A 138,746-nucleotide genomic window follows, 5' to 3' on the forward strand; every position below is an offset into this window, starting at 1 on the left:
TTCACATATACTGCAATAACCTAGTTCCTAGGTACAAAGTAAATGCTTTCAATATCTTGCCCAAATATGACCAGTGCTTCCGTGTACCCCTGCTGAAGGACCATCCACGTCTTTACTATTTTCCTTCTCCTTGTTCTTCCCATGCAAAGGCAAAATACTGTTTACTATGCTCTATAAGTGGGCATCCCCAGAAATCATCTTTTAAATGAAGTACTGAATAGCAGCAGTGTGAGGAGGAAACCCGGTTCAAGATGGTATAAGGATGTGGGATCACGGAGTGCCTGAGTTCAAAAGTCTCATTTATTATTCTTAGGTCCTGCACCATTCTATAGGTTCCATCTGATTTCTTAACTGGCAGTGTCAGGAAAATTAATCCACAAGCAACAACCACAGGTTTATGTCCAAAAAGGAAACAGAGGAGTCCTGTAACTTCATTCAAATAAAGGGAGAGGCCATGGGGCCATGGGGCATTTCCCTTGGAGTCTGTCAAGCTTTTAGAGGACACAGCCTCCTTTTTATCCCAATTTCCCCATGAGAGGGACCGCATGTCCCTCTCTCTTTCCACATTGGCTGAGGTACTCGAGAGGTACTGATTTCCCAAAACACCAAAGACCCCTGTTATATATATAAAGTTAATTCATGCTATTTATATACATATATATGCGTATATAAAATATTGTAAAAATCCAACTCATGCCCTTGACCACCCTGGCTGGGAGCAGAGTCTCATTTCTATTCAATTAGTTCACAGACAACATTAAAGATAATATCAAGTCCTTAGCTTAAGAATGAAGCCTTCCTGGACCATGAGCATTGACTTCCCAGGAATGTCTGAGCCTCTCAAGAGGACCTGCACCTTGAGCAGATTGCATCTACCATCTCTAATACTGACACCACTCAGTTGCATGTGAAAGAAGGAAATTCAGACAGCCATGGGTACACCTGGGCTGGCTTTGTATCCGTATGGACCCAGTGATACATGTGGAAGAAGGCTATTCTGGAGGAGCTCAGACAGCCATTGGGACGCCTGGACTGGCTTTGTATCTATATGATCCAGCTCTACATGTGAAGGGACACAAAAGGACATTCTGTCATTCTGCCCAGGCAGAATACACGGGATATAAGCTGGCTGTATGAGACAGTCAGGGTGAACCACTGGGGAGACACTGGCACTCTGTCAGTTGGATCCAGGTTCACCCAGCGCCAAATTCCGGAGTTGACACTGCCTTGGCTGTGGTGGGTTTTTTGAAATTATATTTTGTTATTGATCTAATAAATCTTTGTTAATTTTTTTTATAATTTGGCTGCAGATTTGATCATTTATAAGACCCCCTTCTAATGTATTGCCCCTTCCCACTTTGTCTTTTCCTTGTGTCACTCAGTGGAACTCCTTATGGAATTTATGGTTTTTTTCATTGTTTCTTTCTTCTCTCAGTATCCAATTTTATTTATCAGCAGACCTACAGTTTATTGGTAAAGATAAACCTCTCTCATTCCATTCATCAATCGGTGGAGTCCTTCCCACTGTTTCTTTTATCTCTCAGTGCTAGTTTTATCTACCAGCAAACTCACAGTTTGTTTATAAAGACAAGTCAATCATTCCTTTTAGGAGGATAGGAGTTTTATAGGGAGACATATATGTCTCCAAAAGACCCCGCTTTAACAGGGGCTCAATAACCTTTCAAGGCTGTAACCTTGAAAGAGGGTATTGCTTTGACACCACTTATCCTGGTTGCTTCAGAGTAATTTGGAGAGGCAGTTTTCCATATTGCCCTGGGACTGCCAACACTTCGGGGTTCACTTTAGCACAAGCTTTATCAGCACAAGAGCACCAGCCTCCCCATCACCCCTCACAACACTAACTCACCCTTCCAACTCAGTCATTAAATCCCCTCCTAGCAAACCACAATCACAACTAGGAACAAACAGAAATTCACACTTTTCAAACCCATCTCACATATTCACCAATAGCGGTTGAATAAAGTGCACTGGCTCATATTTCCCACTTTCTCCCTGAATTATTAAAAGAACCCCTTTTGACATAAAATTCAAAGTAAACAGAGACTCCCAAGTCTACTAGGAAACACACTTTTCGATTCAGACCTATCTTGCATGTTATCAAGGGCTCCAGTGTGATGAGCCCCCAGTACAATAGAAATCCTGACACCCTTAACAATCCATTTCTAAAGTTCTATTTTTAAAAATTTTTTTTTACAAATGGCACATCGATTAAAAACTACACCATTATTCTTGCCTGTACCTTACCTTTTCCTCACCCCTTCTTACATATACCTGATGCGCCTTCCTAACCAATTCTTGCAAGGGCCCACTCTGTCATGTCTCCAGCTAGTGCCCTCGCTGTTTATGGGCTCTCATGTTCCCAAAGCCACCGAACTCTCTGCAAAATCACTCACCTCCCTGGTGACCCAAACAAAATCCCTTGGGATATCAGGCCAGGCTTTGGTGATAGATTGTATCTTACACCGTGTACCAATACCAGTCCCCGTCCTGCCGCAGTGTTCAGGCGTGTCCCCCAGCACGCTTCTCCAGGTCCCTGGGCAGCTCTCCCAGCATCAAAAGCTCTGTAAAGCACAAGGTCCCGGTGGATGGGCGCAGCTGATGGTGCCACAAGGATGGGCAGATGGAACATCCTGCAGCCTCATGGGGCCGGGGGGCCACTGCAGCCCCTGCCCGTGGGCATGGTGGGGTCAGACACTGCCCAGCGCTGAGCCCCACAGCCTCGGCTCTGTCCCACACCTCCCACGCAGGTGCCCAGCCCATGCCGCCAGTCTTGCATGACACCCGTTTTCAGCACTCCTCACCATAGAGAAACCCCCTTAAGTCCTGAGTAGTAAGTGGAAAAACACAAATGCTCCACTCAGGCTTCATAATGCCTGGGGAGGGGTGGAGGCACAGGAACAATACTGCCCTGTTTTCCCTATCCTGGAAGCTGGGAATACAAAGGACTTGGGCCCTGTATTAGACTGCATGTTTTGAAGGTAAGGTGGAGAACATCCCAATCCTCACTGTTTCTCTTTCCTTATCACAGTCTCCCTCTGCTGTTTGCCTTAACCATATTCCTCCACACTGCTCTTCAAACAATTCTTTCCCAAACCAATACCATCAGTCTCCTGTTGCAGAGAGTCCTCGACTTTCCTTATTGCCCCTTCTGGGTGTGGCAATTGCTGAGACTCTTTCTCAATTTTCCCTTACTGCTGTCTCTGGGCATCCATCCCCTGTTGCTGAGACCCCTTTTCAACTCCCCTTATTACCCCCTCTGGTCATCCGTGTCCTTAACTACCTCTGGGAGAATGTGCAAACCATCTCAACATTCTTCCAAAGGACTCTTTGGAGGTATTTTGGGATCATCATCCCTTTTCTTGATTTTCCTTTACTGCCCTCTCTGGGCATTCTGCCTTGTTTTACACCCTGAGGGTCCCACTGTACTCACTGGTGACATCTCCAGTGGTCCTTTCCTGTGGACTCTTCTTGGACCCCCCTGGTCTGCCTCTTGTCTGTCACCTGAACAGTCGTAGGTACCCCATCAATTGCCCACTGCCAGCCAGTGCTGGAGGGATTTGGTCACCTAAAAACTGGGCAAGGCAGGCCTCCAGCTCCTCTTTCCGTGTGCCAGGCCCAGACAGGGAGGGACCCCAGATGAGTCCCCCATCTTGTACGGAAAATCCTGCTGTGAGAAGCCAGTGTTCATAAAGGAGATAGAGAAGTTCTGCAACTTCATTTGAATAAAGGGAGAGAGGCAACAGGGGTACATGCTCTCGCCACGTTTTGGAGGATGCATCCTCCTTTTATCCTAAACTCTTGTCCCCATGTTGCCCTCTTTTCTTCCCCATTGGCTGAGGTACTAGGAAGGTACAGCCTTCCTGAACTGCCTACCACATATCCTCCCTTGAACCTGTTATTTTCCCCCAAAGTTCAGCAGCTCCAGCTTGTGCAGATCCATTTGTCTATTTCAGGAGTTGAACCTAACCCTAACCCAATTCTGGGTTCTGTAACAAACCTGCAACTTGAAGTCAAAGCATTAACACCCATACTTTCACCCATCAAATTTTTTGTAAAGACATTAGTACACATATTTCTTATCACCTTCACTGCCTCCCTTGTCACCTCGCAGTCAGCTGTGTCCTCTCTGTTCCCGTCTTTCTCCTGTTAATAACACATCCTGGTTGCACTGAGGATCTTCAACTCTTCCAGGAGCAGAGACACACTCACAGTCTGTTTCCACGGTGTTGCAGTTTAAGAAAGGTATTCCCCAATTTAGTGTTCACACTGAAACATTCCAAATTATGCACCACACTGCGGATGGCTGGAGAGGAGAATTGGAGGCACAAAAGGTAAAAATCACAGGCTGAGACAAGAATAATTTACTGGAAACAGCAATGAAATAAGAAACAGAACAGTAACAGAAACAGAATTAATAACTGAGTGTACAAGATGGGAACAATTCACAGTGAGTGCTCACCATGTGGAATGGGATGTTACCCTGATTACAGGCTTCACACCACACCATTAGAAGAGACCCCTTCCCCCATCCTGTGCATAATATGAGGTGGAACAGAATAACCCCCATCCTGGCCATGCCCCTTGTGGCTATTGCAAAAGTTAACCCTGTCATGGCTGGAAACAGGACATGCAGCAATGTGCTCTCCATGTGTTTCAGAGAAGGAAAAAATAAAATATAATTAGTGAGGCAGAGGCCTCATTTCAACCTACAAATCCACAGAGAGGTGAGGAGCATGTCACCACTTCCCTGAAGCACCTTTGAGCTTTCCAAACATGCCATCTCCACTTAGGAAAGTCAAAATTATACCTAAGTTGACCCAAAAAATCTCTTTGTAGATCCTTGCTGCCAGAACAGATTGTCCTGCCCTGACTGGCATGTCCAGCAGCATCAGTGATGGCATTCAAATGGTCCAAAAAGGAACTGGCTTTACGGATGTGAAAAATGTGATTTAAAAATATCCTGCTGGTTTTCTTCTGAATGTGCAGCAGCTGCTATTGAGTCAGACTTTCCCTGAAGATGCAGGGACCTGTGTGTCTGCTATTTTTCGTGGGCCTGTCACCTGGGTCCTGTGGAGTCAGGTTGCCTGCTTGGACTTTCAGCAGATTTTGTTCATTTTGGGTAAATAGGCTGGAGAGAAACGAGGGAAAGGGTTGATGTTGGGTTGATGTCAACATCTGCAGTTTGCTGTGGTTTGTGCGTGGGGACAGGCCTTTGCAGGCAGCCTCTGGAGCAGCAGAGGCTCTGTCAGGGGGACAAACAGGTCTGAGGCATCAGCACTGGATTGTGAACCAAGGTCTCTTCTTCTAGTAACTTCTCACCAAGTGTGACACTGGTTGTCCTCTTCCGGTATCTGAGTCAGCCATGCAGAGCAGGGGTGGGATTGGATGGTTCAGAGGATTTATTGCTGCTCTGCACTGTGGATTCTGCATTAAAAGGTCAGGATTTGGGTGCTGGTAAACTGACTGCCCTTCAGCAGCAAGAGAAATCACAGAATCAATGTGAGTGATTTGTTTCATTTGTTTGAATGGTTTGTGCTGGAAAGGACTTTTAAAGATCGTCTAGTCCACACCCCTGCCATCAGCAGTGACATCTTCCACTAGACCAGGTGGCTCCAAGTCCCAGCTGACCTGGCCTCGGACACTTCCAGGGATGGGTCGGACACAGCTTCTCCGGGCACCCCATGCCGGGGCTTCTGTTTAACTTATTTCCACTGAGTTGTCACCTGGGACCAGGTAGAGGTGAAAAGCTGGAATTGCACCACCAAGGAGCTCATGGGGAGTGAATTTAAGGTTGAACATAACCTTCTCCAAAGCACTCTGGGCAGTGAGAAGGTGGATTCTCCAGGACCACAAAGCAAGCGGTCAGTCAGGACAGTCTCTCCAGGGTCATCTTCCCAGATTTAAAGTGGTCCATGGAATATGGGCTGGTGTTCATCTTCTGCAAGATAAGCAGGCAACAAGGTTTTTATAAGTTTCTATCAGGCTGCCCCTTCTCTTTGAGGCTTTAGCAGAAGAAAGGGAACATGTCCACACACAGTGAAATGTTCTGCTTTAAGTGCCATGTGTGTCCTGGGCTTTGGGGTTCAGAGGGCATTGCAGGCCTTTGGCAGCCTTCCTGGGGGCTCAGAAACTGGCAGATCTGAAGGTGGCAACATGGGACCACGAAAATTACCAGACTTCACCATGCAGTATCCTGCTTGCAAAGCTCACACACCACACACTAAGATCTGAAGGTGGTCACTGTGTGAGTCCCCCAGTGTTTGATCACATCCAGAGATGATCCCTAGGGATGACTGGGTCAGAGGCTCTCCTGGGTTATCTCTGGAGGACACTTTGCTATTAACCTGGCAGGCTAATAGAATCAGATATAACAGGCTAGCTCTGACCACTTGCATCCCACCCCAGAGTGGTTCAGGGGGTGGGCGGGCACAGCTGCCAGCTCCTGTCCTGGTGGAGCAGAGCAGGGACAGCCACTGCCATCTGCAGCTGTCAGAAGTGAAAAGGGCTGGAAACTCTCCCAGCAAGGCAGGTCTGACTTGCTGGGCTGTGATAGTGTCCAGGGGTCATCGGAGTAGCTGAGAGAAGTGTGGGGGCAAGGAGAGGCTGGTGGCGTGGAACTGGAGCTTGGGAAGTGACAGAAGATGAAGGACGCCGAAGAAAAGCAGAGGAACACAGGGAAGAGCAGGGGACTTTGGAGGAAAGGGAGAATTTGGACCTGTCTGGAGAGAGGTCTCCAAGGAACAGGAGAGGTCCTGGGAAGTTGACAGGCTGAAGGATGGTGGATTGGGACTCCCAGGTCCCCGTGGCTGCTGTACCTGCGAGGTGGATGAAGTGGGGAAGATGCACCATCTGCACGACCCCAGGCTGCACTTCCAAGAGGAAGAGGGATCTGGTGGGCACCTGGTCAGCCTTGCTCAGGTGCCTGCTTCAGGTGTATCTGTAGATGATGGTCCCTGCTGACCTCTGCCCAAAACTGAGGCCTGTGATGGAGCACTGGAGGTCACCTGCACCAGGGAAATGGCTCTCAGGTGGGAGTGGTGACTAGCTTCTGGAAGGGGCTCTTGCTTGGACTGATAGCTCTTATCAAGTGAGGTACCTCAGGAAGTGTTAGGTTATCTCTGGAAGATATGCTTCTGGAAGATCCTGCAACACACATGTAGCCAGTTTGGGTCTGAATGGGGTGTTTTGCACTGGGTGCTGCTTGCTGGGTGTGCTGGGATTTACAGGGAAGCACTACACAACTTGGCCTCGAAGACCAGAGCCTTGTGAACATCACTGACATCAGCGAAAAAATCATTGACTGGCACTTCCTGTACCCTGAGACCTGAAACAAGCACTGGCCATGCCTGAGGCTCACCATCTCTTTAATACAGATCTCTGTGTGCAGGCACATGACCCACTTGGGCCAGTGCCACTAGAGGGAAGGCATTGATTCATCCCTGCATCCCCTGGGCAGGAGAGGTACTGGGCTGGCCATGCAGAAGAGTTCCTGGAGCTCCAAGCTGTGTCTCACCCACTGATTTTTAGGTGGTATTTCACTATTGGAAGTTCCAGATGGGGAAGTTCTGTTTCCCAAGAGAGCTGTTTCCCAAAATGTTGTTGGTTGCTCACTTTTTTTTTGAGTAAAGCCTGCGTTGATTCCACTCTGCCTGGGTGTAGCAGCAGGGAGAAAAGTGGCAACAGGCAGTGGAAATGTTTAGTGAGAACAAATTAGGGTTGAGACCAAGTGGAATTTGCCTTTCCAGGAACTTAAAAAATGGTGCAATGTGTGTTGAGTTAGTGCAGAGAAAGTGACGAGACTCATCTGGAGAAAGAAGAATTGCTGTGACTAACAGGTTCTTAAGGCACATCTGACCCTGCAGGTGACAGCCAGAATCAGTCCCAGGTTGCCTGCTCTGTGTGTGGGTGTGACAGCGCCTTGCCAGGATCAGCAAAGGCCTGTTCTGCTGGGGGCAGGAGGAGAAGCCTGAGAACATGAGCAGCATCCCAGCACTAAGTGTGGTTCTGGCCCTGCTCCTTGCTCCTGCAGGATGGAACCAGGCATGGTTCCTACAGTGACCCATGTGCTGCAGTCCTGCCTTCCCCCAGCCCTGCAGTGCTCCTACCTCAGGCACCTTAGCTTCATGTGAGACTTTCACTCTCTGCTCCTTGAGAAGCATCTGTCAGAGTGTGTGAGGGCTGCTCACCATCTCCTCAGTCTGTGTCCAGAACAACAGGGAGACATTGTCCTTTATGCCTCATACTTGTGAGAAGAAGCCATCCTCCAGTAATCTTCACCCAGCCTTGCTGATCCCATTAGCTGTACCAGTCCCCTTGTACACTCCCGTGTGTGTTGTGGCTTCCCCATCCTCCCCATGACCCTGCAGCTCCAGCAGCCCTGCTCACCAGGCTGTCAGTGAGGAGCAGGGCATGACCTGACCTGATGATTCCTTATCTTCTCACACCTCCCTGGGGCACACACAGCCACAGATGCCTGGCTCCTTCCCTCCTACCTGTTCTCCTGGCCAGGGTGCCTCTCCAGGAACCACCCTGATCTGCACCCACTCCCCCTTGCCCCTTTGGACAAATCTTCACTCACCTCCTCCAGCCCACCCTGCACTTCCACGTTGGTATACTGCACAAAAAGCAGCGGGAGGTGATTTCACAGTGCTGCAGGGTGAGGTTGTTCTCCATCTGCTGCTGTTGTAGTGCAGCGTTCCTGTTTGGGGGGCCCGGGAGGAGCCCAGTGCCTGGAGCTCCTGCATGGAGACCCCAGCACTGCGGACGTTCTGTTCTGCAAAGTTCTGTTGAAAACGCAGAACTGGCCGGGGCTGTCAGCCGTGGTCTGCTGCTCTGCCATGGCGTCTGTCCCAGCCACCCCAGAAGATCCAAGGCTCTGTCTGTCTCTTCCTAAGAAACTGAAAGGGCCAGGTGACGTTAGGGCTGATTCTCACTCAAAGTGCCTTCATGTCCCGGCTGAGCACTCCTTCTCCTGCCCACGGCACCTGCTCCCTCCCCAGGGCTGCTTCATTGGCACAGCCACTCTCCCTTGTTCCCTTTCTGCTTCTGCCCCGCCCGACTCCTCTTCCAGGACTTCCCTCCCAGGGGAATGCAGGGCAGGGCCGCACAGTCAAGAGCAGAAGTTTTCTTGTAAGGAAACATTGAAGCAGAGGCTTCAATCCAGCCTGAAAAGCAGGTCTGGGAATGCTGGAGGCTCAACCACTGGGTTATGGGGTCACATCAGCACCTGCCCATCACCCTGCTCCCTGCATCTCCCTGGCCCCCCAGGGCTTTGCCTGCCCCAGGCTGCATGGGACACCCTCTGCCCTTGTCCCTGCTGCAGTGGCATGATGGGCTGTTAATTCTGGGGTGGTGGGAGGTGAAGGGCTGCAGGTTACCTCCTTGAGACCTGCAGAGAAGGCAGAGAGGGGAGGGTTTGCAGCGCAGTGGGCACAGCCCTGTCAGCCCCACAGCGAGGCACCCCGTCCCACTTGGGGCAGACCCGCAAACTGGGACCCAGAGCACCCATTGCCACCACCAAGCACCACGGGGTGATTGGGTCAGCTCAGGAGCTGGGCAGGGCCTAGTGGGGCAGGACCTACTGGTGACGTTTCAGTGACCAACACAGCAGTGCAGGCAGTGCTCAGCGAGGGAGTGGTGTCAGGGCGATGGAGCCAGTGCCAGGAGCCCAAGAAACAGCAATCATGGAGGCATGCACTACCCAGTACCTCTGTGAGGTTTCTGGGGAAGGAAGGACCTCTAGCCATCCATCCCTCTGGGCTCCTGCCCGGTCACCCTACTGCAGGCAGAGCTGCCTCTCTTGCTGTTCCTGGGCAGCGCAGCCCCACAGTACTGCTCGTGTCTCACGGTCCCATCCCTAGTGTGATGTCCTCGGATGCGTAAGGTGCAGCAAAACAACCCCAAACGTTGTCCACTTGGGGTACCAGCTAAACATAGAATCACAGACTTGTTTGGGTTGGAAGGGATTTTTAAAGGTCATCTAGTCCACCTCCCTGCCATTGGCAGGGACATCTTCCTCTATCCCATGTTACTCCCAGCCCTATCCTACCCAGCCTTGGACACTTCCAGAGATAGGGGCAACCACAGCTTCTCTGGGCAACCTGTGCCAGTGCCCCACCACCCTCACAGGGAAGAATTTCTTTCCAAAATCCAATTTAAATCAACCCTCCTTCATCTTAAAGTATGGCCACCCACAGCTTGTGATAGAGGTTGTTGTCAGGATAATTCCCTGCAAACCCATTTACTGTCTCCTTCCAAGGCTCAGTCCTTGCTGTTTGCTTGCCATAGGAACAGTTTTTCACACCACAGGTCAAAAATCCTGCGCACCCGGTAGGGTAATGAGGTCTGCTAGGGGTCCCCGCTGCCAGCAATAACACATGCCATGGAGCTCTGCACCATGCCCCAGGGAGGCACAGCACCTCCTGCAGGAATGCTCCTCAGCTGCCTGCAGACACTGGACAGAGAATCATTTCTCCTGCCTTAGAATTGAGGCAGCTCCATGAGGACCCCCTGTCGATCTCCCAAGGCTCTGGAAGCACATGGGTCCCTGGAGCTTCTACACCGGAATGCTTCATCCTTGGGTAGTTTCTTTTTTACCAGCAGTGAGAACTGCAGATGAACAGCCCGGTTAAGCCACTCATCCCACTCAGAGCAGGGAACTGAAACTGGATATTAAAGCGCTGTGATCTGCCTGGAAAGCCTCGGGAGTTGTATATTTGGGGTGTAAGAGAACAGCGACCTGAGACAAAACTGTCTGGGAGTGGGAGAGAAAATCTTCCTTTGTACCCGGGGTGATCTCAAAAGTCATCCACTGATAATAAAGAACGGATTTGGGGCATGTGATAGAAAAAGGCACAGAGAGATGCTGACACTGCTAGATGACATGATGGGGACGGAAAGAGTTTTCTGGGGAGAAGAAAGGTTCCAAGCAGGAGGAAGCGGAGGGTGGTGCGGGCAGGGCCAGCGGGGATCCCCCTCCAGGCGTGCACCGAGAGCGGGCAGGGCCGGTGGGGACCCCCCTCCAGGCGTGCACCGAGAGCGGGCAGGGCCAGCGGGCAGCTCCCGCCAGGCGTGCACCGAGAGCGGGCAGGGCCGGTGGGGACCCCCCTCCAGGCGTGCACCGAGAGCGGGCAGGGCCGGTGGGGACCCCCCTCCAGGCGTGCACCGAGAGCGGGCAGGGCCGGTGGGGACCCCCCTCCAGGCGTGCACCGAGAGCGGGCAGGGCTCCGCTCCGCTCCGCGGCGGGGGCGTGTCCCGCGCCCTGCCCCGCCCCGGGACCGGGACCGGCCGCGCTCCTCCCGCCGCGCTGGCACCGCCGCTGCTGCCCAGGTAAGTGCGGGGGGCGGTGGGGACCCGTCCCGGGAAGATGTGAAGCCAGGAGAGCTCCCGGTGCAGGGCCGCTGTCCAGGACCGCGCCGCACCTTCGGCCGGGGGCAGCGGTCGGTGGGGCCGCCGCTGCCCCCAGGAGCGGGGGCAGGCGGGTACCGGGATTAGCGGGGCGCGCGGCGGGCCCGGCGGCTCCTCTACAGCCGGAGCTGCCGGCAGGGCCGGGGTCGGAGCCGAGGGCAGGCGGTGCGAGAGCGCCGCATGTCTCCGCATCTCTTCTGAGATGCAGCAAATGCCCAGGAAATCAGAGCGGCATAAAAATGGGTCGCGGAGAAAAGCTGCGTTTGTCCTGAACGGGGTTTAGGTCCCTGTGTCATGTCCTCCCGCCGGGGTGTTCTCCAAGTTTGTTTCCTCCAGACCAGGGGGGACCATGGTCTTGCCTGGACAGGGGTGAATGTCTTTAAGCTGAAGAAAGGTAGATAAGATCAAATATTAGAAAGAAATTTTCCACTGTGAGAGTGGTGAGGCAATGGCACAACAGCCCAGAGAAGCTGTGGCTGCTCCATCCCTGGAATGTCCAAGGCCAGGCTGGAGAGGGCTTGAAGCAGCCTGGGATAGTGGAAGGTGTCCCTGCCCGCGGCAAGGGGTGTGGAAAGAGATGAGCGTTAGCGTTAAGGTCCCTTTTAACCCAAGCCGTTCCATGATCCTTGTGTGTTTCTTCCAACTCATGACATTCTATGGTTCCATGAACTTCATGGTCTCCTTTGAGAGGGAACATCTGAGTGTGAGGAGTGGAGCCGGACTGTGGTGTTATACTGTAGCTGTTAGTCGTGGAAAACATTGCCAGGATAAACTCCTCCTGCCCTGCTCCAGCTCCTGTGGGGAATGCAGATTGCTTTTGTGCAATGGGGACCTGGCAGTGACAGCACAGCAGGGGCTTGGCTGCCTGTGGTGGAGCAAATGAGAATTAAAGGTCTCTTGTGTTGTGAAATGATTTGATTTTTGCATCAATCACTCTTCGTCCAGGGAGAATTTCCAACATTTATGATTTTTATTGGCACATCTTTACGATCTGAACCAAATCCCATGATTAATGATTTCCAGTCTAGCTCACAGAGGTGTGTGGAGGGGTGGCAGTGATAGTGCTGCCGAATGAGCCTTTAACCTGGAGCTGGTAAATTGCTGAAGCAGCAGCCAGAACACAATCCTGCCTTGATTGTGCTCTGAACCGGCATTCCTGCTGCACTTCTTTTGGGAGCCACGGGGTACGTTGAACAGCAGCTTTGAAGCTCTCTGTGCTGTGCCGCTGACACGAACTCCTGGTGCCAAGGTGAAGAGCACCAGGGCACGTCACTCCCTGCCCGCATCCCTCCCTGCCTGTGCTGAGATGGGGCCGTGCTGCCCATCGCTGGGGCCCTGAGCTGCTCTCGCCCTTTTGCAGCGTGACTTTTGCTTCTGTTTCTTGGGACCATTTGAAAGGAAATCACCCAGAAAAGCTGCTTTATCCAGGTGGGTGTAAAACAAATCTTGGACCCCACCAGGAAGGGCTGGAGAGATAAAGCTTTGGCAGGAGGGCTGTACTGAGGAGGCTGGGCAGACAAGGTGGAGGATAGAACAGGAGGCAAAGGAGGGGTCCAGTGCTGCTCTGGGGATGTCAGAGTTACTGTGGGTCAGCAGCTGGGGGGACCCTGAAGCAGAAGCCAGGCAGCAGAATTGGGATGGGTATGGAAATGGCAGAAAGGTGGAAATGGGAGGGTTGGGCAGAGGGAAGGGCAAGCTATCTGGAGAGCTGTCAAGGGGGAAGAAAGGGGTGAAAAGCTAGAGAGGTAAAGAGGTGGTTGGGGTACCAGGGAGACAAGAAAATGGGGTTCCCGTGTGCCAGCCCCCTTGATTTTGGCTCATCTGCTCCATGGGCAGAGGGTGGGGAGCAGCACATTGCATATCTGCACAGTGTTACCATGTCCTGTGTGCAGCTTCTTCGAGGTGGAGGGACAAGAAGCAGTGACATGAACACAGGGGTGGTCCCCCAGTTGGGCATCCTATTCTGGAAGGCAGATCTGCTAGTCTGGGAAGCACAGCTACAGGTTGTGGGACTCTTTTTTCATCTTTTGTAGTGTGATTCCTGACAAAAATGGTAACTTCAGGATGGAGATCATCTGTTTTCATCCTCATATTATTTTAAAAATACAAGCTCTCCCTGCCCTAAAAACATCATCCCCTGTCACGCTGTCTTCTGTGTCACTTGACTCTCTTCTCACTGTCTCCTTTTCTCTTGGCAGGCAAGCCCTGTGCCCCTCCCTGGGGTCAGAGCAGGGCTGCTGTGGGTGGTGTTGATAACGCAGAGTGCACAGCATGGAACACGGGGTGGGGGTAGAGCCTTGGTCTCCCCAGTGCTCCAGCCGTATCTGGACTGTGTTCAGAGTCCTGTGTCCTGTGGAGAGAGCTGCTTTTTTTGGCAGCGAGTCTGGCTTGCCCCTGGAGACAGGGCAGTTTGATTTTGCTGAGCCAGACCTTGTTGGGAAACATGGGGGTTCCTCATTGAGATCATGGGCTGTGGCACCCAGGGTGTTGCAGCAGGGTGAGCAGAGAGGGGAGCTGCAGGCAACTCAGGGTGTCAGTAGGACTTTGTACCAGGGGCTGCTGTGGTTTTTGGGGGAGTTGATCTCTGCAGAGTGGTGGGGACAGCAGGAAGGTGCCTGTGGTCTGTGGGACACTGGTAGTGTGGCCGTGCTCGGACAAGAGCTGGAGCCCAAATGCTGTTTCACCACCACTCTGCACCATGAGGTGCGTGGTGTGTTCACTGTGGGGTCTGTGCTGGCTCCTGCTCTGACAGGCTTTGTGGAGGTGGCCTGGGACTCTGCCACACCAGTGCAGGCTGGCTGATTCTGGGGAGGGAAGGAGGTAAGCTGTGGGAGAGTGCTGGTGCACCTCTGGGCTGAAGCCTGGTCCCTGGCAGGATCACTAGGGCCAGGAGGATAGTGGAGAAGAGGCAGGTGTACTGCTTGGTGAACTGCAGGACTTTTGGGATCCACCTTATATATTTTTATTAATGTCCTCTGCCCACAAAGCAGCTGAAACTGTCTGAGGAGTTGGAGGTGGAGAGCATCACTGGTGGCTGGAATTGCACCACTGAACACAGATGGAGGAGGAGTGAGCATGAGACTTGCATGGTGGCACTAATGTGAAACAAGAGTGGGCCTTCAGGATATGATGGAGAAGGACAGTCTGGGTGTACTCAGCAAGGACAGGGGGATATGGAGTCACCACTCTAAAGTCTTTCTAATACTGGCACAGGTATGGAGGAACCTGGTGAGGGTGGTGGCTTAGTTGTGACTAAACACTGTGGGAGTCAAACCAGAGCAAATCCCCAGATAAGTGAGAGAAATGGGCAGTCCTTGTAAGAGCACACCATGACTTGAGTGTGGTGCGTGGGGGCTGGTGATGTGCCAGGGGTGTGTGGTGGGTCAGGGTGGGTATGTGTCTGGCTGGGATGGAGCCACAGAGGATGAGGGTGACATTGAGGGATGGGGTCCCTGTTAGGTGCCGTTGTGTGTGGTGAGAAGCTAGATGGGAAAGAATGCTTCAGGACCAGGGGCACCAGAGTCCTTGTGTCCAGGGACCAGAGGACATGGGACATACTATGCTTTGTGGGATAGGCTGGAGAGGCTGGGGTGGGATCTGTGCTGCACTTTGCTTGTAGGGTGTGACCAAAACAGGTCTGCTGCTGGGACTGCTCCATGGCTCCTGCTGGCCTTGTGTTAAAGGCAATATTTTGCATGTATGGAGAATTGGCAGCACTGTAGTGGACAGGGTATGGTTTGGGATCAGGGCTTGTTTTTTCACACAGCAGGGACCAGAGTCAGAGCCAGCTCTTCCTTGCAAGCATGGATGGTAACACCAGATGCTTTGAGGCTCCAGCTGACCCCTCCTCTTGTGTTCCTGCTTGGGGGCTGTGGAACAGCTTGCAGAGCTAGATGAGAATGGCTGTAACGGGCCCATGGTACCCTTCACTCTGCAGAGCGGACAAGCAAGTTTTCCAGATGTTGAGCTCAGTCCTTAAACAGAGAAGAAAAGAAATTACTTGACCTGGACCCTTCAGAGACGTCCATGAAGGATGTCTCAATAAGAAAGTGCTGAGCTCTTCAATTAGCTGTAACATCATTCTGAGTCCAAAAATTACCTGCAGGAACTGATAAAGCTCCTGAAGGACAAAGTTCTCAGGGCAGAAATAAGCAAATGTTTGCAGACAACAGAACTCAGATTCAATAAAAAGAAAATTTTATTGTATGCAGGAGCAGTTAAAAGTCAGCAGCTCCTGTTCAGTGCAGAGCTCTTGGACATTGCCTTAGAAGACCTATGCTACAAGTGACTGAAAGCTAGGAAAACAAAGCTGCCATGGGAAAGAGAGGTGGAGAGATCACGCAAACAGCTGGACTCCTGGCCCTGCCACAGCAGGGAATCCTGGCCAGAAACAGCCCTGAGGATCCTGGCAAAGGACGATGTTTAGAGCTGTAGAGGAAGGCAAAAGCTCTCTGGCACTTGTGCCAATCTCCAAGGGACACCCTTCCTGACCCCAGACTGGCAATGAGTTGTTACCTGAGCATGTGAGCAACCCCTGTGCCTGACCCCTGTGGCTGTCATCGTTCCAGGGCACAGCGCGGCTGCCTCACCCCTTTCCTTCCTCTACTGGAGGCACCTCAGGGGGGCTCAGCACCACAAAATGCTCCAGAAGTGGGGTATCTTGGGAGTAAAAATTAATTTCCAATCGCACCAGGAGACCATTAGTGCTCCAAAGTGTTGAGGAAGTGAAATATTTCAACATCTCCTTTTGTTCCCATTTTTAATGAGTGCTGCATCTGGCAAATGTGTGGATGGGTAGGTCTGTGGTGGTCTCCAGATGCCAGGAATGGATTTTCTTGTTCTTTGTATACCATTGAATCTTTCCCACGGATACCTGTCTAAAAAGGTCTTATACCCTTGAGGACCCCCAGATGTTAGTGGGTCCTGTCATGACTAGTGTTGGGTCCATTCTCCAAAGCTTACAGCAGAATTAGGGTTCTGTGAGCAGGCTGGAAGGTCACCCTGCTCACAGCTGGAGTTGGGTCAGATGACCACTAGAGACCTCTTCCAGCCTACATTCTTCCATGATCATGGGCAGAAGGTGCAGAGCAAGAGGTGCCACGCTGATGGGAGATGAATACCAGCATAGTCATGACCACAACTGCCTTGGGGCTGCCATGTTAATGCTCCCTGCATTAAAAGCTGCTGAGAGGTGTAATGTCTCTTTGATTGGCCCCTTGATCCCACTCTCTTTGAGAAACAGCCACCCCAGGGCTCACAGTGCCTACCCCTCCTTTGTGGTTTGCATTATTCTCCAGTACTGAGGAGTTCTCCCTTGACCTTGGGGAAGCTCTCCTCCTCATCCTGACAGAATGTCTTTGGCAGATATCTCTTTGGCTTTGAGATCCTGGTGTGTGTCTGATAAGAGACCTTCCTCATCCTAACTTGTGTGGACCTTGGCTTTCCATGGACCTGTGGCCCTTCTCCTGCAGACTGGTGATGTCAGTGAAGAGACAGAAGTCATTTCCTTGGGAACAGAGCAGGTCCCAGGTGTCCCACTTGTTCACTGAATTCAGTGGCTCTTCAGAAACCTCTTCAAAGGTCTTCAAGGTGCTCTGCCAGGTTGCCCCCAGTTTTCATCTAGATCCTGCTGCAGAGCACTGCAAAGGAAGCAGAGAGCTCACCTGTGCGGAGGAGACAAAAGTCCTTGAGTCTGGTTTGCTGGACTCATGGCAGAGATCATTCAGGTGTTTCCAGCTGTGGGAGGAAGCCAGTCCAAGCAGTAGTGCCTGGACATCAAGAGAAGAGAAAGGCTGGCTGAGCTCCTGATCCTGAGTGCTCTGGGAGAATGGACGTTGGATGCTGCTGATGGCAGGATGGGAGCACCCACTGTTGTCTGGTTTCCTTGGAATGATGAGCATGTTCCTGAGCTTTGGGAACCTGAACTGTGTCCCAGCAGATCTAGGGCTAGCTTGGGTTGGTCCCAAGAGGAAGACAGGGCAGTGGAGGAGATGCAGCTGTGGGAGGACCAAGTCTGTGCAAAGCCTGGAGGATCTGGGATTGTAAGATCCAGGGGCAGAGATGTTTGTAATTCCAGCAGCCATATCCAGGATCCTCAGGAGCTGAGAGCTGCTCTAGCATCTTTGTCTCCTGTGTGCTTCAGCCCCTGGGCAGTGTCCCAGTGTCTCTGAGAGCATGTGGCAACTTGTCACCAAGCTCCTGCCTTCTCTGGCAGCCCCTGCTAGCCCCTGGTGCCAGGAGATCGCATCAGTTGACTTCTTGATGACACTGGGAGGTCCCACATTACTGAGGAGAGGAAACTTGGGTCCAGGGCTTGAGAGGAGGGGACAGAGGGATGGAGAGGGGACAGAGCTGCCAGAAACCCCCTCTATGTGTCCAGGGGACCAGATGAGGTGAATTGTGCTGGGCAAGTGGGAAGGGAATGAGAAGCAGCCCTCTCACCTCTTCTTCCTCCGGTGGCACCCAGGGCTGATGTGGCCAAGGCAATGGGGATCAGGGTGACGTCCACAAAAAGGTGAGTGTGCAGCCAGAAGCTCAGTGAGAGGGTCTGGAGGGGCCTGGAGAGGGCAGAGGTACAGCTGGTGTCCGTGTGCACCAGGCCCCCCTCACACAGCAGATGAATCATGGCTGAGGGACTTGGTCAACAGTGGCACAAGTGTGTCTCTGCTCAGTGTTCCACAGAGGCCTCCAGCTGGAGCAAGCTGGGATGGCAGACTGACATCTCTTGGAAATGTCCATGTCACAGGGCATGGCCTGGTGCTCCTATCTCTGCCAGATTTCTAGGCAGGCGATGCAGAATTACTTACAGCAGCAGGACAGATGCTGACAGATGCTGCAGCTGGATGGGAGGGACCTGTGTGCCAGATAAGGAAATTATACTGGGGCAATAAACACGAACTGATCCTCAGGGGAAAAACATTTTTTATACCTGTGGTGTACTAATACACCTATATAGTTATATAGTTGCCACATTAGCTCTTGGAAAGGATTTTGGAGTCACAGCAGAGCACTAGATTAAAACAGGAGCCTGGGGCACTGCAGAGAGCAGAAGCACAGTGCTAATAATAGCTCTGCCAGCACTGCACTGTTCAGAAGTGGTGCAGGCTCTGGATTCTGCTCTGAGCCCAGCAGGAAGTGTGGGCTGGAGTGTCCCTGCCTTCCTGCCCTGCTGCTGCCTGCTTGTGGCAGATGGGTGCTGTAGGCCATGTTTGGGCAGTGGACACTGGGCTGAGCCAGGTGGGCTGTCTGGTGTGCTATCCCTGACTTGCACTGAAGCTTGATGTTGCCATATTTTATATAATTTTGCTGCCGTGCAAGGGAAGTGGTCGTGGTCAGTAGCACTATGTTTCCCATGTTTCTCCTGTTAGATAATTTTCCCAGTTTTTCCTGTTGGGGAGCAGACTGGTGTCCCTGGTTGTATGCTCAGGCAGTGCTCTCTGTGGATGATGGACAGCCTGGTGTAGGGGCCGGTTCCTCATTCACACTAGAGTTTGTGGGGATGGGGCTAGTCTGTTCCTCAGCACCACAACAGTTACCTTGTATTTTGGTAGCCCACTCCTTCTTGCCCTCTCTGAGCAGATGCTGAAGGTGTTCCTGTTCAGCTGTGTGCCACAAAATGTTGTTTTGTTCAGGGAACAGATGATGAATTGGTTTACTGAGCATGGACACCTTGTTCAGGTCAGGCTGTCACCCTTCAGGACCTAGCAAGGTTTTACAGGTGATCCTGTGTTCAGCTACCTTGTGTTGTATATGGGGTTATTTCCTTCTCCTAACAGATTTTATGGCTTTGGCCGTGAATCCTGCAGGATGCAGCTGCAGATCAATGCCTCTGGATGCCACTAACAGTGACATGGCCCTATTGTGTCCCCTGAGTTGGTCTGACAGGGGAGGCTGGTGCCTTTCTGCAACCATCTGAGTCCCAGGTGATTCTGAAGCATCTCTGTGTGCTTGCTGGGACTGAGGCTGGGAGCAGCCAGGTGGCTTCTTCTCTGATGTCATCAGCTGAAGTCCTACCAACAACCATTTTGGTTTTGCCTGGGGAACTCTAGGAGTGGAGAAGGGGCACCTCTGATAGCAAACACTTCCCTCTGACCCGCTTTGGGAGGTGCAGATGTCTCAGTGCTTTGGAAAGACTGGTCTGACCATCAGTGGAGAAATTAGGAGATGTGAAGTGGGCTTGAGGGGATGGCTGCAGATTGCCATCTTTAAGGTCCAAACAAAGCAAAGGCATCTCAGGTGACATTCTGACATTCAGGAACTCTGGCATCCCCCCAAGTCCTTGTTAAAACCAGTCAGACCAGCTAGAAACCAGTCCCACATCGGCATCTCTGGGAGGGTTGGAGAAGTTGGAGTGATTCTCTGGTGAGGCATATTTGTGAGCTACCCTTCTGCCATCCAACCCACCACCTGTCCAGGGGCCCCTGCTGTGGTCCCCATATGTGCAGCATCCCAAGGGAATGCTGCAATGCTGCCAGGGCACTGCTTGCCTGGGGCATGATCCTGTCTTGTTGCCACAGTACCCTTTTCTGCTGCAGGAAGTCTCCTGCAAAGAGCTGATCTGGGTTAGTGGGGACTTGGTTTGCTCCTGAGGCACCAGTGGCAGTATTTTATTATATTCACTAGATTGTTGTCCTGTATCACTGATACATCAGTGATCCAAGACTCGGTTTGCCTGCTACAAAACCATTTTCCCTTTCTTTCTGCTGGTTCTGGCAAAGGGCTCTACAGCAGCTACTGCAAGGGACATCCCCATTCTGTCTTCCCCCACTGCTTCCAAATCTTCCTCTACATTTATGCACCTTCTGACATGGTAACTTTTTTTCTGCATTTGCTCTTGTATAAACATTGTCATGCTACCTTCCTGGGATGCTCTTAGAAGAGCTCTTCCCTCTGCATTTAATAATCCTTCTTTGCAAAGTATCAAATAGCACATGCCTGCTTTGCACCATGGGCAAGGCACCAAGCTTGGATTGCTTATTCATCATAATCCAGGCTCTGAAGCTGCTTCTGCAACACAGCTGGGGCTTAGCAGAGGTGATGCTATGCATGGAAGGGGAGTTGGAAGTTGTGTTTTGGAGGGATGTAGCTGAAAACAGAGGGATACATCCTGATATTTTGAGTTGATGTTTAAGCTAAGGAGGTGCTTGGTATCTCTCTCCTGGCACTTCTCTAATTTCTTCTCATTGTAAAGAACTCGGGGCATCTTATAAGATACAGAAAAACCTACTTTGCCTGTCTCAAAATATAATTCAGAAATTGTATTTATCTTCCTGTGCAGATCAGAGGGCTTTTTGAAAAATATACAGCAAAACCATAGTAAATCAGTTAAATTCAGGACTGAGTAAAACAAATGAAATATACTATTTTATTGCCAGTGTGTTGGATGACTCTTTGCTGTTTTCAGTCATGGAATGGAATTGGGAAGGTTTATCTAAATTCTTAGTCTGTACCAAAACTGAGAGCACCTCAAGTCAAAGCTAACAAGAGAAACACAACTTGACTTTAAAAATTAAAAAAAAACAACAAACAATAGTGTAAAAAAAAAGGAGGTTGATGCAAATGGTCTGATAGCAAAACCCCTTTCTCTAAATAATTAACTGTTCCTAAGCCAATGGCATTTCTACAGGAATGAGCATAACTGGCATAGGAGAACTTGCGGGACTGTGCAATAGAATAGACTTCTTTTTTTCAGTCTCCTAATAATAACACAAAAACCCCAACTGAAATGTATTTATGGTTCAGTCGTTGTATTTGTGCTGCGACCTGTGTGCTTAGAGCTTTAATTCCCAAAGGCAGGGCTTTGGGAAGTTATTAAAGTCTGGCCATAAATGATATGAGGGTTTTTGTAATTAACTTTGATCCCTGAATTTATAAACTTCATAACGGAGTTTAGCGGTGTCTCCCAGCACGGCGACCCCCGCAGGTCGCTGTCCCCATGTCCCTGGGGTCACCGGGGTGCCCAGAGCGTCTATCACGGCTTCTCTTCCCCTCCCCGCCGCCTTCCGGCCGTGCCCCTCTCACGGAGCTTTTCTGCCCAGCGCAGGTGGGGATCGCCGCGGCAGCCAGGACCCTGCTGTACCATGCGAGGATGTGCCCGCGCCCTCGCTGACCTGCCCGCCGCCCGTCCCGCCCGGCGCCATGGGAGGATGCTTCTCCAAGCCCAAGCCAGGTGACTGCCCTCTGCGCCGGGCCCACTGGCCCCGTTGGAGAAGTAGGTCAGCGCTGGACGCTGGCCGGGGGAATGTTAATGCTCGGCTCCTGCAGGGAGGATTACTCGACTCTTAATCCCCCCAAATTCCTCAGTGCTCTCCCTCCCAGGCAGGGAGCTGCGGGGGGTTGCAGCAGTGCCAGGGGGTGGTAGGTGGGTGGGTGGGAGGAGAGCTCACCCTGTACCACGAGGGAGGCATCTCTGCCTGGTCACACTGCCTTGCTCTGCACCACTCACCTGCTTCCACCTTCCTGCCAGATCTGGAGCAGAGTTGCCCCCCTTGTCCCCCAGTGTAGGTTTGGGTGACAGGTATCCCAGCATAGACACATGGGGCTCCAGCACCTTCCTTCTGCCATATTTTTGTCACTCTGGCACTCTGGCCAGCCCTTATTTCTGTCCCTGTGGGAAGGGAGTGACCGGGGAAGGCGCAGACCAGGTCCTGGAGCTGCTCTGCTTTTGGGATTTTATTTTCTTGGTGAAGCTTGTTCATCTGTACCATCTGTTCTGCTGTAGACACCTGAACATCAAGGATTCTCCCCTTGCCTGGCACATTCCTTTCATGGCTACGCTGGCTGGGCTCCCTGCTCTCTACGGTTTGGGGAAGGCTGGGTGTATGTGCAAGGGCCAGGGGTGGTGCCACCTGCCCAGGCAAACTGGCTGGTTGAGGGGGGCTTGGTGTGGAAGTGTCAATGCTCAGCCCTGTCCTGAGCAGGCTGGGCATGAGCAGGCACTGTGTGATCACCCGTACTCGCACCCCTGGCAGCACCTGCATGGCCCTGGCACAGGGCCCCAGGGAGCAATGGTTGATCCTGTCAGTGTTCCCGAAGCTGCCGTGGAGGACTGCTCCTCAGCATCCCTTTATAGTCTTTGTGGGTGGAAAGATGTCTTTTGGGGACCTTTCCTTGGCAATTTGTCTTCACTGTCTGAGGCAGGAGGGATTTCAGGCTGAAGGACTAAATGGGTCAGAAGGGCAATAGAAGTTGTGCCTCACCGAACATCCATGGAGTGAGGTCCCTGCCTTTATGGAAGGCACAATGAGAGAATAAAGGTGCCTTTCCACCCTTGACCGGTACTGTGATTATGTTATGGGTCACCACCAAGGTAATATGGCACTGGACACTCTGACCTGTACGTCTTCTCTGTGAAAGCCCTGATTATATGTGCCTTTAAAATGTTTGAGGAGTAAAAACACATCCAGGAATAAATGCCTTTGTTGACTAAACTTGTGACAAACTCTGCTATGAGCTCCGCTGAATTTTGTATCCTTTCAGCAAAACTGTGTAATCTTGGACCAGTGTTGGAATACCAATGCTCATTTTTCCTTAGCTGCAGATTTTTGCAGCTGAGAGAGAGAACTGTATTTGCATAGCAGGGCCAAATGCCTGAAAATGGCACCCTGCAATGCACCTCCATCCCTCAGCTCTGGTTTGGATTAGCATCTTCAAAGGCTTTGCACAAGCCTTCCACAGCCCCTGGGTAGCTCACCACTGGCTGCAGGGCTTCATCCCAGGCTTATAAAACCTGCAAATGCAAGGAGGTAAACAGAGGCATTTGAGGATACTGATTGTTCTAGCAAAGGGTTTCACTGATGTTTCATACGGGAATTGTACAGTATTAGAGCTGAGTATGGGACTTTACTATTCCATGTCTGAATAAGAAGCAGGGACAGAGTAGAGCTATTTGCTCCCTCAGTGCTGTTTTCACATGAAGGGAATATTTCAGATGCAGCCTGAAGTGAACAGAATTGATTCAGGCACTTTTTCAAGGTGTACTTGAGATCTTTATCTGCTCCACCTCCTTCATTACAAGAGAGACCCTCAGTCACCCTGAGAACCCTCAAGATAACCTTGGCACTGTGCACATATCACCTTTTGATGGGCAGATGAGTGATACAAGAGCTCTGGGGAGTGGAGTCCCTAAATAACTGTGCTGACTGTACTGCCAGCCAGCCGTGAGGTCTGGCTGCTGCTGCAGCACCCATCCCTGTCCGGATATTTCCGTGTTTAATTAAGAGCTCATGTTCAAACAGTGAAGTAATCTGCTGTTATCTCCAGTGCTGCAGTCCCGTGATGCCAGATCCTCTTCTGAAGGCCCAGTTCTCAATCTCTGCATAACTCTCTCCTCGGGTTTGTTTGTCTCAGGTGTGTGATGCATCGGGGATGAGCTGCCCAGCTGGCAGCCTGCATGGTATCCCAGCACCCGCTCCCACAGCGCAGCCAGATCAGGATAATGGGTGTCAGGAACCACCGTGTGCCAGCTCTGTGTGAGCTGCAGCAGCTCTGTCTCTGCCCTGGGTATTGGGAGAGTGGCTTCAAAACCTGTAAATTTTGATTATTCTTCTTCTGCTGGGCTCAGTGTTTGATGGCAGGGCAGTCGTTTCCCAGCACATGGGGTGTCTTGGGATGCGCTTCACCCTTGCATGGAGGATGCATTTAGCAGGGAATTTGCTCTCTGCACACTGCTTAACACTGCTGGAGGGTGCTGGAGGGAGTGCCATTGGCTGTGTGACCTGAGCTTGGCTCAGAGCTTGTCCCCAGCCTTGCTTGGTAAGTGCTACCTCCAAGTTCTGGGCCGTAGCATTTGCTGACAGAGCATCTGGAGAGGGAGAGCAGAGCCAGGCACATTTGACATGGTGGTTTTGTCATTGGCTCTGTCATTTTTTACAGAACGATAGAATCATGGAAGGGACTGGGCTGGATAGGTCTGTAGAGACCAAGTAGTTTCAACCCCCTGCTGTGGGCAAGGACACCTTCCACAAGACAATGTTGCTCCAAGCCCTGTCCAGCCTGGCCTTGGAAGGAGGGGAGAAGTGGTCCATAGAAATGGTTTGGACTCTCTTTGAGACCACCTGAAGTCACTGTCATTGGGGCTTGCACTTGAGGTGGGTGGGCAAGCCCAGGGGATGCCTGGCAAGCGCAGCTCTGGCATGTCCCATGGTGGTGGATTACTCTGTGCTGGCTTTGGGAAAATAAACCCTGCTGGGGTAAACTGAGATTTCTGGCTGTGCCTGCTGGTCCCTCCAGCATCATCCCTTGATGCATTTCTGGTTTCCACTGCTCCCAAAGCTGTTGGCACCATACAGCCAGCAGCAGATTGTTCCCTACCCTCAGTGCTCCTCTGCCCTGTGCCTGCAGCCCTGAAGTGGCACACCCTGAGGCATTGCAGGGTTTTAGGGCTGGGGAAGGCAGACACACTGCTCTCCCCTTGCCAGCTCAACTCCTCCATCCTCTATGGTTAGGCATTTCCATCTTATTCAGACTCCCCTTGGCTCAAGTCAGCTCTTGGCTCATCTCATGTCAATTCTCTTTTCCCATATTAGCTCAGTATTTTCCTGGTTTCTAGTATTTTAAGTATCGGGTACCTGTAGGTACAACCTTTCAATGGCCCAATATCCATAATTTAAATTTAGCCTCCAGAAGGGCTCTGAGTCATACTGGGAGCTCAGTCCTGTGATAAAGAAGTATCAGAACATCCAATTGCCCTAATTTTTTAAAAATAATGCCTGTGACCCTGCATGCAGCCCAACCACCTGCCAGCACCCTGCTTTGGGATCAATGTCAACAGTTCCAGGCTCATGTCTAAAGTACCTCTCCAAGAGCAAGCAGAAACTTTGACTAGTCTCACCAGGCTGTGAATAGTGATGGAGAAGAAGTAAATTTACAGGAAATGTAATGGGATATTAAGAATTGACTGCTTGGGTGAATGACATCAAGGGAAAGCACAAGAACATCGTGGCCATGAGAGAAAAACAACACCTGAGCCAACAGTTATAAATGGTGTTGGAACATGGTTCTTGATTGTATGTGAAGGATAGCAGCGGTGCTCGACCTAAAGGCTGAAAACCTGTGAGAAAAAAAAATGGATCAAAATTTATAGTCTTGCCAAGAGCCTGTATTTTAAATGATTCTGTCACTTTGAGAAGATGACTCAGGATTTTCAAGTAGTGAGAACTTGCAGTGATAAGGTATATTTGGATATGTGATATGAGCACTTGCTAATGCTCAGCTAGTTTCTCTGCTTTTTTTTATATTCTTATAAACTATTTCCAGCCCTGGCGTTCTGGTTCTTCATCTGTGTAAGTGTGTATCTATAGAGAGATATCTTAAAAATGTGCATGAACTTATACAAACATCTACAGACACATGTGTATGTGTATAAGTGATGTTGGTGGCACAGGGCAAGCAGGCACACCTTTGTCTCTTTCTGTCATCTATATCTATACCTATACATATACACATCTCTGTTTATATTTTTAGCTATATCATCTCTATCTATACCTTTATGCCCATACCTATGTATCAATATCCATATTTCTACCTATATTCCTAAGGAGTTGCCTATTGTCTAGATTTGTAGTAACATGCCTAAAACTTTCCAAACAGTTTGCTTTAAGGTCCAGACCCTCTTCTAGCAGTTATAGGATATGACTGTCAAAGAGCTGGAACACAATGGCCCCAGCTCCATTGTACCAATCAGATTTGGTATTAAATTAAACTTGGGTTTATAAATATTTCATTTAAATGTCATTTTCCCTGATGGCAACTGAACCAGTTTGCTGGATCAGCTCAGGTGCTGCTTAGCCCTGGATTCCTGGAGGGATCATCCCTCAGGAATGCAGGTTTCAGGCCAGAGAGACACCCCATGAGGGGCTGAGAGGCATGAGGAGGAGGTAAGAAGGGGGTAAGAAGGGGGTAAAAAGGGTTGCTGAGAGGAAAGTTGGATATGCCCCTCACAGAGGCAAACGGTGAAGTGTGGGGCCCGAAATAGGAGAGCAAAGATTTAACAACTCTTTCTTTTCCTCTGGACATTTGTCCAGCAGTGTTGGTGGGTGCCAAGTGGGGATGGCTAAGTGCCAGAGACTTGCTGCTTCCTGCATATGTTTTCTAACTGAGGAAGAAGGGAAAAGATCAGAGCTACATTTCCATCTTCATCCCTGCAGGTTCATTTGCCTGTGAATCAGTGGGCACTCCATGTGTTCACCTGACCCAAATGAGCTCTGGAAAACAAAGTCCTGGGGCACCAGCCAAGTGAGAGATGGGAGTTGTTCCCTGCAGGTGAATTCACTGATATCCATGTCCCCCTCGCCATTAGGGCTCAGAGCCACCGGCTTTGCCCAACCTTTGTCTCATCCTGCGACATGGTCTGGCTCTGCAGTCTGGCTGCAAGGATGCACCGACACATTTTCTGCAGATTGACTGTGAAAATCAAATGACATCAGCTTCCTGTTTCTTGGGCCAAAAGTATTTCGCTGGGACTGGCATAAATGGGTATTCATTATATTTTCAAACTCTGTCCTGGAAAATCCATGTCTGCTTCTCCCAATGCCCTAGGAAAGAGGTGTTTATGGGGAGCAGCTTCTTCACTGGGTGCCTGCAGCAGCCAGGCTGCTTCTCTAGAGCTCCAGGAACAGATTTGCTCATAGCAATGTGGGGTTTTTAATTTATGGTGCAGGGCCTATTCATTTGCATTAACTCCTGCAGCTGCAAGAGCACAGCAGAAGTTGATGTTTTCTGTTGGTTCATCATTCATACACAGAAAATCACTTTCCTGGATCTGTCACTACCCTTGGTGAATCCTGCCCAGGTGAGCACAGGGATTTGGCACTTTGGCAAAAAGCCATGCATCCCTTGCCTTGCTGAGCAGGCACAGACAGCAACGTGCAGGACTCCTGAGACAGCTGCCTGCCTCCAGGGCCTGAATGGCCATGGCCACTTGCCTTTCTCTCTTCCAAAATGAACGACCTTCTCCCTGACTTGTTCTTCCATTGTTATCTCAATATTCTTGCAATAAAAGTTTTGGGACAACAGATGAGGCTGGGAAGACCCAGCATTCCTGTCATTCACAAGCCTTGCTGAATGGCTTGGTTTTTACCCTTCCTCTGCCTTTCCTTACCTGTTTAATTTGGGAACTTCAACTTTTATCTTCTACAACAGATTTTCCTGTTCATGACATTTATAAGACGGGGGAAGCTCAATGATTTCCCATGTACTTTTGTGACTTCACCAGTCTCTGGCACTTTCCCCTGGTTTGCTATAGAACTCCCAGGCATTTTTTATTATTATATTAATGGCTTTAGCTTGATGAAGCTGGGAGATAAAGTGATGTTTTCCATTTTGTGATGTGAGAGCTCATCGGTGGCTTCTGATGCTGCTGTGACCAGCTTGCCCAGCCCGGGCATGGAGTGGAACATAGGGGTGTAGCTGGGTGGGCCTGTGGCAGGGGATGGGTGAGCACTGCCATCAGGGAGCTCATATTAACACAGAATGACAGAATGATTTGGGCTGGAGGAGGTTTTAAAGCTCATCCAGTTCTACCCCCTGCCATAAGCTGGTCCACTGTCCCAGGTTGTTCCAAGCCCCGTCTAAGCTGGCCTTGGACACTGCCAGGGATCCAGGGGCAGACACAACTTCTCTGCATGTCCTCACCTGGGTGGCTGAGGAGAGCACCTTTGCTCCCCACAACCCCTGCTCCCATGTGTCCCTGGGTCTTCTGTTTCCAGGACAGGGATGATTTATTGTCAGACCTGTTCACTGGTGCACACATGAGAAAAATGGACCATCCTTGCTTCTCTCACCTACTGTTGAAGAGTCACTCCACACTCAAAACCTCATGTGGAAATAATTTTGGATATTTCTAGTTCCTTATTAATTGGTCTCCATCTAATGAAGCGGCTTTATGCACCATACAGTGTTGGCTTTCTCTTTCAGTTAAAGTTACCTACAAACAACTAAAGGGGTTTTTGAAGTCTGAAAGAATGAATGGAGGAATAATGGGCTCAGGTAATCAAGCCAAGCTTGATGTTAAATGTTTTGTCTTCCAAGTCAAGCCAACAAATATATCTGTTTTGATGTCTGTTTCCAAGTTCAGGGAAAGAAGGAATGATAGAACAGCGGACAGCAGCAAAACCTCTGGCTTCATTTTAACAAAGGTTTTGGGTTATTCCTGCAGTTGAAGTGAAAATTGAAGTTGTGATACCTGAGAAGGAGAGAAGCAAGGAGGAGATGTCTCCCAATGGGAAAGCCAGCCCTCTGATCTACAAAGTCAATGGGACTGCCCGGCACTACCACCTTGAGGAGCACTCAATTGCCAGCAACCCCTACCACAACCCCAAGGATGTGGTAGAAGCATCTGTGTGCCACGTAAAGGACCTGGAGAATGGACAGTAAGTGCCCAAAGTTTTTGCAGATAAAACTTGAAAAACCTTCTAACCTAATCTGAATGCCCTGTCTTGTTCTTTAGGGTTGTTGGAGATGATAATTTAACTTAGTAAGCTTTTTTTAATCTTAAAAAAATTACATCATGGACAAGTGACAACTGTTTTTACCAGAAGGTCTTCTGTTCCCTGCATCATTTGCACTGGGACTTGTCTCAGAAAGAGGTGATGTTCTGTAGCAGAATTTCTCAGAAGGCTCTGCTCAACTTGTGTTAATCAACCTAGCCATTTTTTAATACATTTATAGCCTCAGTGACTTTACAAAACAGGAGAAGCACATGGGTGGAGCTGATGGGGCAGGTCATGTGCTCCATCCTGTCTGCAGTGCCTGGCTCTTTCACTAAGGATGCAGATTTTCAGATCTTTTGCAAATGACAACACACTTCATCTGGGCACAGGACTGATTTAACATTCTGAAGTCTAAGAGTGCCTGTCCCAGTCACTGTGCTTTACAGGTGCCTCTTTTCTGGGGTAGAAGTGTAGGTTCCATTGACATCTCAGGAGGCTCCATCTGTATGTAAAAGAAAATAGTTTGGAATAGCTTTTGTTGCAGTGAGGGAGCAATGTAAGGTGTGTGGGACACAGCAGGAGTCTGACAGTTGTTTGCTTTAAATTGAAGTATTGCCTGTGATAGTATCCAAGAACAATCCATGTATTATGGGCTACTTTGTGCTAAACTTAAGGGGTTTCATGGGCCATAAATTAATTTTCTTAGGTAAGTTCATCCAGGAATAATTGGGGTTTTCTTCATTGCAATGGAAATTTATGTATTATACCATTCTGCAAAAGGATGCACTGGACTCTCTTGGAGTCTTTTCTGGACTCCATGGATTAAATCTTCACATGATGTGCAGCAGTTGAGGTTGCTTGGCTTGTATCCTGGTTCCAACAGGACAAGGCTAATTTCTGCAGTAGCCAGGAGGTGCATGGCCAGGATCCAGAGGTTATTCTATACAACCTCATCTCATTGCTGGGGCAGGGGAAGAGTCTCCTGTGGGAAGAAGTGGTTCCTTCTGGTTGAGTAACTGCAGGGGACAGAGTTTGGTACACAGGATGCTGGGGTAATGCTGGTTCCAAGGCCCAGGAAGTGGGGTGGTGAGCTCTGGGTGAGCAATTTGGCATGTGACTAGCTCTCTCTTTTGTACACTTGTGTTATTAATATTCTTGCTGTTACTGTAGGTTTTCTTCTCTCATTGCTGATCCCAGTAAATTGTTATCTCAGCCTTGTTATCTTTGCCTTTTGTGACTCCAGTTCTCCTCCAGCCACCCCCAGGTGGGGCAGGAGGGAGGGAGGGTGAGCAGCAGCATGGTTTTGGTGGGAGCACTAAATTGGGGAATTCCATTCCTAAACCACAGCAGCCTTATTTAATACCCAGCATGGGATGGGAAGGCTTGAGATATCCACAGATCTGCCCAGAGAGGGTTGGAAACAAAATTTGACCCAAGCATTTATTGTATTAGGTGCAGAGCAACTGGCTGCAACATTGCTTGGTCTGTTCACGTGGGCATGGTACCCCACCCTGTCTGTATTTTCATATATACTCTCTGTGCCCAGCACAGTGCTCCTTTTGAAAGCAGGGTGAGGGATCAGGATCATTCTGTTGGTACACTGTGGGATATTGGTTTATGACATGATAACATGAAGGACAATGAGGGCCATTTGGGATGTGTGTTCTGTGTTGGTCTCCTTGGGTACTGCCTCTGAGACTCCATAAATAATCATACCCATACTCTGGAGACCACAGGGGACAAAGATTTTTCCCAGGTTTCACTGCCTTTTCTTCCTTCAAGCCTGTGACAACAGCTTTTGAGGGTTTTGAATTTCCCTTGTATGTTAAGGAAATCCTGTTCTTGTTGCTAAGTCTTCCAGGTCTCCTTAGTGCAGTCCACACCATGTTTAGAGTTACAAAAGAGGTTTTCAGGAAGGTCATTTAAAGATCTGCCCCAGGGGTGGATAGTCAAGAGTGGCATGTAATGTGGCAGAAACAGGACTGTTCTGCACCAGTGGTTTGGAAGTTCAGGCCTGAACAACAAGATCCCAATAAAGTGGGAGAATATTTGAAAGAAAAATGCTGTGGCAATTCCAGAGAGGTGCAAAGTTATGCAATGTGTTGGGCTCTGGCTACTATTGATCAGACAGGGTTCCATACTAGACAGCACTCCCAGGGACAGAAGGAGCAAGGAAGAGCAAGAGGCACCAGGGGTACTCCAACTGCAGCTAAAGCACAGGCACAGCCCACGCTGGAAGCACTTGCCCCTCTATGGAAGAAGACATCCAAGGCAAAATCCATCCACTTAGTGAGGGATGAAGAGGAAGCAGGGCCCTCAGAACAGGGGAAGAGGCAGAGCCAGAGACAAGCACCCAATCCCTGTCCCCGTGTGAGTTGCGGGATATCCGAAAAGACTTCAGCTGCCAGTCAGGAGAGCCCCGGCGATCTGACTGCTCCGGTGCTGGGATATGGTGGCCCACGACATGGAACTAGGTGGTAGTGAAACCAAGGAACTGGGATCCATGTCCTGGGATGTAGCCACTGACAAGGTGCTGGGGGTTAGGATGTTTTGGGGTTTTGTTCCCCCCACAGAATTTAGTCCCATAAGTTGATAGGAAACAAGAACGACCGGGTAAAGGAAGCGACCAAGCTCGAGGAGGAAGGCATCTGGCTCCCCGCCTCTTATCTGAGGTATCTGGTTGGGCTGATAAAAGACGCAGCTTTAAGAGCTCTAAGAGACGGGACAGCTTCAAGTTCTCTCCCCCTGTATCTCTCTCTCTGCTTGGAGAGGTTGGAGCTGCTGCTTGGGCTGAATGTAGCCTAAATAACACCAGCCTTGTCCCCACCAGCCAGCAAGAAGGAGACACAGGCTTTCCCAGGAGCTATGGGTTTTTGGAGGATGCATATTCCAGAGCACAGTCAGATTGTCAGCCCTCTCTATCATGTGACACAGGAGAAGAATTATTTAAAGGGGGGTCTTGAAGAACAAGGAGCCTTGAAGCAAATTTAACAGGAGATTGTTGATTCAGTAGTCCTTAGGCCCGTCAGGACAGGACAGGGTGAAAAAGATCTGCTCTACACCACAGCCAGGAAGAATGGTCCTTCTGGAGACCCTGGCAGAAGGTACCTGGGGAGACTTGAGGACAATCCCTGCGGTTCTGGAGCCAAGTATGCAGAGGATCTGAGGCCTGTTACACCCCAAATGAAAAAGAGATACTTGCAGTTTGTTAAGAGGTTTTATCTGCTTCAGAAGTGATTAGCACAGAAGTACAGCTTCTTCTGGGGCTGGGTGGGCTGGGTGTTCAAAGAGAAAGTCTTTGCCATACATCATGCCACTGCTGTTACCTGGAGTAAGTGGATTGGTCTGATCAACAGCGGGCTTGGATGGGAAACCCCAGTAGCCCTGGGATCTTGGAAATCATCACAAACTGGCCCTAAGGTGAAAATTGCAGATTGTCTTCAGAAGAGGAGGAGGAGGAGGAGAAGGTGAGATATGCTGAGGAGGCCCCACCCATATAATCAGTTACTTGAAAATGAAAGCAGTGTGCTCTCTTCACTGACAGTTCCTGCCTCACTGCAGGGATGCATTAACAGGGGAAGTTGCTGAATGGGGCCCTACACGGTGAGTTGCAGAAGGTATTGAGGGACAAGGTGCATCAAATCAGGTTGCAGAGTTGAAAGCTTTTCAGCTCACTTTAGATATTGCTCAGTGAGAGAAACGGCCAACAGTACCTCTACAATGACTTGGGGATAGTAGCAAATGCTCTGTGGGGCTGGCTGGAATGATGGAAGAAGATCATCTAGCAGCACAGAGAGAAACCCATCTGGGCTGCTGAACTGTGGTGAGACATTGGTGCCTGGGCTGTCAAAGTCCATCATGTGGATGCACATGTTCATGAGTCAGGCACTGAAGAGCGTCCCAACAATGGACAGGTGGATTGAGCTGCCAAGATTAAAGTGTCTCAGGTGGGTCTGGGCTGGCATCATAAGGGTGAATTATTTCTGGCTCAGTAGGCCCACAATACCTCAGGCCATCAAGGAAGAGATGCAACATGGCCTCATGATTAAGGGGTGGACTTAACTGAGGACACTATATCCTGGGTAATCCATGCTTGTGAAAAGAGTGCTGTGACCAAGAAGGCCAAGTGGGTGAAGCTGCTGTGGTCAGGGGGGTGGTGGTCGATGTAAGTGTGGGGAGGCCTGGCAGATTGATTGCATCACCCTGCTGCAAACTCACTGCCAAGGCAAGCATTATGTGCTGACAATGGTAGGAGGCATGACTGGGTGGCTGGAGACATACCCACTGCCTAGAACACCATTTTGACCCTGGAAAAACAAATCCTGTGGCAACACAGCAGCACTGAAAGAATTGAGTTAGACAATGGTACTAATTTCAAAAATATCCCTGTAAACACCTGGGCTCTGTTAAAGGTTCGGAGGAGCTGGGCTTATTAACACTGACCAAGGTGCTATACCTTACAAACACAGGATATTGAGTGGGTATACCATATTCCCTGTCTCACACCAGCCCCTGGGAAAGTGGAATGGTGCAATGCACTGCTAAAAACTACGTTGGAATCAGTGGGTAGTGGGACCTTCAGACACTGGGATCTATGTTTAGTGAAGGCCACATCATCAGTTAATGCCAGAGGGTCCACCAGTCGAGCTGGCCCTGCCCAGTCAAAACCTCTATGTAGTGTAGAAGGGCATAAAGTCCCTGTGGTGCATGTGAAGAAAGAATGTGTTAAGGAAGTAAGTTTGGATCCATTTTACCTCAGGCAAAGACAAACCCATCTGTGGGATTGTTTTTGCTCAAGGATGCGTGTGCCTTTGGTGGGTGATGCAGAGGGACAAAGCAATACAGTGTATCCCTCAGGGAGATTTGACCTGTGGAAGTGTGGGTGACCTATTGCCACCTGTGCAGGTGAGCAGTGGCAGCAGGGCTGGAGGGGAGCAGGGCAGAGCACAGGCAGTAACTGGAATTGCCTTGACAGTGGAGTGAAGGAAAAGGGAGAGACTGTCTTGGGAAATGCTTGTTGCACAGGTAGGGTTCTATTCCAGGGTCAAGAGGCAGCCTTACCTGGTCCATGAAGATGTCCCTGCCTATGGCAGGGGGTAGAATGAGAAGGTCTTTAAGGTCCTTTCCCACACAAACCACCCTGTGATTCTATGAATATCTAGGTTGACTGGGGAGCAGGGAGTATGATAGATGAAAAGATTTGGAGAGCTCTTCTGGCTGCAGGGAAGGTGAGGAAGGTGAGGCTGCAGGTGGCCACAGCAGTGAGCTTTAGCTCCTCAGCTAAAGCCAGGGCTGGGAACTGTCACTGGTCTGGGAGCCGGTCCCATGTGCATCAGCTGCTGCAACATGCTACGAGCGTGCCAGCACCAGACATTTTGGGTTGAGAATAAGGTGTTTTCCAGCAGGCTGAGTCCAGGTCAAGATAGGAGTGCAGTGAGATGGTCCCACAGCTCGTGTGAGCAATAGGCCAAGCCGAAGGAGTCCCCTTGTGCTGGTACCCAGAGTGATTTTCTGGGATGATTCTCCCAAGGAGTGTGCTGGGCAGGGGTGTGCATGAGCATGGCATCAGCCAGGGTGCTGGCATGAGGCTTCAGGCTCCCCTGCCTTGCATCACTGGAGGCTACAAGCACAGAGTATGCTTCCTGCCTAACCCTTATGTCTTTCTGGTACCAGGACAGTCTCAGCAGAACTGAGATGCAGAAAGATACTGGAAGATAAACTGGTGTTACTGTACCCATCCAGCCTCCCAGCAGGCTAATTGGAGGGACAGAAGATAGCCCCCCAGTGCTCTCACAGCTCTCAAGCAAAGGTCCTTTCCAGGCCAGAGCTGAGATTTAGCTGTGCTTCCCGAGTGGGGAATGGGGTGGGACAACAGGACAAATTCCCAACTGAGTAAACAGCTCAGGAGGGCGCAGGGCAATGTAAATCATTCTCTGGATTACTCAGGAGTGAGTGCAGGATGGGAGCCTTGCAGGTGGCTGCGTGCTGGCTTGAAGACACCGGGTCTTGTTTTTGACTCTCTGAGTTCACACAGCTGCTTGGGTAAGCTGTAAATTCTTTAACTTATCGTATCTTCCCAGGGAGTTATGGTTGCCATTGACCAGGTTTTATCAGCTGAGGAATGCAGCAGGACTTGTACTGCTCCCTTCCCCTTGTGCAGAGGGAAGAGCTCCAAGTGCCGAATGTCCTACTTGGGGAGGGAGCAGAGCTGCATCTCTGAGGAGCCAGGTGGCTGAATTAATGGGGCAAAGGGCAGGAGTGGTGAACTCTTTTCACCCAAGGGGACAAGGAAATTAGGGAATTGAGCATTTGTCATTGGACAGTTGTTGCAGGTGAAGCACTTGCCCAAAGTCTGGCTTGTTGGGGTTTGAGGGTGGAGCAGAAGTGTTGGTGGGCTGAGACCTAATCTGATCTCCATGGCTTCAAAGCAGAGTGGGGCAAGTGTCTGTGTAGCCTGAAAGCAAATAATGGGATTGAGTTGGGATGTTATCTGAGAAGGAATGAGCACACAAAGTCTGTCCTATTCTTCTGAGGCCCTGGAACCTGGTGTGCATGAATAGCGTTCTGGAATCACACTTGGCCAGTGACTGCCTTGAGCGAGTGGGGTTTGCTATGGCCACGGTGATGTGTTTGGCACCCCAAAGGCAGCGTGCTGGGATGGCTGTAGAGATGGTCCTCTTCATGCAGTAGTAGCAGCCAGGATTTACAGATAAACATCAAGCTGTGTAGGGATAGGCTTGCTGGCTGGAAGAGGGGAGGACTCCAGAGAGCAGCAGCTCTGTGTCAGCTCTGTGTTCCCTGTCCAGCTCTGTACAAAATGAGGGCTGTCTCCTCAGCTCTTACTTTCCTCCATGGTTAGCTGGAAGACTCTGCTCTGGGAAGCAGCTGCTGATAGTTGCATTGGAAGGAGGTTCAGTGCCTCAGGCAGACCATGGACTGCACAGAGTGTGTTGGGACTATTGGTTGGAAAGGGAGCATCTGAGGGTGGGAAGAGACAGGATGTGCTGAGGGGAAGGTCTGGCAGAGCTGGTGGAGGCACACTGAGAGGGCAGAGAGTAAACATCTGCTCAGTGCAGAGCAGCATCAGCATCACTTAGCAACAGGTGGGCACTGCTCTGCAAAGCTGTGGAAATGTCTCTGGCCAAGGTCTGGGCAAGTGGAGGAGTGGAGACCTCAGTGTTGGAGCCTTCTGTGCCCCCGTCTCCAGCCTGCAGAGGGATCAGTGAGCAGCCTCCTGGGAACGTGGATGGTTGAAAGACTTGTGCTCCTGTAGATAATGCCACTGACTAGTGACACATGGCCACCAACACAGTCTGCAGGTCATGGGAACTCTGGCAAACATAAGCACCTGTTGAAGCTGCAGTGCAGAGCCTGTGCCCAGCCAGTCTGCAGCAGGCAGAGCCAGAGTTTCTGGGCACCATGGAGGAGGCACAACATCCCTACATCCCTGGGAGATGCTGTGGACCTGCATGTGGATGGTGTAGAGGTATGTATTGCTCAATTTATCCCTGCTGAGACAGAAGGCTATGGAGCATCTCTTGGACAACCCAAGGGTGGTAGAAAGGATTTTCTAAAATGCTGCTTTTCAGTGCTAGTCGCATCATCAATCACTCATTCAGCAGAGGGGTGTGCTCAGTAGCTCTTTCTGGCTTGCAAACAAGGTGCATGATCAACAAAGAGATGTTTTTGACCAGGATGGGGCTGAGTCTCAGCCTGGCTTAGCTGGTCAAGGAGGGATGTGTGGCCCAATGAGCCAAAAAACTGCCAAGCTCAGTGTTGTAAACAATTGCTGCTGTGCTAATCACGCTTTGATCCAGGGTACTTCACCATGGAATCATTGAATCAGAATGGTTGGAGTTGGAAGGGACTGTTAAAGGCCATCTGGTCTAACCCTCTGCCATGGGCAAGGACACCTTCCACCACACAAGATCGCTCAGAGCCCCATCCATAGAATCACAGAATGTCCTGAGTCGAAAGGGACTCAGAAGGATCATCCAGTCCCAGTCACAGCTGTGCACAGGACACCCCAACAACCCACCCTGGGCATCCCTGGCAGCACTGGCCAAAGGCTCCTGGAGCTCTGGCAGCCTCGGGGCCGTGCCCATTCCCTGGGCAGCCTGGGCAGTGCCAGCACCCTCTGGGGGAAGAACCATTCCCTAATATCCAGGCCGACCCTCTCCTGGCACAGGTTCATGATGTTCCCTCATAACTGCTCTGTACTTCCATTTACCATCAAAGTGTTTGGCTGAGGCATTGCTGAACCAGACATCTTTAACTTCAAACTATGATGTAACTGCAGGGACACCAAGTATAGCACTAGGCTTTTGCAGCTGTTGCAAAGCCAGCACATCTGGGATCATGGCTGTCTGTAATTTTGCAGGTTTTGTTGGCCCTTCAGTTATACCCATTAGACCTGTGCCTGAGACGTGCACAGCATTTGTGCACTCTTGGTCTTTGTGCAATCCCACCTTTGGAGCACAGCCCTTCTTAATGCTGGCTAACAGATTAAAAGATCTTTGAGCTCTTAAACAGGTAGAAAATTTCAACAGCACCAATCTGTGCAAATCCAGAGATAGTAATCCCTTTTCCCAGTCAGAGTATATCTCTTCTCAGGATTTTTAATGCTGCAGAACTGAGCCCTAATGGTTGTTTAGGTCTGTGTGAGCCTTTGTGGAACATGTTACAGTAATGTTCAGGAACATGTTACAGTCCCATGTTCAGCAAAACCCCATTCAGCTTTTATAGGATCGTTGGAATTAACTGCCCCAAGTGATGAATATATTTTTAACTCTTCTATTAGCGTTTGCAAAGCCTTCTCTTACTATCAAGCTACCCCTAAGTCTGGCCTTTGCTCATGAATGCATGCAATGGTCTTCTCTATAGAAAATCCAGGAATATGATTTCTCCAGTATCCTGAAATGGAACCATGAAGAACATGTCTTTTACACCTAGAACTGCTGTCCATTTGTGTGCAGCTGCTTGCAGGGTGGCACTGAGACTGGCAGTGTTTGGGATGAGTCTTCCCGTGTCAGCATTCAGCCCCCGATAATCAATCATTAAGCACCAGCTCATGTCGGGTTTCCTCAGTGGCCAAACAGGAGAATTATAGGGGCTATGTGTCCTAAATATAATACCCTTTTGTTCTAAATTTTTAATAGAGTAATTTTCTATTTTTTTCAGAAAATTTATTATATGCAGTTTTTGTGGGTTGGGACGACCAAACATTCCTGTTGTGCAGTTGCCAAACTTCTTTTGAGAGCACCATATCCTAAAATGTTTTCTTCATGATTTGTGATTGTAAATGTCTGTGAGGTCATTTGTTTTTCCCCAGCTAGCCATAAACAGACTTTGACAGTGGAATATATAATACTTTGTCCTTTGAATCCTGTTAGATGGACTCTCCTTATTTAAAACTTAAATTTATTTTTTCAGCATCTGTGGGGGTGGTCTGAGATATTTGGGCTCCTGTAGTAATAAAAAAATTCAAATGTTGTTTTCTAGGTCCTACTGGTAAGTAGATATGGGGCCCATCATTATCAGATCATTGATAGGTCATAATGAGCTGGGTGAGAAGGCCCAAAGTTCATCCAGAGCTTAGTATTTTTTTCCTTTTGTGTTTCTGTTAACTCAAAAAGAATGGGGGGGGGGGGGGGGGTGGTGGTTCCTGTGGAGGCTTTCCATTACTTGTGTTCTTCCCATCCTTCACCACTTTGACTAAGTCTGCTGTCTTGCATTGGACTGTCCCCCGAGGGCATCCTAAGGTCACTGTCCTCATCCACACCTCCTTTTGCTCTTCCCAGAAGTAAGCAGAGTTTTGATCTTTTGTTTCTCTCAAGTAAGGTATGTTTAAAAGTCCTCACTCAGCATTGTGGAGGTATCTGCATTTAAGTTTTTAGGCTCCTCTCAATAGCCTGAGTTTGCTCTCCAGAATGGCTTTCCTAGCCCATTTTCCTTGTCTGGTTCCCAAGCCATGCAAGAATTTTGCCCATGTGGGGATAATTGCCTTCATTATGCATTACATCTCTTCTAATCTAATCTCATCTCCCAACTAAATAAATTTTCATCATTGCAGGGGCACCTCTCAATAGAAGTCTTAATTAGGAACCAGCTCTGTGGAGATTGGGGTGTTTCTGTTTCCACATCAAAGCTGCCTTTGTAAGAGCAGCAGAGATTCCATCAGTTGACCATGTGGGTATGGAAGCTGGGTCTCCTCTTCCCATAACATTTATTCCTCCTGCCCAATGTGCAGCCTCGCTAGTTATTGAATAGGGTTGATTGGCAAGCTCAGGTCCAAGATTTAATAAACCTTCTGGCCCCAGTATCCCTTAGCCTGAGTTCCATTCAGCAATATTCTAGCTTTCCCAGAGACTCACTCTCCACAAATACTCAGTTTCTGACTCCCCTGCTTTTCTTCCATATTTTTCCTGTAGATTGCTAGTTCCAGGGGGGTCCCAGGCCATAAGTTCTGTCCGTGTTTCTCCTCTGACCTCCTTGGGGTTCTTTGGACACTTTGGTCTTAATTATGTGTTCCATTTTAAAATCTGGAACCTCTTCCTCTCTAGGAGGTGAACATTCTATTGTTTCATCAGAGTTCTGTTCTCCCTCATCAGCATTTTCATCAGGGCTTTCTCAAAAATCACCATCCCAATCCTCGGGTGTTACTATTAATTTTCACATTTTTTCAGCACTGGGGGCTTTTTATAATATCAGTTCAAATTTTTCTTCCAAGGCTTTTGTCTTTTCCTTGAATTCTTTTAGCTGTTTCTTTAATTGGTCATTTTGATAACTGTAAAGACAGTTGTACATGTTTTCTGTCTTTTATTTCCTCTCTCAGATTATTAGTTTCTTTTATGATTTGTTCTCCCCATTGCCATGCAGCCTTTAAGCATAATCTCACTGCATGACACGATACCTCTTCCTTTTTTATCTTCCAGTGATCCCTCTTTTTATTTAATTCTCTTGTATCCTTTCCCACTCGTACCAATTGTTCACTGACCAAAGATTATCAGTGTCAATGTGTGTCTTCTGCTGCCATAAATATTCTGTCTCTTTCTCAAAATTATTTGCCATCCTGCTGACTATGTCAGTTTGTCACGGGTGGAGTGGGAGTTCTGGACAAAGTTTGTGAGAGAAGCTGCTGTTGAGTCAGGAGGTGCAGAAAGGACTCCCTGCCTTTCTAAACTCCTTCTCCAAGAGAAGCCTTGGTGTGGCTGGATCCAATCCTAACCCTCATTGCCAATGGTTTAAGTCTAAGGAATTACAAAGGTGTGATTGAACCTTTGTACAACTTTGTCCTGCAGGGATAGGGATGGCAAACCAGATATATTTGTATAAAAAGAAATTTTTTATTACGATAAATGATTAGACAAAAAGATCTTAATCAGAATTATGTACTATACAGCATAAAAGCTAAAACTAATAGTAGAGTAGAGTAGAACAGAGTATATTAAAGTAATTTTATTAAAGCTGGAAAACCCCATGATTATGAAATAGAGATTGATGTCACTCACCCAGACCAAGGAGCGTGGGCAAATCTCCTTTGCTCACTCTTGAGGAGTGACCTTGAAGGGTGTCCCCACCCCAGGGAGGAATCTCCACACACACTCCGAGAAGGCATATGTTAGAAGAACCTGCTATTTGTAAGGAGAAGGACTTTTAGAGTAAAAAGTTATTGTCAGTCAGATATCTGCAGTTCCAGCTTAGCATTTTTAGGTAAGGATAATTCACCTTATCTGCCCCATCTTCCTCTTGCTATCAGAATATTTAACTTTGGGATTGATGAGTCAGACTGGATTTAGCATAATTCAGGACCAGAAGCAGTGTGACACCCTCTCTCAGTTCACCACTGACAGCTTTGCAAAACCAGGTATTGTTCGAGTTGTCTTACCCTATCCCAGGCAGAGCATCCTGCTACTCTTTCTTTCTTATATGTAGTCTAGACTGATCCTCTTTTTGTTTAAGACCATTCCTCCTTGTTCTGTGAGCAACTGGGAGATTTCAAAGAGAACCTGAACCCCTCCATAGGAATGGCTTGAAGGTCTGCTGGCTCCTCTGCAGAGCAGAGCTGAACCCAGCAGAGCTGGGGCCAGGAACCTAGTGCTGGTGGGCGGTCACTGTGTGAGCTCCACTCTGCAAAAACAGCTGAGGAAAACATCAAGAAGGTCACACACAGGTGTCTGCTGTCCTGAGGGATTTATCAGGAAAAGTGACCCTGGGACATGGCCAGGACCGGAGCAAAAACCCCTGAGTGTGGGAGGTAGACCCCAAGGTTCAGAGTCACCTCTCCTGGTTTTCAGCTCTGGGAGATGTGTTTGGTTTGAAAAAGTAACACAAGCCTGGCAAGGGCCTGCTGAGCTGCTGGGGCCAGGAGGGGACCTGATGTCACAGTAAAACCAGTTTGGTTTCTTGCTCCCACTACCAGCTCCCCCAGCAGCTGGGGAGGTGTTTGAGCCGCCTCTTGGCACAATGATGGATAAATTAGGTGCTGCCACTGAATGGCCCAGCTTGGATGTGCCCCAGTCCAAAGTTGGCTGGGTGAGGAGGAATGACCTACATCTGTGGTCCCCTGAAGCCAGTAATGAGCAGGTTGGAGGAGGAGGGGAGCCTGGTGGGACTAGGGCTGGATGGTAGGGTGGAGGGGTGGCGTCTGCTGTGAGGTGGATGCTCTGCCATCTGTTTCCATATTCCTCCTGTCCAGGATGCGGGAAGTGGACCTGGGCTGCGGGAAGGCTCTGCTGATCAAGGAGAGCGGGGAGTTCCACGCCGTGGGACACAAGTGTCCCCACTATGGGGCTCCACTGGTCAAAGGTCAGTCTGCATCATGTCCTGGAGAGCAGCCAAGGGCATCACGGGACAAAGGACGGTCCCTGACTGCGGAGCAGTGCTGCACTGCACGCTCAGCATCACCGGGGCATCTGCTGCCTGGGGAAGGCATGGGAACAAGCTGCACTTGCACAGAACTCCCCAGAGCACTTTGCCAGCTGTGGTTTGCAGCTGCCCTGCTGATCACAGGGCTGGGGCTTCTTCTCATTGAGGGGAAAGAGGAGACTCTTTGGGCTGATGGGATCCTTTCAGTGGCAAAAAGAACATTGCTTATGTTTTTGACTGAAGTGGGATGAGGTGGAATGGTTTCCCATCTTGGCACCTAAAAATGTGCATCCTGGCACTTTCTCAGCACATGCTTCAGGCAGGTCTCTGCCCCTTGCCTAAGCAACGGCAGCAGTCTGTGTACTGACATGCATCACCAAAACTGGGGTTGGGAGGGCACTTTGCTCTCCCAACCCCAGGTGGGATCCTGGGGAAGACAGGGGAGCATCCTTCTGAGGGTCTTCTGGGCATTGCTGGCCCAGCAGCTGTGCTCTCAGCCCCCCCACCCTGGGTGAGTCTCTTGATGGGCAGGGCAGAGGAGCCCCACACTGCCCTGGAGGTGAGAGCTCACAGCCCTTTCAGAGACCTGTGGTGCATTCCTCAGACTGGCTGTCACACAGGGATCTCTCTGGGGACTTTGCTGCAGCTGGAGGTGCAGGAGGGCTGCCCCTGTGCCCCACCCATGCTGGTGATGAGATGTGTCACTGCTGTGCCTCAGCAAGCAGAGACACAAGCTCAAGACCAGTCCATGGCTGCATGGTGGCCTATGCTCTGCCCTGGCCCTGTAGGAGGGAAAGCTGAAATCTGAGGTAGCAGCCTCTGAGCCCACACCTAGCGAAATGAACACATGGCTTTGGGCATGCCTGTGCCTCCCAGGTGTGTGCAGGTGCCTTGCTGTGCCAGGGTCTGCTCTGAAACACGTGCACTCTAATCAGTGATGCTCTGCGTGAGGCACCACTTGTTCTGGGTCATAGTGGGGCTTTTAGGAATGACCATGAGGCTCTGGGGATGGCAGCCCCATGCTGGCTGGAGAGTGAAGTTAGATCCCAGAGCAAACAGTTTTGGAACTGCGCCCAGAGGCAGTGGAGGACCCTGCCATCCAGGGCATTTTAGAAGGAATTGCTCCTAGAGGATCCCAGCTGGTCCCCAACATGCCCAGTGTACATGTTGAGAAAACTCCACTGTCACCCATCCAGTTCCACATCAACTGTCACGGGTCCTGTGGGAGAGGGGCCATCTTACAGGGTGGGAGGTGGCTGCAGGGCAGCATCAACCCTGCTCTGCCATGTGTGCTGCAGGGGTTTTGTCCAAAGGAAGAGTCCGCTGTCCCTGGCACGGAGCTTGCTTCAATATCGGCACAGGTGACATTGAGGACTTTCCCGGCTTGGATAGTTTACCCAGGTTCCAGGTGAGATCCTTGTCCTTGCAGCAGAGGAATCGTGGGATGGTCTGGGTTGGAAGGGACCTTAAGGCCTACGTCATTTCACCCCCTTGGACACCTTCCACTATCCCAGGTTGCTCCAAGCCCACTACAGCCTGGCCTGGAACACTTCCAGGGGTGGAGTAGCCACAGCTTCTCTGGGCACCCTGTGCCAGGGCTTCCCCACCCTCCTAGGGATCAATTCCTTCCCAATATCCCATCTAACCCTGCCCTCTGGCAGTGGGAGCCATTCCCCCTTGTGCTGTCACTGCAGGCCCTTGTCCAAAGTCCTTCTCCTGCTCTGTTGGAGCCCCTTAAGGCCCTGGAAGGAGCTCTGAGGTCTCCCTGGAGCCTTCTCTTCTCCATGTGAACAATCCCAGTCTGCCTCAGGGCTGCTCTCAATTCCTGCATCCCCCAGCCTGGACAGATAAGGCAAATTGCTCACATCCAGCTGCAGCAGCTTGCATTTGCCCTTATTGAAATGTTAAGATTTCCCATGTGGTCACTTCTCCAGCCTGGCCGCATTCCTCTGCATGGATCCCTTTCCTCTAGAGCATCAACCACACCACTCAGTTCCGTGTCACCCACAAAATGACTTTTAATTGGGATAAGCAACTTTCTGTATGGCACGGAGCAAATATTCTCCAAGGATGTGCTGGTGTCACCAGTGGAGAGCAGCTCCCCATCCAGCTCCTTCCCCCTGCAGCTCCCTGCTCCCACCCACAGGCATCAGGTACCTCCTGGGAACCTGGGGGTGCCCAGTCTGGGAGGTGTCTGGAGTAGGAGTGGGGTGGGACTGAGAAGCCCTGTGTAAGATTTGGGTAGAGATCAGGATGCACGCTGAGCGTCGGTGTGGGGTGGATCCGAGGCAGGAGATCCCACAGCCTCCAGCTGGGAGAGCCTGGCCTGAGCTGCTCCTGCAGGTGACCCCGTGCCATCCCCCCTTGCTCCTTAGCTGTGGGTCAGAGGGAGCCCTTGCTGCTCTGCAAACTAGAGCTGTTCTGTCACCCTCAGGTGAAGATTGAGAAGGAGAAGGTGTACATCCGAGCAAGCAAGCAGGTGAGGGGCCACTGACATCCAAAAATCAAGGCAAATGCTTTCATTTTCTGCTGTATGTGCATGGGGGTGGGGTGGGGGGAAATGCTTCTCTTTGATCCTCTGGCTGGGCAGAGTGATGTGTGAGTATCTAGTTTATATGGAGGTACAAGTGGAGCAGGGCAGAGGTCTTGGGTCCCCCTTCCACCAGCCTCCCTGCAGCTGCTGGACACCTGGCCTGGGCTGTCCATGCTTTCAGGCCTTACAGGGGTTTGTCCTGCACTTGTCCTATGTTTCCTTAAGCTCAGAGCAACTTTTAATTTAGCAGGCCCATGGGAAGAGGCCTCTTCCACCAACCTTTTGGCATGGTGATGACAGAGGCTCCTTGTGCTCCCTCCCGAGCCCACACCTCAGCTCCTGCTGGAGAGGAACCTCATGCAGGGGTAGAAAGGGCTCTCCTGCCCTGATGGAATGCAGAATAAAGCCCATTCAGGCCACTGCCATCTTTCTTTCCTTAAAAAGCCGTCTTTTGATGCATGGTTGTATGTACACATGTGCAAACCCGGTGGCTCAGAGCCCCAGAGGGCCCTTAGAGCACTTGGGTTAGATCCAGAGATGTCACCTGAATGGCAGCACTTCAACTCCAGCTGATCTGGGGATGTGATGAGGGGAAACTGAGTCTATTTGCTCTACCAGGAACAGATTTTGACCTCTAATGCCTGGGAACAGGGGGTCTGTGCAGCAGGGCTCCACTGGCACAGGTCCATGCCTGTGTTCTGGTAGATTGGACAAGTCCATCAGCTTTGGATATCAGGTGTACAAGCTCTGCTCAGGTTAATGATAAAATTCCTGGCAGAGTTTCTCCATTTTTGTCTTAGCTTTGGTGCAGAATTGCACAAGGACACCTGCTTTGTCTATTGCCCCACCACCCCAGCTCTGAGTAGTTGCATGTCTTTGCAGAAGATGATGGATTTGTTCTTTTGTGCCTTGTAAGGGGCAGTGCACTGGACATGGGAATGGTATTTGGATGAGCAGGGGTTTGGAGTTCTTGTTCAGTACCAGGGTGTGGTTGTTCCCTTCCTATCCAAGCTGGTTTATGACACTGCTGCGATTGTCCCCATCCCTGCCTGCCTGCCCAGGGTAATGCTGAGTGAAGAGAATTGCTTTTCTTCTTTTCTTTTTTTTTGGTGGTGACACAGGCTCTTCAGACACAGAGGAGGACAAAGATGATGGCAAAGTGCATCTCCTTGAGCAACTACAGCCTGAGCAGCACCAATGTGCTGATCATTGGTGCAGGTAAGGGCGGCACATGCTGGGGTCACTGTGTGTCCCCTCCCAGGCAGGGATGGAAGGAGGGGGTCTGTGTGTGCCCTGCACCCTCTGTCACCCCTCCTGCATTCCTCCCTGTGCAAAGGGTAAGACCAGAAAGTCATCCTGAACTTTTTTGTACTACATGCTACTCATCCAGAGATGCCCTGTGGTCCAGTGTGTGGAGCTTTACAGTTCCCTGTTGCCATGCTTTGGAATGAGCCCTGAATCCTCTTCCTGCTACTCCCTTCCCAGTTACATTAGCAACCCCTCATTTCCACAGATGATGAATGTAGAGTCTTTTCAGGTTCCTGTGGTGTTGATGCACCTTTTTCTCTTGGACCTTGCACATCACCATCTCATCCCATTGCAGCTCCAAAGTTCTCACCTCAAGATGGTTCTCTGAAGATTAAAGTTCTTCCACCTTGCCAGCAAATGTCAGATCCCTGCCAAAACCAGCAAAGCTGCCCAATTTTCCCTCCCCTCCCCTCCCCTCCCGGCTGCCTGGATGCAGTTAGACAGCATGTCCCAAGGCAGCTCTTTGTTTGATTTAACAAGTTTTTTTCTGTGATTGAAACAAGTGAACGAAAACACCCTTAAAGAAATAGCATGGAAAATGCTCTGCAGTGAGTCACACAACCAACACATTGGCCATGGGGAAGGGAGGACTTCCTGCTCTCCGTGCTTGGCCATAAATTCACCAGGAGCAGGGTGTGCAGACCCTTGTCTGACTGGAGAAGTCCACGGTTCTAAGTGGCTGCTTATGGCCTGGAGTTTGTCAGAGTTTGTAGGCTTTAGCAACACTCCTCAGGTGTGCTCTTTGTGTATTTGTGACAGTTTAGGGACAGACAAGAGGATTAATGTCATGGTCCATAGAGTGTCCCTTCTGCTGCCTCATGCATCTGCTCCACCTGGCTTCCCGTGTGAGCTGTGTGAGTGAGGAGAGGCTGTGAGGTGAGGCCAGGGCTGCTGGAGGTGATGGTTTTGGAGTCAGCCCCAGCAGGTTTAGCAGCACACACCTCCCAGGGCCACACACACTTGGCTGTCACTGGTCTCCTTCTCCCTTAGGGGCAGCTGGGCTGGTCTGTGCAGAGACCTTGCGCCAGGAGGGTTTCTCTGACCGGATTGTGATGTGCACCATGGACAGACACTTGCCCTATGACAGACCAAAGCTCAGTAAGGTTTGTATCACTCTGGGGGTGTCACAGTTCCCCAGTTTTGAAATTTGCTCCCCAATTTTAAAATTTGCTCTAGGGCCTTTTCCCGCTATTATTCATTTCAGCAGCAAGGTTCTGTTTCCTTAGTCTTCCTGTCTCTGTTTCCCTTGAATTATCTTCCCTCTTCGTGACTGAAATAAGAAACACAAAAAAGGAATTTTTCAAACTAAATTAAGATTACTTCAGCAGAAAAAAAAAAGTTTTCTTCCTTGTGTGGGTGGTGAGGCCCTGGCACAGCCCAGAGCAGCTGTGGCTGCCTCTGGATCCCTGGAAGTGTCCAAGGCCGTGTTGGACATTGGGGCTGGGAGCAATCTGGTCTAGTGGAAGGTATCCCTGCAAATTGAAATGAGATGAGCCTTTAGTCCCTTGCAACCCAAACCATTCCATGATTCATGGGGTGATTCTTCCATGGATGAAATGGTAGCTCTCTTAGCCAGCTTGTACCCGGATGGGTCTTCTTAAAGTGTTTCTGGATCAAAAATATTTAAGTCAATGAAATGGAGCATGTGGAAAAATGGTGTTGCCTACCAGAGTTTTTATTACCATCTGTTTCTTGCTGCCCAGGGATGCTCTGTGCCACAATTATGATGATTCTCAGCTGTCATCACAGCTTGATAACTTGATGGAAGTGCAAAGGTTGCTTTAGGTTACTTTTTCTGGCACACATCCCATTTTGCATTCCAGTTTATAGACACAGGATGATCTTTAATCAGATTTTTTTTCTGCTGGTTCCTGAGCCTTCTGTGATGTCAGAGAGCAGCTCAAGTTGGACAACAGCATTTCACCTTGGAGCCTGAAGATAACATAAGGTGAACTATGTGTTCATCCTCATGGCAGGAATGCTTACCCATGGGGGCTACTACAATCATAGCATCTTCCAGCACCCAAAAAAAGGGATTTTCAAAGACTGGCAAACATGCATGTGGCTTTTTGGGAGCGTTCAGGCCATTTCTGTGCTTCTGCAAGTCCTGCCTGGGGTGAAGAGCAGCTGCCTGCTGCCTGCATCCAAGCATCACAGGGGTTGTGCTGAGGAGCTCGGGGAATCTGAGAGTCCCTCTCCCAGCCAGACAACTCTTCCAAACACTCATCCCCATGTATGAGTCTTACACTAGCTCTTCTTGCTGTTAAATAGTAGGAGCATTCCACATGCCAAAGATGTTGTAGATGGTTTGTTAAATACTCCACTGAACACTTCTGGCTGTAGTTGCTTTTGAAAGGTACACAAAGCCCACGGAAGAGAAGACAGAATTTTTGGGAAGGGGATAGGAAAAATTGAATTTTTCTTAATCCTATTGTGTGTGGGACTACACCTGTACAAGCCACTGGAGGAGTGGCACTGCTAGCTCTGTAAGCAGCCGAGCTCTTGCTCCCTGAAACTGCAGCAGTGCCCTTCCTCTGCCCTGCTGAATGCCTGTTATCAGTCTGTCCCCAGGTCCTGTTCCTCCCTGTCCCGAGCTGTTTCCCTTTGTCTCCTTTGGACCATGACCTGTGTGTTGCCACATCTCTGTTACTGTCCCCGTAGCACCAAGCAGCAGCAAAAGGCATGGTGCTTGTGTACTGCTGTGCTTTGCCCTTCCTGCACACTGTCACAGAGGGGTCAGGTGTTCCTCTCTGTAAATGTGGAGTATTCAAAGAATTTGCAGTAAAACCTGTATGACCCTGCCCCTGCCTCGAGTCGTGTGACACCAGTCCCTCCTGAGCAGAACACTGTCTGAAGTCAGAGTGAGGGCTTGTTCTTGTTGGGCTTGTTCCGGCCCCTGACCAGGCCACCTCCAGGGAGAAGGATCTTGCACATCCATCTCCATGGGTGAATAGGAAAGCCCTTGATTCCTACATCCCCTGTTGCTCCTGGATCAAACCCAAACACCATCCCGTGAGCAGATGCTGCTGCTGGGCACTGTGATCGGTAGCAGGGCTTGACTGTGGCATCCACGCTGCAGGCAGGGAGGGATACACGAGCAGGGAGCAGCCTGCACACCCAACTTGGTCACTTGAGTCTGAGCTTGTGTCCACAGAGTCAGGAGGACAGATGAGCTCGGGCTCAGCCCTGTGTGCAAAGATGTACATCTCACTGCAGTGACCAGGGAGGGCTGGGAAGAGCATGAACCTTTATCTGGCAGCTGAAGATGTGCAGATATGGGCCCCACCCCCTTGCTTCAGCGCTGGATGGAACTTGTGCAGCATAACTTGGGTGCTTTTGGAAGTGTATCCTTGTGTGTTCATGCTGCTTGTTCTTACTGCTCTTCTAGCTGCCATTTGCCCTGGTAACTGGCTGTTTTCCAAATAATCTAGAATGGTTTGAGTTGGAAGGGACTTCTAAAGGTCATCCTGTGCCACCCCCCTGCTGTGGTTTTTACTCCTTTTGCTAGACGAGGTTTTGCTCTAGTCCAGCACTTTCAGGGATGTGGCAGTCACAGCTTCCCTGGGCAGCCTGTTCCAGGGCCTTCCCACCTGTGTTGTAAAATGAGGCTTTTCTCTTGCTCCTGTGAGCCTGTGTGTACTGGAAGGGGCTGCAGTTATGTCTGCTGACACTCTGAAGCACTTGCTGTGATCTGCCTGAGCCGCTCAGCACCAGCCCCATGCCAAACTGGCAGAGAAGGCACCAGAGCCCAGGCCAGCCTCTTGTGACAGCTCCTACTTGAACAGGCTTTCATTCCAGCCCTGTAGAACCATTCCCTTAACCCATGCAGCAAGTGCTGACTTGTGCTGGTAGCAGCCATTTCTCTACTCACCTGTTCAATCCACAGCAGCTAACAGAAAAATGGCTTTTTTTGCAGTCAATGGATTCCCATCCTGAGCAGATTGCCCTGCGCCCCAAGGAGTTCTTCTGCACCTATGACATTGAAGTCCTGACTGAAATGCAGGTAAGGAGAGTCCTGTGTGTGCCTGAAGGAAAGTGCTGGTGTGCAAAGGCTGTATTTAGGGAATGTGGCCCCTGTCTCTGTTCTTGGCTCACTGGATGCCCCTGTATGAATGTTGGGTCTCCCCCAGCCCCCCTCTTTTTGCCCCAGAGTGCAGGTCGCCTGTGCTTGTTCAAAACACAGCTTCTGTGTTCAAAACACAATGCTCCTGTGGCAGGAAGGGCGCTCTGGGTGTGACCATGATGTGGCTATCTGTGGTTACCATTGTGTGTTACCTGCCATTCCTCATGTGGATCTGGGGAGCCATGCGCCATCTGATAAGGATAATCACCCTTCAAACAGTGCAGACAATGATGGCTTAAATATTTCTCCCCATTATTTTATTTATATTGGGAGACCTTCAAGGATTTGTGAGAAGGCAACTAGGAATATTTAAGGTATGGGCTGGCCAAGCTGCGGACATGGGGGGACTAAAACTAACAGACTAACTAAAATCAACCAACTAACTAACTAAAACTGACATGGAGGACTAAAACCTGACAGACAAGTTGATTGGGCTGGGACCTTGGTGAAAATCTGGGATTTCTTCCCTTAACGTTATTTAGGAATGATTTTAGGTGGCGGCTGTGGATGTCAAGAGCAAGATAGCTGTGTTCAAGGATGGGTTTAAGATGGAGTACAACAAGCTGCTGATAGCCACGGGAAACACGTAAGCTTCAGACAAACATCTCGAAGACCAAGAGAAACTGTTTTATCTGAGAATGTGAGGAGCTAATGCCTGGGGATAAGGGATGAAATGTGGCAGGTGAATTTAAACACTGAATTTGTTTGAGTATGGAAAAGTCAAGGAACACAAAAGATATTGGAAATGTCTGTATGTATCTACATCTACATCTATGTATCATCATCTATATATTTCATATATATCTACATCATGTGTTATAGAATCACAGAATTACAGCATGTTTTGTGTTGGAAGAGATCTTAAAATTCATCCAGACCCGCCCCTGCTGTGGACAGGGAGCACTTTCCACTAGACCAAGTTGCCCCAAGCCCCATCTAACCTGGCCTTGGACACTTCCAGGGGTGGTACCAGGACCTTGAACACATTTTCTTTAACAAAAGCTCCAAAGTGGAAGTGTCCTAATTCTTTTAGAGCGCATTTTTGCCACATTGCTCTTCTTTTCACTCCTTGATAACACTCAACCCTGACAACCAGATAATTCATCCCTCTGAATTTTTATCTTTCATTTTCTGCCAACCTTTAAGATCTTTTTCAGCAATTAAGGCTTAACACTTTGCTGTTGCAGCCTTAATTAGGTGTTGCTGTTGCCCCATTCTAACAGACCCTTTGGGAGCCATGGCCCCAGAACAGGCATTTTCAGGACTGAAGCTGGTCCACCCATAGGGAGAGGTGGTATTGATGTGCTGGCATGCTGAGCATCACTCCGGGTTGCTGTTGTCACTTGTGCCCTGGAAGTAGTGGATCAGTTTGTTTTCGATTGGAGGTTTGTCAAAATCGGCAGTTTAAGCTGAAAATGAGGCATCCTGGATCTCCTTCATTGTGTTCCTTACATCAAGCCATAAAATGATGTAGGAGAAATGCAGCTCCTGCATAATTTATCATCTGGGGAAGGAATGCTGTAGATCAGCCAAAGCAGGGACTCACATTGGAAACCAAAGTGCCACCAGTCATAGCCAGTGCCACAAGGTGTGAATAGCTGGTGTTAGGGTGTACAGATTACAGCCAAAATGCCGTGTGCACCAGCTACCCAATTAGGTTCAAAAGAGGAATAAACCTTTGGCAATAATTTCAAAGCCCCCATGCACAAGCTCCAGGTACACTGGGTTTTTTAGGGTACCTAAATCATTTAGGCACTTCTGTCCTGTTTCCAGGTGTGAGTCAGTTATGCAGGGGCCAGATATTTAAAAATATATGGGCTACAGTCAATGTCTGGGGAGGGCACAGTTAAGCTGCCACAGCATCAGCAGTGTGCCCTTGGGAATGGAGAGTGTAGCCTCCATCTGCAGAGCCTTATCAAACTTTCAATATCTGGCTCCAAAGTACTGCTGGAGGTCAGAGTGAGTTTTCTGTGTCCCATTAAACTTCTAAAAAATTTGCTACAGGCCAATAATTGAGCATAGGCTTGTAAAGCAATGCCTGTCCTGTGCTGGCTGCACTGCCCCAGCAAGGAGCTCCCCTGGACCTGTGGGTACACCAGTCCACGGTGGGGTCTGGGGTGGCTGCTCAGCATCCCCTGCTCCACCACCAGCCACCAGCATCTGGGTTTTTCCATGTAGTGTCTCCAGCCCAGAGAAAGGTGAAAAAAGGAAAGTTGGGAATGTTCTTGGAGCCCCGGGAGGAGTGTCTGCAGTCCTCCCTGGGCACTGAACCACACAGAGTTGAGAAAAGCAGCTGTATCACCCTCAGTGTTTTTCAGGCCCAAAACTCTCAGCTGCAAAGGTAAGGAGATGGAAAATGTTTTCAACATCCGGACGCCCGAAGATGCCAATCGTGTGGTGAAGCTGGCCACGAGCAAGAATGTTGTGATCGTGGGAGCATCCTTCCTGGGTGAGTGCTTGCCTGCCCCGTGGTCCCGTCCCAGCTCTCCACCTCTGCCTGCAAATGGGTTGAGTCCTTTGCCCAGTTTGTCACTGCCCAGATAACACTCCTATGAAATTGGATCTGGGGTAGTCCAACCTCCACCCCCAGGTGTGTGTAAGGACATTTCCATGCCAGAGGAATTGATTTTTCAAAGAGGCTGGGCTGGCATGGGCATAGATATTGCTGTCCCAGTCTGAAAAATACATGGCAAGACAAGTACTGGTGCTCGGTGTGTCTAGAGTTGGCTTCAGTCAGGAGAGGCTTTTTGGTGGATGGGAGCCTGTGGGATTTTTCTCTTTTACATTTTAGTAGTGTGGTGAGTTTTTAAAATGCACAGGAAAAATCTTGTTTGTTTGGTGACTCTTCTTTTTGCTTGATCTGGTTCCAACAAAATTATTGTGGGTCCTAACAAAATGAGAGTGGGTCCTACAAGCCTTAAACATAAATGGTTATTAGTCATGGAATTTATTATAAGATATTAATGATTTGTTTTTCTTCTTTTATAAAAGAAATTTGTTTTCATGGTTGAATCAATATGATCTACAGAAAAGCATGTGGTGTGGAGGGCCAATTGCAAACTGCAGGTCGTCAAAAATATTCATTTCCAAAAAACCTCCACAGACAGAAGATGTCTTGGTGGAGGTTCCCATGCAATTCCCAGCACCAAAATTCTGCCATTCTGATGGGAGAAAACAGCTACTCCCAAGAGCAGTTTTCAAACCACAGCTAAGGTTGTCCCAGCCGTAGGAGGAAGGTTTCCCTTGGCTGAGGTCCCCTGTTCCATGTTTTTCCCAGGGCACTTTGGAATTTCCTGGCTAGTTCCTCCCTTTGGTCTTTAAAACCCACATCTAAGGACACCTGAATGGGTGTGACCCCTGGTGTGAGCAGGTCTAGTGGCTCCCCAGTTCTCCCAGGGGTGCAGCTCCAGCCTCCCCATTCAGAGCGGGCGAGGCTGCTCCTCGTCTGCAGCCAGGGACGCAGGGCAGTGCTGGCTGGGTTAACGTGGCTCTTTGGACCTGCTTCTCTTCCCCAGGGATGGAGGTGGCCGCCTACCTTGCGGAGAGGGCCCACTCGGTGTCCCTGGTGGAGCTGGAGCATGTCCCCTTCAAGAAGTTCTTTGGGGAGAGGGTTGGCCGTGCTGTCATGAAGGTGACCTTGCTTTCCCGTCTAGCGGGGGTTGGGAACAGAGCAGGTTCTGCTTGTTTCACTTATTGCACTAATTAATTTCCTTGGCATTTATTGACAAAGCTGTGATGGCAGCAGTCAGTGAGGATGGGCTGTGTTTTCCCTGCCATGGTCTATGTGCTATGGAACACCTCTAGAGACATGCTGGCAATGTGGGGATGCTGACCCCCCTAGCAGTGCAGGTTGAGACAAGCCTGCAGGGTGGGCAAAGCAGTGTAGGAGGCAGCAGGACATCAGGACCAGGGTGGTTCAGGGCCCTGATGTCACCTGCTCTGTCCCTTGTCCCCCATCCAGATGTTTGAGAACAACAGGGTGAAGTTCTACATGCAGACAGAGGTGTCAGAGCTGCGGGAGCAGGAGGGGAAGGTAAGTGGTGGGCAGGGGCTCCCTGGAGGAACTGCTGTGGCATCCCCCAGAGCTGCCATTCCCTTCCCTAGTGGGGTTTTGCTCTCCCCTCTTTCCTATTCCCTGAAATTCATGTTCCTGGATTTGGCCCCCAGTAGCAAATGTATGCCAGTGTGGTGTGTGGGGTGACTTCAGTGCTCCCACTCACCTCCTGCTGCTTTTATAAGGAATTATGGTCAATTTGTATTTCACAAACGAGGTGAGCTGCCAGCTTGGCTTCCTGCTGCTACAGAGGGGTTTTGTCCCTAAAATAACTCTGATGTGTGCCCCTTGTGTCTCCTGCAGCTGAAGGAGGTTGTGCTGAAGAGCGGGAAGGTCCTGCGTGCTGACGTCTGTGTCGTAGGTGTTGGTAAGGGCTGTGTGCGTGCAGAGCCACCGAGCGAGGGCAGAGGAGAAGTTGGAGGGGATGTGGCAGCAGGAGGTCACTGGGGCTGGGTGGCCAGGGGTACTGGCAGGGGTCTGCCAGCCCTGCTGGACTACCACACATGAGTCTGCAGATCTAAAAAAGGCATTTCTAGAGCCCCCACCACAAAATGCAACTGAAAATATATTTCGGAAGTGTCACTCTTGCACTGAGGTTGGGGCAGGAACAGGTGAGAGGCAGGATGGTAGAAAAGGCAAAGAAGGCTTTATTCAGAAGAACCACGCGGTTTTTATAGAGTGGTAGGATAGCTTCTGTTCTATTGGCTAACTAACAGAAACACCTTTCTCACACACTGTCCTTGAGAGGAACAGAAAAATAAAGTAGAGAAACACCACCTGCAAATTGTTTATAGTCAGCAAGTTATCACATCTTTCCAGCTCCCTAAAACTTCTCACAAGCTGCTGTGAGAAACGCTTGCCGTTTCTCTCTCTCTGTCCCATGGCATCCACATGGAAGTAATATTTTTTTTCCCCAGGAAAAAAACCCATTTAAAGCAGTTTCATCCTCTCAAGCTGTTTTTTAATTAAATCTTCCCCCAACTAAATTTTTAATGTGTTTTTTTTTCTTTTTAATTGCTGTTGACAGCAATCAAAAATGTATCCCATACTATAAAATAAAAGAAAATATCCCAAAGAACATGATATATTTCTCCTTTACACTTGGTGGTGGTTGGGGGGAAATTCCGTTTCCTTCCCTCTTCAAAATGCTGTGGACTGGAAGAATCACAGAATTAATTTAATTCTGGTTTTGTTGTTTTTATTCACAACTCTGATTTGTGAAAAGGCTGGAGGTAAAAAAAAAAAAATTAAAAAAGGAGAAGGAAAGTGAAGGAAATGCACAGACTGGGGGGAGGCTGAAAAGCCCTGGCTAGAAGCTCAAAGGTTCCCTTTTAAATGCAATTTTTTGCAAACTATCTATAAAAGAGAATGAAATTGAAAATTATCTCTTAGCACTAGAAAAGGGTGGTGAGCAGGTGACAGTGATGGCTTGGACAGGACAGGGATCCTGAGGGGCCAGAGGCTGATGCAGTGGGGGCTCTGTAGGGTCATGGCCCTGCTCCACACTCCCAGAGCAGCTGCTGCCTGTCCCTGGGGGAGGCTCCCCAGTCCTGGAGGGAGGAAAGGCCAGGATCAGCCCCAGGGCCGTGGAGCACTGGACACTGCAGCAGCAGCTTCTGGCTTCCCCCCAGGTGCAGTGCCAGCGACAGGCTTCCTCAAGCAGAGCGGCATCAACATCGACTCCAAGGGCTTCATTGTGGTCAACAAGGTGAGCCCGGGGGCAGCCCCTGCAGGAGGGAGAGCAGGAGGAGCTGGGTCAGCTCGTATGATCGATGAGCTTCCCTGGGGCTCCAAACTGCTGCCACAGGGGCTTTTCATGGCTTTTTATCTGCCAAGGTTGGCAGAATCGGAATTTTTTAATTCTTTGGGTTGGCCTGTGCAGGGCCAGGAATTGAACTCAATGACCCTTGTGGTTGCCTTCATCCCAGGATATTCTGTGAGATGGTGAAATTCTGGAAGCATCACCAGGAGTGCCTGGGAACCCCCTCTGCAAGGGGGGCTGTGCAACCCCAGACCTCGATGCTCTGGCTTGGGTCTGCCTCTGAGCTGTCCTGGAGTGGTATAGATATTTAGAGAGGAAAAAAATTGAGATAGCTCCATCTTTTCAAGGATCCTAAGGGATCTCATCCTTTCTCCCCACCACCAGTGACTGCGATGGGAGGAGCGATGTCGGAGCTGGTGGGTGTTGGTGCCTTGTGCAAGGAGAATATCAGGAGCCTGGGGCTCAGTGCCATGCAGTGCTCATCCCTGCAATTAGCTGGCCTCTATCAGCCAACACCAACAAACCCCAGACTTCTGAGAGAGGCTCCAGGACACCAGTCCATGTGTCTTTTTACCGGATAACCCACTGGCTGAGGGATACTCTCGGTCCCTGCATGTGTGTTCTCATTTGGAAGTGAAGAAGGCTGAGTGAATTCTCCCCTGGGGGTCCCACAGCCAAGCAGAGGTTTTCCCTGTGTTCTGAGGGACTGTGGCAGCTCTGGACCACTCCAGCTGTGGAGTTTCTGTAGGGTGCAAACCCCACTAATGCCACCTCTGTTCCCCTCTGCAGATGATGCAGACCAACATCCCAGGGGTCTTTGCTGCTGGAGATGCTGTCACATTTCCATTGGCCTTGAGGAATAACAAGAAGGTGAATGTGCCTCACTGGCAGATGGCTCACATGCATGGTAGGTACTTTGCAGAAAAGAGCCTTTTCCAGATTCTCAGGAAATTTCCAAACCCTCCAGGGCAAGAATGAGACAACAGCTAGCAGAGAGACTGGGTGGTTGTATTGAACATTTTGAAGCATGTGTATCTTATGCCTTCATGTGTCAGCATTCTTGCCAAGCTTTGCCTAAAAATGCCTCATCACTGGCACAGAGGAGCCCAGGGACAGGCTTTCCCATATTCCCTTTGCTCCCTGGCACTGCTGCAGGAGCCTGCTCTATTCCTTGCCCCGGGACACTTGAGAGCTCACATTGTAATGCCAGCCTGGGCCCAGGTTCCTAGCTGGGCTTCCCACACTGCCAGGGAGTATTCAGGAGAGCTCCAACCCTTCTTGCCTCTGTCAGCTGGGAACCCCTGGTGTGATGTGCTGCCCTCATGGCCACAGTCTCACAGGGAGGTTTCCTGTGCTCTGGGTGAGAGGTTTCGGGACCACAGCTCCAAATTCAGCCTTTGGACACCTCTGCCATGTCCAGATATGTTTCTGCAGCAAGGACCGTTCCCCAACAGTCTCCCTGCCCTCCAAGGGTTTGTCCATCCCATCCCCATCTGGGTAGGAGCTCAGTACACTCTCAGCCCTGTCACTATTGCACAGGTTGGGGGGATAGAGCCTCATGGGTACATGGCTCATGGCAGTGGAGGTGACAAGTAGGATATGCACCATGGGAAAGGGTCTGAGCCCACCCTCGTGTGCTTCCTGCTTTGTCCTGGTTGCTGTGTGGGTTTTCTCAGCCGCAGTTTTTGGTTTCCCTGTACTCTGTGACTGCTGGTGTTGATGCTGTGGCCTGAGTGCAGAGCATGGAGCTTGCCCTGGCTGGCAGTTCCCCCATCCCTGTGCTCTCTTCCAGGCCGCATTGCTGCGCTGAACATGCTGGCCCACGGCACGGAGATCAGCACTGTCCCGTACCTGTGGACAGCCATGTTCGGGAAGAGCATCCGATACGCGGGTAAGGGGCTCCCTGGGGCTGCTGAGAGTTTGTGCTGCTGGAGTGCCCTGGGACAGAGAAGCCAGGGTCACCTCCTTCACTGTGAACCCTCCCCACTGACTTCTGCCACGGGGCTGCTTGCCTGCCTGGCTTCCGCAGAGGTTCAGTGTCTCCTCTGAAACCCATCTGCCATGAAGTGCACTTCCCTAAACAGCGTGGAGGATTCACTTAAATTAGATATTGGGAAGTAATTCTTCACTGGGAGGGTGATGAGGCCCTGGCACACGTTGCCCAGAGAAGCTGTGGCTGCCCCATCTGTGGAAGTGTTTAAGGCCAGGTTGGACAGAGCTTGGAGGATAGTGGGAGGTGTCCCTGCCCATGGTAGAAGGTGGGAACAAGGTGTTTTTCAAGGCCTCTTTCAACCCAAAACTCTCCTGTGATTCTGTGGATTTTGGTACCTGCCTCTCCTGGTGCTGGTCTCTTGGTCACTGCAGGACATTCTCCATGTAGTGCTGGAATGAAACACCCTGTCTTAGAGCTGGATCTGGAGGAATTGCTGCTGATTTCACTTCTTCTTTGCCTTCCAGGCCATGGGGAAGGATTTGATGATGTTGTCATTCAGGGAGATTTAGATGAACTGAAGTTTGTGGCATTTTATACCAAGTAAGTGTTTTTCTTGTCCATATTCCTACACAGGCATTCATCTGAGATTGCTAGGCTAGAAATAGCTCTGCCAGAGCTTCTGTCAGTCAGTTTTGCTCACCTCTGCACAATGAGTTTGTGGAACACTAATACAAGGCCCTGGAGAAATGATGTTCTGATTGTACAATAAGTTAAAATGGTCTTTGAGCCTGGTGTCTGTGCCCTTTGCCCTCATAATCTCTGTGAGCAGATGACAACTTCTACTGGCAATTCCTATCAAATATTTCCTTCCCATCTAATCACCATGTTAATGATTTGTGACCAGTGCTGGACAGAGTGCTCAAGAATAACTGTTTCTGCTTCTGGTTTGACAAATTGAGCTCAAAAAACTCTTCTGTCTATCACAAGCTGTGAAGGTTTGAAGGAACTCGGGACCTTTGTTATATCTGTAGTGAAACCCAGCTCTCCCCCAGGTTGGGACCCTCTCTGGGAACACATTCTTGAGATGTGTTGGCAGCTGGGATGTGTTGCCTCAGCTGTTCTGGAGCCATGCTGGCTGTTTAGACTGGAAAGTCAGTGCACCATGAATTTATCCCAAAAATATTTGCTGCTGTTTATTCTTTTGTTTCCTTTGTCCATCCCAGTCTGAAACCAGTGGACACAGAACATCTTCATGCTGGAACCAAAGGGGTTTCTCTAAGTGCTTTCTGATATTAAGGATATGGAGAGGGAAACCAGGGAAGCAAAGGGCTGCCCAGCTCAGCTGTCAAACCACTTGGCAGCAGCATCCAGGCAGGGATCAGGAGGGAGCTCAGGACAGGAGCCAGCTCTGGCTCTGCAGACATCATCTCACTGTCCCTCTGTCCCATCTCCAATGTACCCCATGCCTTCTCCCTGCCTGAGAGTGGCCCACTTGCCCATGTCACTCAGAATGGAGCCTGGCAGTTGATGTATGCATTGGGCTTGAAGAGGTACGGGGCTCACTGCATCCCCCTGGGGATCCCCAGTGCTCACCACCTCTCCCTGTACCTGCACACCTTGGGTAAACACCTGCTGCAGGGATGGGGCTCCAGCTGGCACCCAGGGACCTTTGCACACTGGATACAGCTCAGAGTGTGCTGGAACTTGGGTCAAAATTGCCTAAAGGGGTGGGTTTGTGCCAAGGCTCCCCCTGTGCTGGGGAGAGCTGCTGTGGGGATGTTGCCCTCCTGCAGCCTTTCCACATGAGAGCTTTTTATCTCTTTATCCCAACCCTAATTTGAAAGGAAACATCAGGTTGCTTTAATTAAACATCTGGGGAGGCTGTTCAAAGGGAACAGGGTGCATGATCCCTGCTCCCCGCCAGGGCCCCACGCTCCGTGTGCCATGGTGGCTGCAGGGGACAGGGGCTGCCAGGGGACCTGGGCTTGGTGGGCAGACCTGGAGGTCCCTGCTGAGCGCTGTGTTGTTCTGCCACCCAGGAGGGTCTCCCGGAGCTGGCGTGGGGGTACCAGGACGGCATTCCATGCTGAGAGCCGGAGGTACTGGGAAGCACTGACCGGTGGGGGTCAGCCAGTGTGCCCCCACTGCTTGCCTCCCTGTCTGTGAGAGGCCACTGGAGCATTTCTTTCTCTTTTCTTTTTTGGTGGTGGTTCTTCTAGTTGGTGCTAATGCTTTTGCACTGAGGACAGTCCCAAGCTGACTATTTCCTCCTGCTTTCTTCTGCTGTGCCCACCCTGTGTTTGAACTCTTCTCCTCCTGGTCCTCCTCAGTTGTTGCAGGAACCACTGGTGGTTCCCGCTCCTACAGCCGGCCCTCGGTATTGGCTTTCACAATAAGGCTTCTTCTGCCCCAGAGTGTGAACAGGAAAGCAGTTTTGTCAGAGCTGTATAGAGGCCAGTAAAAGGCCCTGGGAGGTGTAGGGGACAGCACTCTGCAGATGTCCCCCTGGGACACTGCCTTGACAACAGACTGATGTCCTCCTGCCCCTAGGATCTTGGAGACCAGGGAATTGCCGGAAATGCTGTGGTTGTCTTCTTCACGGTTCCCCACCTCTGTTATGTTGAATGCTGCAGAAGAAGGGAAGACCATGTAGACATATTCACTGCGCTTACCTCTTTCCTTAGTCTTCACAAAGACTTCTGATTGCTCCAAATCCCAGGTTCAGGATGGGAATTCTTGCTACCTTCAAAGACCTTTTGAAAAAGAGGGATTCCTTCTGGCTTCCGCCATCTGTCTGACAAGGAGTTCAAAAGCCGCTGCTGATGCAGGGTGCTCCAGCTCACAGCAGCCCGTGAACTATTTTGCAAAAGGAGCAGCTGCCCTGTGTCCTGCTAACAGAAATGTTTGGGCTGCATCCACCTTCCTGGCTGGCCCCTTTGGGCACTGTCTGGGTTTGAGGCTGAGCCAGTGGGCAGCTGGTGGTAGTTCATCTTCTGGTTCCCTTGCACACCTTGGCTATTCATTGCTTGGAACAGCACATCTCCCCCTGGTTTTGATGGGTGGGTCTCTCCAACTATTTTGTGTTTCCCAGCTTGGAGCTGGCTCTGCTCAGGAAACTGGTCTCCTTTATTTGCCATGAGCTTATTCAGGAATAGGAGTTTTTTGAAACAGTCTGTGATGGAGCTGCCCCATGGCTTTGTAGACAGATGTGAGAGATGGTTTTAACTTCCATGGCTGCACAGGGCTGAAGTGTCTTCTGAAACATGCTTTTGCTCTCCTTTTCCTGGGAATTAGGCATATATCCCTCCCCACCCCAGCTGCTCTTTGCTGTGTTGATCCCAGAGCTCTTTGGCAGTCAATTTAAGAGCAGATCTTGGTTTAGTGGGTGCTTCTACTTTTCACTTTATTCAACAATATCACCAGAGTTTAAAATCTTACCCACACATCTTCCCTGATCTCACATTGTGCATTCAGTTATCTCTTCATGGTCAGGCTTTGAAGGTTCACACTTGGATTGACCTCGGCAAACCCCAAACAAGAACCACCCTTCTCATTTGCCTCTGACCTTTAGCCAAAGCTCCTCCAGCAGTTTTACATCCCCTTCCTTCTCCTTTATTTATTTTCCTCTCAACCTTTGTGGCTGCATTGGGATCTGCCAGGGGAACAGTCAGCCCACCTAGACATCCCATATACATGGGGACTTCCTTGCTGGGGCTGTGGGACCCAGGGGTTGGACACCCCAGCTGTGCCAGTGCCCGTGGAGCAGCTCAGAGCAGGGCACTGTCCATTCGGAGATGGGGATCAGGAAGGGGATGTGGAGCATCCCAACTGGCTGTTTGACAGGGAAATCCTGACCACCTGCCTCTCCACTCCCTCAGCACAGGGCAGCTGCGCAGGGATCACAGCTGGGCATCCTTCGTGTTGTCCAGGTTTTTATCCACCATCAGATCTACCTTTGGTGGTGTTTTCCCTCAGATGCCAGGGTGCCAGGGCTGTCTCCATCACCCAGACACCCTAGTGATGCTCATGACATCATCGTCAACATTGGTAGGACCAGTGGGGCCTGCTGTGCCACTCTGTACCCTCTCCTGATCCTTGTTCCAGCCACTTTTTTCCAGTCCCTGTGGTGCTCATACCTTGGGATCAGGACTGGCTCTGGAGTGGGTGCTCCTCTTTGCCTCCCTCTTCTCTCCATCCTGGTGGGTTTTGGGTGGTGGAGCTGTGGCCATGCAGGCTGCCCTAACTGCTCTGCTCTGCCCGGCCCTAGGAGTGACGAGGTGGTGGCTGTGGCCAGCATGAACTACGACCCAATCGTGTCCAAGGTGGCCGAGGTCCTGGCTGCTGGCAGGACCATCCGGAAGCGGGATGTAGAGTAAGTAGACAGGCAGTGGGAAGTGGCAGTGCCAGGGCAGGGGCGAAGCACGGCCATGGGGTGCAGGGCAGAGCTGAGCCTTTCACACCAAACCATCTCCATACCCCTCTTGCGTCTCCCTTCCTGTTCTGCTTCCTCCATCTCCCCTGTGCTACTCCCAGCTGCCTCCAGGCCTGACATCCCCCACACATGGGGTTTGTCTTAAACACCAGGACCCAAATCCTTGCACAGACAGGATGGGATGAGGATACTCTCTGCCTTTGGGCACTGGCACATCAGCAAGGAAGTAATGCCGGATGCTGGGGCGCACCTGGCCACCCAGCCAGTCGAGGAGACCTGCTGGGAGAGAGGGACTGGGTGTGTAGCCTGTGCATAACCCCATGTGCACAACCCAGCCCAAAGAGCTGGTGGTGCCAGTATGCTGGCCTGTGGTGTCTCAGCCTTGAATTCCTTGGAGTGGACCTCCTTGGCAAAGGACATTTTTCTCCCTTCACTGTGTTTTTTAGACCATGCAGAGGAAAGAGCATAGCTTTGTGCTGAGGGTGGGTGCTGGAAGGCAAATTCCAGGGAGATAATAACAGCTGGGAAGAGGCCTTTAAAGTGGGAATCAGAGCTGCTGAGGAAATGTGGGTCCCTGTTCCAGGGGTGTTTCCACATCTGGAATAAAACCAGATATTTTCAAAAGCTCAGGGAGAGGAGCACTCCCAGTCCCCAGGAAGCTTTGTCTCTCAGACTCCCTGGGCATCCCTGGCATGGGGAGTATGTCGTGGGCCCCCTCAGCTGAGACAGGGTTCATAAAATGATAGAACAGTTTGGGTTAGAAGGGACCTTAAAGCCCATCCAATTCCACCCCCTGTCCCCTTCCCTCCCACTATCCCAGATTGCTCCAAGGCCCATCCAACCTGGCCTTGGACACTTCCAGGGATGGGGCAGCCAGAGATTCTCTGGGCAGCCTGTGCCAGGGTCTCAACACCCTCAAAAGGAAGAATTTCTTGTGCCATCACCCCAGTACATCAGGAAATGGTTGCTGGTGCCCCACTTTGTGGCTGGGAGGGAGGTGGTATCTTGTGGGTATCCTGGGGGTGGGGAGGAGCTGCAGGCCCTGTGGTGGGGCTCAGGGGCTGGAGGAAGCCAGATTAAACCTGAATGTCTTTTCTCTCTTTGTCTCCTGCTGCTTTCACAACTTTAGGCTGTTTGTCCGTCACGGCAAGTACGTTCGGTTTGGTATCCTGCGTGTGCTGGGTGTGAGGGGCTGGCAGGAGGGACAGCTGTCCCCCTGACTGGGCCAGATCCCTAATTACCATGTGGGGACATTGGTTACAGGGGGAGTGTCCTTATTTTGCATCCCCCTTACACGGGGGGCGATGCTGGGTGATAGGGCTGGGGCTGTCAGGAGCCGCATCCGGCATGGATCCTGTTGGCTGCGACCTTGCTTGGCTGGGCTTTGGCGGCTTTCCATGGATTTTCAGCTGAAGGGCAGCTTTTAAGTATAAATAAATAAATGTTTTAACTCAGTTTTACACAGAATTGAGGACCTGCAGATGACTTTTTTGGACAGTTTAGTGGCAGGTGAGTGAGGGCAGAGGAGGCAGCTGATTGCTGGGATGGACACCAAGCACTGGACTAGCACCAAGGAACACCAAGAGCACTTGCCTGTGCACGTTGAGAAACCCCTCACAGCGCTGTTGTTTTTCTCTCTTCTAGAACTGGAGACATGTCGTGGCTAACAGGGAAAGGCACCTAAAGCCACGGATGGCTGAGCTCTCCTGATGCTGCACTCGCCGTGGGGAGATGGGACAGCAGCTCCATGGCCTGGTGGGAACCCCATGGCTCAGATATTTCCCTTTGAGACCTTGATGAAACTGCCTTCAGATCTTCCAGGAGGATCTCACACAGCTCCTCCGCCCCTGTGCCTGCTGGGCTGCGGATGGGGCTCTGCTGTTGCAATTGCTGTGGAATGCTGGAGCAGCAGCCCACAGAGAGCGTGAGGCTTGGCACTGGCAGCGGGCATGGGTGCCATATGGCTCTGGATGCTGCCATAGGGCTGAGGGTCCCCAGGCAGGAGTGCCCCATGCATGTCCCTCACTCCCATAAGCAGCACGAGTGCCTCTGGTTGCTCCTGTGCTTTCATGCATGATGCTCCTTTCCAAATTCTCTTTGCTCCCAGCAGAGCTCCAGTGCGCATCCCTGCGGAGCCTGACGCCCGCTCCTTTGCTGCATGGCTGCCGCATTTGCCACAGCCCTCCCTGTGCCCACCCACCCCCGGGGGCACCTGGGCAGGACAGGAGATTACACTGGGTGATCTCTGTGCAGCTGGTGCTTGTGTTGTCCAGGCTGGTCCTGTGCAGCCCCACCAGTAGAGGTGGGTCCCTGTCCATGCTGAGGGCTCTGGAGTTCGTCAGTCCCATCCCAGCATCTCCTGTCCTGGAGCAGCCAAGGGGCTGGGATTCGTTCCCTGTCTCCTGGGGCTTGGTTTGGGCTGGGGCACTGCAGCTCTTGGGCCCATTCCCGGGTGCATTGCAGGGGTACCTGAGAGCTGTGATGTCTCAGCTGCAGCCCTGGGCTGCGTGGCCACCCTTCCAGCCAGCCTTGAGATATCTCTCCTTAATGCAATCATGGAATCAGTGTTGTTGCTGAGGTGTTATTCGAGGAAAAGTAGCTGGGGAAGCATTTCTGGCTGTCCATTCTCTGGCACTTACCCGGTGTAGTGACAAAGCTGCATTTCCCAGCCCACCATGCTCGTGCTCTGCTGTCCTATTTCTGGTCCCATGCTGAAGAAGAGCCATGTCTCCAGTTCAGGAGTGGACTTGGCCAGCCACAGCTCAGAGTCCATCAGCCCAGCAGAGTGGGGGTTGAGGGTCCCCCTTGGAGAGACTCCAGTGCTTTGTTCTGGGGGCAACTCCTTCCCCAGCAGTCAGTGTTTTACCCTGAGTCCCAAACAAGAGGATTTATATTTTTAATTTGATTCACCCCCTGTGAATTAAAGCAATACTATTCTTGGGGTCTGGGTTATTTCTGATTCCTTCCAAGACCTTGGGTCACCTCTGCATGCTAGCCAGGTTGTTCAAGAACCTCTTCTCTGGAGACTTCCCACCTGTGTCCAGCTCACCTGTATTTCCAGTATTTCAGATCTTGGCTAGGTAGAAATGCACCAGTGTCTGTCACATCTCTGGTTGGTCTCTCCTGGTTTCACTGCAGAGCTTTTCCCAGATGGAGTGACCAGGAGGGATGGTAGCAGGATGTGCACACTCCAGCACACATCCTGTGATGTGTGAATAGGGACCATTGCGTGTCTGCTGGATCCACAAAGCGATGGGAACTTGCAAGTCCCATCTCAAGTTCCAAAAGACAAATGTCAGTGTTCCTGCCCACAGGTCCTCCTCCCAGGGCAGGGGTGACTAGGGCTGCTCAGATCCTGGTGCCCCAGACAGGGCTCTTCCAGAGTGGCCTAGGGCTGGGGGAACTGCCCAGGCGGAGGCAGCTGCCTCAGCTCTGCCTGCTACCCACAAAGATCTGGCTTTGTATCCCGTGTCCTGCGGGTGGGATGGTTGGACTCAGCTTTGGTAGCTCCCCAGGGGACCCAGCTGGAGTGCCAGGGCACTCTGGGGCACCACAGGGTGGCATTCCCTGCAGCTGTGTGTTTTCCCCAAGCTCTCTGTCATATTCTCCATGCTGGGTGAGACTGACAGCTCCCCCAGCACAACTTTGCTACAGTGGGGACACAGTGGCAGAGTGCTTTGCTTTTCAGGAAGATGCTTTTTGACCTCCTTTACCTCTGATGGGACCTCATCCAGTATTGTGCATGAGCTGCATAAAATGGGCATCACCCCCGTGTTTTCATGGCTGAAGACCTTTCAGGGGCTGAGGAAGGACCTTCTGTCCTAGCCTACAGCTGCAGTGGGGGTAACAAGTCCCATTGCCTGCTTTTTACGGAGGAGTTGTTTCAACCAGGTCTGGTAATGTCACCTGTGACACAAGAAATCCCAGTCACCACCGTAGCTTTCCTTGGCATGTGTCAGGTCATGGGCAGGGCTGCCTCAGATGGGTATTGCTCCTCTGCACAGCTGTGGAGTGCTGTTGAACCTAGGACCCCTTATCCAGTGCCTTGCCAAATGCTTCCTGCTGGTGAGTCTGTCCTGGAGCTGGGCAAGGCTGGGTTGTGTTTTCTGCCACCTTTCCAGGCCCATCTTGCAACCTCTCGTGCCAGGACAGAAAGTTTCCATCTCTGCTTAAGAAACATGCCTGTTCCCATGAGGAATGACAGCCCAGCTGGGGCCTGAGCAGTGACCCCCAGCTGCACTGCCCCAGGTCAGTTCCCTCCACCAGACTGCCCAAGTATCATTTTGGTTGCTCACCTTGACTGCCCATGCAGACCTGATGCCCCCAGATCCTGAGCTCCCCAGCAGCTCCTGCTGCTCAGATTCTGGGCCGTGCCTGTCACCCTGCCCGTGTCCCACCTGTGTGCTGGCAGGACTTGGGGGACAGCTGGGGCTTTGACTCTGCCCCATGCAGGTGAGACCCCATCTGGAGAGCAGCATCCAGCTCTAGGGTCCCAGCACAGGAGGGACCTGGAACTGCTGGAACGAGTTCAGAGGAGGCCACAGAGATCCTCTGAAGGCTGGAGCCCCTCTGCTCTGGAGCCAGGCTGGGAGAGTTGGGGGATGCTCACCTGGAAAGGAGAAGGCTCCAGGGAGAGCTCAGAGCCCCTGGAAGGGCCTGAAGGGGCTCCAGGAGAGCTGGAGAGGGACTGGGGACAAGGCATGGTGGGACAGGACAAGGGCAGGTTGGGATATTGGGAAGGAGATGGGATATAGTGAAGAAATCCTTCCCTGTGAGGGTGGTGAGGCCCTGGCACAGGGTGCCCACAGCAGCTGCCCCTGGATCCCTGGCAGTGCCCAAGGCTAGGATGGATGGGGCTTGGAGCAGCCTGGGACAGTGGAAGCTGTCCCTGCCCATGGCAGGGGGTGGAATGAGACGAGCTTTAAGGTCTCTTCCAACCCAAAACATGCTGTGATCCTACAACTTCAGCCAGTCAGGTGCTGGTTTAACCATGTTTTATCCCCAGACAGTTTGGGTTTGGCAGCATATGGCAGTGAGCTCTGCAATTTCATTTTAGCTGTATCTAGGAAAAGGATAATCTCTTTTTTTGGTTTCTTGTGTTCCTTGACAGTTCCTGGCCCTTAAGGACCTCATTTATAGCACTTGCTCCCACTATTTGAAGCAGCTTCTCTGATGCACCTTATGGGGTGAGTTGGAGGCTGAAAATCATGAGGTGAGACCAGATCTGTTGGGTAGAACTGACTGACACTTAAAGAGCGTGTCCAGGGAAGGCAACAGTGCTGGGGAAGAGAAGGGAGCCCCAGGAGAGGCTGAAGGAGCTGGGAAGGGGCTCAGCCTGGAGCAAAGGAGGCTCAGGGGGGACCTTGTGGCTCTGCACAGCTCCTGACAGGAAGGGACAGCCGGGGGGGTCAGGCTGTGCTCCCAGGGAACAGGGACAGGAGGAGAGGGAACGGCCTCAGGCTGGGCCAGGACAGGTTCAGGGTGGAATTTGGGGAATATTTCTTCATGGAAAGGTTTGTCCAGCTCTTACACAGGCCTCCCAGGGCAGTGGTGGAGTCCCCATCCCTGGAACTGTTCAAGAAATGTGTAGATGTAGCACTTGGGGACATGGTTTCGTGGTGACCCTGGCAGTGCTGGGCTAATAATTAGACCTGATGATCTTAGAGGGGTTTTTCCACCTTAATAATTCTGTGATTTTGAACTTGAAGTTCCTGAAGAACTTTTCCCTCCCATTCACCTCTGGCTCAGCCACCCCCTAATATATCATCCCCCACTGCCCTCCAGCACCCCTTAGCCTGGATGGGGCTTGAGGAACTCGCAGTGATGGGTAAATGCTCCATGAACCTGGAGGCCCTGAAGAATGAAGAATACCATCCTCTCATGAGACATCCTCATCTGTCAGGGGTCTTTGAGCAATATTTGTGTTGATAGAGCCTGGCTGGGAGAGGGTGCAGTTGCTGCAAGTCACAGTGACAGGTACAAGCTGCTGTCCCCCCTAAAGATGCTGTTGAGGGGAGATGCTCTGTGACTTGTGATTTCCTTGCAAGTCCACCTTGTGATTCCTGCATGGGCTTGGTGTTCCAAGGTGGGAATTCTCCCTCCCCAGATCCCCCTTCCAGATCAGCAGCCCTGTCCCCAGGGAGCCAATGGCCGTGTGGCCCTGCGCATTAGCCTGGCCCGTCACCTGATTGATTCCCTCCTGGCTAATCTGGGCTGAGCCGGGCTGGGCTGAGCAGGGCTCAGCTGCTGTCCATGGCTGTGCCCACCCCGCTGCCCCCCAGCCTGCGCCGGGGCTTGGTGGCCTTCAGCGGCTCCCTCTTCATCAACAACAAGACGTGGGACAGCGGCACTGCCCCCAGCTCCCAGCCAGGTATGGGCACAGGGGCTCTGCAGAGGGGGCTTGGGAACAGGGGCTCTCCATCCCCGTGGCCCTCCTCAGCACCACACCAAAGCACCTGGGTGCCTCTAAGGCAGCAGCACCCAAAGGGTCCCTGAGCCCACCCACCAGGGAGGGGAGCAGAAATAAGAACATTTGCTGCAATCAGCTGCTTGTGGGACCCAGGGTCTGTTGCTCCCCTCCACAAGCTGTGAGGGGGGGTCCCTCTGCACAGGGGGACCCTGGGGCTGGTGAGCAGCCTGCCCATCCCTGCCTGTCCTGCCTAGCTCACAAGGTGCTGTCCAGCCTGCCCCTCCAGATGATGCTCTACTTCAACGTCTACTACTTCCCAGTCTGGTGCCTGGCTGAGGGGATTATGCTGTACCTGAAGGTACCATCCCAGGGGGCATGTAGGCATGGGGGGAGCTGCTCCTGCCAAGTCTCCCTGGGCATGGGTGGGGGACAAAGGGGGCAGGGGACAGAGGTGCCTGCTCAGAATTAATGGATCCCCAAAATGCCCTGACCCCCATGAGAAAAGATTGCTCATCTCTGCTAGAGATGGAAATTATGAACTCTCCAGGCAGGAATGGTCAAAATGGGGGGAAGAGTAGGCAGAGGTGGGCACCAGCATGGTGAGAGCTGGCAGAGCATGGAGAGCTGGGTATGGGGAGGAGGGCACAGGGAGGTGGGCATGGAGAGCAGGGAATGGTGCACAGGGAAAGGGAAACTGGGCATGGACAGCTGGATTTGGACAAAGCTGTGCCCCCATAACAGTACCACCTGCTGCCTTGGCACTATCAGTTCCTGCTGGTCACAGCCTTCCTCATCCTCTCTCTGGCTGAGGGCTCCCGCCTCTACCTGGGCTACCTGGGGAACCTCCAGGAGAAGGTAAGCACTGCCTGCCCTGCCCAGCCCAGCTGGGGGAGCTGGACATCCCCTCACTTAGGAGCCATGTGCCCATCACTGTCCTTTCTCTGGAGGTCTACCTGGAGCTGTCCTAGAAGGGAATTGTGGGTAAAGGCATGACCTGGAGAGGGGGAATGAAGGGGACCCATTTGCCCTCCTGCTCTGTCCCTCCACTGGGGGGTTTGACAGCATCTGACCACAGCTCAATGGAGCAGGGACATTCCTGGTCTCCAGGTTCCAAGGCCAGCAGAGGCTGATACAGGAGCCTCCAGGGGCACAGAGGGTCCCCCCAGGCCACCACTGCCTCCTGGCCCTATCTCAGCAGGTTCTGATCCTTCAGGTGCCTGAGCTGGCTGGGTTCCTGCTCCTCTCCTTCCTGATCCAGCTGCCCCTCCTGCTTTTCCTGCTGACGGACAGGCAGGTCATCCACCTACCGCTGGAGAGGCCCATGCACAGCTTGTTCCTGGCCTTCCTCCTCCTCGAGATCGTGGCTGCCTTCCTGGTGCTGAGGACTATGACCAAGCAGCTGGCGGCACAGTTCTACCTGCGGCAGTTCCAGGAGGGTGGGAGGGGCTGGCTGGAGCCCAGGGGCACAGGGGGACAGGCAGCCGAGATGGGGTGATGCTGCATGACCCCTCCACCCCACACAGCTGGTCCTGGCAAGGAGCATTAAACAGTGCTCGAACCCACAGACACTGTTTCTGAGCTTTGTGGAGGTCCCAGAGCAGCACCCAGGCACAGCCCAGCTGATCCCTGCCTTGCACCAGCTAACACAGCCTGGGAAAAGTGGGAGGGAGGGGTCAGTACCTCTGAAACATTCTGGCTCACCCCAGGGCTGTGCCTCTCCTTGCTGAGCATCAGCCCTGGCAGGAGGCAGGAATCAGGGTGCAGGAGCCACTGCACATCCCTAGGAAGTACCAGCCCAGGGCTGGAACTTAAAACTTGGCTCCTAAACCCTCCCTGAGCTTCCCAGGGAGTTTCTGAGAATCCAGGTGGCCCACATGAAGCCATCCCAGCTGGAAGGGTGCCACGAAGTGCAAGAGCAGCACCCCACAACCTTACAGTCCCTCCAGGGCTAGAAACAGAGCAAAACCTCCTCCTGCTTCCAGAACATTTATTCCATTGCATCCCTGTTTTTCAAGGGAAATCAAGGCCCATGGTCATTGGAACATCGAGAAATGCAAAATGCTTTAAGCCTCTTGTGCCAAGCAGGAGCAGCTGCTCCCCAGCCCCCTCTGGGGGAGCTCCGTGGGCTCTGCTCCGGCACCGGCTGTCAGCGCTGGGGGCTGCCCCTGGGATGGCATCGTGCTCCAGGAGCCAAGACTGCTGCTGCTGCCAGTGCTTCTGCAGGAAAGACAGACCCTAACCCCAGCAGAGCCCACCTGGCCCGGACTGGCCCACCTCCACCAGGGCTGCAGCCGTGTCCCCATCATACCTGCCTGCAGGTGGCTCTGGAGGGAAGGGTGTTTGTGGTGGAGCATTGCCCATGTCCCTAAGCTGTGCCCTCAGGCTTACCTTTGGGGGGCCTTGCCTGCAAAATGAACAGGACATCAGTCTACAACAGGCATGGAGGCAGCCCAGGTGGCCCTTGGTTACTCTGCTTGGTTCCATGCAACCAGATTCACTGTCCAGACCCCCACCCCACTCTGGATTCGAGATCAGGCATTAGGAAAGTTTCCCCCCCACCACTGGATGGTGCAGCTTTGGGACAGTTCACCAGGAGCTGGGGGATCTCAGTCCTCGGAGGCTCCAAAGACTTGGCCAGACAAAGCTGGAAATGACCTGAGGCAGGGCTGGCAGCTCTCCTGGTCTGTAGGGGCCACCCTGTGACTCCCTGATTCACCACGGCAGTGAATTCCCACAATGCAATCATGCTTAGCACATGAACCTGTCAGTGAACCACAGATCAGGGTGTGCCCTGGAGGGCTGGTCCCTCTCTGCATGGAGTCCCAACAGATTCCCTTTGGAAGAGGATGAAAAGCATAGAGCTGGGTCAGTTTTCCAGGGAAGGTCTCCATGGTGACCCACTGATGGATGTTTTGACAGTAGCTGAGGTCCTGGTGCAACTTCCCCTGACTCCTGGCACCAGCTGGATCCCTCTCCCAGTTCAGACTGGCAACCAAGCCCAAAAGTTGAAAACTAAGGGCTGCTCCACCAGGTTTTTCCCTGATTTTGGGAACTGAATTTTAACCAAAGGGCAGAAAATCATTAAATCCAAAATGATTCGCTTCAAAACCTCCTCTCTCCCATGTAGCCCTATCCTTACCTCCTCAAACTTCTCCTTCCAATAAAGGTCAGCCTTTGCATCCAGGTAGAGCAGAACCAGGTCACAGACCATTGTAGCCTGGAGACAGACAAACATTGAAGACAGGAACCTTCCCACAGGAATGCCTGGCCTTCCATCCTGGCTCCCCCTGAGTGCTGCAGCCAACTGTGGGCATTTGCTGGGGCAGCAAGCCAGCCCTGCCTCCAGACAGCTCCACTGGCTCCTCTCTGACCCAGCCCAGGGCCAGGAACTGCACAGGAGGGCAGGCAGGATCCCCAGGCTGCAATGGATGCACAGGGAGGGCTGTTCAGCACCTTCAGTCACATATGGACTGGGATGAGCATGTCAGGGGGGAAAGGGGCACAGGGGGGGACCTCCCTGTTACTCTGCTGGAAGGGAAGAGCCACAGAAGGGCTCTACAAGGGGCTGCCCCACCATAGTGATAGGACACTGCATCCTTTCAGTCAGAGGAGAAGCAGAGAGGAGCTGCTCTTTCCTGCCAGCAGCATCCCAGTGATGCTCTGTCCCAGGACCCACACAAAAACTTGACCACCATGAGACATGACTATGCTAGCACTCAGGATCCCAATCCAGTGGTGTCATTAGGAATGGTCACAGGGAAACCTGAGCTGACACCCTGGCAGACCATCTCCCCTCTGTGCTGGCTGCCACTAAGGAAGCCTTGTGCCCAGGCAGGCAGGGGAACAACTGAGAAGTGGCAAATCCCAAGGCAGGGATGGAAGGGGAAGAGTGTGTCTGGAGTACTCACAGCACCAAAGAAGGCGATGCTGGTGCCAAAGCTCACAGCAGTAGGAACAATGCTGAACTTCCCAGCCTGGTGAGAAACAGTGGAGGGGCAAGAGAGAGGGTGAAGAGTGGTCAGGGGGTGAGAAGGTTGTGGGCTGAGCCTTGTGGGGCAGCATGCTCAAAGTCAGGAGGTGCTGGAAGGATCCAGGGATTTTTCCCCATGCCAATTTGTAGGAAACGCTGTTGTGCTGACTCCAGCCCTCTTTGGTTGTCAAAGAAGGGACTGAGGTGCCTGATGACCTGAAAGCAGCAGAGGTTACTGTGACCCACCTGCTCCTGCAGGCACAGCAGGAATTTCCCTCTTGCTGCAGCTGCCACCCATGGAACCACATGGCAGCAAACACAACCCTGATGTGATGTGTCCCTCCCTTCACAAATGAACCTGGTGGTTTCTCTTCTGGCTGTTCTCTCCTGCTCCACAGCTCCTGGACCTGCTCTCTCAGCCTAGAAGTGGTACACCCTGTCCTGCACTGTGTGCTTCACCTTCTTCAGGTACAAAGGGCACTGCTGAAAGACCAGCATGTGGACATCTCTCAGTGTGGAAAGTGCTCTCAGCACAGGCTCCCTCTTTGGAAAGCTAAACACTGGCTTTGTCAGTGATGCTGCACAGAGTAGCATCAAGAATCATGGAAACATGGAATAGTTTGGGTTGGAAGAGACCTTAAAGCTCATCTCATTCCACCCCCCGCCATGGGCAGGGACACCTTCCACTACCCCAGGGTACTCCAAGCCCCATCCTGCCTGGCCTTGGACATTTCCAGGAATGGGGGAGTCACAGCTTCTGTGGGCAACCTGTGCCTGGGCATCATCACCCTCACAGGGAAGGATTTCTTCCTAATATCCCATCTAACCCTGAGAAGCCATTCCCTGTGTCCTGTCCCTCCATCCCTTGTCCCCAGTCCCTCTCCAGCTCTCCTGGAGCCCCTTCAGGCCCTGCAAGGGGCTCTGAGCTCTCCCTGGAGCCTTCTCCTCTCCAGGTGAGCACCCCCAGCTCTCCCAGCCTGGCTCCAGCCCTTGGAGCATCTCTGGTGCCTCCTCTGGGCTCACTCCAGCAGCTCCAAATCCTTCTGTTGTTGGAGACACCAGAGCGGGTGCAGCACTGCCCCTGAGCAGGGCAGAGAAGCAGAATCCCCCTTCACCCCCTGCCCACAGTGCTGAGGGTGAGTCCAGGACACAGGGCATTTCTGGGCTCTCAGTGCACAAGGCTGGGGCATGCCCAGCCTTAATCACACCACACCTTTCCCCCCTGAGGGTACTTTTAATCAAGAAGGGATTAATTGTGCATGTTCAGCAGAGTTCAGGTTGATCTTTGTCAGGGTGCTCCCACCATAACACCCTCAGAGAGACACACCCACAGGCCCAGTTCACCTTGCCTACTGAACACTTCATGGCCCCCATGTCAGACCCTCAGAGAGGGAAATCTCCCTTCTCAGGGCATTACCAAAAGGTTTTTCTGCAAATAGGAGGGACCTGCTCCTGCTCTGCTTAGAAAACTCCGGGAAGAGGTGAGGAGCTGCAGCGGGGGAGAAGGAGGGCAGCAGAAAGGCCGGGGCAGGGCGGGAGCAGCGGCGGGAGCAGTCAGCCCTGGGGCTGAGGAGCTCAGGGTACCTGGCCGTGCACGGAGAGGTCAAAGCGGATCCCGTAGAGCTTCAGCAGGTTCCGGTAGAGCTGCTGCTGCTGCGAGCCCCGGTAGTAGGAGGCAGTTCTGTGGGAGACACTGGGACGGCTCAGAAGGGCAGGGAGGGAAGGGGGTGCCACAGGATTGCCGGGCCTCTGGGTTCCGGGGTGTCCTGCAGGCTGGGAGCTGGGCATTCGTGTGCAGCCATGACTCACTGGCACCAACAGTGAGGCACCAGCATCCCCTCAGCACCCAGTCTGGGTCACTGGGAGCACGCAGCTCGGTGTGCCCAGCCCGGGTGGGGACAGTCACAGGCCCCTGCCCTCAGGCAGGTAATGACCCGCTCAGCTCCAAACACAAAAGAGCTACAAAGTGTGGGAATTGCCACAGCAACCCCGCCCTGAGTTACCATTTCCCAATGCCTTAAAGGTCTCTAAGATCTTTAAGTCCAGACAGTTAACCCAGCACTAACCCATGTCCCCAGGTGCCGCATCTACGCAGCTTTTAAATCCCTCCAGGGACAGGGACTCCACCACTGCCCTGGGCAGCTGCGCCAGGGCTGGATAAACCTTCCAGTGAAAAGATTTTTTCTAACATGCAATCTAAACACTCCCTTAGTGCAACTTCAGGCTGTTCCCTGCAAAAAGGCTCCTTGTTGGGCCTGGGAGCACAGCCCGACCCCCCCGGCTGTCCCCTCCTGTCAGGAGCTGTGCAGAGCCACAAGGTCCCCCCTGAGCCTCCTTTGCTCCAGGCTGAGCCCCTTCCCAGCTCCCTCAGCCTCTCCTGGGGCTCCAGCCCCTTCCCAGCTCCCTCAGCCCCTCCTGGGGCTCCAGCCCCTTCCCAGCTCCGTCCCCTTCCCTGGACACGCTCCAGCCCCTCCAGGTCTCTCCTGTCAGGAGGCTCCCAGAGCTGCCCCAGCACTGGAGGTGCCCCAGCAGGGCCAGCACAGATCAGGTGCCCTTGGCCCTCCTGCCCACCTGGGCTCATGTTCACCTTCAGGTCCTTTTCTACCTACAGCTTTCCAGCCACTCTGCCCCAGCCTGTAATATTCCATGGCATCGTTCTGACCCCAAGACAGAACCTGGGACTTGACCTTGTTGAACCTCACACCACTGGCCTCAGCCCATGGATCCAGCCTGTCCAGCTCCCTCTGCAGGGATTCCTGCCTTCCAGCTGATCCACACTCCCACCCAGCTCAGTGTCATCTGTGAACTGACCGAGGCACATTGCCTGTCCCTGCTGCTCCTTTAAGAGCATCCATCAGAACTGAAATCTGCCATGTGCTGATCCCACAGGCCTGTGTGGCCACTGTCCCAGCATCCTCACCTGAAATTGTACCTCGTGTCCTGCAGGCTGAAGGAATACTGTGGTTGGCACTGGGTAGCAGGGTGGTCCAGGTCGCAGTTCCACTCAATAAGAACCCTGATGCTTCCCCCCTGTAAAGCACATTTTATTCCAGGAGAAGCATGGAATCAGATTAGACGAGTCATTAACTGTTCAGATACTCCCAAATCACATCTTCCCTTAGCATTTCAGGTCAGTCCTCTGCTTCTCACTCACATCCTTGGGGAATTTTGAATTGCCTTCCATAGTTATATAAAAAACAAGTACCAGCAGCGCGAGGTCTCCAAAGTTCTCTCCAGCTGCCTCCACCATGTCACGGACACGAAACACAGGGCAGGAGGGGTGGAAGATTGGATCATATGTGCAGCTCTTGAAATAGCTGGGATCACTGGTTTGTAACGTGTTGCACCTGAGGCAGGAGAGAGGGGGCAGGGGTGTGGGAGTCATGGAGCCCAGCTGGGGGACTGCAAAGGGACCCTCTCGTGGGGTTGGGCCCACCAGTGCTCCTGCATCAGTGGGAGGACAGTCAGTGCCTCGCCTAAAGCCTCAGATGGAAGAGGGTGGAGAAAAACCAGCCCAGAGGAATCTCACATGGAGTTATCCTCTACAGCATGTGCCATGGCCTTCCCTTCCACCTCTTTGTGCTCCTTTGTTTCTTCCCAGCACCCAGCTCTGGTCACTGCCGCAGGTAACAGCAGGGCCATACCTCCTGCCATGGTAAGGCAGCACAGTCAGTGTGCCTGGGACTGTGGGGCCAGTGCAGCCCTCTACTTGCCTTCTGTGAAACCACTTTGCAAGGACTAAAAGACAAAAATATTAGTTTCTCTTCCAAATGAGAGCTTGGGAATGGCTGGCCTTGTCTGGCTCTCGGCAGTGCTCTGCATGGGCACATGGACACCAGTCCCTCTCTCTGAGGTGTCCCCATCCCACTGCTCTTAGAGCTGCACGCCCAGCACAGCTGAAGTGACCTGTATTCACCTCAACACCTGTCCTGCCCTAACTGCCCCAGCCCCACCTGCCCTGGGTGCCACTGGTCCCATGAGTGCTTCAGCTCCTCAGCCCCCTGACAGGCTCAGTGCCAAGGCTGGACCAGGCTGCATGCTCAGCCCGGCTGGGAAGTACTGTACTTACTTGGAGAAGTTAAATTTGGTGAAGTGGACAGTATTTTTTATAAAAAGAGTGAAATTCTCTGCCTCAGCCAGAAGAGGTTTCCTAGAAAACAACCACCAACAAAGTCAAGCCTTGCACAGTGGCCAAGGCCCCATTTCGCAAGCTCTGCAGTCTCTCCTGCAACCCCAACTCCTGCTCTTGGGTGGTGCCCTCTGAGTTTAACTGACCAGAAATGTCAGAGATCTCCCAGAGCCTGGTTGGCCCTTGGGCATGTGTGGTCAGACTCCTGGTAACAGAGAGGGAGAGAGCCAAAGCTCCCAATATCTGCTGTCTCCTCGTGGGGGATTACCTGGGCAGGGTGCTATTCTCCACAGGACACCAGCCATAGATCTCACAGGTGGAATGGGTGGCATTGAACATCAAACATTTCCCAGTTTTTATCCCTAGAAACAAGATAATATAGGACAGGCTGAGAGAGCTGGGGTTGATTACCTGGAGAAGACTTTGGAGAGACATTAGAGCCCCTTCCAGTGCCTAAAGGGGCTCCAAGAGAGCTGGAGAGGGACTTGGGACAAGGGTCTGGAGAGAGAGGACACAGTGAAGGGTGTCCCAGGGGCACAGGCAGGTTTAGATGGGATGTTGGGAATGAGGAATTGTTCCCTGGCAGGGTGGGCAGGCCCTGGCACAGGTGCCCAGAGCAGCTGGGGCTGCCCCTGGATCCCTGGCAGTGCCCAAGGCCAGGGTGGACACTGGGGCTGGGAGCAGCCTGGGACAGTGAAAGGCATCCCTGCCCATGGAAGGGGTGGAACAGGATGAGCTTTTTAACCCAACCCATTCTAGGATTTTGTTTCTTTAGCAAAACACCCAGTACCATTGCCATGAACCACAGGGCTTCCCATGGGACAATCTGCATCTTCTGTGCACATCCCGTCGAGGACAGAGGGGCTCTGGGAGGGACAGAGAAAAGTGCTGTCACTGTGCTGTGCAGCTGCCTGAGGCCATGCTGTCACTCCCCCCATTGTTGCACTGCTGCTCCTGCTTCTCCAAGTGGTTCCCAAACAGAGATGAGCATTCATCAGCCTCTAGCCAGTCAGAAGAGAGGCATGTCCAAAGGGCAATCCTTCCTCTCCAGAGCACTTGTGTTCTGCTGCTCAGTGGCAGAGGAAGCCTCAGGAGCTACCTCAGACCTTCCACATGGAACTGGGAACTGGCACAGAGGATTCAGGAGGGCCCTAATGACTGAGCCCATTAAGCACCTTGTAAAGTACCATGATGAATTCCCTGGGGGAGAGCTTAGTAGCCCCTAAATCCAGCATGACACAAGTTTTACAAGAGACGGGGAAAGCTTCACCCTTACTCTGGACCTCCCCAATTGTCAGGAGCAGTAAAAACCTCTTGTTTAAACACAGAAAGATGATCACAGTTGGGGAAACACCACTAACACCTCCCCCAGCTACCCCAAGCCATGACAGGAGTCACCAGCTCATCAGAAACCCACTCCCCAAGCTCTGAGGGCACAGAGGCCCAAATGCAGGAGGGGAATCCTCATCTGTGTGGTCAGAAGTGGGGGTCTGTTCAGGCCTTCCCTGAGGCCTCAGGACAGCCTCAGCCATTCATTCAGGTGTAAACCCACCAACATGATCTGAGAGGAGCAGTGTCTTTGGGCTGGGTAGGGTCTGCTAGGGGTCTGGAGTCATTATGGGATGCAGGAGAACATCTGGGGATTGCACCAGGTGTTTAGGGAATGGGTTATTTAGGGGAGGAAGAGAAGGCATGGGAAGGAGGGAACTTGGTAGTCTGAAAAGGAACATAAAGGGATAAAGGGATGAAAAGACTTAAGTGCATGTACAGCTGCTGAAACAGCTCGGCTCGTGTTCGGTGCTGCCTCTGGCCACAGACAAATTCATCTGCCAGCACCAAATACTCTGGCCATCAAGAATATTAAGGCAGCTCAAACTCCCTGTAAAGCCAAAAGCTGCCACTGCTAAATATTCAAAGCTTTCCAAATATGAATGTCATCTACACCCCCAATGGCAGGAACTGAGGAACTCTTGGAGACCAGCATGGGGTGTAGGCTGGGACAGGCACCCACACACACCCCAGCCCTGGAACAGAATGAAATCCTCAGCTCTGTGTGTCCTTGGCTTGCACACAGCATACCCAGCACCTAGAGGTGCCTGTGGCTGCCTGTGAGAACCCCGAAATGCCCTGCAGCACTTGTCTTCCTCCCTGTTGGGACTTTAGGAGTTCTCAGCATTTTAAAGATGGGTCATTGGTGCCATTTTCACCAAGCCAAACCCAGTGTTTCTCCTCCTCTGCAGCAGCTGGCCACAGCAGGAGCTGAAGGGACCATTAGGACAATTGGTGCTTGACTTCGGTACAAAGTGCCAGCAGCAGTTCAGCTTAAAGGACATTTTCTCCCATCTGCTGAGCTGGGTTCAGCCTGGGAGAGCTCAGCAGAGGAGCTGGCCTGACTCCAGCCTTAAAGGGAAGAGTTCTCCCAGAGAACATATACAATTAAGTGTATATGAAAAACCATCTAGACCTTATGCTCTGTTCCTCCTAAAAATAGGACGCTAAGATGGACAACAGGAAGTTTTCAAGGAACCATGACACAGGTATCCATGGATTGTGTGTCAAGGCATCCCTTGTTCAAGGGCAGCAGAAAACCTGGAATGGTCATACAGTGCCACCACACAAAGAGTTCAGAGCTGGAGAGGCCCCATGTCCCCTGTCCTGGCCACCAGAAACAGTTCTGGTAGCACACATGCATACACCTCTTGACTCATGAAGGTATGACAAAGCAAGTGCAGATGTGCTGGGGAGCACTATGATCCAGTGAGTCTGAGGGGAATTGGGATTTGTGGGAATATAAATCCATTTTTCCCTTTTATCTGGTCTTCCACTGGGTTCCACTGAGCAGCAGAACCACTGGCTCCATCTCAGCCCTGTGGGGCTGGGCTGGGGCAGGTCCATTCACTCACCTCGGGGCAGGTGCCTTGGGCTTGCTGGATTGTGGCAATGAAATGGGTCACCAGGAAAAGCACATTTTCTCCCTGGGAAGCAAGAAGGCGCTGTCAAAGGGAGGCGGACACCAGGGTGGGTCCAAGGGGTCGCCCTGTGACACCATGGGCAGAATAGGCTTTGGGAGGCCAGCGGTACCCGCGGCATCCCCTTGTCAAGATGATTGACTGTATGTGTGACATCCTCGTCCCCGCCCGGGGCCCGGCCCTACCTGCGGGGGCCAGGTGAGATCCGCAGCGTCCCAGAGCCGCCGGCCCGCGGCCTCGGCGACCGCCGCCCCCTTCACTTTCGTGACCACGGTGACCCGCGGGGCTGTGTCGCGCTCCTGGTACCCCTTCCGCAGCAGCAGCACCCACCTGCGGAGGAGCGGGGGCTCAGAAGGAGCTCCGGCCGGGCCCGGGGGCTGGGGGGATGGCCCTACCCCAGCGGGAGCGGGCAGCCCGAGGGCAGGGTCCCTACCCCAGCAGGTAGCCGAGCGCGCCCAGCTGCAGCAGCCGGTGCAGCAGCCCCACCCGCCGGTTCCGCGTCAGCGAGAACTTGGCAGTCTTGTAGTCGAGCAGGGACCCGCAGGGTGGGCTCGGCATGGTGGCACCGGGGGAAAGGCGGGCACGGGGGGATAAGCGGCACTAAGGGCAAAGGCGGGCACGGTGAGGATAGCGGCACTAAGGGGGGGCACGGGGGGGATAGCGGCACTAAGGGCAAAGGAGGGCACGGTGAGGATAGCGGCACTAAGGGCAAAGGGGGGCACGGTGAGGATAGTGGCACTAAGGGTAAGGGGGGTCACGGTGAGGATAGCGGCACCAGGAGAGAAAGGCTACCAAGGGAGAGAAGGCGGCCCCGGGGCCGGCGGCCGCAGTCACGGCACCCCCCGCCCTGCCCGCGCTCCCCGGCGCAGCCCCGCCCCGCCCCTCCCCTCCGCGGCCCCGCCCCTCCCCCCCGCGGCCCCGCCCCTCCCCTCCGCGGCCCCGCCCCGTCCTCCCTCAGCCCCGCCCCTCCCGCAGCCCCGCCCCTCCCGCAGCCCCGCCCCGTTGCCGTTGCCGTTGCCGTGGCAGCGGCGGGTGGGGGCAGGGGGGGCCCTCGGGCCGGGCCGGGCCCGCACCCCGACCCCGGGCCGGGGCGGGTCACAGCGGCCGTGACGGGGTCACAGCGCCTGCGGGGCCTGCCGGACAGCCGAGCGAGCCTCCGCCGCCTCCAGCCGCGGGCTCTCCCCGCAGCGAGCATCCCAGGACGGTTTGGGCTGGAAGAGGCCGTAAAGCCCTTCCGCTCCACCCCTGCCATGGCAGGGACACCTCCCACTGTCCCAGGCTGCTCCAGCCCCAGTGTCCAGCCTGGCCTTGGGCACTGCCAGGGATCCAGGGGCAGCCCCAGCTGTCCTGTCCCTCCAGCCCTTGTCCCCAGTCCCTCTCCAGCTCTCCTGGAGCCCCTTCAGGCCCTGCAAGGGGCTCTGAGCTCTCCCTGGAGCCTTCTCCTCTCCAGGTGAGCCCCCCCAGCTCTCCCAGCCTGTGCTAAACCAGTATAGACCAGTTCCCGAGCAAGGGACGGACAATTTTTCTTTCTGGCTGATGAAAGTGATGTAATTCCTCTGGATGGTGGAGCAACCCAAGCTTTACATCAAGGATACATCAGAGACCCATTCCAGCCTGCCCTGCTGGACGTTTGGGGACCTACCAGAGCCCAGGGCTCACCACATGAGATGTGATGTTGGCCAGCAGAGGGGATTTGCCAGCAGATTGCTTTGAAGTGCTCAGGAACCAGAATTGTCTCCTTCCCTGGATGCAGGTGGGAGGATGGGATGTGTAAATGGGTCAGTACACCACAGAAAGAATTTTTCATTATGTCATCTTCCCTGGAGTACTTCACATTTTTAAATTAATATTTTTAAGAAGAAATTATAAACCTTCTGTTTTAAATTAATATTTTTAAATTGATGTGTTTCGGAAGAAATTATAAATCTTCTGTACATTCATGTCAGTTAGTCCCACCTGAAGCTGCTTTCAGCAGGCACAGCATCTTAGAAATGTGCAGTTTAGACCATAAAAGAGTACAGTCTTTCCTACTCATTTTTGATGATAAGCCTTTTTGTTAAGTTTATTTTTTCTGGAATAGTTCTCTGAGGTCCCTTCCAGTTAATTTTCCTGTCTCTAATATCCGTGGATGGAGAAAAGAATTTGATTTTGTAGTATCTTTTGTATAATCACAAGGTCATGGCCATGCTTCTGTTTAACTGTAAATATTTCTGAAATGCTTTGTGCCAGATCCATGTTTTCCCTGGGTGGTGTCTTTTATGCAAAATTCAATGTCCACTCCATCCACTGCTTTACAATCCTCAGCCCTCACACATCTCACCCACTACAGCCTCCTCCTTGAACATCCTTCATATCTTCAGTGGCCTTCTTTGGCTCACAGGAGAGAAAACCCCCTGAATCCTCACCACTTCTGCCACCAGGAGCAGCCCAGCCATCTCCCTCGTTCGTTCCAAATTCCTGCTTGCTTTCCTGGGCTTTACCTTTGAAGGCTGCAGTGGCTGCTTGTCACCACCCCTCTCCTCCTCACCTCCTGTTCCTTTTGCAGTCCAACAGCTCTCCTCAGCTGTCTCAGCTTCAGGCATGGATGTTTTTCATTTTCATTTGTCCTAGCTGACACCCTAATTTTTTTCCTGCCCCTCTGGAAACTCACAGAACACTTGCTGAGCAAACCTATTTGGATTTCGAGGATCTCTGGGAGGGGTTCCAGAACCAGGAGGCTGTGGCAGTTCCCTGGCAGGTTCCAGCAGCTGGAGAGCGAGCAGAGCAGCCACAGCTGCCCTGTGAGCACCAGCCCCTGGCTTTGTCACAGTGATTGCACTTTCAGCCCCTCTTTGCTGTCTTGGCAACATGAGGTCAAAGAACGTAGATGCTTCACTGTCTGGCAGCTTCTGCTTTGGGCTTGTGGTAAATTAAGTAGAAAAATATGTAGTTTTAATCACCTAGAGGTAATGCAGACAGTTGCAGAGAAGTACATGAATCAACCCAAGCTTCCTTTTAACTCTTAAGCCATTTGCTTTCATGCATTTTTTCTTAGGGGAGATTTTTGGAAATGCTATAGCAGAAAACAATGGATTAAACTTAGAATCAGCTGGAACCATTTCCATAGCCAAGGGCAGCTGCCTTGGCCAAAGGCTTGGAGCAGGGAATTGTTTTCACTCCTGTTCTTAAACTGTGAAAGCTCACATGAAGCTGATGTGCTGTTGGCCTGTCCAAGAGTCATCTATGACCTGGGATCACATGGACCTTAGAATTAAGAGAGAAAAATCATCCAGTATCTAGAGACATATCACAGATGTTTTCATTTCTCTGTTTCTAGTTTTTTCCTTTTTAAAGTCAAAATTACTATAATGAATGTTTTGAATGGTTTAATTTCTGATTCATAAATCAATACAGATATTGTTTTGTGGTCTACATATTGTTTTTATTCTACTAAAATTTTACTCACCAAAATAAAAACCAGTTCTTCCAGCCTCTGAGGCTGAAAGAGACCACGTGTTGGTCGTTAGTGGTGAGTTGGCAGTGCTGGGTTAATAGTCTTAGAGGTTTTTTCCAACTTAAAAGATTCTGTGATTCTATAATGTTTATCTTCTTTATTTGAAAATAATTATATTATTTACCTAGTGGGGTCTGTCCTATAAATGTGCAAATCATTTTATAGTTATGTGTCTAATAAATCAAGCCTGTGCTTTTGTCTCAGGATTGTCTGTCCAAACCATTTGCAAATACCATTTATAAATATGGGCTGCAGTCTTTAAATTTGGGCTGTCTCTAAAAACATCAGAATCATCCTGACACTCCCTCAGTCTCCAGATGAAAACTTTGTGTATTGAACACAGAAGCTTTATAGGGCTTGGTTTAAATCAGTGTAAGTACTTATATTTAAAATATTTTTTACCATTTATTGCTTCTGTTGTGTCCTTTGCCCCTAGCCCTTCCTGTGCTCTCCGAACAAGAGATGCAAATTAAAATCCTGTGAAACAGTACAGTCCAAGTCTGTCCTTATTCACCAGCTGGAGAAGATCCACTTGCCCATGTTTTGACACATTGTTAGTCACTGGAGTCAGAGCTGTGTGGTTTTAGGCTCAACAAACCTACCAACAAACCATTTGGGACCCTAAACACACCAGGTGAGCCAGCAGGGTTACACTGGGCAGTGTCACTGGGATGGGGATCTCGAGCACCCCGTTGTCCTGAGTGTGATGGGGTGGCTGAGGGACGCTGAGCACAAGCCTGCCTTGTGCCCAGGGGTGATTTGCCTTCCCGAAGGGCTGCCGGGAGAAGAGGGAGCAGGCAGCTGGAGCTGGCCTGGAGGGTTGTGTGGGAAGCTGGAGGGATTTGCTGTGCTTTGGCAGCTGCTGCCAAAGGTTGTAAGGAATTAACATGTAGGGACTTACTCTGAGAACTGTAGTTCTGTTAAATTGCAATACCAGTTACTCCAAATTGACCTGCTAATCTCCCCTGCTGGAATTACTGTTCTTCTTTCCTCAAACTCAATTGTGTTCTTTCTATGTTGGAAACCAATCTTGGAATAATTCACCAGACTTGTTGAATCCCTGTTCACAAGGGATTCAATGATTCTAGTACTGAGCCTTTTTTTGTGCGTGTGTCCAAGTGTCAATTCCATATTGTTCCTTTTTGTTTTCTTTGAGAAAGTTCCAGATAGCAGTTGGATGCCTCATTGAGGCCTTACAGCACACCAGCACTGCTGCCTCTTTTCAGGTCCTCTCTGAGTCAGAGCACAGAGGTTACACAAATCCACAATGATTGCCACTGATTGTATTTTCCCAGAATTCTTGAGTAGCTCTCACTTTGCTCAGTGGCCTTTTGAAGCCTTGACTGTCCCTGTCACCTTTCAGAAGGATCTGCCAGCTTGTTTTGCTGCAGTGCTCTGGGACTGCTCCAGCTGCCTGTTTCTGAAAAATGAGCATTACTACTCCAGGGAAGCTCACTGCCTGATTCCATGTGGAACTTCTCTGGTGTAAGTGACAGAGGGGATCCCAAAGTTCTTGCTGTAGCAGCTGCTAACTTTGGAGGCAGGGCTGGGCAGTGGAGCCTCCAGCGTGGCTCCACCTGCTCCCCCTGCACAGAAAAGGGGGTTTTGTGTTTTCCAAGTATTTTTCTTGAGCACTTTCATCTCCTTTAGGATATCAAGTGTGCTGCCATGCCCAGAGGTGCATTGGCTCTTGTTCCAGCAAGGATTGGCTGCCCTAGAATGCTTCCAGCCTAGCAAGAGAGGTGTGGGGTAATGAGAAATCAGCCATCCTGGCTGCAGAGGAGCCACTCGCTGCAGCTCCTTCCTGCCAGCATCTGACAGATGTTTCACAACCTCAGGCCAAGCTCTCATTGCCTCAGGGAACGTTTCTGGTCTCCTACCTAAATCTTCCTCATGGCAGTTTCAGTCCACTGCTTCATTCCATGCCTCCTGTGCATGTGGGGAAGATTTATTCTCCTTTTATAGAATGTGTAAGGTTGGTAAAAAACGCTAAGTTGATCGAGGCCAGCAGCTGCAGTTTTGTGTCTGTGTGGTGTGTTACACGTGGGGAAATGGCCGTTTCCTCCCTTACCCCCAAAGCAGATGCAGCGGATGCATCTGGTGCTGGATGGAGCCTCTGCCACGGCGTTTGTGCCCTCGCTTGCGCAGCTCCTCAGCAAGTGCTGAGACGGAAGAGCTGTGGCTGCGGGACTGCTGAGACACAGCACAAACACTCCTGGAATGACGTGGGGACCTGTCTGCCTGAGCACCAGCACATCGTGCAGGGACAAGGGGACAGCAAGACCACCTTGGTCTGTGCCATCTTTTAATGCCCTGCCATTCCCCTGCTGGCGGTAGGAGCAGATCACCGCTGCTGGCATCCCGGAATGCTGCGTGGTGCTTACCTCATCCTCGGGCTGTGTCTGCGGGAGGAGGAGGGGAGCAGCGCAGGATCATGAGAGGATTACTTAGAGCCAGCCTCCCTGAGCCCTGCAGCTCATCTGTGCTGCTTTCAGAGCTGGGAGGGGTAATTTAGGAACACGAGGCTGGGAAGTGATTTAATTAGGACACGGAGCTGCTCTCTCCTGTGTGCAACCCACCGCCCCTTCCAGTGCTCGGGGCTCCCCTTTTCCTCCCTCCAGCATGGACCAGGCTCAACTTTGCAAGCAGCTGCTTATTAAACAGTTATCAAACAGTTATTATTACCTGCAACTCCTGCTCCCCTGGGCTTTCCCAAGCAAGAGCCCAGCAATCCCTGTGGGTTCCACAATCCAGTGATTTCTGTGAGAGCTCCCACAGCCCAGAGATCTCTGCAGCTCCCACTGGTGCCATTCCCGGGGCTGCATGGGCTGCAGCAGCAATCCCGTATCCTGAAGCCTCCAAAATCATCACTGGCTCGGTCCTTGTGTCCATCCCTGGAGCACCCCTGACTTGCACCTGGGGCTAAAGTCCACAGACTCAGTTACTCACTGCCATTTAAAGGGGGTAAGTGACAGCCCCAACACCGATTCTCTCTCTAGTACAGATCCCATTTTATTCCCCTCTGGATTTGCATTTCTCCTTGTGCTGCTGCACCTGCCTTATTGGGAACTGTCCTCCCGGGGCACAACAAACCAGCACTGCCCTGCCAGCTACTCTCCCAGTCCAGCAGCATCACTGGAGAGGCTCAGCGAGCCCTGGCTGCTGCCTGTCCACTCCCATGCTGTCCGTGGGGATTATCATCCAGGACTCACATTAATGCCCTTAATCCAGCCCAGAGCACGTGTGCCAGAGCTGCTCCTGCCCCATGGCCCATAAAGCCCTTCCCCATTCCTGGAGCCCTAGCACTGGCCACATCAGCACTGACCCACATCCCTCCCTGCAGCTCTGGAAAGAGATTGATTTCCTGCAGCCTGACTACATCATTGCCATTGTTCCCAGAAAATAGAGGTCTTTATGTATATTTTTAAGCTAATCTGGAGAAGGATACTACTCTGGAAAGCAGGTGGTCAGCCACAGGGAAGCAGCAAGTAGCTGCTCCTGGAGCTCTATGAAACAGGGTTCTGGGAGCTGCACATGGGAATGGTTTCATTTTACATCTGTTTGGAATCGAGGGTATGGACTGGGCAGCCAGTGTTTTCTCTTACAACGGGCTGCCCTCTTAAAGCCTGTTGCTTAAAGCCATCTTTGCTGATTAGTTTGCATTTTTTTCTTCTACTGATACAATTTTCAGGAACAAATTCCTGTAGAAGGGCTGTCTGGGTGCCAGGGGCTGCTGCCATCCCCGTTTTCTTCTGTGTTCATTAATGAGTAGTCAATTAAAAATCAATTAATACATGTTCTGTGCAGAGCATGCTACTGCTGTAGGATAGTGTATGACACATGAAACAACCAATTTTGTAATCCTATAAAAAAAACAAACCCACAAGTGTGCTTGGGAGGCCCCACTGGCCTTCCAGGTGCCAGAGAATTACACTCCAATCCTTTAATACCCTGCTGGCTGCATCCCTGGCACCTTCTGCTCTGCTGGGGAGGATCTTGTGCTTTGTGTGCCACAGGCTAACAGGGATTTCTGTGCATTTTCAGAAATGAATGTTTTTAAATAGACTAAATATCAATGGTTACAAGGCTCATTCAGTAACTCTTTGGTCTTTTGCAGCTTAAAAGGCTGATTGAGATCCCTGCTAGGAGAGCTGTGAGATCTGACTGACACTGACTTTCCTCCACAGGGGAACATAAAAGTCACCCTCAGCCCATCCCTCTCTGTGAGGAATTTCCTGCCCTTCCCCAGCTCTGCACTGGGCTCCCTTTTCCTCCTGTGTCCCTGTGGATCTTTTTACTCGCCTTTGTCCTGTTGACAATGGCTTTATTAGCGAGATTAAAGCTGAGTCACTAAGGAGGGTTCAGCCTGTGCCTCCCTGGGTGCCTGATGAACACCTGCTTTTTAATGAAGGACTCTGTTATCTCAGGAAGGACATTTCCCTAGAGAACAGCGTGGGGATGGGGGTGACTGCACGTTATAAATAATTCCTATTAATTGCACCAGTTCTCACATCCTTTGGCCCATAACCTCGGGCAGCTTTAGTAACCCTGCCCTGGTGCTGACTCAGCACTCTCCTCACTGCTCACAGTGGGGTTCAGTCCTGTCTGGGTCAATATCAGGGTATTTGTCCCAGCCTACCCCAGCCCTGTGGGGTCCTGGTTTCTGTGGGTCTGGTTGGAGCTTGTCTTCATGACTGGAACCCCAGTGGCAGCAGGGGGGCAGTGGGCACCCTCCCTTTCCCCACTTTCTGGGGGGGCTTTCCTGAGCATCAACTAGGGAGCGCTTCCCACCTTGAGTCTTGGGGACACAGAGATCACAAGCAGTCAGAGCCACAGCAGAAACAGTGTTTATGAGGATGACCAAATCAGCCCATTGCTCACAAGCCACGACACACAGGTGCCAAGCGGGGCCACAGCGCTGGTGGTGGCAGCGCGGGGACGAGGTGGGACACAGAGCAGTGCTGGCAGACAGAGGGGTTCACCAGAGCCAGCATATCCTACTGAGGGTCCCCACAGCCTCTCTAGGGTCCCCCAGGGACTGGCCAGCAAGAAGTAATGGAACAGCTTGCCCACAGTCCCCAGCTCCTCGCAGCATGCAGAGGATGAGGATGGAGCAGGGCGTCCATGCTGCGAGGCCTGTCTAGTTGGCAGCCTCACACTTGGCTGACCATGGGCTCATGGGCAGAACTGCCAGGGGTGGCTGCAGCAGGGCTGCTGGGGACCCCCCATGGCATCCTTGCAGCTGGGGTGACCCCAAAGTATGGACATGATTGCTGGGGAGGGGGGCAATACTTAAAAAGCACCTGCTGAGCCTGTCCCAAGCCCCAGAGAGCCTGGAAGGTGCATCATGGGGGTTGAGTCCCCATGGTGGGGCAGGTGGTGCTTCTGGGGTGCAGGAGAAGTGGGGAGCTGGCTCCAGGCAGACCAGCCCAGGGATGCCACTGGGGACCTCCAGGGACAAGGCAATGTACCTGGGGTCCTGAGCACCCATACCCTGCTCAGGACTGGGGCAAGAGCCTGGCCATGGCATTATCTTCCCGGGGGCATGGCCCCCAGCCCACTCCTCAGACAGCCAATTCCAGCGGCTGAGAAGATGCAGCTGGGCTTTTGCTGGGCCAGCCTCCACCAGCTTTCCTGGGGTGCCTTCCCAGCCACCCACTCAGGCCATATCCCTTCTCCATGTCATGTCTCCAGCTGCCCCTCAGCTCCCTCAGCCCCAGCCTTTGAGGAGAGCAGCCCTGGGCATAGGGATGGCAGGGTGCCTGTGGGGATGCATGATTGCCCCTACCTCCTTCCCAAGGGGACTCTGCAGGAGGCAGGGGGGCTGCACTCAGGATGAGAGTCAGCATGGGCAGCACTGGGCTGCCTGTCCTGGTCCCTGGGGAACCTCTGCATGCCCAGCTGCACAGATGTGCTGGCAGACAGGAGATGTACTGCACGGTTCCAGGGTGTGCTCGGGGAGAGGTGAACAAGGACACAGCTCCTCATGAGCAGGGCAGGCACTGGGCTGAGACCCAGCTCTCGAGGGCAGGGGATGGGGAGGGAGGAAGCCGGCCCCTCCACAATCTGTCAGAAGGGTGTGGGGAAGGGTGAGCATCCTCATCCTCTCCAGGTGGAGCCCCACAGCCAGAGCAGCCCCAGTGGCTCTGCTGTCAGAGGGACCAGGAGGAGGGGGGTGGGGCTCTCGCCTCACTGCGGGAGGAGATTCCGACGCTCCCATCTCCAGGTGCCCCCGTTGCCAGGGGTGTCATCTCTTGCAGTCCTCGGTGTCGGTGTCTGGCAGCCCGGTGGCAGGCTGGCAGCTGGGCTGGACTGCCTGCACCCTCTCCTCCAGGCTGCCCCCCGGGAACACCACGTAGCGGGCGCTGACACGCTGGGCTCGTGGCTCCCGCAGGTTCTCCTTGCTGTGCCAGATGCCGTAGCCAAAATAGACGAGCAAGCCTGCAGCGGGGACAGGGACAGCAGGGATTCCAGCACAGCCTGGCTGCTGGCACCACCATGGCTGGCACCACCATGGCGGAATGTGGCACGGATGTGGCCAGTAAGCCAGCAGAGCAAAAAGCTAAAGCACCACGGGTGTTTAACTGAGCTGCATGCAGGAGGAAAAGTGTCCTGCCCAAGGTTATGAGCATGTTAAGAGCAAGGAGAGCACCCTCAGTCCCTGGGAAAGGGAAGGACTTCTTGAGCCCCAGGGAGCTGCCTCAGGAGCAGGGGGTGGTTCTGGCCCAGGGCTTTAAGGAGAATCTGAACTTTTAACAGGAACAACCTGTAACAATCTGGGAAACAGAGAGGCTCAGGAGATGCTGGGAGACCTCGCCTTGTGTCTCCAAAGGGGAACCAGAGGCAGAAAGGGGCAGGATACGCTTTACAGACCCATAAATGGGGGAGAAGAACTGCCAAAGGAGCTGGAGAGTGCCAAGACAAACCCTGTTCCCCCTCCCCGGAGCAGCCATGGGAGCACTCACCCAAGAGCAGCCAGACGGCGAAGCGGAGCCACGTCATGTAACTGAGCTTCAGCATCAGGTAGATGTTGAGGATGATGCTCAGTGCTGGGGAGAGGGGTACCAGGGGGATCTGCAGGAGAAAAGGAGCTGGCAGGGGTGAGACCTGGAGGACCACATTCTCAGTCTTTAAAATTATAGGGACAAAAGACAGCACTGGCAAATATGTGGGACAAAAGGAACTGTCACCTTGGGATTTCTAGAAGTGGCACTTTTTTTAAGGTAAAGGAACAATGGAGCCAGGAGATGGGAGCCAGGCTGGCAAGGTGGGCACAGGCCATCATCACGAGGACCAAACAAGCTCCTGATGTGATTCTGAGCCAACGTGGTCCTTGCTAGAGGACCCAGGGCAGGGGCATGGCAGGGTAGTGGTATCACCACTGGTGTTATGAAGTTGCACTGACTACATCAGGGCTCAGGTGGGCTGAAAACAGGAGAGGGGGAGCACAAGAGGCATAGAAGTGGTTTGGAGGCTGAAAATGGGCTCTATCACGTAGCTGAAGGGCAGCCAAAGTAAGGAGCTGAGGCAGGAGAGGAGCAGAGGAATTGTGAGGATGCAGAGAAGGGAGCCCAAGGTGGACAGGAGCAATCCCTGGGATCCATCCCATGGGATGGACACAGAACTGCTGGGGATGTCCTCTCCTAGGGACCAGTGGCCACACAGAGTAACAGCAGAGGCACCAACACTCCCCACACAGTGTCCACAAACACACTCCTCTCCTCCCTCCTCCTCCTTCAGCAGTTGTGGTGCTTTCAACAAAGTGCTGTGTCTGGGAGGCCTGCAGGTCCATGGAGCTGCTCCTACCTCCCCTCACCCCTGCAGAAGGATTTCCTGCCCGGGCCCTGGGCATACCTGGAAGGTCTGGGTGCTGTGCTGCTGCTCGTGTGCCCAGATGAGGAGGAGGCTGAGCAGGAAGCCCAGACTGAAGAGGACCAGCAGCAGGGAGTAGCTCCAGGTGGGCAGGTGGAGGTGGGTGTTGCCAAACACTAAGATGGAGCAGAGGCAGATGGCAGACACCATCAAGGTCACCACAGCCACCGTGACCACCTCACCCGGGTAGAAGTCGCTGAGGAACTCGAGGTAGGGCTCAAAAGCTGCCTTCAGCTGCCCTGGCTCCCGCTGGTCTTTGCTCTTGTCCCTGTCCACCAGCTGCAGTTTGTCAGAGAAGGACTCGTACTCCTTCAGCTCGCCCCCAGACGGGCCCTCACGGGGCTCAGCGCTGGGCCCCGGCGCGGGGACATCCCCCTTCTGCTGCTGGAAGCGCAGGACAATGATGCTGGCGGCCACAAAGGTGTAGGCCAGCAGAGTGCCGATGGACAGGAACTGCACCAGGGCCTCTAGGTCAAAGATGAGGGCCAGCAGGGCCATAAGCAGCCCGAAGACCACGATGCCGACCACGGGCACCTGCGTGCGGGGGTGCACTCGGGAGAAGACCTGAAAGAAGAGCCCATCCTCGGCCATGGCGTAGACGATGCGTGGCAGGGAGAAGAGGTTGCTCAATAGAACTGTATTCATTGCTGAGGGATGAGTAGAAGAAGGAAGACCCCATCAGACCCAAACCCAAACTGGAGATTGTTCCCAGCCCCCAGGGTAAGAGGGTGGGCAGCTCCTCCCACCGCTGCCTGTACTCACCACAGATGGAGCCAGCAGCCACCAGAAACCCTGCCCAGGCGTAGCCCCTCCTGTAGAATGCATCGGCCAGGGCAGAGTCAGGGTCCAGCGTGTGCCAGGGCACCATCAGCGTCAGCACAACTGACACCAGGATATAGGCACCGGTGGCCAGCCCCAAGGAGAAAGCAATGGCCCTGGGGACAGCCCTCTGCGGGTTCCTGGCCTCTTCGCTGGAGGCTGCGATGACGTCAAAGCCCACAAAGGCATAGAAGCAGGTGGCTGTGCCAGCCATGATGCCCGACAGCCCATATGGGGCAAAGCCACCCTCCTGGGTGCTCCAGTTCTTGGGCTGTGCGAGGACGAAGCCCATAATGAGGATGAAGAGGATGACGCCCATGCTGATGGCCGAGAAGACGTGGTTGAGCCAGGAGGACACTTTGGCCCCAAAGGAGATGAAGGCGGTAGCTACCAGCAGGATGGCAGCTGCCAGGAAGTCTGGATAGCGGGCCAGGAACGGCACCTGCCAGGCACCCACGTGGGTCTCGGTGAAGTTCTTGATCTTGTGGTTAAAGATAGAGTCCAGATAGCCACTCCAGGCCCTGGCCACTGCGGCCCCCCCGATCATGTACTCCAGCAGCACATTCCAGCCGATAAGGAAAGCCCAGATTTCACCCACAGACACGTAGGTGAACATGTAGGCAGAGCCTGTCTTGGGCACGCGGGCTCCAAACTCGGCGTAGCACAGAGCAGCCAGGAGTGAGGCAAAGCCGGCGATGATGAAGGAGACGATGACGGCGGGGCCGGCGATCTCCTTGGCCACGGTGCCGGTGAGGACGTACAGCCCGGAGCCCACCATGCCCCCGATGCCCAGCAGCGTCAAGTCGACGGTGGAAAGGCATCTGTTAAAGGATGTCTCCATCATGTCGTCCTCCAGGGTCTTCACCCGGTTGAGCTTCTGGCAGAAGCGGGTCAGGTTGGTGGAGCGGGGCAGCCATCTTGCCATCGTGGAGGCAGCGGGCCCTGCCCTCAGCAGAGTGAGGGGTCCTCAGCAGTGCGATCCTGCCTGGCGACCTGCTAGAGGGGCAGGAAGAGGTGAACGTTCCCTTGGCAGTGAGGTATCAAGTGCTGGGGACAGGGTGGAAAAGCCACCAGGGCACATTCCAGGTGTCCCTGGCTCCTCAGCCAGCACAGAGCTCAGCAGAGAGTGTGTCCTCCTCCAGGGGTGGCACAGGACAGGGACATGTGCCAGGTGGCAGGGAAATCACAGCACTCGCGGGGCAGCATCTCCCCATTAAAGCCCAAACCAGTCTGCTCTGGCCCTGATGAAGGCTTCCTTGCTACCTCCTCTCCACCTTATTCAACACATACTTGAACTTTGCCCTGCTGTGCCAGGACCCCATCACGGGGACATGCAGCATCTCCCTGCTCCCAGAATCCTGCTGCTTCCCCAGAGGCTGCAGCAGAAGTCCAGAGCAGCTCCCATGGGAGTCTCCAGGGAGACCAAGAAACAGCCAGTGCCAGGGACCAGCCACACCGGCAGCTGCCATCATGACAGTGGGAGGACACAGCACTAGGGACATGCAGGTGCTGCTTCCCAGCTGCTCCATGGGGTGATTGGTGACTCTGGGGACACTCTCCCCTCCCCCCTGCTCTCCCTCCTGTGCCAGAAGCCCCACACCTACGTAAAAAAACATGTCCTGCTCGGTGCAGCCCCACTCCAGGGTCTACATCTCAGAGGCCAAAAGGTCGTGGAAAGCCCACGAGGGGATGGAATGACAGGGCCGATGATGGCCCCTGAGGACAACGTGCACAACCCGTGCTGGCTGACACTCCCAGCCCTGCACATCCAGGTCCCCGCGACCGAAGGCCTTGCCAGCATCGGGGTCCCCGATCCCAACAAACGCAACAGGCGCAGCTGGGAGGATGCGGAGCTCGGCGCCCACTGGAGACGGAGCATCCCCGGATTCGGGGGGTGGCCAAGGGTGGGGACCCCCAGACCGAGGAGGGTGTGCGGGGGTTCCGGATTAATCCCGGGCGGCGAGAGGCGATAGTTTCGCCCCTGCTCAGTCCCGCCACGATGCCGGTTCCGGGCGGCGCCGAGTCCCGGCCCCGATTCCGGCCGCGCTCCCCCGGCACGCTCCCCACAGTGCCGATCCCAGCCCGGCTCCCTGTCTCGGGGATTGTCGCTCACCTGCGAGGGTGGCCGGGGGCCCGCAGCGGCCCCGGCCTCACCTGCTCCGCGCCGCCGCCGCCGCCCGGCTCCGCCTCCCGGGGCTCGGCGGAAGGGCGGAGGCCGGGCGGGCCCCCGGCCCAGCCCCGGGGCTGTCTCCGGGAGCGGGGAGCAGCGGCTGGGGCCCGGGGCTGCACCTCCAGCCCCTGGAAGGGGCAGACACAGCGGGGTCCCCACGACCCCAGGGTGGGCAGCCCCCGGGAGCGTGTGCCCGGCCGGAGCCGCACAGAAACGGGATCCAGGGCGGTTATGGAGAGATGCCAAAGGCTGCAGCCTGGGTTGCTCCGGAGACAGCCTGGGAGAGCTGTGGGTGTTCAGCCTGGAGAAGGCTCCAGGAAGACGTTAGGGCTCTTTCCCATGCCGAAAGGGGTTCCAAGAGAGCTGGAGAGGGACTTGGGACAAGCACCTGGAGTGACAAGGGGGAATGGCTTCCTACTGACAAAGGGCAGGATTACATGGGTTATTAGGAAGGAATTCTTGGCTATGAGGGTGGGGAGGCCCTGGCACAGAGTGCCCAGGGCAGCTAGTGGTTGTCCCTGGATCTCTGGAAGTGCCCAAGGCCAGGCTGGACAGTGCTTGAAGCAACCTGGGATAGTGAAAGGTGTTCCTGCTCATGAGCTTCTAATCCAAGGTCTCTTCTAACCCAGACTACTCTGTGATTCTGTAACGGAGCAGTTATCCCAAATTCCATCCACTGGATGCAGTTCTGGATAGAACAAGGGGCTGAGACCCTGCTCCTCTGCCTCTACTCACTCTGCTCTGGAGCAGCAACCTGAAGGGCAGGCACATCCCCTGTGCTCAGGTGTTTGTCATGAAGAAACTGAGGTGTGGAGAAAGCTGTGGGAGGGGGAGCTCCTGAACAGGCCCCTCCAGCTCACAGTCCTCCTGCCTGGCCAGGAGCACAAATCCTGAGCAGAAGCCTGTGGTGTTTCCACCTGGCTCCACAGGGCAGTGAAGGGGAATCACCTCTATCCATCTCTAAGTCAAAAGGTGTTTCTTTTCCAGAAGTGCTTCACCTCCTCTTGAACCACCACAAACCTTCTGCCTCTCCAGCACCCTGGGGCAGGAGTTTCCCAAGCAGTCACCCATCCCACACAAATCTGTCTGTTACAGGTGCCCTGCAATGCTACTGCTCTTGTATTTCTAGAGAGTGAAGTCCCTCTCCATGTCACCCATAGTTTTATCTCTACCCTGCCCCTCTTGTGCCCTTTGTCAAAGATAAAGGAGTCCAGCTCAGCTGGAAGGTGTTCCAGATCCCTGGTATCCCCAGGGCCTTTGCAGAGGAGCTTGTTCCATCCCTGTGTGCCTTTGTCAGGGTGAAGGAATTTGCATTTAGGTGCTTCACAGCAGCAACATTTTTTCATTTTCTTCTCATGTGTCATCTAGTTTTCTCATGGCTCCTGGGCACTTAAACTGACATTTTCATGGACCCACCAGTCACCACCCCAAATGTCACCCTCAAGTTGCACCCACAACTCAGAGCCCACCCTGCAACTCAAGGGCTCCCACCTGAACACACTTTTACCCATACTGGGTTGACCTCCTTATGTGGAGGGGATCTTGCTCTTCTCCTCAACAGCCCAAAATATAGGAAAAGGAAGGAATAAACAGGACTTGTCCCTTCCTGCCACCCATTACTCACCTTCCACCAGCTCCTGGGTGAACATAGGGCTGGCATGGAGCCATAGCTCTCATGTTAGTCACCTTGCACCTGAACAGGGAACTTGATCCTCGGGTTGCATTCCCTCTCCATGTCATTTCTGGCATACATGGAGCTCTGGGCAGGCACCTTTGGTCCAAGTCTGTGGATGCCTGAAGCCAAACACATGTTCCTGGAACACCGGTTGAGAGTTTGGGAGCTGCACAGGTCACTGAATCAAGGAGCTGAGCCAGCCAAAGCCTGGCAGAACTTCCAGCCCCATGGGTTGCTCTCACCAGGTCTGCCCTGTGTTACTGGCAGTACCACAACTGCAGTGGCTGGGGCACAGCAATGGTGGGATGGTGTCACCCGCTGGTGACACGATGCTTGCTTGAAAAAATATCAGTTGTACTGTCAAGGGCTGAGCAAGTGTTCCTCTGCTGAAATCCTGCTGATCTGATCGCATCCCAGGGGCTTTGCTCCCTTAGGATAACCTTTCCCACCCGCTACCCATCTCTAACCCCCTGCAGCTCTCCACCGTGGCCTTTCTGCAACCCATCCTGAGCACAGGCGTGGAAAATTTCAGCTTGGATGCAATCAGCTGCCTGGCAGAGCCATCTGCAAACACATGGTGGAAGCAGGAAGCCGAGAGCTGCTGTTGCCATGGCAGAGCCAGAACAGCCCCTGGCACTGGCTCTCCTTGTAGACAGCAGCAGCCCTGGGTCCCAGGGACTCTGCAGAGATGGACTCCATCCCTCACCCACAGGGCAGCGCAGTGGGGCTGAACCCACAGGCAGCAACCTCGATCCCAGTCCTCCAGCCACACCCTCACTCTGCTGCTGCTCCAGCCAGTCCAGAGAGCTTGTGTAGAGGAAAGGGAAGCTTCTGAGAGGCAGTGTGACACTCCCAGCACCTGGGTATCCTTTCCTGCCATAGAACCCACTGTTCACCCCTGCCTTCCCTAGCCTCACCTCGGGAAACAATTTCCTCGCCAATTGCTCTTGTCACAAACCTGACCACAGATGCTGACTTCACCCAGTCTGCACCAGTGGCTACCCTGTGTCCTCCCAGGAGGATGAAGGTGTTTCCAGAGGGGAATTTGGCCCACCATGCCCCTCACCACTGCTCAGCAGTGTAGCACAGAGCTCCCACCTGAGGGTCCAGCAGCAACACAGTTCCAAGAGCTCTCTGGGACTTTGCAGTGGTGCAGGTCCCGTAGCAGCCTGCTTTCCAGATGGAGACCTTCTTCCAGGAGGTGAAGACTCCACATAAGCAGGTCTTGTCTCCGGCCGCTGAATCACAGCAGCATCATCCCCATGGGGAGGGAACACCCACACATGATGCAAATGGCAGGGGGCCTCAGCCCTGAATTTCCAAATGCCTCCTTGGTCCTCGTAGCCCTGATCTTGTGTTTGTCTCCTCCAGCACCATCCTTCCCCACCGTAAGGCCGCCCACAAGCTCTTCCAACACCCTGAAAGATCTCAGAAATACTCCAGGTTCCTCCCCAGCTTCCTCTAACGCACCCCAAGCCCCACACTCATCAACTGAGGACAGCACAAACACAACCACTGCCATTCAGAAAGCTGCAGCCCCAAAAGGAAAGTGTTTTATTTCTCTTAATTTGGAAACTGGTTTGAAAGAACAAAGCAAAAGCTTTGCTTTCTGAGTCAATGGGAACACTGCAAACACCAGTCCAGTAACTCTGGGCTGAGGCCTGAAATGTTCCTTTAATACAGATGATGCTGGCCAGCATAGAGATAAACAAATTGAGATAATGCTGATACCAGCCTGGAGGAGACTCTGGGAAGGGTCTGCCTAAGAGGTTGTTTCTGCCTTGACAACACACAGAAGCATTCTTGGAATTGCTCCCCCCCAGTTATATCATCTAGACACAAGGTCACCCTCACATAGCAGGGCTCTGTGTGCTCAGTGCTCAGCCCAGCCTTGGTTCAGTGATGGCCTCAGCATCACTGCAAGATATTCCTGGCAGGTGACCATGCTCCATCAGCTCCCAGCTGAGCCAGATGCAGCTGACACTGCTCTGAGGATCCTGAGGATCTGAGAGCCATCCCTAGGCTCCAAACCATCCCCTCTGCTGGGCTTTGCCTGCCCCAGCTCTAATCTAAGTGTCTCAGCAATTTCTTCTACTCTTGTAGCCTCTTCCTGACACAATACAAAGCAAATGCATGGACAGTCTGTTATTTAGAGGGAAGTCAGAGGAAAAACTCTGGGAGGTGAACAGCAGATTTGCTCTTTCAGGAAAAAGCTTTCTCAGCCTCAGCTTCCTTCTGCTGCAGCTTCCGAATCAGCTCCAGCAAATTCATCTGTAGAGTCAGTTCCTGCAAAGGGAGAAAAATGTTTGTGCAAAGAGATGATTCCATTCCCTGCTGCAGGAAGCAGGAAGGACTGGCCTGTACCACCTCCCCAACAGCTCTTGTTGTTAGGGAATTACAAAAAAAATCAACCAGGCAGCTAAAAACCAAATGCTTTATCTTGTTCAGGTGTTTCTCTAAAACATGGAGCAGTGACATCTTACCAGACCTGCTGCAAACTGTGGCTGTCTTAGGAATCCCAGCACTTGAGGATTCTTTAAGGATCCAGAGAGGCTCCTTCTTCTTGACCATGATAAATGTGCTAGGGGCTATGAGGGCTGGCAGGCTGAGGAGGGGCAGCAGCCCCAGAAAAGGTTCTCCAGGCCCCTACCCACACCCCCCACAGCATCTCCCAACTTCCTGACCCTTTCCCAGCAGAGAAGGACAGGAAGAGGAGGCTTCACTTTGGGAACCCTCTAAGTGGGATCCAAGGCAGGTGCAACATATGGCTGTGCTGGTGCATCAAATTCCCTGCAAGCATTTCATTCCCTGTTTCTGGAAAATTCCCTTTTCCAGGACCACAATTTATTGGAGACATCAACATTAGCTCACAGTTCCTTTGCCACCTGTTCATTCTTTAATTATATCTAGTTCAGAGACAACATGGTGGAGCCAATAATTTGTGAGTGTAGGTCTGTGACTCAGCCCTGCAGACACAGAGCTATGGAAATAAAAATCTATTTTTGTAAGACTATATCCTCTGCACAAGGAAGCGTTTCATACAGACTGGGGGGAAAACACATCAGCTGATGGGAACCGCGTGAACAGATTCCAGCAGGGATTTCATGGTGGCACTCACAGGCACAAGCCAAGATCCGGGTTGGGCTTGGCACCTATCCTAAAGGCAAACATACACAACCCAGCAAAGAGGAACCCTAATAAGGCTTATTGCTTACAAAAACAACATGAAGGGCAGGGCAGGAGGGAGAGAACAGGCTCTCTGCATTATACAACTGCGGAATAGGAACACTGAAAAAAATGAGAGGCTTGTTCAAGGCTCCACAACTGGGAATCATACGAGTGGGTGTTAGAAAATGCCTGTTAAGCTTCATTTAAGCTGTCTTTTCTCAGCAGTAGGTTTTTATCAAAGTGACATTTAATCAGCTGAAAAAACAGAGTTAAGAACAGCCTGCCTCTGTGTTCCCTGCAAACTTGTATGGCCTTACAAGAAGACTTGGAAATTTTGAGTTTTTTTGTTCCTGTGGTGGCAGGAACAAAGGACATAAAGAAATAAATAAATTAATAAGGACAATGTGGACAAATCCAGGTGATTCCTCAGATAGTTTGAGAGCAAATGCCCTGGGGAAACTGGGAACAATTCTTTAATCACAGCTTGAGATCATCAGCTCCAGCAAGTCACATGCCAGAATGAACAAGGTGCCTAATAAACAGTCTTGAAGTCAGTTTTCATAGCTAAGCTGAATATAAATGCAGTAAATGAATTCTTTTAGTGCTTTTCAGACCCATTTGAGAGTCACAGGACTGCAGGCTGTTGCCACAGTGTTTTGCTCCTCCACAATGGAAAGAAATACTGCAGGAAGTTGGGAATGCTGCCAAATGGTACCTGGGTTTTTGCTCTTTAGTTATGAAGTGAGTACAAGTTCTGTCCAGTGCACATCACCCACCAGCAGGGAGGCAAAGGACGAATTGTTCTGGCTGACACACCATCCCCAATTTATCTACAGCGAGATTTTTTTAAAAAATTGAAGATACCAACCCAAGAGCACTGTCAAACAATCACGGAATGGTTTGGGTAGGAAGGGATTTTTAAAGGCCATCCATTCCCACCCCCTACCATGGGTAGGCACACCTTCCACTATCCCAGGCTGCTCCAAGCCCCATCCAGCCTGGCTTTGAACACTTCCAGGGATACAGGGGCAGCCACAGCTGCTCTGGGTAACCTGTGCCTTACCAGCCTTCCAGAGAATAATTTCTCCCCAGTATCCCACCTAAGCGTGCCCTCTGGCAGTGGGAAGCCATTCCCCCTTGTCCTGTCACTCCAAGCTCTGTCAAACAGCTCGCCTGCCGTGCTCAAACACCAACCTGGGGGTTGGTGGTGATGTAGAAGCCAGACACCCCGGCCTTCTCCAGCGTGCTCTGCTGGTCGATTACTTTTTGGTCCAATTCCAAGACTATCTTCTCATCCATCATTCGCTGTTCCTCTCGGATCTGTTGCTCCATAGCCTGAAAAACATTAAAGTCAACGGGAAAGTGGAGTATCTGCGTTCCTCCCATCTTTTTCTCATCTCTAAAATTTTTACTTGGAACCCAAGAGCAACCAGGCCCTGAATCTCTCCTGATGAGTGCAAGGACAGCAGTGGGCAACCAGCACAGCCCCAGGTCTTAACACCTCCACCTGCAAAGCTGCCACTCAAGAAAATGCAGGGAAGTCACGGGAACAGCCTGCTCTCTGAGTGTTTGGAGGTCAGGAAAGACCATGAAGAGAGACCACAGTGTCTGAATCACTTTCTCTGACGAGTCACCACCTGAGCTATGGCTGAGGTCAGCCCAAGAACTATGCACCCCTCTCAGGTGAGGCTGAAGGTTATTCCTTGGAGGAATAACCTAGGCCACTGAAGCTCATCAAGATGGCTCCCTGGACACTAATATGGAACTGGAGCTGTAAACCCCATACAGATCCTATTTATTTGTGAAAGGATCTGAATGCTGGGCTCTATTTTTGACAGACTGAGAACATCATGAAAGAAGGACTATGCCAGAATAGCTCCAACCAGGAGGACACGGCCACTCCTGCCTCACCAACATCTGCCCAGACTTCAGCAGAGAGTTTCTGTGCTGCCTTCAGAGAAGAATGGGGCCCAGCAAACAAAGGCATGCTGGAAATCAGGAGTGGAAGCAGAGAGCAGGACTGCAGGGGACAAGCAGAGAACAGAACAAGTAAAGAGCCCCATGTGTGCAGAGGTGATACAACCTCATCAGACTGCACTGAACAGCAGACTTCCTTTGCAAGCCACAGGGAACACCAGGAATCATCAAACCTCATCAAAAAACAATGACAGGCTCATTTTTGTAGGGTGGGCAGCAGAGTGAAGGGGCAGATTCTGCTGCTCTGCTCAGGTGAGACCCCACCTACAGAGCTGCCTCCAGCTCTGGGGGCCTAGGACAGGAAGGACATGGAGCTGCTAGAGCAAGTCCAGAGGAGGGCAAGGAGATGCTCCAACGGCTGAAGCTTCTGTGTGACCTTAGAGCCCCTTCCAGTGCCTAAAGGGGCTCCAAGAGAGATGGAGAGGGGCTTGGGACAAGGGATGGAGTGACACAACAAGGGGGAACGGCTTCAAATGGAGAGGGCAGAATTAGATTAGATGTTAAGAGGGAACTCTTCCCTGTGAGGATGATGACACACTGACAAAAGTTGTCCAGAGAAGCTGTGGCTGCCCCATCCCTGGAAGTGTCCAAGGCTAGGTTTGGATGGGGCTTGGAGCAACCTAGGATAGTGGCAGGTATCCCCACCCATGGCAGGATGTGGGACTGGATGAACTTGAAGGTCCCTTCCAACCCAAACCATTCCATGATTCCGTGCTTTTCCTGCAAGAAGTAGGAAATAAATAAACCATTAGAGAGCATCCAAAGGAAGGCAACAAATATGGTGAAGGGCTTTGAGGGGAAACCATATGAGGAGCAGATGGTCTGTTCAGCTGGAGGAGACTGAGGGGAGACTTACTGAAATTAAAACTTTCTTGAAAGGGTAAGAGGAGGGGCCTACACAAGTCTGTTCTCTGTGGTGATCAGTCACAGGACCGGTGGGAATGACTTGAAGTTGTGTCAGGGAGGGTTAGGCTGGATATCAGAGAAAGGTTCTTCCCCCAGAGGGTGCTGGCACTGCCCAGGCTGCCCAGGGAATGGGCACGGCCCCGAGGCTGCCAGAGCTCCAGGAGCCTTTGGCCAGCGCTGCCAGGGATGGACAGGGTGGGGTTGTTGGGGGTCTGGGCAGGGACAGGAGCTGCACTGGATGGCCCTTGTAGGTTTCTTCTGACTCAGCTTATTCTGTGATCCTGTGAAAAGCCACAAGTTTCATCATTTCATCCATGCAATGCTGCCCCTTTGTAAGAGAGAACACAGGCACATGTTCAGCTGGAAACATCCATGTAGTTAAACTATCCCCACTGCACGGAAAGGCAGAAGTCACAAACCCCAGTGGCTGGTGGTTAAAATAGCCTTGGAGGGGAGCTGAACATCTCCACCCTGCCAAAATTCCTGGTGAAAATTCAGAATTTGTGTGACAGAACTCTTGGCCATGAACAGTCTGGGGAAGGGCTGAGGTGTGTCTGCAGCAAGGGTGTCAAGACCCAGGACATCCCTCTGGCTGTCCTGAGCAGCCAAGACCTGTGCCAGGGGTCTCAGAGACCCTGGCACAGAGCCCAAGATGCCTGTGGTTTTCATTATGACCCATGGAGCAAGTCAGCAACCTTAGATGAAGATCTGCAAGCCGTGAAAGTTTAAGTAGAATGATGGTGAATTTATAATGGGGTGAGAAAAAGTAGATTTTGGGGTTTTTAGAATGGAGGTTCAGGGGGCAAGATGGAGGAATCTGGGCGTGTCCTGCCTTTCTCCTTCTTCTTCTTGGCCTCCATCTTCTGCTGTGATGTTGGCACTTTTAGATTGGTTTAGAGTAGAAGCTCACTGTCTAACACAGCTGATAGGGATTGGAAAGTGATTGTAAACATTGTACACATAGTTTTTAGTACAAAGACATAACACCGCCCTGGGGGCAGGCAGAGTGCCTTGGGCTGTCTTGCTGAGCAGATCTCAGCAGGACAGGAGAAAATATCTTATAGATAAAGAACAACAAACAACCTTGAGACCGAGAACTGAAGAGCTCTGACTCCTTCTTCGAGTGCTGGGCTAGGAAAAGAAACTTTCAAACTTTTCTTGGGGTCACTCAGATCAGCAAGAGGCCCCGGGACACAAGAGTATCCATGGGTCTCTGGAAAAGGTGTGACCTAACAAAGAGCAGCTATCACTGACATGGGGCAGGAGCTAACTCTTGGAAGCTCTCCTGGATGTAGAGCTCACAATTAGCACATCACAGTGAGAAACCTTCACAGAACCACCTGCAATTAAGGAGGATGCAGAACTCGGATCCACTAGAAGGTGACTACACAAAAGCTGCTCCAGAGGAAACATTCAGGGCAGGATCTCATGGCAATAAATGAGAAGAAACTCATGACAACTCTAGCCCCAACAGAAGGCAAGGCAGAGTGATGACTGCTCCTTCACCAAAGGATGCTGAGGAACGAACCTAGGCAAGCTCTGTCCTCATACTTTCTTCTGTCCAGGGGTTCAATCCCTTTGTGGGAGACACAACAGAATAAAATGCCTCATTCCCCAGATCTTCCTTCCTCCCACCCACCTCAGTGTGCCATTGACTCCTTCACTTACTATGCTGGAGGACTGACTTTCTTTGGGCTTGAACAAAAGACCCAAATTTAGGTGCTCCACATTGTGTACTGCTGGCATCTAATTCTGGGTTAGAGAAAAGTGCCGTATCTTGGAAGAATCTGAGGCACACAAGTTTTGCTTCAGCCCTGCGGGCCAAGGACCCTCCATGATGGGCTAAGCTTTTCTAAATGCCAGAGGTTCCACTGAGGAGCCAAACATCTAAAACATACACCTTGTATTACCTGTCCTGGGAGACCTATCCCAAGCTATCACATGGGAGCTGGTCATGGAAACCTTTAACCACAGAGGGCACCTCCAATTACACACATATCAGACATAACAGAGATGATCAATCTGTTCCCAAAATGCTCTACAGCAGAATTGCCAGAGGATAAAGTGAAAGAAGTGACTCTATTAACACCTGGGAGAGGAAAACAGGAGAATGGTAGAGGGCAGGTGAGAGGAAGTTGCACAGCATGTAAGACAAGGAGAAGTGACACATATCTGGGCAATTTAATGAAATACTGGAAGCATTTAAAACAGGCAGTAGAGATTACTGCTGCAAGTCTAAGTTACTCAGAGACAGAAGTAACAAGGAGAGGTACCAGAGGTCCAGCCTGGCTTTAGTTACCTTGACAGGACATGAGGAACGTGGAAACACCAAAGAATGCAACAACAGCAAGCACTGACAGGGTGCTTGCCATGGGCCAAGGCAGGAAACTGTTCTTTCACCTAACGTGGACCACATTTCAACTCCACTGATTAACACAACCGGCTACTTGCCATTTTCTTACATTACAAAACTGCCTCCATCTATCACCAAGAGGTAACACAAAGCCTTCTGGGACTGAATATTTTTGAAATGCCTTGGGATACTCTCAGAAACTCTCACTGTAATTATAAAACTCGAGGTGTTTCCTCCTTATCAGTGGTACTCCTATAGGACAGGTACACCTATCCTATACAGGCTTCAGCCCATCAGATAATGATGGATCATTAAAGTACTGTGGAGAGCATTGCCTTTGGAGCAGGCTCCTGAGCTTCCACAATTCTCAGATGACATCAGCGATGGCAAGTGCTGGCGCCCCTACCTTGAGGGGACAAAAGGCAGAGTGACAGGAGGAGGTCTCTAGACTGAAGTGGGGGAACTAGGTCTGTACTAGCAAGGCCAGCTAGGACAGCTGGTGTCTCCTGAGGCTGCAGGATACGAATAGCCAAACCCTCTGGAGATGCTGCAGAGCTCCTGCAGCAACACGGCCGTGAGAGCCCTGGGAAGGGACACAGCTCTGCACCCCTGCCACCCCCACCTGCAGCCCAGTCCCTCTCACCTCCATCTCGCGCTGTTGGGCTGCACGGAGTAGTGGCAAGTTGTGGGGCCTGCAGCACTGCTGGGCCTCCTTGTGCCGATGGAACAGCTCCTGCTTCAGCCCTGCCAGGGTCACGGGGGGCTCAGGAGGGCACGCTGCTGCCAGGTGCTCCCAGTGCCACCCCTCCTTCCCCCAGTGTCCCCGCCACAACGTGCAATGTCATTCCCTGTAGCTCCCTTATACCCTCACAACCCACCCCCACGTCAGCCCAAACCTGCCTTTCCAGTGCCACCCCCAAACCCCCCCAACCTGTCCCTCTCAGCGCCATCCCCAGCCCCCAGTGTCCCTATCACAGTTCCCCAGTGCCCTCTAGTGTCACCCGCAGTGTCCTCCACTATCTCACAACCTGCCCCCTCTCTATCACCCCCCTTCCCCCCCCAGTGCCATCCCCAAATCCCCACTGCCTCCCCAACCTGTCCCCCCAACGTCCCACTCCCCAGTACCCTCCGAACCCCCTCCCCACCCCAGAGACGCCCCAGGCCCGTCTCCCCCCGCAGGGTCTCCATCACTTCCCTGGAGTGCCACCCCCATTTCTCCTGAGCAGTCCACCCCCGCTGTCCCCCCAGTGCCCCAGGACGGCCGCCCTTGTGGCCCTCGCCCGAGCGCTCCCCTCTCCAGTCCCCTCAGTGGCCCGGTACTCCCCCCACGGTGGCCCCGGTACCGCGGTGCTCGCTGTGCAGCTGCCGCCGCTGGCTGTACAGGTTCTTCTCGGTGAGGTGCTGGATCTCCAGCAGCCCCTGCACGATCTCGAACACGGTCCCGTCCAGCAGCGCCAGGGCCAGCTCGGACAACGTCGTGTACGAGAGGCGCTGCTGGCAGGCACTGCGGGCACAAACCGGGTCAGCGCCGGCACCGGCCGCGGCCCCTGGCCCCCCTCGGGCTCCGCTCACCTGGGCAGCGCCTTGACAAGCGTCTGCAACTCGGCCAGCAGCCGGTAGTGCCGCTCCTGCTGCCGGGACAGCACCTCCTGCTGCTGCTGCTCGGCCGCCTCGAACCCGCCGGACCGCGCCATCGCCATCGCCCCCGCGCGCCCCCGTCCCCTCACCCTCACCGCCCTCCTGCGCTCTGCGCCTGCGCAGGGCCGCGCAGCCTCTCCCGCCTGCCACAATTTGCGCATGCGTGGGGCCACCCCACGGCTCCCCGCCCCCGAGAAGCTCAAGCCCGGCCCTCCGGCCTTCACAAGCCCCGCCCCCGGAGACAGCCAATCCCGGCCCAGCTCTCCCCGTGACCACGCCCATTGCCCCGCCCCCGCCGGTCCCTGCTGCAGGCGGCCGCGGGGCGCGCCCGGGCCCGGCGGGGATTTCCGGGCGGCTCCACCGCGGCCCGGCCCGGCCCACGGGCCGCACGGGGAGGAATCTCGGACTGACCCCTGCTCCAGCTTGGAAGCACCTACAGATGTTTTAAATGACGTTATCAGGAGCGTTTCAGACGTATTTTGTCCGCTTTGGAGTGGATGAGTCAAAAGTGGGTGACAGGGTGGCTTCAGCTACGGCCAAAAATGTGGTGCGTCCCCAGCGCTGGGGGGATCGCACTCTGTGAAGTAATTCCAGCCTGTGAGGTGGGGAACATCCCCTATGGACACTGCGCCAGGGTCATGCTGGGCAATGTTTGTGGATGCTCTGGAAAGGATGAGGTTGCACGGCTGCCCAGATCCCTTCCGATCCCTGAAATCACTTGGGGTGTTGCATGCTGGGGTGGTGATGGGTCCTTCCCGTGCACGCTGGGCTGTTGGAGATGAGAGGTGGAGAAGGATGAGCTGTGCATTCATGGCAGCAGAGCACAGGAAAAGGTTCCTGGCTTGAATTAGTAAGAAGAAAGATTCATTGAAATGGATTAAAAATGCCTTTAAAAAATACTTTCAGAAAGTATTTAAATGCCTTTTAAAAGTCCTGTTAAAATACTGGATTTAATAGGACTTCAAAGCCTACAGAAGCTGCAGTGCTGCTCAAGGGGACTGGAAATAGCAGAGAGAACACAGAGCATCTCCAGCAAAATGGGGTATCCTGAAAACATCCCTGAACTGAAATTACTTTCTTTCCCTCAGTTCAATGCCTTAAATTTCCATTCAAGGATCTCTAAATCCTAAGTGCTGGAGAGGCTTTGGATGGGCTGACTGCAGATCTCTCTATGCCTGGGCTACTTAGACCTTATGGAGTTAACCCTGCTGTGTCCATCTGTCCAGCCTGTCCCCTGCCCATCCTTCCCCCAGCCCGGTAGCAACACCTCCATGGAATGATTTCCTCAGGAACCACCACGAGGTTTTGTTTGCTGTGCTGGAGCAGCGAGAGGCTGAGTGCTGCCGCTGCTGCTGAGCTGCGGGTGATGGGTCCTTTAAAACAGAGCTGTGAGCTGTGCTGCCCAGCTTCCACTGGGGCAGTAGCCTGGATCAGGATGAAGGCATGCCAAACACTTTGTCATACTCCTACATGAAGATTTGATGGCAGCTTTTGCTAAATATCCCCTTCTGTGTGTCACCTGCTGTCACAGAGTTTTGCTGTCCCAAAACCCCAGTAGCACAACCCAAAATCCCATTGATAGCCAGTGACAAAGGCTTCCCTGAAACACGACCAGACCGGCTGCCTCCCCTGGCACGGCCGCCTGCACTGTGAGGATGCAAAAACCACCTGCCTCGTCCCCTTCGGTGTCACAGCCTGATGGGCATGGCACAGTAAATGCAGCCTCTGCCTTTCCTTTGCTGCTCTCACGGCTTCACTGGGCTCCTGCTCCCTGCCCAAGGCTGTTTCAAGGGGCTCTCAAGCCTGGGGGAGTGTGGCTGTGGGCACCCTGAGCAGCAGCAGGCTGGAGCACCATCTGGTGCCCGTGCGCCCGGGTGAAGGCGGAGGGAGGGGGCGGCCCGGGCCTCTGCTCTGCCACGGACATTCCTCTGCCTTCCTTTGTGCTGCAGGAAATCTGCGCTTCCTCCCTCGCCGGCGCTGCTCCCGGCTCAATCGCTACCAGATGTGGCTCCCATGCATTTCTCATTAGCCCGGCAGCTCCGGGCGCTGCCTCTGCCGGCTGCAGGGCTGGCGACACGATCGCTGCGATCCTGGGGCTCCCGCGGGGAGGCGGGATCGGAGCCGGTGTGTGCTCCATGAGGCACCCGGAGCTTTGCCCTGGGACCACCGCTGGGCCGGGATGCTGGTGGGGATGCAGGGTGAGCTCTCTGTGGGGATGCAGCTGGGACCGGGTCCTCTGCCGGGACCTGCACGAGTGCCATGGCGACGGAGGGACATGGGGTTTGGGCTGGAGGAAGGAGCTCAGTGAGCTGGACTGCAGCTGGGTCAGCCACTGGGGACAATCTGCAGCCCTAGGCTGGCTCTGGGAATGTAGGAGAGATGGGTGGGTGGCACACATGGGGACTGGTGCTGGAGAGCACGGTGACCTGGGGTGTCCCACGCTCTGTATGTCCGGCAGGGAGTACATCGAGATATGTTGGGATGGAGGCTCTTGGGGGTGGGTTCAGGCTGAGGTGGGGTAGTCCCTGACCAGCTAACAGTGTTTGCAGTGGTGCCACAAGCAGTTCAGGTGCCACAGCATGGGTTGGGGGAAACATGGGTACTTCCTGAGCTCCCTAGAAGATGCCAGCACCAAGGACGAAACCATGGCTGCTGGACCCAGGGGCTTAAGAGCAGAAACAACCCTGCAGTTGGGTGGTGATGCCCAGAAAGAGCCTTAACTAAGCCTGGATTGAACTATAAAGAGACAGACAGACAGACCTGAGAAAGCTCCTCTGTCACTTTCTCACCCTGTCACTTTCTCACCCTCTCACATGGAGTGAGAGTGGCTGGGGAAGAGCCCAGTGGGACTCTCCCTGCTGGGCAGGATGAGGCCAGAATTGGGTGCTCATGGCCATGGGACCTCTGCATTGGGAGAGTGAGATGTTCCTTGCCTTGGCACAGAGGTATCTGTGGCTGATCTTGTCCTTCTGCTGCTTCTTGAGTCCCCAAACCAGCTGTGGGGCTTTCCTCATGCTGCTGGTGCAGAGGAGGCTGGGTGGAAGCAGGGGGACAAGAAATACAACAGGAATGGAGTGTCTGTGGAGCCTGGTGCATGGGGGTATATCGCCATGGGGAATAATCTCTGAGAACCCTGAGCACACACCTTCCTGCAGGAGATGTCCGTGCAAGCCTGGAGTCCCTGGGAGAGCTGCCACATCACCATGGCTCTGAGTCACCACTCCAGAGCTGGGAGAGGCCTCCCCAACCTTTGGTGAGCGTGGTGTCACTGGACAGCCAGCTGTCACTGAAAGAGGCCAATGCGCTGCCAATTCTGCCACAAACATGGCTTTACTGCCTTTCCTGTGGAGTCAGGGACAGGTCAGCATCAGCTGGTCCTTGGGCTGCCAGCAGCTCTGCTGCCATGGCAGCGGTGTGGCCCGGGATGGCCTGGGCTGGTGGCAGGAGTGCAGCGCAGCCCAAGGTACATGCCTGCAGTCAGTCCCTGCCTGGAGCCTGAGCCAGGGCTGGAGCCAGGGTTTTCCTGAAGCAGCAACCCCCTGCAGGGCCAGGTCTGGGGGCCTGCTCTCCTCGAGGCTGGATCTGTCTCTTCTCAGCCAGCTTGGCTTGGATGGTTTCCTCAAGTCTCCTCCAACTCCTCTTTGGACCCTCTAAGAGCTGCACCAGCCCTCAGGGGTAGGGGCTCCAGCAGCAGCCCTCTGACTCCACTCTGCACTGCTCCATGGTCATCCACCACACTGGCTTTGCCACCTGTCCTGGCCTTGCCCCTTCCTTTTTTCAGGCCACTTTAACCTTTTGTGGGCTCTCACCTCATCCCCTGGGCAAGGGGAGGGCATGGCTGTGACTGCCAGAGCCTCAGCCTCAGGCTCACCGGATTTATTCCAATTTAAACACTTCAGAGTAAAAGTGTTTCCCCTGCTCTGGCCTCTGGAGCTGAATATGAACGGGAATTTCACCCCTGAGCTGCAGCTAAAATAAGACCTGGATCGAGGTGGTCGCTGGCTCCTGGAGGTGCCTGGAGAAGCCCAGACGCTCTCCTGCCGCCTGGCTGCTGCTACAGCTGGGACACCCAGGGCTCCTAGGCTGGGAGGGCAGCATGCATCTTTGGAAACTGTCAGAAAACATGTCCAGGCTGTGGTTGTCTGGGCCAAGCTCCATGGAGACTCAGAGGAGATGCCGCAGCCACGTGTCCTGAGTGCACATCATTCCTGGGATGGCACATGGATGTTCAGCCAGGGTAGATTCATGTGGGTTGTGGCTCAGCAGCTCAGTAGCATCTCCTGTCTTTGTCACCTGCAGAGAGAAGGGTGTCAGGTCTGTTTGAGGTGAGGTGCATTGTCTGTATCACTCCATGGACAGCACCCTGCCTGGGGAGCCTGGGCAAGGGGCAGGAGCTGCTTCCCCTGGGCTGGCCAGAGAGGCTCCCAGCTGGTGCAGGTGCTCCCAGGTCCCTGCACAGGGCTTCATCAGCAAGAATGACCTCGGATGAGACTGAAGTGTGTGGGTTTGGCTGGGAGTTGTGTGCAGGGGCCGTGAGCTGCAAGAGGTGAGTGCAAAGCATGTACAGGATGCAAGTGACACAGGAGGCTGCAGGGGACACACAGGATGCAGCGGGACATAAATTCACTGAGCTGAGAAGGAGGTGAGGGATGTAAGGGATGTAAAGGATGCTTAAAGGGCTGGAGCAGGCTATTAATAATGCAAGACATGTGAGGAAGCTGCAAGGGATTCAGAGAGTGCAACGGGATGTAAGAGTTACAATGGGATGTAAAGGATCCAAGGGATGCAAGAGATGTAAAGGATATGACTGTATGCAGGGGTTGCAGCAGCCTGGAGCCAACCCCTTCTATCCCTTGGCTGGGGCTGCCCAGCTGGCCCCTGTGTCCCTCTGAGTCTGCAGCCTGACTTTGAGCAGGGGCAGGGACTCCAGCTTGTGGGTCCTGGGGTCCCCCTTGCTGTGCCACTACAGTCACCACCTGAGCAGGGGACAGCTGCAGGCTGCACTCCCTTCCCCTCAGGATATTTTCGGGGTCTCCAAGCCCCTCAGGGTGACAAAACACCCGTCCCAACGAGGTGGCTGTGGCTTCTCTGCTGCAGACAAGGGGCCCATTCAGCCCCACGCCCCGACCCCTGCCCTGCATCCTGTGCAGCTCCTCGGGGGGAGCGTGGCCAGCCCCCGGCAGCAGCCAGGGCCGATCATGTGGCTCCTAATGAAATCCAGATCCGGGCAGAGCGTTGACATTGAGCAGTGATTTGTGCTCCCACCCAGACTAAACACGGGCAGGCGCGATGCGGCCGGGAGCACAGGCTGGGGACGAATCAGGTACCCGGAGCCTCTGCCTGACTTCTGCCTGATTATTCTCCTCTCCTGCTCAAAACTCTTGGAGAGAGTGCCCTCGTGCTTTCCTGCAAAAATATGGATTTTTCCCAAATGATGCTTGCAGAGGCTAAAATAAAATCTCAGGTTCTTGGATTTGCCCAGCGATGGCTCTGTGTGTTAGAAGTCCCTTTGCTCTCTGCAGCTCATTGCGGCCAGGGTCCTGAATCATGTGGAAACACTTCCACTGCTACATGGGTGAGGGAGAGTCTAAAATGGAGCCGAGGCGGGTTTGCAGAGTGTGGCCGGGAGGTGCGACATGCCCTGCGATGCCCGCAGCGGGGTCCGGCCACGGCCCCTCCCTGCGCACACCTGAGCACGCTCCCTGTGCCCGCCGAGCGCACCTCGATGGAACCCCATCCTCTGGATGGACGGGTGGGGCTGCACTGGCACCCACCTCGATGGAACCCCATCCTCTGGATGGATGGGTGGGGCTGCACTGGCACCCACCTGGATGGAACCCCATCCTCTGGATGGACAGTCAGGGCTGCACTGGCACTCACCTCGATGGAACCCCATCCTCTGGATGGACGGGCAGGGCTGCACTGGAGACCACCTGGATGGAACCCCATCCTCTGGATGGACGGGCAGGGCTGCACTGGCACCCACCTCGATGGAACCCCATCCTCTGGATGGACAGGCGGGGCTGCACTGGCACCCTGGAGGTCTCCTTGAGCTGAAGGTGCATCCCCACTTTGAAGGCCATGTAATGCATGGCAGTGCAGGACAGGGCAGAGGAGGTGACCAGCCCTGAGTGCCCATCGGTGGGGACAAAATGGCTTTAGAGAGCTCCTGCTTGAAGAGCCTGGAGCTGCTGCTTGCATGGTTCTGGGAGGTGAAGTCCCTGCCAGACATCCTGCTGCCGTGCTTCCCTGCAAGTCTGTGCTGGAGCCCCCTGAAGCCCAGATCCTCAGGGAAGGACCCAGAACAGCTCTTGTTGGATTCAGCAGTACAAAACCTGGTTTGTGGGCACGGTGTTGAGAGGTGCCTGGGTGGCACTGCCATGATGCCAGCAGGAACGGGGCTGGCACCTGGGTGCTGTGGGCAGGCTTAGTCTCACCTCAAGGTCCTCACCTTCAGCTCCTGGAGCTTAGAAAAACAGGTAAGTACATAAGTTTTTGAGTATATATACATATTGTGTTTGTGTGTGTATATATATATATATTACTGTATAAATAAAATGACAGAAGTGTATAAATCTATGTTAAAAATGTGGAAGTATATGTACCATGTACTGTGGGAGTATCTAGGAGAGTGTAGGTGTCTATATACAAAAATAAATATAGAAATAGAAAAACATTTACTCCTCGAGTGTATAGGAGTGCATTCAAATACATTTTTTATTATGTTACATTTATATATATTAAAATTATATACAACATATACTCCTATACATTCCAGGAATAAAAAAAAAGAATATATATTGACTTATAAAAATTATGTTTATAATATATACACGTATTTTTGTGTGAGTGCATATACTCCTGGAGTATCTATTTCTATCAGTGTCCTGTGTTTTGAGGCATCTTGGGCACAGGGTGCAGAGACAAACCACTCCCCACCCTCCTTCCCCCTTTCCTCATAAGGAAAAAGGCTGCAAATGCCCAGCCAGAGGCTCCACCATCCCAAGGCAAAGCTGTGGGAGCTGGGTCAAGGTGTCTGTGCCGTGCCAGGCCTGGCGTTGCAGGGTCCCAGAGCCACCGGCCAAGCTCACAGGGACCCCTGGGGCACAGGTTTCTCCTTCCTCCTGGATGCTGATGCTGGAGCTGCCATCCCACAGGAGCACAGGGCCCATCCTTGGCTCTGCAGGTTTGGTGCTACTTGTGTCAGGAGCTGCTGGGCACTGGGACAGCACAACAGCAGCAGCTGGTGGCCTGCAAAAGGCTTCTATTTCTTGCCACCAAAACAGCACCAGAGCCCTCCCCAAACACCAGGTGTCCCCAAGAGATGCTGATGAGGATGCCGATGGCTGTGGTGAGGAATGGGAAATGATTCTGGCAGTGTTGCAGGGACTGCACCTCTTTGGGGTCCCTGCTGGGGTGATCCAGGTAGCCTGGCAGCGGAGAGCCCAGTGCCAGGTGGGTGCTGGCTGCATGAGGACATCACCCATATGGCCTGGGGACATGGCAGAGTCCCCAGCGTGGCCATCCCTGGAGCCAAGTGTCCTGGGGAAGGAAGTCAGGATCCTGCATGCAAAGAAGGAAAAGGTCATTTCCCCACCTATAACATAGCCACAAGAAGTGTCATCTGCTTGTATATTTATATTCCTATAATTCTGATGGACGTGCCCAAACCCCTTCACATTCCCCCATCCAGCATGAAATTCCCTCTGACACTGCCATCCCCCTTCCTAGTGAACACTGAGAGAGAAATTTCCTATATAGTTTTGAGAGCTCTGGTTTGTCTCCTGTGTGTTTCGTTCTCATTGGAGTTTCCCTTCTGGGTTTATTTTTGGTAGGGCTTGAAACAGGAAATGAATTGTTGGCAGCAGGCTGGCTTTTATTGCTGCTCGCTGGCCAAGCCCAAAACACATGCTGTTGTCCAACCCCACAGCTCCTTCTCTGCTTTGGGAAATCAGGAGGAAAGGGGAGGAAGATCAGTGTTGCAGTGTTGGTGGAGGAGAGGATAAGCCCAAAGTGTCACCTTGCTCCTCTGATGCTATGGATGATATGCTGGCGGAACGGAGGGCTGGTGGCTCCATCACAGCCACTCCCACAACTTCTCCTCAGCCATGGCCACTGTGTTGTCACCAAAAGCCCTACCTGTCTGTCAGGGAAGGTGGATCCTGCTCTATCTCTGGGGAAGCAGAACACCTGATTTCTCCACATTATGGCTGGCTTCAGCTGGTTTTTCCTTGAGGTCAAAGTTTTCTGCCTGCCCAAAACAGCCCTGAAAAGCAGTTCAGAACAGCAAGTATGTATCATTTCCTGGTGGAACTCGCAGCTGCAGGAAAATTGTTTGATGGTTTTCAGCCTCTGCTGATTTGTAAACCCCTGAACAAGACCTCCTCACTGGTGTCTGTCCTGGGGAGCTGTCAGTCAGAGGTATCCACCATGCAGTGGTGGGAAGAAAGCCTGCAAGATGCCTGGAAAAGAGATTCATTAGCCCTTCCTGATACTGAGGTGTGGCAATGCCTCATCCATGTCCTTCACATCGATGGCATCACAGGACGTTATTGGAAGATTCTGAGCTGTCTGAGCTGAAAGGACCCTGTTGAAAAGACCCTGGAAGCAACAGAGAACCTCAGGGTGGACATCAGCTCCTTGTTTTTCCTCAGAGTGAGGCAAAGCCCATAGTGGGAGCTGCTGGGAAGGACTCAGGCAGATGTCTGAAGAAAGGGTCCAGATGTGGTCTCCTTGTTCAAGAGGGATGTGAAGAAACTGGAGAGGCCTGGACAAGGGATATCAACATGCTCATGGAGCTGGCACACATTGCACCAGGAGGAGGGGGCAGGGCTGGGCTGAGGGAAAGATTCTGAGAGCAGTCAGTGACTAAGGTTACAGAATCACAGAATATCCTGAGCTGAAGGGACCCACAAGGACCATCCAGTGCAGCTCTTGGCCCTGCACAGACACCCCAACAATCCCACCTTGTGCATCCCTGGCAGCACTGTCCAAATGCTCCTGTACCTCTGGCAGCCTTGGGGCAAGGACCGTTCCCTGGGGAGCCTGGGCAGTGCCCAGCACCCTCTTGAGGTGTTAATCCCTGTTAATCAGCTTAAATTTCCCCTAACACAGCCTCACAATAAAGTTGAACCCTTCTTGGTGGTGCCGAATGATGCAATGGGGTAAACAGTCACCAGCTGAAGCTTGGGAAGATTCAGGCTCAATCTTGGAATAAAATTCCTCTCCAGGAGAGTGATCCTGGAACAGTCAAAGGGAGCTGGGGCATCTCCACCCTTGGAGAATCCCAAGACTTAGCCTGATACTGTCACGGCCACCCTGACATGACGCTTGGGCTGGAGCCTCTGGTGACCTGCCTGCCTGTCTGTGACATAGGGGTTTTGCACTTATCCATGGGCTGCTCACCTGCAGCTCTCCTCTGGCTGGCTCGGACTGTGATTGGAGCCCACGGATGGGCTTATGCCTGTGTGATCCTCAGCTGTGCCAGGATAGCTGGAGGACGGGGACAGTTACAGTGCCCACCTTTCCTAAGGCACCAGCCCCAGCTTTGCTGCCTGCATGAGTGAGAAAGTGACCCCAGAGGAGGCTGGGGCAATTCCCAAATTCAACTTCCTGGGCCACCATCATGAGTGTCACGGGGGCTCCCCTGAGTGCTCTTCAGCACTGACATGAAGAGATGTGTTTAAGGACCCTGTGGTGTCTGTGACAAACCTTGCCTCTTAAACTGTATTTAATTTTGCACTTTTATTGCCTGGATTAAACTCCTTTACTTCTCTTTTTCTGCACCCCAGGACTAGTTTCAGTCACTGTCCTTCATCTTCCCAAAATAAAACCTGAAGGAAAGGGGAGAGAGAGTGAAGGAACTCTGAAAGGTGACCAGGAGCCTGTGAAACAATGCTGTGATGTCATTCTTCAGCTTTGTGTTATGTGATGGTGATATGGAACCAGACAGTGTCAGGTACTGTGCTGGCTCCAGCTACACAATGCTGAGCCATGCCCAGGTGTGGGCCAGAGCGCCATCCCCTGCTGAGTGCTGTACTGGGCTGGTTGCAGTCCTGGTTCCATGTGGTCTCATCCCATTCTGGTGTTCACCAGCTGTCTCCATCACCTCTGAGACTGCTGTGGTTGACCTTTTGGTCTGGTGGGACATCAACCCCCACTGTGGGAACAGTTCAGATTGGCTCAGGGGTGGGCACCAACGCTCCCAGCTGCCCTGGAAGTAGACAGCCCCAATTCTAATGTGAGGGAGAGTCCTGCTTAGGAATCTTGGGCAGAAACTGTGTGGGAGAAGCCTCAGCTTCTGGGCTGCCCCTGAGCTCATCCCAGCCTTGTGCTCTGGCAGCATCCTGCCTGGGGCTGTGTGAAGACCCCAAATGCTGACAGAGCTAGCAGCCCCTGGGCAGGGGGTTACTCCCATGCCCCCCCACATTTGCGTCCCAGCACCCTGAGCACCCAGGGGTGGGCTCTCTGCTCAGTGGCCAGAGCTCTCTTGAACCTCAGAGTCTGACCCAGGCTATACTGAGCAGTGTCTGACCACAGGACCAGTAAGCCATTGGGGCAACGCTGGACACTGGGGGAAGAGAAGCTCCTCATGTTGTCCTCAGGGCACACCTCTGATGCCAGGTGAGCATGTGTAGCAGCAGCCCCAGTGGGGACCTGCCTCCCATTTGGCTGCTGCTTGTTACCACCTGCCTGTACTGCTGCAAGGTCATCCATCTCCCCACTGCATCCCACTCAGGACCAGGTAGCACCCATGCAAGGCTAGGCATGTTGCCCGCCCACGGGAAGGCCGGGGCAGGGATAGATGGCACCCAGCTACGGAAGAAATACATTTTTATTAGGAAAGCGCTCTGCAGAGGTGCCAGGCTCTCTCATACCAAACGAATCCCTCCAACTCCATTGGATGGGATGCAGGAACCCGAAGGGCGTCACCTCCATCCATAAATATGCTTCCTCCTGGCCAGGAGCAGCGCCGCGGCAGAGGGGAGGGAGGGTGGCATCGGTCGAAACCAGCTCGACCCCACTCCGGCATGCACCGGCAGTGGAGAGCTGTGCCTGGAGGGCGCCGGGGCAGAGGAGCTGCTGCCAGCGATGGACGTGGGGCACATCTCTGGCACTGCCCAGGGCACTGAGCAGCAGCTCCCTCCCTCTCCCGCGCTCCGCGACCCCGACAGACCGGAGTGGAGCGCGGGAAGCGAGCGGCTCGGTTACTGCAGAATATACCGTGGGCACGTCTAGTACAACAAGCGCTGCTTATGCGGTCGATAATACTGCTACAAAAAAATGGGGGGAGGGATACGCCACACACGGAGCCCCCCGGGGCTGGCGGCCGGGCCGGCTCCTCGCGGTCCCGCCCCGCGCGGGGAGGGCGGGCGAGCCGAGACCCGGGCAGAGAGCAGGAGCAGGGCACAGATTAAGGGACGGGCTCCTAGGGCAGGGGGCACTAAGGCAAAAAGGAGGATGAGCGAGGTGGAGTGGGAAAAAGGGAAGATCAAGGCTCCTTCAGTGCCCCCAGCCCAGTCCAGGCTCCCACGTTCGCTGGCTGTGCTGGCAAATGTCCTTCTTCCCGGCATGCGGCCGGAGCGCGGCGGCGCCCGGTGCCCGGTCACTGCACTGCCTGGGCAGGCACAGCAGCTGCTCTGGGGGGCTCCAGGCTCGCTTCCCGGCTCTTCTTCCTGGGAGGCTTCTTAATGGGGGTTTTCTTGGCTGTCTGCTCAGTGGGGAGAGTCTGATCCTGGCCGCTGCCGGCACTGGGCTTCTCCGTCCACTTGGGCTCCCCGGCTGCCGTCTCGGCCGCCGCAGGGATCAGTTTTTGCAGATGGGGAGAGGTGGGCAGCAAGGGTTTGCTGCTCTTCTGGCCGCCGGCGGCCGCCAAGCGCTTGGCTTTCTGTGGAGGGGTGGGCTTCTCCCGCTGGGCACCGACCCCGTTTGCCCGGATGCCTCCGTCCCCCTTGTTGAGGCTCTGAGTCTTTTCCTTCAGTTGGGCGGCCAGCTCGGAGGCCAGCTGGGGATGCAGCGGCTCGGAGCGGGGTTTGCTGGTGCCGGGGCTACAAGGAGCATCCCTGGCGTCCCCGGCCCGCCGCTCCGGCTGGAAGGCACCCATCTTTCGGAAGGCGTTCTGCACTGCCCCGTTGATGGTCTCCATCGGCTCGGAGCCGGCTTTGCTCCTCTGCTTGGGTTTGGAGGGCGACTGCGGCTCCCCGCAGAGGCCGGATTTGCTCTCGGGGACACCGGGCTCCTTCGGTTGCTTCTGCGATTTCTCCTTGCTCCGGGTGCCGCCCTTCTCCTCCGCTCTGCCCTGCACGTGGGCCGACGTCTCGCTCGGACTCCTCTTCCTCTTGGCCAAACCCTGGCCTTGCTCGGGGCTGCCGGACCGGGCGGCCACTTGCTCTGGGGACTGGCTGGGTGCCGGCAGCGAGTTGGACTGGCCAGAGTTGTACCTACTGTGGATCCAGGAGACTTTGGGCTTTGTGGCTGGGTCTGGAGGACGGGGCTTGGTCCTTTCTGGGGACGGTGGCTTCCCGGGGCTGCGGGCCTCCGCAGTGGCATCCTCCTCCTCCCTGGACTGCTTGGAGAGGCGGGCGACCCTGGCGTAGAGCGCGGCACCGGCCGACCCCGAGCCGCAGGAGGAGCGTTCGCTGTCCGAGGACTTGAGCAGGGGGGTCTCACTGCTGTCGGTGGGAAAGGCTCTGACAGAGCCCGTCTCTTTCAGGAACGTGTATTCTCCTGCTTCCTCCCCGCTGACTGGGGCCACCAGCTTGTCCCCGGGGCTGGCAGGTGTCCCTCTGTCCCTGCTGTCACCCATGCTCTCTGCGGGAAGAGAGCACAGCAGTGTCAGGTGGGATGTGCCTGAGGAGAGGGAGGACTGAGATGCTCCCGCAGGACAGTGTCCTTCCAGTTAGGCTCCCAGTCAGAGATCTCCTGGCTCTTAACCCTCGAGCAGCAAATGCTGGAGGAGGGAACTCTGAAACTGTATGGGAGGCATGACTGGAATCTGCACTCCTTCCTGGGGCACCAGGAACCAGGGTGACAGGGTCCCCACCATGCAAGAGTGACAGCTCTCCATAGAGCAGGCCCCTGGAATTGTCCCCGAAGTCCCCTGGGGATGCACCCTGCTCACCTTCATGGGGGACACAGTACACAGGCCCCTCGTCCGTGGTGTCAAAGGAGGAGAAGGAGCCGCGGGATGACCAGGATGGGGAAGGCTGCTCCACCACAGAGGGTGGCTCGATGAAGCTGCCGTTCAGGGTGTTTTCCAGGTCATGGTGGGCCACTGTGAGGGCAAGGAACTGTTGTCAGTGGCAGTTCTGCCAAACCCCCCAGTCCCCGCTGCCAGCCAGGAGTGTGGGAGGCTGCACAGCTCCCCACTGCCCAGTTTCCTGCTGTGTGTCAGGGGCAGGGACAGCATCCAATGCATGTGGACACTTCTTGCTGCACAGTCCCACCAGGTCCCTCAGCCAAGTGTCCACAAAAGCCATCAACCAGCAGTGGTGGTGACCACTATCCCCCGTGCTTGGGCTGTGGGCAGCCAAGTCTGTTCAAGCCTCACACTTCCATTTATCTCCATCTCCAGCTGCCCAAATTGAGGATTCACATGGTGGCGGGACAAGCCACCCAAACCCTGGGTCCCATGAGGACTTGGTGAGTGTCTTGGTTGTCACCCATGAGCTGTGCAACCCAGCACAGCCACCCTCCAAAGAGGGTCCTGGCACTGTGACTGTTCTCTTCCCAGCGAGAAAATTAGCTGCTGGCTTTAATTCCACTAATTCCCACTTCAGCATCACTGACTGCATTTTCCTTTTCCATGTGCTTTTGCACATGGATTCAGGATGATCAAAGGAAGCCTGCAGCAGGGGGATGTACATTTTCCCTATTCTGCCACTTTTCAATCCCTTTGCCAGCTTCTTCCCTCCTGAAGTTGAGTAGGAGTTTCCCTCCCTTCATGCCCTGGCACTGTCCCTCTGCCAAGGGGCCACCCACAGAGAAGCCAAGTGGAAGAGAGAAACCACCAGAGGAAAAACGGTGTTAATAAAACAAAATAGAGAAGATGAGCAGTTAGGAGCTGTCTGAGCTGGGGTGCCTTTTTTTTCAGCTTGATATATTTTTTAAGGCTTTTTTCTGCATAAGCTCATGCCCCAGCACATCCTGAGGTGCTTCCCCAGGTGCCTACAGCTTCAGCAGCCTTCTCAGGTACCCACAGAAATGAGGCAGCACCCAGCTGGGAGGAGGGACCGACCCTCCCAAAGAGCCATGCAGCAGTAGATGCACTTGTCCCCATTGCCTTCCACTGGCTTTTGTCCCCTGAGACAGTGACAAGCCACCCCAAAGCAGAGCAGAGCCTTGCTTTGGATGAAGGGCTGCAAAAGGGTGGTCCCAGAGGGTGCTGGCACTGCCCAGGCTCCCCAGGGAATGGGCACGGCCCCGAGGCTGCCAGAGCTCCAGGAGCCTTTGGACAATGCTCTCAGGCACAGGGTGGGACTGCTGGGGTGTCTGTGCAGGGCCAGGAGCTGCACTGATGATCCCTGTGGGTCCCTCTCAGCTCAGGATATTCTGTGACTCCATGCAAACCCCATGCACAGAGAGGGTCCTGCCTGTACATGGGTGTTGCCAGGTATTTTTTACCTTTGACTGAACATCCCAATTGCATCCCAGTCATGCTGCAACTACCTGCCTGGACTGTTTGAACCTGGCAGCACATCCCTGATTTACAATAAAATAACTTTTAGTGTAACTGGGATGCCCACTGGAATGTTTATCCTTTACTAGGGAATCTGGCTTCAGACATGTAGGGCAGTTAAAATGACAGCAGTGCTACACACTCACTCTGCATAGTTTGGCTTCTTAGAGCAAAGAGAAAAAAAAACCCAAGCAGAGATATTTAAAGAGCAAATGGCCCACGGAGGGGGAAGCAGCAGCTCCAACATGGCTTTCCTTGTAATAAAAACCAAAAAGGGAAAATGAAAAGCAGCCGTCTGGAAGGGGATGAAGGGAGATGCTTCCTGAGAGGAGGCGTGCCGAGGGCTGGGACTCATGGCCACGAGGTGACTCCAGGACTCCAGGGAGACCCAGGACACAGCCAGATTATAAAATAAGGATATGTAGTACACCTGGAAGCTTTGGGAGGCTTGGGGGCTCCAGCATGGTTGCCAGGGATTTTTCTTCCCTGGCCGTTGGGGCTGAGAGAAATGTGGATGCTTACCACATATCTCTACTTTTCACTGCTGCCCAAAATCTCCCAGAGCCACAGCATCAGGATAACAACCCCAGCCCTGCCTGCACAGTGGCTAGTTGGTCTCAAGACTGGGATGAGGGAGAGAAGAGCAGCAGAAGAACCATGAGAGAGGGATCCCAGAGTCCTCCTGGCCCCCCCCTCCCACTCATCCCAAGCTCCCCATGCTCCCCATGATTGGCATCACCCTTGGGGCTGGTTGAGCTTTTCTGCTTGGGGAGGACATGTGGTGGGCTGCTGGGCTCAGGTTAGCCCTGGCATCTTCAGGGTGACACGAGCAGATCCCACACACAGGGGTGCCCAAATGCTGGCCCTATGGCTGCTGGTGCAAGCCCAGGGTGGCCCTGCAGGCTGCCACCTCAGGTACAACCCCTGGGGAGATGCTGTGGATGCAAAACTGGTGCCAAAGCTGGGGAGCACTTTTGAGGGAGGACCCTGAGGGTCCAGGCACCCAATGAGATTTAGCAGGGCTTCAAGACCTGCAGTCCCACCTGGGAATGCTCTACCATGAGTAGGGTTGTGCTCACTGGTGTTTGAGCCCAGAAGAGAAAACCCACCTGGTGTCAGCAAACGCATGGCCAGGACTGTGGCCAGATCCAGAGTGACCACTGCCCAGGCCAGCCAGCAGCAGTTTCACTGGGACATGCCCACAAGGTCCTGAGCCCCTCAAGCACTGACTTGACCCTTGGGATGGAGCACTTCAGCAACCCCGGGGCTGCCCTGCTGTGGCAGGACCAGCGTGAGGAACAAATGGCCTCTGCAGGTGGACACTGGCTGTCGTGGCTTCCACAGCACCAGGTGTGGTCATGACGTGGCACCCTGGTCACTGGGCATCAGGGTGGCAGCTACTGTAGGCAACCCAACAGGGCACTGTCACCACCCTGGGGCCCCCAGACCCTGGGCTGGGGGTGGGAGGCACTGCCAGACCACGTGTCGGTGGGACTGGAGCTGCTGGAGCCCACACGGACTGCACTGTGCCAGATAACACCAGGCAAGCCCTGACCAAAGCCTTTCCCTCCAGGGAGATGCCAACTCTCAGCTCCATGGCAGACTCCAGGAACAGCCCCAGCCCTGCTGGGAGCCGAGACCATCCTGAGCACCCTCAGCCTTTCCCTGGGCCGTTGCTGCCCTGTGTACACAGAGCAGCTGGACTGCTGCCAGTGCCTGCAGGCAGCCCCCCTGGCCCTCACTGCACACAGGAACCCTCTGTCCTCCCCAAGCCCTTCCCCGGCCCCTTGCACAAACACACCCTCTATGGTCCTCTGTTATCCTTGCAGCAGGAATGTTCCTTGGGCTCTGGCACACCCTGCTCCAGGTAGGGCTTTGCTGCGCCCCACGTTGCCAGGGGTTATCCCCCCAGCTTGGGTGCTGAAGGTCGTGCACGGTGTGCAGGATGGGGGTCATCTCTGGGTCCTGTCTGGGAGGAGGCATTTAGCCTCAGGCTGAGCCACTGCGTGCCAGGATGTGGCTGCTCTGCGGGCTCCACCAGCACGGCCTGCCCAGGGAGGTGCTGGGCTCAGGAAGGGGGCTGGGGCTGAAACGCATCCCAGCACAGGGCAGGGATTGCTGCCTTCACACAAAGTTTACTTAATGGGGCTGCAGCACATCCCTAGCTCCCCATGCTGGGAAGAGTTGCAAGGAGAGTTCAGAGAGTGCAAGGGACAGCATTCCCCAGCTGCTGGGATGCAGGGAGTCCCCAAGAGCCCTGACAGTGCCAGGTCAGGGGCTTTGCCAGGTATGAGCAGCTCCCTACAAGCCAGTTCTGTGCTTGGGAAGAGTGTGAACCTCAACCCCAATCTCTGCCCCCTCCATCCTCAACTCTGCTGCACATGGCAGGAGGGAGGGCATCCGCCCAGATGTTCTGGCTCCTGGGGTTACTTCAGGATCAAAGCACTAACAAGGCATCTTGCTGTGTGACAGGGACCATTCCTCTCCAGTGGAACCTCAGGAGAATAAACCCAAAACTACTCAGCAGAGCTCTAGAACCAGGTACAGCCTTTGCATCCTCACAAAGCAAAATGTGCTTGGAGATCCAGAAGCTGCAGACAGAAAGGACTGAGCTCCTGGGAGCCAGGCAGCTCACACCAACCACTGAAATGCTCCCAGTGACCCGTGTGTCCCTGCCACTGCCCTGCCACGCTCACCTTTCTGCTTTGGGGCTGCAAAGGGTGCTCTGAGCCACACGTGCTGCCCTGACAGGAGTGAAACCTGGCTCTCTGCACCTTCCCCAAACCCCAGTGCCTTACCCATGACCTTGGGCAGCTTCTGGCGGCGCAGGGGGATGCGTGGGAGCTTCATCCCGATCCGGCTGAACCGCCCACACAAACGTCTTGGAGGCTTCTTGGCTGCTGCTGGGTCCTGGCTGGAGCTGCAGAAAAGGTAATGGCAGTATCAGAGGCACTGTTCCCCTGCTGGGTGGGGACAGCCTTCATGGGCAACAGAGAGAGAGGCAGCAGCTCAGGGATGCTGCAAGTGCAAAGGGGTTTTGGAGTGACAGTGGGGTGGATGAAAAGCAGGGGTGTGCCCAGGCTGAAAGAGTTGAGGACCCACAGAGGCTGCCGCTGCCAGCCCCAGGAACCAGCTTGGACCACACCAGGATGTAGAGCAGTGCCAGGGAATAGTGGGAAGGTCGGATCCAGCCACAGCCATTGGCAGTGCAGCCCCAAAATACCCGCAATGCCTGGTCAAGACCCCAAATCTTTAAAAAAAAAAAAAAAATCATCCCAACCCAAAGCCAAACATGTGGCTTCTCTTTATTTGCTCTATGGTTTTGAAGCCTCCTGGGGCCACGTTTTCAAGCAATTTTCTGCAGCCACACTTTGTGAGTTGACTCAAGGGAACCTGCAAGGGACCGTGCTGGGACAGCTCCACAGGTGACGCAGCAGTCTGGGGACACTGTGGTTTGGGCACCCTGGGAGAGAGCAAACTGTCTGGAGCCATTTCCCCTCTCCCTGGGCCATTCCTCACCTGATGGGTTTGTGCTTTATCTGCAGGATCATTACCTGCAGCCCGCAGGCTCTCCAAACCAGCTGTGCCTGGCTGGGATTGAGCTCACAGGGCTGCAAGGGGAAGCTTCTGGAAAATTCCTGAGTAGTGGCTGGTGGCACGAAGGGGTTTTCTCTACATCTGGAGGAGCTCCAACAGCCCTCTCACCTCTTGCTGAGGAGGACAAACTTTTCCCCCTGCTTTGAGTCTGTCCCCATTCCTGTTGTCATGATAGGATGTTAACCTGGTGTTTCCAAAATGCTGTCAGCATCCTGACCTTGATGGAGGAACCCACCCTCCATCCCCATGTGGGACAGTCAGCATCCCCCCATCCCCTAGGCCTCATCCCTTTGCCCAGGGATTTGTTCTGAGGGTTTTGGCTGTGTCATGTAGCCCTTGCTGTATTTCAGGGCCCCCTTTGCAGATCAGCTTCACACCCTAGTGACTGGAGAGGACTTGGCAGGTCTCTGTGAAATGACGGCCCACAAGAGAGAAAAACAGTGAGAGCAGGAAGGGGTTCCCCTGGAAGGGCTCACCCTGAGCGATGCAGCAGGACTGCTCAGACCCTTGTACCCACATGGTGTCACGTGAGCAGCACAGTTCTGCCTCAGTTTCCCTGCACAACCACTGTCCCAGCATGGTCTCTGCATCCCCCTGTCAATCCCAGAGCCCGCTGATGTTCCGTATTCCCAAACTGCTGAGGTCCCTCCTGGCCCCGGCACTCACCTGCTGGCTTCGTCCTTCTTGCGGCACACGCAGCAGCAGCAGAGCAGGGACAGCAGCAGGATGAGCAGCAGCGCCAGGAGGGCCCCTGCCCCGATCACCCCCATCCTCTGGTTGGCCTCTGCAAGGCAGACCTGTGGCTTAGCCCGGGGCCAGCCCGTGGCAGAGCCCAGCCCTATAGCAGAGCCTGTGGCAGAGCCCATCCCATGGCAGAGCCCAGCCCGTGGCAGAGCCCAGCCCATGGCAGAGCCCAGCCCATGGCAGAGCTCAGCCCTATGGCAGAGCTCAGCCCTGTGGCAGAGCCCATCCCATGGCAGAGCCCAGCCCGTGGCAGAGCCCAGCCCATGGCAGAGCCCAGCCCATGGCAGAGCTCAGCCCTATGGCAGAGCCCAGCCTGTGGCAGAGCCCAGCCCATGGCAGAGCCCAGCCCATGGCAGAGCCCAGCCCATGGCAGAGCTCAGCCCTATGGCAGAGCCCAGCCTGTGGCAGAGCCCAGCCCGTGGCAGAGCCCAGCCCATGACAGAGCCTATGGCAGAGCCCAGCCTGTGGCAGAGCCCAGCCCGTGGCAGAGCCCATGACAGATCCCAGACCGTGGCAGAGCCCAGCCTGTGGCAGAGCCCATGGCAGAGCCCAGCCCGTGGCAGAGCCCAGCCCGTGGCAGAGCCCATGGCAGAGCCCATGGCAGAGCCCATGGCAGAGCCCATCCCATGGCAGAGCCCAGCCCCTGACAGATCCCAGCCCGTGGCAGATCCCAGCCCCTGACAGATCCCAGCCCCTGACAGATCCCAGCCCGTGGCAGATCCCATCACCTGGCAGAGCCCATCCCATGGCAGATCCCATCCTGTGGCAGAGCCCAGCCCGTGGCAGATCCCATCCGATGGCAGAGCCCGTGGCAGATCCCAGCCCATGGCAGATCCCATCCCGTGGCAGAGCCCAGCCCATGGCAGAGCCCAACCCATGACAGATCCCAGCCTGTGGCAGAGCCCATCCCATGGCAGAGCCCAGCCCGTGGCAGAGCCCAGCCCGTGGCAGAGCCCAGCCCGTGGCAGAGCCCATCCTGTGGCAGAGCCCAGCCCCGGCACCCGGCACTCACCCATGTGGCAGGCACCCGTCAGGGGGTCGCAGGCGCCATCGTGGCAGCCGCAGACTTCGGCACAGTTGGCTCCATAGCGTCCAGGAGGGCACGTCAGGTTACAGCTGGAGGGAAGGGCTGGATGAGAGTAGTGCATCCCCCACCCCAGGCACAACAGTGGGAGCCACTTGGCCGCCACCTTCTCCCCAACCCTCCATGTTCCAGGGATCACTCCTCCCGCCTGCTCCGACACAGCTCCTCCACACCCTGAGGGAGCCCTTCACCCGCAGGGATCAGGAGCCCATCACCCACGCAGTGGCTTTGCCCCTTTGGCCCAGCTGGATCTCAGACACTCTCACTGCTCTCTGCCTGTCCCTTCAGTATTAGATACAGTAATTAGGAAAGGTCGCCAACCCAGCAGTCACATCTACAGATACCCTGATGTTACTCGCAGGCCTGCCAGCTCAGCTCAGTGGTGATGTGGCCACAGCACCCAAGCCCCACCCCCACCAAGCCAGGCAAAGCCACATGGCCACAAGCTGGGAAAGTGCCCAGATTGATTTTTTTCTTTTGCCTCCAAGAAGAAAAAACAACAGAGCAGCCCTAAGACCCTTCCAGTTTGGTTATGCCTGGTGCCAAATCTCCACTGCTGGTAAAATGACTTCCTGATGGTGTCACGGAGATGATGGGGACAAGTGTAAATGGGCACCAATCCACAAGTCTCAAGGGCTCGAGCATGGAAAACATGGTGTCAGCAGATCCATCCCAACCTGCCTCCCCAGCCATGGGCCAGGCACCGCAGAGCAGGACCCAGCTGGAGCTGGGAGATGCTGGCAGAGTTGCCGGGCACCAAATCCTCTGCCAGCTGCAACCCAGCTGGAGTGGCTGCAGCTGGAAGGAGCCAGTGGGTCCCAGCCCAAACCCACTCCCCTGGGGACACAGCTGCCCTCAGCCCTGGGCACCGTGCCCCGAGGTTGCTCAGCCCATTTTACACTCCAACAACTTAAAAGTGCCACCTTGGCCAAGCCCCGTGCCTGCTGTGTGCCTGTCATGTGCCAGTAGTGTGCCCATCACGTGCCTGCCAGGATGGGTGCTGAGCTTCTGCATCTGCTGTGCTGCAGCAGGCAGATAAAGCAGCAGAACAGGAGCAGGGATAGTCCCCCAGCAAGGGCAAACCTCTCACCCCACCACTTGGCCCCACAGTTCTGCCCCAGGCTGAGATTTTGGGAGAGCAGAGGAGGGTGGTTTTTTTTTTCCAGGAGAGTCCTGATATTTCTGGGAAAGACAGAGAAGGTAAAGCACTTTGTGCACACATAAATATTAGCAGCTGCTCCTTTAGCAGGCTCCTGACACAGAGCTGAGAGGACATGCTGTATGGCAAGGACATTGCTTATGCCTTCATTGAGGAAATCCCCTTTTTAGCAAAATTGTACCCTGCTGACAAAAACACTGGTTTGGATCTAGTTGCAGGGATTTGCCTGAGCACCCAGAATGTTCCTTGGCCTGCCTGACTGCACCACTTGGCACAGCTCAGCTCAAGGTTCCAGCATCGAGGCTGCATCCTGAGCATCCCCCATCCCCACCTTCCCAGTGCTGGGCCAGTTTCAGTTTTCAGAGCAGGTTAATCCACACTCTGCCCTCTGGCACTGTGCTGAAAGCACCACCATACCGAGACCCTCTCACCTTTGCCTTTGCTACCAAGGGTGGCCATGATGCCCAGGCTGGGCATCCTAAACTGGTGCCAGTGTCCAACAACTGTGCCAGCACCACGAGTAGTTGGCAAAGCCCCACAACAGCACCCCCCAAAACGCAAATGCTCCCTGTTTTTATGCCTTGAGTGAAATGCCAGCATGGGCAAGACGCTCCAAATCCCCATCCTCGCTGTCACCCTCTGTTAATTGCTGGGAATACCTGAGCACCATGCAGCAGGACCTGGGGGAGCTGTCTGCATGTCCCAATTGGGTGGAAAATGCTTTCCTCATCTTTTCAAACAACATTTCAATCTCATGCTGGGAAAAACTACCTGGGGACGTGAGTAGACCCTCGATGGCCCTTGTGCCCCTGGAGTGGGGAAGGAGAAGGCCTGGGGAAGACCCCAACCAGAGGCAGAGCTGTAAGTGGGAGCCCCCCAGGAATGCCATGCCTGTGGGGCTGTTTGTCATTCTGTGATGTGGTTTTCTCTCTGGTTTTGGATAGAAATTCCACCCTGGACTTAAAAACCCCCAACAAACCACCACTTTTTGTTGATTTGTTTTTGCCAAACAGGCCTTCTCTAAAGCAAAACACCCCTTGCTGCTCTGTGAGCTTGTCCTTCCCCCTCTGCTCACCAACTCATCCCAGCTATGGCCCAAGAGCCCTTCTGCTGCAGGAAACTCCCAGCTGGCAACAGCATAGGGCACAAGGGGGCAGGAGGTGCCTGAGCATCCCCTGTGCCATGAGGGGCCCCCAGGCCTGCTCACCAGTGCCTCACTTACTATGGGCCGTGGGAGCCGGCGTGGCAGAGGCACTGCCCGGTCTCGAAGTGGCACTGGCCGTTGACGCAGTCGCTGCAGACGAAGGCGCAGTTCTCCCCATACGTCCCGTTCCGGCACTTGGTTTCACACCTGGCAGGGATGAGGGCAAGAGGCTGGAGCACCCATGGCACTTGGGGACCTCCAGCATCCCTGCCCATGCACGGAGACGGGGCTGGATATCACTGTGCTGGCTTGTGGTTTCTGAAGCCAGGAGAGGGGCACAGGGATGGACTGAGCCCACTGACACGGCCATGGAACTGGAGGGAGCCTCTGAGGCCCCTGCCTGTGCCCCTCAGACCCTGGATGGGTCAGTGGGGCTCAGCTCTCAAGCTGGGATGCTCTTCTGCAAACTATTGTGCCCAGGATCGGTGCCAGGGCTGCAAAACCCTTCAGTGACCCTGTTCCCTGGGAGAATCAGGAAAGCCACGTACTGCTCTCCCAGAACCCAATGCCGCACCCAGCTGCACTCACCGGTCTCCGATCCAGCCCGGATTGCAGTGGGAGCATTTGCCATTGATGTGATTGCAGGTGTGGCCATCCTTGCAGGGGGGACAGAGCTTCTCGCAGCCCTCTCCATAGAAGCCGGGCGAGCAGGGCTGGTCGCACTTGGTGCCATTCCAGCCCGCCTCACACGTCAGGCAGCGCCCGTCGGCCACGGTGCACGGCTGCAGGCTCTTGCACTGCCCACACCTGCAACGAGGGGAGCCCATCACCCAGAACGGCCCGAACGCTCGTGCTGCCATCTCCCAGTGGGGCCGGCTCAGAGCCAGCAGGGATGGCCACTCACCGCCTCCTGCAGCCCTGGCCGTAGAAGCCGGCCGGACACGGCTCACGGCAGTACTTGCCCCGGTAGCCCGGCTCGCAGGTGCAGGTCCCGTCCACCTGGTTGCACTTGCCCTTGTAGCACTGGCAGTAGCGGTCGCAGCGAGGCCCGAAGGTCCTCTCCCGGCACTGGCAGCGCCCCGTGAACTGCTCGCAGGGCGAGTTGTTGCAGGAGCACTGGTTGTTGCAGCGATGGCCCCACCAGCCGGGCTGGCACAGGCAGTTGCCCGTCTGCTGGTCGCACTGGGAGTTGTGGCTGCAGTAGCAGGGGCTGGAGCACTGCGGGCCCCACCAGTTGGGCTCGCAGGTGCATTTGCCCGTCTTCTGGTCACACTTGCCGTGCTTGCAGAGGCAGATGTTCTCGCACTTGGGGCCCCAGCGGTTGAGGTTGCAGGTGCACTGGCCCGTCACATCCTCGCACTGCCCGTTGGGATGGCAGGTGCACATTTCCTTGCAGTCGGGACCCCAGAACTGCCGGGGACACTCTGTGGGGAGAGCCATCAGCCTCAGCACTGCCCACAGGGACAACCCCACACCACTGGAGACCCCCAGTCCCAACAGCACCACATCCTCCCTCTCCTCCCCACAGCGCACCGGATCTAAGAGGCGACAGTGCCCTGGGAAACAGAGCCAGGGGACAGGCAAGGGCAGAGCTAGAGCATTCACAGTTCCACCCCGATGATCTGCTCTGAAAAGCCACCCCGGATGAGCCGTGTCCCCCCCAGTGAAGCTCCTGAGGACACAAAGGCACTCGCCAGTACTCACTGGTGTCGCAGTTGGCACCAAAGTAGCCGTGGCGGCAGCGGCACTCGCCGGGCCTGACGCACACCTCGTTCTCCTTGCAGGTGAAGTTCCCCTCGCACACGGCTGTACAGATGAACAGACAGCAGGCATGAGTACCGGTGCTTGCTCCCTAAAGCCCCCCCAGAGCAGAAAAAGGGCTGTGCTGTGACCCTCTGAGTGCTGCTGAGCTGCGGCACTGTGACCATCCTGGCAAGCAGCTGCCTGGGCTGGATGGGCCTCTTTGCAGAAAAATTCCACCAGCCTCCTGTCACCCAGCTCAGCTCCATCTCTGCCACCCAGAGAGGATGCCACCCATCCTGGCCACCAGCCTCCTGTCACCCAGCCAAGACATGTCCCTGCCAGAGCTGCACCCAATGGTTTTGTCCCTGCTCAGCTCCGCATTGCTAGAGGGGAGAAGGGGACACAGGGTAGAGGGGTTGTGGGCACTGCCATCCCAGCAGTGCCACGCCAGCACTGCCTCTCCCATGGGGCCACCTGCCCCCAAAGGCCACCAGCCCCTCTCCTGCTGAGGGGACCTCATGCTGAGACCGATGCCTGGAGCCAGGAAAGCACAGGATGTGGTGCAGGCAGCACTTGCAGATCCCACACTGCCTTGGCCAAGCTTCCTTAGGCACTGGGACAGGGAGAGACAACCACCCATCCCAGCCACCTTACCTGGGAGTTGTTAGACCTACGGTGATGGATATTATAGAAACCCCTAAAACAGATAGATTACACAGGTTAGGAGCAGTGAGTCTAAAGGTTAGAGCAGGTTTGAGGGCAGGAGATGAGAACAGCTCACTGTGGGACCATCCTCCCCCCATTGTTCTGCCAGATCCTGTCCTCCCTTCCAAACAGGCCACATCCCAACACATGCAGCAAGTGGTTACAGGGCTCATGCACAGTAGGTTAGTTGGTTATGTGGGCTTTGGTCCCAGCTGCAAAGTGCCACCTCCACTTCTCCTGGGGTGTGGGGAGCCCTGTGGCCAGCTGAGACTGTGGGGGAGCCCCAAAGCAGCTGTCTCCATTGTGGTGGTAATGCAGGGAATGATGCTCCCAGGGTTTCATGCTGAGCATCCATGCCCCCAGTAAAGAGTATGACACCTTTTGGGGCCCAGGCCCAAGTTCAGTGGTCTTTGGCAGCCCCAGCAGCCTCTTCCCAGTGAGGCCACGAGAAGAGGCTCACAACCATGTGCCTGGTCTGGGCAGCTTCGGCTCTGGCTCGGGTCCCCACGCTGCTGCAGCATCTGTGGGGAATCTCAGTCCCATCCCTGCAGCTGCACCTTCACCCTGGGGGACACTTCACTGTCCCTTAGGACCCCGAGCAGCACCCCCAAGTCCTCAGACCCAGAGCTGGTAAGGAAAGAAGCCCCCACAGCTCTGTGACCCCTGACAGTGGGGCTGAGCACCCATTCCATCCACACGGCGCTGGCCTGGGGCACTGCAGGGAGACAGGGCTCTGGCTGCAGGCCCCCAGGACAGGGACTGCCAGCCACAGGACACATCAAGGTGGCCCCTGACAGTGGTGCTGCGGCCAGGAGGGCTCAGTGAAGGCTGGGCAGAGCCCAATGAAGTAAAATACTGGTGTTTACCTATTAAACACTCGCTCCCTTGTTGCCTCCATCCCTGGCAGCACACGAGAACCGAGGAGCTGCAGGGATAAAAAAAAGCATCACAAATAGTTACAACCCTCAGAAAGTCCTGGTCCTTCCCAAAAATCCACCAGGAGCACTGAAGCCATGATGGTAAGAGATCCTGCTGGGAGTTTCTGCACCTCCAAAGACGAATGTGCTGGGGGATCCCATGGATGCCCCACCAGCCATTAAGGTGATGCTAGAAGAAAGAATAGGGCCAGTTTTTCCCATTAATAAGGAGTGATGAAAAAGCAGAAGTCATGTTTGCAACCTCCACAATAAAAAAAAATCAAAGCCCCTCCCTGCCCCTCTCCCCCCCCCCCAAAAAAAAAAGGGAAGGTTCTAAATGTCCCAGGGGAAAACATGACTTGAATTGCAGGTTAGTGCTTTGTGGCTTGGGGATGGAACCCTCAGGGCAGGTTGGAACCACCTGGCTGGAATAGCTGGAACACAGCCCGCTCCCAGGGAATGTCCCTATGTAGAAGCAGGGGGAGGCCAACTGCAGGCAGCTGGAATGTGTCCCTGAGCTCTTGAGAGTCCTGGAGTGCCACCACCTCCAGGGACTACCAGGCACAAAGGCACAGGATCATCAGGCAGGACATTTTTGGCACAAGCTTGACCAGGATGGGGGCTCAGACCCACTGGGAGGTTCAGCCAGGGAGGCTCAGCTCTCCGCTGGGAAGCGACACGCGGGGACATCTCACACACGCTTCGTCAAAGAACCCCCCCAGGCAAACGCTTGGGGGCTCATGGTGCTGCAGTTTGGGGTGGGAGTACACTTCCCATGCCCCCACAGAAATCCCTGTTCGTCCCTGCAGCCACTCACTCATCCTTGGGGTGACCCACATTGCCTGGTCCTACAGGGAGGGAGTGATGCTGGAGGGTCGCAAACAGCCCCGGCCAATGCTGCAGTCAAGGAAAACTTCACCCGGGCCGGTCTGGCGCTGCAGCCTGGAATGCATCTGGCTTTTTCTTTTTCTTTTTTTTTTTTCCTTTTCCTCTTTATATGTAACAAATGCAGAAGAGGAGGAGACAGCGAGGAAGTATTTGCTCGAACCCAGCGCAGTCACAGGACCACGTCTGGCTGCCAGACCGCCTCATCCTGGGGCCGGGTGGGAGCTGCCAGCGGCGCCTCGGCCCCAGCGGCTCCGGGGCCGCAGCCCCGCCCGGCCCCGCCGGGAGCACCGTGTCCCCCTTGTCGTGGCGGACAGTGAAAAGCTGGAAAGGAGGCAGAAAAGAACCACAAAAATGATCCAAGGCCTGGAAAAAATGCCTTGCAGCCGGAGCCCAAAATAGCTCCATCTCTGCAGCCTGTGGAAGCAGCCTCAAGATGCTGCAATGACAGCGGCACAGACACCCCCAGGGACCCCAGGGCTCAAGGGGGGCTCTGCTCTCACCGAGCATGCAAGGGGTTAATGCATGGGACTCATGGCAAAGGGGCACCAACCACCAAATCACCTCCCTGAAGACTGGGCAGGCTGGAGTCAAGGTCCTTCTCTGCAAAAAGCTTCAGGCTGAGCCCCCCAAAAAGCTTTGCCAGCTGTGCTGGGATACTCAAGCAAAGATGGAGAAGGGCTCATGGTGCTCTTGCCCTCCCATGGCATGGCCTCACTGTTGCACCTGGGGTTGCTTTCACCAGTCCACCCTTTAGAAATTCAGTTTGGTGGCTTTCAGAATGAAACCATCACAGGTTTGCAAGAGGAAACCATTCCACCTGGGAAACCTGCCTCCAACAGCTCAGCCTGGCCATCAAAACGGGCATCACCTGAAATGTGCCAAAAAATATCCTTTGTGATGAGCTGATGGTGGGGAGCTGGGAGTTATTGGGACATGGTGGCAGGAGGGAAAAACTTCTGCCATGAGCTGGAGGAGGTGAGTGGCACCACAAGCACCCCAGCTGGGAGCCAGCCCGCCACCTCACAGGATTTGGGCTTATCTGTTCCCTGATAGCTAATCTCTCCTTCCCCGTGCCTGCTGATGGCCCCCCACACCCTGCTCAGCACCCATCTCATTTATCAGCAGCTTTGACAACAAATAAACTTGGTCCTGTGGCAAGGAGAGGTAGCCAGGATGTGACACTGGAACCACAACGGAAAACCATTGCTCCCAGTTGGGTACACGGACTGGTCCCAGCACAGCCAGCCCACAGAGGGTCAGTGCTGGCTGCAGGTCACCAATGCTCATCAGGGTGTGGGACTAAAAGGTGTTTCATGGCCTCACTCCTTGGCAAAGGGCTTGCTCCCTGTGCCCCCTGACCACTGGAAAAAGATAACTGAGATGTGTTTAAAAGCAGCCCCTGACCCACACGGAAATGGCACTGCAAATATCCACTCTGCAAATACTTTCTTTCCTTCAAAGCACTACAAATGCTGGGAAAAAAAAAACCAATGAAAAGCTGCCTCTGAGCTGTGGCCAAGGTTTGAGACCTCAGCTGATGTGGAGGAAAAGGAGTGGGCTGCGTGCAGAGCTGGAACTGTCACCTGCAGGGACAAGTCCTCCATGCCAGGCATGCCCCTGGCCCATAGCCACGTCCTGCTGAGCATCACTGCTAATTATTCCAGTCTTCACAAAGGTAGAATATTTTTCTTGTGGATTACTATCTTACACTGCTCCTGGAAGAGGCCTCTGAGGCAGGAGGGGTGGCTCCTCAATCAGACCAGCACAGCCTGCCCTGCACAACGAGGAGCAGGCTCACATCCCTGGGGCTCAGCATGGTCCCATGTGAGACCACCCAGCTCATCCCAGTGGATGGGGCTGCAAAGGAGCCCTGTGGACACCCAGCACACTCCTGGTGCTCAGAGAACCACTGGCACCCTGCCCGTGCCCAGGGCTTCTCCATCCCTGCCCTGCTGCTCCTTCCAAGCATCACCCCAGTGCTCATCTTGCTCTGTGCCACCCAGCTGGCACACACTGTTCCTGGGATAACGGGGTCCCAGGCACTGGCACTCCCCAGCTGATGCTAGCTGCAGCTCCCTGACACCAGCCTCAGGGTGCAGACAGACAGACATCCCCAGGGCAGGCAGGAATAGGATCACGGGCATAAATAGAAACTCTTCAGGCAGAGAAATAAAATTAAAGACCAAAGGAAAAGAGAGTGTTAGCAAGTGAGCAGGGCAGGGTCAAAGCAGTGTCCAGGCTGTCACCACTGGCACCTTTGGTCATACCAATGGGAAACCAGTTATAAAAGAACTTCAGATTTAAGGACAAGTTGAATTTAGAACACAATACCCACAAGAGCCCCAAATATGCCTTTTTCTTCTGCACTAAATTATTCCTTGAATTTCTACTTGGGAGCCAGGTCGCAAGAAGTCACAATCCTGAGCCCTCTGAAACCCATGGTGGCATCCCCACAGGATGCCTGGAGGGGCTTTGCACAGGTAAGGGTCCAACAAGCTCCAACAGCCTTGGGTGGAGGACACTGGGCCCTCCTCCCAAAGCCACCTCCAGTCCCACTGCCCCTGGCCCCAGGATCTGCAGCACCTTGGGGCCACTGGGGTGGTTTGGATGGTAACACATGGAGGGTCCTTCATGTCCATCCTACAGAGCAATGATGGGGGTGGGTGCAGGGTGAGTGGGTGGAGAGGGAAGAAGGGTTTGCAGAAGGGTGAGGGATAGAAAGTGATGCAAACCTCACCTGAGCTTCCTAGGACTGCCTCTGCCCCACCATCCCCAGCCCCTAGGCTGCTGCCAGAGGATGGACACAACCAACCAACCTGTCCCACTCAACAGCCAGTGCCTCTTTCATAGCCCATGGCACCCAGGGGTGGCACAGCGAGTGAGTCCGAGCCCTGTGGTACTGGTGCAGCACCTCCCCCACCTTCATCCCGTGGGGATGAGCGGGTCCTTCTGCATGGGGGAGAAGCCAGCCACCTCACCCCCAGCACGTGGGGCAGCAAACAAGGAACAAGGTGGGGACACGGCTCGAGTTCCCTCTGCCACCCCAAGATGCAGCAGCAGCTTTGCTGTGCAGATCACGTCCCTGAGGAGGGACGGCTCCCTGCTGCCAAGGAGCAGCACCGGCCGCTCTGGCCTGTGAAATGCCTCCTTAGGAAACTCCGGCTGTAATCTGAGGAGGGGGCACCAGCGCCCTGTGGCCCTGCTGAATGGAGCCATTATGCGGCCCCTCTCGCTTGGAGCACATGTTTTCCTTGTGGACTCGTCTGACCTCACAGGCGAGATGTAAAGGTGCATTTATGGCCTGGGCCCCCCATCAAGCACAGGGGATCCAGCTCTCCCAGGTGAGAGGCAGTGGCTGTGGGCTCTCTCCCCTCTTGCTGGGGCCAGCCTGGCTCGGGAGCCTGGGCAGACCGAGCCTGAGCGCTGCAGAGAGCCCGGCTGAGGGGAACCTCTGCAAAGGGACCTGTGGGACATGGAGACCACTGGGAGCCGGGACAAATCAGTGCCATCTCCTGAGACCCTGCCCCCAGCCAGGCGGGCAGAATATGACCCCCGGGACAGCTAGACAGTGCCAGCGCCCACTTTCTGAAGCCAAACACGAGGGTCTTGGGGCTGCCAACTCCACAATCCCCAGCAGCCCGGAACAGCTTCACCATGATACCCAGACCATCCTGTATCCCAGCAGCCCAAGGTCAGCAGCGCAACCCGATCCCCGGAGACACCTGGGACCGGCTCCCCAGCGCAGATCCTGCCCCAGGGATGCAGGATCGCCCTCCGTCCGTCTCACGACTCCATCCCCAGAGACACCCAAACCCAGCTCCCTACAACAGAACCGGGCCCGGGCATCCAGGACCGGCTCCGGAGGCATCCAGGACCGGTTCCCCGCAGGTCCCCAGGGATCAGGACCAGCCCCCACGTCCCCGGCCCCGCTCGGGCTCAGCTCCTCAGGCTCTCCCCGCCGCCGGCTCCCCCCGCCTCAGCCGCGCACAGGACGGACTTTGTCTTGGAAGGCGCCCAGCGCGGCGGCTGCCCGGGATGGGGGATGGACCGGCGAGCCCGTCCCGTCCGGTGGCCCCGGCAGGCGCTGGGGGTCCCGTCCCGCCCCGCACACCTGCCCGCCCCCGCTCCTACCCGCCGGCCCTGCAGACGTTCCTGCCGCGGGGGCTCAGCTCCTGGGCGGCTCCGCGGCTCAGCACCGACAGCAGCAGCAGCGGCAGCGGCAGCAGCGCGGCCCCGGCCCGGGCGCGGCGGGGCGGCCGCGGCCCACGGGCCGCCATCAGCGGCGGAGCGACGGGGCCCAGGCGGACCCGGCACGGCCCAGCCAGGGCCGGGCGCTGCCCCCCCGCCCGGCTCCGCCGCTCCCGCTCCCCGCCCGCCCCGGTCCCCGCCGGTCCCCGCTGCCGCTCGGCGGGCGGAAGCCGCGCTGCGATCGCTTCGCCGCCGCCTCCCCCGCGCCCCTCTCTGCGGCGGCGGGAGGGGCTCCGCCGCCAGCCAGGAAATTCCGCATTGGTTCCCCTGACGGCGGGCCAGGCTCCGGGGGCCGCCGCCGCCGCCGCCCCGGCCTCGGGCAGCGCCGCCCCGACGGCCCCGAGAGGCTCCACCGGGTGGGCAGCGCCGCTGAAATCGGGGAGGGTCCTCGAGGGGGAATGGGAGGATGCGGAATCCTGGCTTCCAGCGCAGCCCGGGGGTCCTGCAGCTCCCGGGAGTCCTGGGAGTCCTGGGAGTCCAGCGGCTCGGGGTGTGGATGGCCCGCGATCCGCTAGCCCCGGGAATCGGCTGTCACGGCGGTTTGGAAGCCCCGGAGCCCCGGGAGTCCCCAGCAGTCTGATGGTCCCTGGGTTCTGGGTCTCCCGGGATCCAGCAGCTCCAGCGGTTCGACACCATGGGTGTCCCAGAGCTCCGGATTTTACTGTCCCGGGGATCTGGCAATCCTAGGCTCTGGCTGAATCGGGAATCCAGCAGCCCGAGATGCACAACAGCCCTGAGATCAGTCTGACCTGTGGTTCCAGTAGCTCCAGGGTTTCCACAGTCCTGGGTGCCCAAAGACCCCAGGGTCAGTCTGTCCTGGCAGTCTGGCAGCCTTCAGGAGCGCGAAAGCCCCAGTATCCAGCTGACCCAGGGATCCAGCAGCTCCAGATGCTGGACACAGCCCCAGGATTGTGCTTCCCCAAAGGTCTGGTAGCCCCAGGTGTGTGACAGCCCCAGTGTCCAGCTGTCCTGCACATCCAGGAGGTGCCAGATGCCAGTGATCTGGCATCTCCATGTGTCTGGCAGCCTGGACCAGTCTGTTGGGAGCCAGGCAGGACCTGTGGGAGCTAGATGGTGTCTGCAGCAGTGGAGCCAAGGACCCTGTACAATGACAGAAAGGCTTCAGAGCAGGCACTGGTTAACCCACTGTAAGGGCACAGCTGGGAATCAGGGGGGACACCCTGGGCACCTGCATGAGTCCCACACTTCTAGCAGGGTGGGGCAGTCAATGAGCTCCTCAGCCTGACAGTGCAGCAGCACTGAATGGGCCAGGGCTTCCTTAGCCACCATCCTGTGCCAGCTGGATTTTCAGCTTAATGGTCACTTGCAAGAGATGTCTCAAGGTTCTTTGAGCTCCCAGGACCCCTGATAACAGTATGGGGGAAATGTGGATGGGGACATTCTGGACATCTCCCTTAAGGTAGTGCAAATGCAGCTGGACAGCTGCATGTGTCTCCTGAATGCTGATGGCTTGCACAGAGCTGGGGAAGGTGTACAGCAGTGCATCTCCCACCGAGCTGCCACTGAGCACCACACACCCCCGGGGATCTTCTGTGGATGGGGAGCCTCCATCCCTGTAGGCATGAGCTGGGCAGCATCCTTCTGGAGAGGATCAGGGAGTTCTGAGCACCTTGGGATCTTTGCACCAAGCAGAGAGCAAAGCTGGGTTCTGTTCATCTTCAGTATTGGCAATACTGATGCATGTGAAGGCTTCTCTCCTGCTCAGACTCCCAGTGGAAGGTCTCTGGTGGTCTTACCAGTGGGAATGTGACCACAGGGTAGCAGTCCCTCTCCCCCCTCCTGTTTTCCCTGGCACATTCCACGTGTTTGGCACGTGTTTGGCAGTAGCACCAGGGAGGAGCATCCCATGCCCATCTGCCCCTGCCTCCACATCCCTGTCACCCCTGCCCCATCCTGCTCATGGGTGCAAGAATGAGAAGACCATAGAGGCACAAATTGCTTCCTTGGGATGACTCAGGTTCAGGCTGAGCTCGGCATCCCTTTCTGCTGAGGAAAGAGGGATGGGGAGGGTCAGCTCCAAAGTTAGGCAGAAATCTGGGTTTGGTGGTGGTGCCTCCCCTGGCAGTTGTGCCCACCTTGAGCTGTAGCCTCACTCAGGCTGTTTCCACAGCTTCATCCCCCTGCACTGTGCTGAGCAGCCCTTGTGCTCTGCTGTCCCAGTCACAATGAGTCAGGGCAAGATCACACTGCCTTACCTTCACTGTGCTGGTGCTTCGTGTGAGGGTATATCAGCTTTTGTATGTTTTTTTGGCTTATAAAAACTTAAACTTCTCTTTCTCTTGGCCAGCAGGCAATGCAGCTCGACTGCTCTCTTTCTACCCATGTAACCCAGGGCAGGGACTGGGCTGCAGCCAGGGAGATAAGCTGTTCCCTCAGAAGAGACTGGAGAAGCTGAGGATGCTG

General features: G+C 53.7%; 6 protein-coding genes across 6 annotated transcripts; 2 read left to right on the plus strand and 4 right to left on the minus strand.

Moving 5' to 3' along the window:
• Positions 1-11,721: 11,721 nt before the first annotated feature.
• Positions 11,722-63,552, plus strand: AIFM3 (AIF family member 3; the record flags this gene model as incomplete). The annotated part of the gene is made up of 20 exons (XM_084217535.1): positions 11,722-11,821; positions 28,583-28,796; positions 41,554-41,663; positions 43,022-43,131; positions 44,158-44,202; positions 45,378-45,474; positions 46,555-46,667; positions 49,481-49,567; positions 50,182-50,273; positions 52,006-52,136; positions 53,203-53,318; positions 53,649-53,720; positions 54,045-54,108; positions 55,373-55,449; positions 56,293-56,410; positions 57,296-57,394; positions 57,961-58,036; positions 61,704-61,808; positions 62,998-63,018; positions 63,513-63,552. 20 exons carry the CDS (start codon positions 11,722-11,724, stop codon positions 63,550-63,552), a joined length of 1,887 nt encoding a protein of 628 aa, XP_084073661.1.
• A 4,568-nt stretch (positions 63,553-68,120) lies between these two features.
• On the plus strand, positions 68,121-69,782 carry LOC311160303 (transmembrane protein 17B-like; the record flags this gene model as incomplete). The annotated part of the gene is given in 5 exon segments (XM_084216977.1): positions 68,121-68,238; positions 68,532-68,635; positions 69,019-69,132; positions 69,491-69,714; positions 69,716-69,782. Coding segments are annotated over 5 exon segments (627 nt in total).
• Positions 69,783-70,642: 860 nt separating this feature from the next.
• On the minus strand, positions 70,643-79,903 carry P2RX6 (purinergic receptor P2X 6; the record flags this gene model as incomplete). The annotated part of the gene is made up of 12 exons (XM_084217438.1): positions 70,643-70,681; positions 71,417-71,494; positions 72,186-72,251; positions 73,832-73,928; positions 75,168-75,277; positions 75,453-75,594; positions 76,317-76,397; positions 76,645-76,738; positions 77,167-77,242; positions 79,280-79,351; positions 79,531-79,675; positions 79,779-79,903. 12 exons carry the CDS (start codon positions 79,901-79,903, stop codon positions 70,643-70,645), a joined length of 1,125 nt encoding a protein of 374 aa, XP_084073564.1.
• A 7,847-nt stretch (positions 79,904-87,750) lies between these two features.
• SLC7A4 (solute carrier family 7 member 4) lies at positions 87,751-93,676 on the minus strand. Its single transcript, XM_084217128.1, has 5 exons — positions 93,643-93,676; positions 91,473-92,525; positions 90,693-91,357; positions 89,804-89,912; positions 87,751-89,279 (listed from the first exon to the last, which is right to left on the minus strand). Exons 2-5 carry the CDS (start codon positions 92,452-92,454, stop codon positions 89,086-89,088), a joined length of 1,950 nt encoding a protein of 649 aa, XP_084073254.1. The 5' UTR covers positions 92,455-92,525; positions 93,643-93,676; the 3' UTR covers positions 87,751-89,085.
• Positions 93,677-96,899: 3,223 nt separating this feature from the next.
• DGCR6 (DiGeorge syndrome critical region gene 6) lies at positions 96,900-105,495 on the minus strand. The gene is made up of 5 exons (XM_084217287.1): positions 105,351-105,495; positions 105,122-105,282; positions 104,422-104,522; positions 99,737-99,877; positions 96,900-97,660 (listed from the first exon to the last, which is right to left on the minus strand). Exons 1-5 carry the CDS (start codon positions 105,476-105,478, stop codon positions 97,577-97,579), a joined length of 615 nt encoding a protein of 204 aa, XP_084073413.1. The 5' UTR covers positions 105,479-105,495; the 3' UTR covers positions 96,900-97,576.
• Positions 105,496-116,241: 10,746 nt separating this feature from the next.
• SCARF2 (scavenger receptor class F member 2) lies at positions 116,242-136,581 on the minus strand (the record flags this gene model as incomplete). Its single annotated transcript, XM_084216996.1, is given in 12 exon segments — positions 116,242-118,226; positions 118,537-118,689; positions 122,892-123,013; positions 124,357-124,474; positions 125,447-125,550; positions 127,900-128,028; positions 128,410-128,628; positions 128,726-129,245; positions 129,526-129,627; positions 131,136-131,194; positions 136,206-136,419; positions 136,422-136,581. Coding segments are annotated over 12 exon segments (3,105 nt in total). The 3' UTR covers positions 116,242-117,021.
• Between the last annotated feature and the right edge of the window lie 2,165 nt (positions 136,582-138,746).

The sequence above is a fragment of the Fringilla coelebs genome (genome assembly GCF_963513975.1).
Source record: "Fringilla coelebs genome assembly, chromosome: 17".
Classification (NCBI taxonomy): domain Eukaryota; kingdom Metazoa; phylum Chordata; class Aves; order Passeriformes; family Fringillidae; genus Fringilla; species Fringilla coelebs.

What these genes read in the sequence shown, in the direction of transcription:
- SLC7A4 (XM_084217128.1), bottom strand. Translation starts at nt 92,454, where the DNA reads ATGGCAAGATGGCTGCCCCGCTCCACCAACCTGACCCGCTTCTGCCAG. An exon ending in ACAGCACCCAGACCTTCCAG is followed by an intron (nt 89,913 to 90,692) that starts GTATGCCCAGGG and finishes TTTCTCCTGCAG; the next exon opens with ATCCCCCTGGTACCCCTCTC. An exon ending in CGCCGTCTGGCTGCTCTTGG is followed by an intron (nt 89,280 to 89,803) that starts GTGAGTGCTCCC and finishes TCCCCGCTGCAG; the next exon opens with GCTTGCTCGTCTATTTTGGC.
- DGCR6 (XM_084217287.1), bottom strand. Translation starts at nt 105,478, where the DNA reads ATGGCGATGGCGCGGTCCGGCGGGTTCGAGGCGGCCGAGCAGCAGCAG. An exon ending in GCTGCACAGCGAGCACCGCG is followed by an intron (nt 104,523 to 105,121) that starts GTACCGGGGCCA and finishes TGACCCTGGCAG; the next exon opens with GGCTGAAGCAGGAGCTGTTC. An exon ending in CCCAACAGCGCGAGATGGAG is followed by an intron (nt 99,878 to 104,421) that starts GTGAGAGGGACT and finishes AATGTTTTTCAG; the next exon opens with GCTATGGAGCAACAGATCCG.